Here is a 144,179-nt window from a genome sequence, read left to right as displayed (position 1 = left end):
AACACTTTAACTTATACTACTATTTAGGTGAAATATTATTCCAACATTCTGCTACACAGCATTCCCCTTTTTACGCATGGCCTATACAATATAAATTTTGAAAAGGACTGAATAAAGTTAATACTGCAGGGTAAAAAGCACCATCTCATTATAATCAAAGCTCACACGAGAATCAATACACTCTGAAGCACTAACAAACTCTTCTCAAGCCCTTGCAAAATTTTAAAATCTTATATGGCTCAATCAGAACGGACCAAACGATTTAGACTATAAAATTCTGCACTTGAATCACCCCAATAATGAGACATATATGAGCATCTCAAAGTAAGAAATGAATTGGGATAACTTTACTTTCATATGGGCGACACCATAGCATGAATTAAAGTATGAAAGAGGAACAATCTGACTCCATAGAACGAACTAGAACATGAAGAAGGGGAGACATTCATAAATGCCTAGTAGCCTCCTGCTTATAAGTGTGGTGCGCTACACACCCATAAAAAAGACTCTACCCGACGTAATTTTGCAGACAACCTAGGACCATGAATTGTGCTTTAATGCCAAGTTTGTCATGACCCAAACTGAGGCCTAGCCGTGAAGGACATCCCAAATCATGAAGGCCCAAAACACCCTTCTCTATTTGGTAATCATTCACAACATTTATATAATAAAAGAAAATACAAAAATATAATCGAATACGGAAACATATTCATACTCTAAATTTAATTTAAGAATGAAGGATAAAACCCCATTATCAACAAAACAACATCTGAACCAGTTTGCAAAATCTCTACTATATCTGAAAATAACAACTTTTTGAAACAGAGATAAGGCCCCCAGTGGACCTAAACCATAATAAATAGCATAACATGAAAGACATAGGCCTTCTGGAATAAAGAAGGCTCACCAACTACATATACACTGCTGTCTGAAAATTGTATGGCCTAGCAGGACCTCAGAACTAAATTTTAGACTCTGGGGGAAGGGAGGGTCAATATAAATAGCAATCAAAAATAAAGCTTTTCATATAAATAAAATAGTTGAGAGATAATCACAAAACATCATATAGGATGTAAATTCCAAAACACATGGGCATTTTTTATAATCATAATACATTTTTGTCAATGCAACTTCTGATCTTTGTATTACTTCTGATTAAGGTGGCACTCCCCTACAAGTCTGATATTATATGGGCTATATGGAATCCTCCATTGACTCAGCGGGGAAGCCCCCAACCCAAGTGTGCCGTAAGAGTTGGAGTGTCTTAGTCTGATATGCCACAGGGCACTAGGTTAGTGTATAATAATATATCCATATTGGCAAATCACAGTTTTGGGCAATGAGTTGTTTGAACTAGTTCCTTCTTCGGGGAACCACCTAAGTTCTCTTTATGCCCAATTTAAGTCTTTTATGAAACATGCATCATTCTACTTTCAAAATCTAAAAATCTTATTTAAAACATGCATTCTATTCTGTTATGAATTAACATGACATTATCTTAGTTAATGTCGTCACACCAAGACTTGCAAGTCCTATTTCTTCGCCATAATGCATCATGCAAGATTCTTATATCAAAAACTCAATTCAGACCATCCAAAAATACAGATAATATAAGAGATTTCATGTTCTGAAAAATTAGTCAAAACTATGAAAAATTTCATAAACATATGGTGGTCATGTGCTTTTGAAAAAACCATGCATTCTTTCATTATACGCATATTTAACATTAATCAACATGTACAACCCTCTCTTTTGAAATCAAAATTATAACCCAAATATCACATTACTCAAGATATTTCATATCATGCTTTTCAAGATGCATTTAAAATAATTTATAGCATAACATAAGTAAAGGAAAATCATAACAAGAGAGGGATTTTTCACGAGTCATGGTCTCAATTAAATCATCAACCTTAAAAAACATGCTTACATATGTATATAATTTCAAATCAATTTGGGGGAAGGCCTAAAGGCCAAAAAAATATCATCAATACTTCTAAAACATGATTGTATTCATAAATCCGAAACCCCTTTCATCAAATCATGATTTCTATGCCCATGAGATTTTAGTAAAACCCCACATACCTTAAATTAATTAGTTTGAAGAGAAGAACTTGAATCATGATTCAATCCTTGGAAATCTGGAACTGAAGGCTTGATTTTCTTGAATTTCCTGTTCTTGGAGAAAACCCTAGTTTGATATTATTTAAGAGTGAAAAGAAAGTTTTTACTGTTGTAAAACTGATAGTGATTGATTAATAACACTTAAGGGGTGATTTAATTCATGTGAAAGGTTTTTGGGGTGAGGAAAAGACCAAAATAACCTTAAGGAACCCAAAAAATTGCATAATTGGATCAGTTGACCACCAGGGTTGACGAGCCATCACTCAAGTGATAAGTCGTCAACCAGGCCATCACTTTTGGGATGATTTTCACCATTCACTGCCTTACGCTGAAGACCAGGTCTGATGGGCTAGCACACAGCTAATAAGTCGCCAGCTTTGTCGTCACGTTTTGGCAAACAGGCACTTCAAAGTAAAATCTGCATAACTTTCAACTTCGATACCGGATTAAAGCAAAACTAGTTGTGTTGGAAAGAGAACTCAAAGAACTTTCATTTGATATATAGTAGGTGACACAGTTCATTATGTACAAAGAGTTATGGTCGATTTACTTTGTTCCAATTTTTTGACGCTCAGTAAAGCATGAATGCTAGGAAAGCATTCAACTAGTCCTTGAGTTAAGGGACCTCTATGATATCAATTAAGGCTCAAATAGGTTCCCACACTACATAATGGATTAACATGCCAAATTTGCATAGGATTTAAGTCTTTTGGATCATCTACGCATAGAAATAAAGGTTTTCATTCTAGCCCGAAATGTGGGATGTTACAAAAGAACACCAAGTAGTAAATCAAACCTTATATATCAGAAACTGTTTCTTTTATACAGCAGGGTTCATCTGTCTAATAAATTTAGGTGATACTTCCATATATTGGTGCAGAGATTCCTATTATATCATTCTGTTTGGAGCTTAAGGTTTTGTTGCTGATAAGGATATATTGGTTTAAATGTGCTCAGGTGATGGAGTTGTTATGTCCTATTGTACTGGGTACACAATTTGTATCATGTCAAAACAAGTTCAACATTAAATCAAGAACACTTATGACCAACACCTTCAACATAAGTTCAAATGAACTTTCAAAAAAGTATGTTATTTTATTTTAAACAAGAAAGATAAAGAAGAATAAGCCAAGTCCTCCAAATTCATAGAATGTCCTTAAAGAAATAATCCCCCTCAAGTGCCCGAGGTTGCAAAATTTTCCTCCTAAGATAAAACTGCTTCAAAATCAAAATGTAGTGGTACCTCAAACCTTCTTATTTTTTTGGAACTCATTTAACGGGAGGTGATCATAAAGAGTTTTTAGAAGTAGAAAAGTAATTATCAATGCTGATATTTTTCACACTAAACCTGTGGAAAAAATCAAGGTTTATATAGCGATGAAGTGCCTCTTCCAAAAGGAAGCAATGGTTCATCATAAAGGTGTATCAATTCGGAATAGTCATGTTTGTCCATTCCAAAAGATTCCTTTTCAGAACAGTCAAAACTATCTAAACAATCACCCCTTTTCCAAAATAGTGTGTCTTTTCCTCAAAGGGTTGTCCTTCCATTTTCATTCACAGCCATTAAACCCAACAATTCGCACATGAATGGGGAATAACTATTCTTTTTAAAAAATTATGGATATGTATGTGATCATCAAGCAAAGAATAATTGCATCTGGATAAGTGGGTTTCCCTTTGAACTTTCTATAGTGAATATGCATCGAACGATCTCAGTCAATCGTTAGATTTGATATCTTAGAACCGTCGAACTTTAATGTACACCTAGATAATACATGTCACACGACCAGCCTTTTACCATTTATAGTTCTCACAGGTTTTTTCATTTAAGCCAGGAACACATCCCAGTTTCATGAGATCTTGGAGAATAGTCTTTTACTAACATTCTTCTTGACGCAGCTTCCACTTAGCCCTCACATAGGTGATTTCCATTCAATCCTATAGATTAAACCATATGGTCAAATCAAGAAAATTTAGATAATCATTAAAAGACTTTACACTGTAAGTCTTATCCTTGAATACTAAATATTATCTATATCATGAAAATTGGTTAGGTATATTGACAATGTTGAACCTATCAGACAACTTTTTTTTATCTCTTTGAACCTAGCTCTTGCAATCTCTAGTTTGCTAGGTAGAGTACCGCCATGCTCAGTTTTCCTAAGCCGTAAACCCATTCCCTTTGATATTCTTTCAACTCCCACTCTAGATAGGCCTTTGAAAGTAGATCTGACACATTATCTTTTGATTTCATATAGTAAACATTGATAATTCCACTAGCGAGAAGTTCTCTAATGGTATTATGTCTTCGTCTTATGTGATGAGATTTATCACTGTTCATCATGCTCCCCGCCCTGCCTATTAACGCTTGACAATCACAATGTATACATACTAGTTCCGATGGTTTGAACTAATGAGGAATATCTTTTAAGAAATTCCAAAGCCATTTTGCTTTTTCATCAGCTTTATCTAATGAGAAAAATTCTTATTCCATTGTAGAGCGAGCAATACATGTCTATTTGGAAAATTTCCAAGAGAGTTCTCCAAAACCTATATTAAATATGTATCCACTCATGTATTTTACTTCATTCGATCCAATTTGCATTACTATATCGTTTAAGTACCGCTAGATACTGTAACACCCTAATTTTCTGAACTGGAATGCTACACGGTACTCATGAACATGAAGGACCACAAGATAACCCATGACTGACATCTGTACCTGTATACTACAAAATATATCATAAAATGAGGAAAGAAGAACATGAAAGGCCATAAGGTTTGAACTGAACAAACGTCTGATAACAAAATATTTGAAAAAAGGTATAACAATACCAAAATAAGTCATAAATATTAAAAATAATGAGATCTAAATATCTAATCTGACATCTAGTCTGAAAGCCTCTAACTAAATTGAATAAGAAGTTGAAGGAACATGTCTCCAACTAACTTCACCTAGCAACTGAATAGTAAATGTAGCAATAATTATATCGTCCTCGAATGAGAAAGACTCACTACAAACTCTGAACACTATAATGCTACTGCTGATCTGGAGATCGTGCCTCTGAAACTATGATGTAACATAAGAGAAAGCACAATAGCACAAATCCTTCAGCACGTCTGAATGTACTGAGTATACAAGTGATGTAGGCTAGATGCGAAGGGTTATATACATGAACAATGCTAACTAATATAAATGTGAGAATACATACATGCACACATTACTGTAACTAAACTCGTGGAGATATTGACTACTGAGTCTAAATATTGACAACATAAGTGTACTGATATTGAGATACTGAATAGATGAATGACTATTTCTAACAATTCAAATTATGAAGAATTGGTTAGGTTGACTGTGTCTGGCAGTCTTGAAGCTTAATATTGATATCATAAATTCTGATAATTGATATGACTGATACATGAGTTCAAAAAACTAATATAACTGATATAACTATGATGATTGGCCTAACTGATTTACCTGATACTGAGCGACTATATTTGACAGTCTATGTCTGATGGAACTATGTGAGTTCCATACTACTTGGAGTAACTAAATCTGAGATCAGTCCTATTTAGCGAGTGATCTTTAAATCTAATAATACTGATACTGATTATTCATGGTTGAGATCAATCATAGCTAATGGGTGATCTTGAAGTCTATTTACAATGATAAGCATTTACAGTATCTAACAGTACTAAATCTGTACTACTAAGCTGAGTAGACCGTATCTGAAAGTCCTAAATCTGTAACTGAAGCTATAGGATGTATTCATCTAATTGACATACCCCAAGCTAAGCTGACTGAGGTCCCATCTCTGCCCCAACTGGAAGGGTTTTGGTACCGCGCCACCAGTAAGGACATTTGCTGTAGAGTTAGTCCTAATCTAGTGGATGACTTCTGGTATTAGTCCTATATATATAAATGCATTAACGGGTGTCAGTCCTATCTAATGGGTGACATCTCGTACCAACTCTGGCAATGTAGTTCTGGAACTTAGGAATTGCTTCTAGGGATCTCAGTCTTATTTAGCAGGTGAGTCCCTATCCCTAGGCTCGCTCGGTGTTGAATCCTACTCCCATCTGAAAGACACTGAGCTGAATAACTAGGCTCAACTAAATAACTTAACTGAACTAATATTGATTAACTGAACTGAAAATAGTGGTCTTGTTTAGCGGAGCTAAAACTGATTTTACTGGATTCCAATGACGGACGAAATATAATGAGTTTTGAGGACTGATTAAGAGTATTGAAGTTACTGAGATTGACTTTAAATACTGTGGTTACAAATATTACTGTGTACGAGATCACAGAGATTACTGAACTACTGAGATTACTAAGGTTACTAGATTTTTTCTAAGTCATATGACTAACTGAATTCTATAGATCATGGATTGACTGAGCGTGTCATGATAGCATGACATGACTCTAGGAACACAGCTATATTTTTGGGTACGAATATCCCTAGGACTCAATGGAAGGAAACTGACACAACCTGACTGACTTGATCATAAGATTGGAGTCCACAATTCACATTATCATAAATAGAGGATATTATACATCATGTAGTTCTTCAACATATTAAGCATGGTAGGGAGTGCATAGCTATATTTCATGCGCATTTTGTATATCTCCATTATCATACATGCATCATACCACAACAATAGCAACACATAAAAAGCATGGAGTTCATATTAAAGTTAATAGATAACATGAACTTGTCATTTAGACATCATGGAACCATATAAACATGAATTTCTAGCATCCTAAGAATTTTATCGAACACCTTGCATGAAATCATTAAGGCATAGGTATGTTTTTTACCTTGTACCATTTTACACCATCTTAGGTTCAATGTTTTCAACTAACAAGCATATACATTCCATTAAAACACCGCTAGATATCATCTTGAAACTTAAACAACAATCATCAACATGTACATACTAATATCACCACAAAAAGTTTACAAAATAATATTTAAAACATGGTTCTTGAGCTCTATGAGCGGATTGGATCCATAGATGAACACTATGCATACCTTAGAAAGGAAACCTTGATGATTTGATGGAGAGTTCTTGGATGAGAAACTTCATTCTTGATTATCTTAGAAAAAGGCTTGAATCTTGCTTTTGAGAGATGAGTTTGATGGAAACCCTAATCTTGTGGTTGAGAGCGTATGAGAGGGTTTTTGAGATGCTTAACTGAAGAAAAATAGGAAAAATTATGCCTCTTTAGGGTTATAAGTCATGGGAAGTGGAGGGAAAAAACTAAAATTCCCTTATGAAATAAATTCCCAGATGCTGAAAATAATAGCTGACGACATTTGTGACAAGGCATCAAAAGTGTAGTAAGCCGTAAAAAATGTCGTCACACAAATGCTAGATTTAGCCTAAGGCTGATGACATTTGTGACATGGCTTCAAAAATATGGTAAGCCATCAAAAATATCGTCACACAGAAGCTGGATACTGCCTAAGGCTGACAACATTTGTGACATGGCATCAAAAATGTGGTAAGCTAACACGAATGTAGTCACTTAGGAGCTGGATTCTGCCTAAGGTTGACGACCTTCATGATAGGGCGTCACAAATGTGGTAAGCTACCATGAATGTCATCACACTGTTTCTAGCCTGACATGCTGGAGTGAAATAGGAATAACTTTTTCCTCTGATATTGGATTTAGGTGAAATTGGTATTATCAGAAATCTAATTCAATTATCTATCCATTGATAGGTCATGACCTCAAAAATTCCAAGTATAATGAGAGATATGATCATTTGAAGTTGACTATACCAGTATTCTTCTCAAGAATTCAATCGGTAAGGAATGTTTTGATTCGTGTGATAGTTGGAAGTTATTTGAAGCCTTAATATAAATCTAACCTAATCATAAAACTATAAAAAAAAACCATGATGCATTGGATTTTTTAGGGTATTACAATATCTCCCCCTTGGAAACATTCGTCCTTGAATCATTATTGCTTGAGAGGGGAGAAAAGATAAAATGACGTATATATAGCATCAATGAATGATCATGATTTCATGGCTGACATGACTAAAAACTGAGCATATCATACTGTACATTCATAGCTAATGCATGGGTAGCTGATTTACGAATGTAGGACTGAGTGTTCCTATAAACTGAGTTTCTCAAACTGAGAATGCATATCTGATGCTTAACTGATAAGTTGAATCCATTCATATCTGATGCATTATTATATGACTGACAGGATATGTGATTGCATGAATTAAAGTACTGATAAACTGACCACACATATCTAATGCGTGAATACATGGCTAAACTGACTCACGAACATGCGACTGAACATGCAATAATAAAGGCACTAAGATTGAACTGAAACATGAGAAAATGGTTGAGTCTGCTATGTGAGATATGGACTGAACCTCTGAATACTTGACTTACAGCTAAGTTCTAACTTGAGGGTCAACTTATGAGTACCCTCTATTCTAGACTAAATTAGTTATACAGGGAGAAACTAAAAGATCTAAGACATAAGAGAGTTAAGAGAAGGTGGGGTATCACCCTCTTGGGGTGCTATGTCCCTCTAAGAAGGTACTTGGTGATCCAAGGACATCTATGAAGTAGATTGTAGATAAAATTTGGGAGTCTGAAACTAATTCATGATGCATGACATGAACTGAGGATATATATGACATAGTCTTGATTTATCTGATTAGTGGAGGCGTAGCATGAGTCATGGAAACTAAGTATACTGGGGAGCATAATTCGTGTACATGAGTCATGAGATGTATGACTTGAGTCTGGAATTTCTGAGTTCATGGAACATGATTTGTAACACTAGTGATCTAGAATTGAACTCCCTATACTGGGAACTGAAAGTGCACAGGATTCTATGGAATGTGTATGAACAGAAGTTGTATTCATGGAATCAGAGACATGAAGCATACATATGCACTATGCTAACTAAAGTATGAAGCTTTACACTGAGATAAGGATGGATTGGGAATCGCCTTCCATAACTGCTTTTCTGAACATACCGGTACTACTACTAGAATCTGAGAGCCTGACTTGGTTACTTGATCTATTACCTCTCCCCTAGATTTAAGCCATCATCATACGTGAATGAACACTAAACTAATCTCAGAGCTGAACTGCAATCATCATCACATACTTACTAAACACATCATCTACCCCTGTTTCCCTCATATACTACTAGTATCACATTTTCACCTTCAAGCTTAATTTCGAGTCAATAAACTTAAATTTATAACTTATACTGTTCAAGCCTACTAATTCATTCTGGCACAACTATCCCTATGAATACATAGTCTATTCAACATGGATATCATTATCCCAACTCTACTACTGCTAAACTCCTGGGTTCATGCCTCTAACTCTAGTCTTATGCTATCATAGGATTTTGAGAAGTGATCTCCTAGAATATCTAAATCTGGGTTCGAGAACGAGTTCTCATGATCATGAATGAGATCCGTACAACTTTGGGACATAACTGAACTGATGGGATATTGTTGAGCATGAGGAAAATCCCATAGCTATCTGTAGAAAATATTTGAGAAAGCCCTATCTGTAGGACTTGATCTTCACTAATTATGTTACCTTGAAAGTAAGTTAAAGTTCACCTGAATAAAGCATGATGAGAATCTACATCAGTTTTCTTAGAGAACCTTTCTATAGCACGATCTGAGACATGAAAGAACGGAAACTGTTCCCAAAACATCTCATACCCGCCTTCACATAAGTATGGTGCACAACACACGTATGTTCAATACTCTGCTAGATGTGGCTTTTAAACTTCCTAGGACTCTATTGAACCTTAGGTTCTGATACCAAGTTTGTAACACCCTGATGATTTTTTGAACAAGAATGCTACACGGTGCTCATAAACCAGAAGGACCACAAGCTAACCCATGACTGATATATATGCCTGTATACTGCATAATATATCATCAAATACAGAAACATAAACATAAAACTCCATAAGGTTTGAACTGAACAAACGTCTGATAACAAAATATTTTAAAAAGGTATAACAATACAAAATAAGTCATAAATACTGAAAAATAATAACATCTAACTATCTAATCTGACATCTAGTATGAAAGCCTCTAACTGAACTGAATAAGGATTTGAAGGAACTTGTCTCTAACTAACTCCATCTAGGAACTGAATAGTAAATATAGAAATAATTATATCATCCTTGAATGAGAAAGACTCACTGCAAACTCTGAACACTGGAATGCTATTGTTAATCTGGAGCTCGTGCCTCATAACCTATGGTGTAACATAAAAGAAAGCACCATAGCGTAAACGCGTCAGTACAGCTGAATGTACTGATTATACAAGTGAGGTAGGCTAAATGCGAAGGGTTATATATATGAGCAATGCTGACTAATATAAACGTGAAAATACATACATGCATACATAACTGTAATTGAACTCGTAGAGATATTTACTACTGAGTATGAATACTGATAATATGTGTGTACTGATACTAAGATACTGAATAGATAAACGACTATTTCTAACAGTTCAAATTATGAAGAACTAGTTTGGTTGACTGTGTCTGATAGTCCTGAAGCTTAATACTGATATCATGAATTCTGATAACTGATATGACTGATACACGAGTTTAGAAAACTAATATAACCAATATAATTGTGATGATTGGCCTAACCGATGTAAATAATATTGAGTGACTGTATCTGACAGTCTAAGTCTGATGGAAATATTTGAGTGCCATTATACTTGGAGTAACTAAATTTCAGATCAGTCCTATCCAGCGAGGGATCTTTAAATCTAATGATTTTGATACTGATTAATCATAGTTGAGCTCAGTCCTAGCTAATGGGTGATCTTGATGTCTATTTACAATGATAAGCATTGACTGTATCTAACAGTACTGAATCTGTACTACAAAGCTGAGTTGACTGTATCTGCAATCCAGAATCTATAACTGAAATTATGGGATGTATTCATCTAACCGACATGCCCCAAGCTAAGCTGACTGGGGTCCAATCTCTACCCTGACTGGAATGATGTCAGTACCGCGCCACTAGTAAAGATATTTGTTGTGGAGTCAGTCCTAATCTAGCGGGTGACTCTTGGGATCTATCCTATATATATAAATGTGCTAACGGGTGACCCCTGAGTATGTCAGTCCTATCTAATAGGTGACATCTCCTAACTATGCTGGAAATGTAGTTCTGGAACTTAGGGATTGCTTCTAGGGATCTCCATCCTATTCTAGTGGGTGAGTTACCATCCCTAGGCTTGCTCGGTTCTGAATACTACTTACATCTGAAAGATATTGAACTGAATAACAGGGCTAGACTAAATAACTTAATTGTACCAATTTGCTGAACTAATACTGATTAACTAAACTGAAAATAGTTGTATTATTTAGTAGATCTAAAACTGAGTTTACTGAATTTCGATGACGGACAGAATATAATGAGTTTTGAGGACTGATTAAGAGTATTGAAGCTACTGAGATTGACTTTGAATATAGCTGTTACAGATATTACGGAGTACGAGATCACTGAGATTACTGAACTACTGAGATTACTGAGGTTACTAGATATTTCCTGAGACATATGGCTGATTGAATTCTATAGATCATGGCTTAACTGAGAGTGTCATGATCGCATGAGATGGATCTAGGCACACAGCTATATTTTTGGGTATGAATACCCCAGGACTCAATGGAAGAAAAATGACACAACCTGACTGACTTGATCATAAGATTGGAGTCCACAATTCACATTATCATAAATAGAGGATATTATACATCATGTAGTTCCTCAACATATTAAGCCTAGTAGGGAGTGCATAGCTATATTTCATGTGCATATTATATATCTCCATTATCATACATGCTTCATATCATAACAATAGCAACACATGCAAGGCATCGAATTCATATTAAAGTATATAGCTAACATCGACTTGTCCTTTAGACATCATGGAACCATAAAAACATGAATTTCTATCATCCTAAGCATTTTATCGAACACCTTGCATGAAATCATTAAGGCATAGGTGGTTTCATAACTTGTACCATTTTACACCATCTAAGGTTCATAGTTTTCAACTAACAAACATGCATATTCCATGAAAACATCGCTAGATATCATCTTGAAACTTAAAAAACAATCTTCAACATGTACATACTCATATCACCATTAAAAGTTTACAAAATAATATTTAAAACATGGTTATCGAGCTCTATGAACGGATTGGATCCATACATGAACACTAAGCATACCTTAGAAAGGAAACCTTGATGATTTGCTGGAGAGTTCTTGGATTGGGAAACTTAATTCTTGATTATCTTGGAAAAAAGCTTGAATCTTTCTTTTGAGAGATGAGTTTGATGGAAACCCTAATCTTGTGGTTGAGTGTGTAAGAGAGGGTTTTTGAGATTCTTAACTGAAGAAAAATGGGAAAAATTATGCCTATTTAGGGTTATAATTCATGGGAAGTGAAGGGAAAAGATGAAAATGCCCTTATGAAATAAACTCCCAGTTGCTGAAATAATAGCTGATGACATTTGTCACAAGGCGTCAAAATTATGGTAAGCCGTCAAAAATGTCGTCACACAGAAGATGGATTCTGCCTAAGGATAACAACATTTGTGACATGGCATCAAAAATTTGGTAAGCCATCAAAAATGTCGTCACAGAGAAGTTGGATATTGCCTAAGGCTGACGACATTTGTGACATAGCATCAAAAATGTGGTACGCCATAAAAAATGTCATCACATAGAAGCTGGACACTGCCTAAGGCTGACAACATTTGTGACATGGTGTCAAAAATATGGTAAGATACCATGAATTTCATCACTTAGGATCTATATTCTGCCTAAGGCTGACGACCTTCGTGATAGGGCATCACAAATGTGGTAAGCTACCACGAATGTGGTAACACTTTTTCCAGCCTGACTTACTGGAGTAAAATAGGAATAACTATTTGCTCCGATATTGGATTTAGACAAAATTTGTATCATTGGAAAGATAATTGAATTATCTATCTTTTTATAGGTGATGAGATCGAAAATTCCAAGTATAAAAGGATATATGCTTGTTTGAAGTTAACTATACCAATATCCTTCTCAAGAACTCAATAGGTAAGGAATGTTTTGATTCGTCTGATAGCTGAGAGTTATTTGAAGCCATAATATACATCTAAAATACTCATAAAACTATGAAAGAACCATGATGTGCTATTCATGATATTGGTACATGGCTCTAATATTGGTTAGGATTTTTCGGGGTATTACATATATTTACTAAAATGCCAAGCATAGTCTTGAGTGTATTGAAGATACCCCAAAACTCTTTTCATTACCATCCAACAAGTTTAATTGGGATTACTCGAGTACCGAATCAACTTACTAATAGCACATGCTATGTCTGGCCGTGTACAATTCATGATATACATTAAACATCCCAACACTCTTCTGTATTTCAATTGTGAGTCTCTTTCACCTAATCTCTTTTAAAGTGCAATGATCACGTCCAATGGAGTCTTGGTAATACAAAATTCAAAATACTTGAAATTTTCAAGTACCTTTTTGATGTAATAAGATTGTGACAATGCCACCCATTGTGGATTTCTACGGATTCTTATTCCTAAGTCACATTTGAAATACTATGGTCTTTCATATCAAACTTTCTCTCAAGCATTCATTTTGTAGCATTTATGTCAGAAATGTCTCTACTGATGATTAACATATCATCCATATATAAACAAACAATCACCTTGTGATTTGGAGTGTCTTTAATGTATACAAATTCATTTATCTTGAACCCGTTTTCCCACGTAGTTTGGTCAAACTTTATATGCCATTGTTTAGGTAGTTATTTTAGTCCATTAAGTGACTTAACCAGTTTGCACACCTTCTTTTCTTTACCAGGAACCACAAAATCCTTGGGTTGTTCAATGTAAATTTCTTCCTCCTATTCTTTATTTAGGAACATTGTTTTTACATCCATTTGATGGATTTCAAGACCATCTACCGCTGCTAAGGTAATTAACATCTGAATTGATTTTATCCTTGTTATTAGTGTGTATGTATCAAAGTAATCAGGGCCATCTTTCTGTTTGAAGGCTTTTACTACAAGTCTTGTTTTGTATTTGTCAATAATACCATCTACTTTCATTTTGCTTTTGAAGATCCATTTAGAACCTAAAGGTTTGTTTCCTAGAGGAATAACCACAAAATCCCACATATGGTTGCTTAAGATCTAATCAACTCGCTATTGAATGTTTCTTTCCAAAAAGATGAGTCTGGCAACGATATCTCTTCTTTAAATGTTTGAGGCTCATTTTCTAAGAGAAATGTTACAAGATTTGATCCAAATGATGTTGGAATTCTTTGATGTGTACTATGTTTAGGATTCTCATCATTATATACATCCTTACTTGGTTCATCTAGAGATCATTTAGTCCCCCCACTAGACTGTTCATGTCTAATTTTATACAGATAAATGTGGTCAAAGAATTTAATATTTTCTTATTAAATGATCGTATTTTCATTGATATCTGAATGTTTGGTTTTATGCACCAAAAACCAATATGCTTTACTACTTTTAGCATATTCTATGAACACGTAGTCCACCATCTTAGGTCCCATGTTTACCCTTTTAGGCATAGGAACTTGGACTTTTTATAGACAACCACACACTTTAAAATATTTCAAGTTGGGTTTCATTCCTTTCCTTTTTCATATGGAATTGATAGGGTCTTACTGTGGGGCACTCTATTATGTATTTGATTAGCTGTAAGCAAAGCTTCCCCCCACAAATTTTGTGGTAAACCTGAACTTATTAATAAGGCCTTCATTATTTCTTTTAAGGTTCAATTTTTCCTTTCCACAATTCCATTAGATTGAGGTGAATATGAGGCCGTAGGTTGATGGACAACTTCATTCTCTACATATATTTTCGTAAAGGAATATTCATATTCTCCAACCCTATAGCTTATTATTGGTTTAATCTTTTTGTATAACTGATTTTTAACTTTTGTTTTATATTTCTTAAACGTATCTATTGCTTCATCCTTACTGTTTAGCAAATAGACATAATAGTACCTAGTGCAATCATCAATAAAAGTTAAACAATACTTTTTTCCACCACGACATGGTGTTGACTTCATATCAAAAATGACAGTATAGATTAAGTCTAAGGGATTCAAATTCATTTTAACAAAATTATACAGATACTTAGCATACTTTGAGTTCACACACGTTTGACATTTTGATTTATTACACTCAAAGTTTGGCAAAACTTCTAAATTAATTAGCTTTTGCAAAGTTTTTTAATTGACATATCTAAATCGTTCTTGACACAAATTATTAGACTTAAGCAAGTAAGAAGAAGTAGAACTTTTATTGATTTCAACATTCATTACATTCATCTTAAATAGTACCTCAGTGAGGTAGCCTTTTCCTATGTACACTTCTCTTTTACTAAGTAAAATTTTTCTAAAAATAAATACACATTTGTATCCGTTTTTAACAAGAATTGATACACAAATCAAATTCTTGCTTAAATCTGATTCATAAGGGACACTGTTAAGAATCAACACATTGTCTGATATCATTTTAAGGCAGTCTTTTTTGGTTCCTTCAACTTTTGCTATTTTGGAGTTTGACATGTAAATATTCTCTTCGCCTTGATCCAAAGAGAATGCAACAAAAAACTCTTTATTTTCATAAATGTGGCAGGTGGCACTAGAATCCATCTACCATTTCAAAAGAATGACAGATAGATGATCTATTTTGTTTTTGGATTCAACCATATTTGCTTGATCCTTATTTTTTTCTTTCTTTGGGGCACGACAATTTGTAGACTTGTGGTAAATCTTTTCACAATTAAAGTATTTTCTTTTTAATTTCTTCTAGGCTGATTGCATTATCGTCCAGCTTTCTTCTGCTTCTTTGAGTTATTGGGTCATCTTCAACAATGTTAGCTCTATTCAATGTAGAATTTCCTTTAGACCTCCTCTCTGGGGCTTTATTGTCTTCACCAATGTACAACCTCACAATGACGTCTTTGACTTTCATACATCCTGCAAGGAGATCGTGGATGATGACTTACAAGTCCTGTACTTGAGAATTGACAATCTTGTTGTCGATCATTTTGTACACTAGAAATCGTGCAACATATAACTTCTTGGTTCCCTCATCTTCAGTCTTGTATTTATTTTCTAGCGCATTATACAATTCTTTAGATGTCTTCATTATGCTATAGACATTGTACAAGTCATCTTGGAGGCTGCTTAGGATGTAATTCTTACATAAGAAATCAGATTGTTTCTACACCTCTATTACACCAAATTGCTCCTGGTCTGAAGTTCCTTCTAGCACTTCTAGAGCAGCTTCTTAAATAAACCTTTGAAGACATAAAGTTGTTAAATAGAAGAACATATTTTGTTGCCACCTCATGAAATCAACTTCAGAAAAATTTCTGGGCTTTTCTGCTAGTGCCATAGTGGGTGGCGCATTTGTGCGACTGGTTGTGGAAATATTAATTGCTTCCACAATTTTTCATACCATCAACATGACCTTTTGTAGTAATTTTTCTGTCAACAAAATATACCTAACGTTAGTGTAAAATTATACTTATTACAATATTGTAGCAACTTATAAATACTACTTGTTTCTAGTTTAACGATGAAGTTTTTATGTCTTCCAATCATTAACCGAATGACCTTTAATTTATGATTGAGATTTTATTTCTTCAAATCACTTGTTAAGTTCAAACGGAGTAGAAATCTTAAAGCTTTGATCTTCAGAAACCAAAGAATACATATTTTGAAAAAAAAAATTTAGTGAAAAGAAAATTTCACCAAACAAGCAAAAAACATTTTTTTTTCAAATTCTTTCCCTAAGATAGTTATTTTTGGTACACAATTTGTATTATGTCAAAACAACTTCAAGAATAAATCAAGAACACTAATGAAATTTTCCAACAGCTTCAGTACAAGTTCAATATGAACTATCAAAGAAGTGTGTTATTTTATTTTAAAGAAAAAGGATGAAGAAGAATAAGCCAAGTCCTCTGAATTCATGGAGCGTCCATAAGGAAATAATTCCCCTCAAGTACCCGAGGTTGCGGAATTTTTCTCCCAGGATAAAATAGTTTCACAATCAGAATGACGGTACCTCAAACCTTCTGATTTTCTTCAAACTCACTCAATGGGGGATGATCACAAAGAGTTTTTAGAATTAGAAAAGTGATTTTCAATGCAGAAATGTTTTCATAATAAACCTGTGGAAAAAATGCAGGTTTATATAGCGTTGTAGTGCCTATTTGGAAAGGAGGCAATGCTTCATCGGAAAGGTGTATCAATTTTGAATAGTCATGCCTGTCCATTCCTACACAACGTGTCTTTTCTGAATAGTCACAACTAACCAAACAGTCACCCCTTTTTCAAAATAGTGTGTCTTTTCGTCGAAGGATTGTGTCCCTCCAGTTTCCATTCACTCCAATTGAACCCAACATGTCCATCATTAGAAGAAACTTTGTTATAGAAAAACAGCAGGTACTTCTATTGGTGCTTGTGGTTCTTCTAATTGACATGTCCAAGGTCTTTCTTTTTCGTGATGATGTTTCTAAAATAGAAATATTATTTGATGACGAGCAATCTTGATTCTGCCTATTGTTCTAAGTTAATTTCTTCTTTGACGTCATTACTTAATTGTATGATTTTGTTTATATTGCTTATGATTACATTGGAAAGAGAGGGCTACATTGGTCTTACAAGGGAAAGGAGGAGAAAGTGTGTGTACTGAATTTTCCTAATGTCTATTCTTGTGATTTTTTTGAAGCATGTGATCAAATTCTTCAATCAATATTTTGCAATTATGCCAAATATATTCTTTAGAAAGCAATGATTCCTCGTGTTGGGATTGGACTGTATTGTGAAAGAAAGAAAACTTAATATTTTGGGTAGGGCGTCCTTTTTCTGTATAACCATATTTTTAAAGAAATGAGGCATTAGTTATTTCTCCTTTTATTGTAGTTAGTAGTGGACGTGCTTCTGTTATGTGCCCTTGGGAGGAGGGATGAAGATGATAGGGATCATCTATATCTATATCTATATATTATTAATAAGAGACGATATAGACTCCTTAAAAATCCAAGTGGCATCCTATAAATTAGCCATTTGGCATATTAGGTCAAATATTTAGTTAGGTTAATTATTAATTATTACTGAAAAAATTAAAAGTTAATTGGAAATTTTAATGCTGAAAAAATTAAAAAAAAGTGAAAATATAACTTCAGAAGTTACCAACTACAAAAAGATCAGCGGATACATCTTATGTCTTTGTTCGGGTTATCTTTCTGAGCATTCTCCCTCTTCATCAAAGCTTCTTTTATCTTCAAATATCTGTCTTTTTCCTTTTTTTTTTTTTATAATAAATTTCATTGTTATTTAGAAGATGGTGCTACGACAAAGCCTTAAATAGCATCAACTGTTGTATTTGTGTACACAAAATATGAATTTCGGTACAACAACTTCAACACATGTTCAAGTATAAAACAGGAACACTTATGAAATTATGCAACACCTTCAACACAAGATCAAAAATTACCTTTCAAAGAAGTGTGTTTTTTATGAAAATTAGATGAAATAGAAAAATGTCAAGTCCTCCGAATTCATGGGGTGTCCTTAAGGAAATAATTCCCCTCAAGTACCCGAGGTTGCAGAATTTTTCTCCTAGGATAAAATGGCCTAACCATCCAACTGTAGTGGTACCAAAAACGATTGTATTCACTTCAAAATCACTCAATGATTAGAAAATGACAAAGAGTATTTTGAAGACAAGAAGTATTTGGAAAATCAGAAATTTTTTGTGTCTAAACCTATGGAAAAATACAGGTTTATATAGACATTAGGTGCCCATTCCGATAATATAGATCTCATTGATCGATCATTTGACTAATCCAAATCTGTAGCCGAACCAAGCTGAGCCGAGCGAGAGATCGACGACGGCGCGAGGTACCTTGTGGTTCTTGCCTCACTTATTATGCGGGGTAAGTGTTTCTTAATATAAACACTTAAAATTTCATTCTCCCACAAATGTGGGAGAATTAGTAAGCTTTTCACTTTTTAGTACACTTTTCATTTTTGAGTGTTTTCTCAATTTATTCCCTCTACTTGGTTCCCTCCATTTTCTATTCACACTTTAATCTTTAACCCAACAATCCCCTACTAGAATGGGGAATGGCTACTTTTTTGGAAATATTTATACACAAGTATGTGATCATCAAGTAAAAAATGATTGCATCTGGATAAGTGGGTTTCCCTTTGAACTATCCGTTGTGAACATGCACCGGATGCACTCGGTCAATCGGTAGATTCGACATCTTTGAGTCGTCGAGCTTTAATAGACAACTAGAAAAGACATGTCACACAACTAGGCATTTACCATTTATGGTTCTCATAGTTTTGTTCGTTTAAGCCATGAACACGTCTCGGTCTCGGACAGCTTAAAGAATAGGCCTTTACTAATATTCTCCTTGAAGGGGATTCCACTTTGTCCTCACATAGGTGATTTCTAAACGTTCAATCCTATAGATTAAACTATTTGATCAAATCTGCCAAATTTACATAATAATTAAATACTTCACACCATACGTCTTATCCTTGTTTACTAAGCATTATCTATATCATGAGAATGGGTTGGGTATATTGACAATGTTGAACTTGTCAATAACTTTCTTTGTTCTTCTTGAACCTAGCTATTGGAATCTCCAGTCTACTAGGTAGAATTACCGCCATGCTAGCTTGTCCTAGTCCGTAAACCCATTTCCTTGGATGTCTTCTCAACTCCCTCTCAAGACAGGCCTTTTGTAAGTAGATCCAATACATTATTCTTTGACTTTACATAGTCAACAGTGATAATTCCACCAGAGAAAAGTTCTCTAATGGTATTATTGTAACACCCTGTATCGTCCATTCATTAGCTCGTGGTAATATGCTCTTAGAGTTAAAGATTTTTTTTAGTGTCTGAGAGACTTAGTCTCATTTCTTTTTGACTTCAAAAATGAGTAAATTTTAAACCATGTATATAATTTTCCTAATTTCAATTTTTTATCACATGGGAAATTTAATAAGTTTTTCGGTCTCAAATCCGATACACGGACAAGAAATTATGGCTAATTTAAGTCCTAGTCGTAAAACACTGTCATTTTAGTGCTTGGCGCATCGCGGAGGGGGTCAATTAAATAATTGTCGAATTTCAGTAGCCTAGCATAATTTTTGCGCATCGCACTGAAGTTCCAGGTCCCAACCAGTGGGACAACGCGATGGCTTCGTATTGCGATGACCATAATAAACTCATTCATCAATTTCTAGTGAGCCACTGTTAATGTGGCACGACACAGTGCCACATAAAATCATGCTCCCTATTATATTTTTTCTAGTTACATTAAGGGTTAAAAAGGGGATATTTTAGGTAATTTCCCTACCAGCAATCCATCTACAAACATACAATCAATGGCATAACAAAGCACTTTTTGCCCAAATCATCTTTCTCTACAAAGCAAAAAACCCTATGCATCCCAAAACATTTTCTAAGAATCTCAAGAATCCACTGTAACTTTCACAAATTGAGTTGAGATTCTAGGTTTTTAAGTCAAAGGCTTCAAGAACCCTCATCCAAAAGTACGAGAAAGAGTCTCAATCTATCTTATTAATCAAAGTTCATAATTCGAGGTATGTGGGGTATATCCTAAAACTACATGGACTTGTTGAAACCACTTAATTATGATTTAAAGATCATCAAACATGAATTTGTTAAAGGGGTTTTGAAATCCATGATTTTATTGAGCTTTATGCATGTTTAATGATGGTGTTGTTTTGTCCTTTAGGACTTATCCCCTTAAATTGATTTACACATATATATATGAAACTTGAAATTGAAGATTTGTTTGAGAGCACAAATAATGAAAATCTCTCTCTTGTGATAACCTTATATTTATGATCTTAAGGTGATTAATTGAAATGCATGATTTATAGACTGAAAATAGTTACTCAAATACCCTAGTATTTTGAACATGATTTAGAGATTTAAGAGATGGAGTTTATTGATCTAAATATATTATCTTTACAGAGAAAGATTTTCATGAGATTAAGAGTTTTGTCATGGCCACCTTGAATCATTGAAAGTTTGACAAATATAGTTGCAAACATGTGTTTACATGAGTTTTATAGAAAGAGTTCTTTGAAATGATTTATTGATATGGTGGTCCTGAATTTATCTTTAGGAAACAGAGATTGTAATATGCTAATAATGGCTCAGAGATGTGACTTGCAAGTCAATGGTATGATGATACCATAAATATGTATGCCATCACAGAGTATATTTTCAGAATATGTCTTCAGAGAATGCATGTTTTAAAGGATTAAAAATGGACTAAAGAGTTTACGTGGTTACCCCAAGAAAACTTGAGTTCAAGTAACTCTTAGCCAAAAACCATGATTTTCCAATCCGGGTATATTAAATTACGCTGGCGAAGGTCGTGTTGCGTAGCAAAGTCAGAGACTCTGACCCTTGTGGAATACTTGGGTTGGGTGCTTGGCTGCTGAGTTAATGGCGCATTCCATATAGCCTATGGAATTTAAGAGTTGTAGTGTATACCACCTAGCGCAGAACTAAAACATAGAGTGGCACAGAGTTCAGATGATTTTACATAGTCTTTTAGAAATGCCCATGAGATTTCTTACTATATGACATGTTTATGAAATGTGTAAATTCCTCTCATAGTTGTTGAATATAAATTATTATTTTGGATTTTCTCTACGTACTAATACAATTGTATTGACCCTCTACCTTCTAGGTTCAGAGGCTCAGTCTAGGGGCCAGCTAATCAGTAGAGTATTCAGGGAAAAGCGATTTGTGTAGTGGTAAGTCTTCTTTGTTCTAGAAGGCCTGTTATTCCATATTATGTTATTCTTTTTTTTGTCTACTGGGGGCCTTGTCCCCTTTTTTCAGATAATTATCTTTACATCATGTAGTAGAGATTTTTCAGACTATTCCAGAAGTTGTTTAGTTGATTTTGGATTTCATTCCGTATGGTTAAACTGAATCCAGAGTATGACCATATTTTCCTATTAGGTTATAATTCTGTATTTTCTTTTATTATATGAATATTGTGCATAATTACTAGATCTGATAGAGTAGGATTTCCGGGCCTTCATGGTTTGGGATGTCTGTCACGGTTAGGCCTTAGTTCAGGTCGTGACAAACTTGGTATCAAAGCAAAATTCACGGTCCCAGGGTGTCTGCGAAATTGTGTCGGTTAGAATCTTATTTTTGGGTGTGTAGTGCGCCATACTTAAAAGAATTAAGCTACTATAAGTTTAGGAATGTTTCTCTTCTTTGTGGTTTAGTTCGTGCTTCAGAGCTTGAATTGTCCCCTAATCAATGGTCTATTGTGTTTTAGAAAAATAATCATGCCTCCCCATCATAATATCAATCAAAATGCACAGACAGAAGAGGTTCGTCACACTCATGGGATGTGGACCCATAATAGAGCTCGTACTCCAGTGATTGATGATACTATAGGTGTCCCACTTATTCAGACAAGCGTACCTAGGGCACCTAGAGCTCCCCAAATGGGGACTAATCATACTCAGCCTCGCAAGAGAGAGATATCTAATACAGAATTTAGGCAGTTTGCTTACATCCTTGCACAGCTGGTAGACACACAGAATCAACTGTTCCTAGATATTGGCTCTGCATCTATTACGTTTGAGGCTACAAGAGTGGGCTAGATTATGAGAATGAACCCGCCCAAGTTTGTTCGACCAAGGTAGAAGAGGATCCATAGGAGTTCGTGGATGAAATAAAGAAGATCTTTAAGGTGATGCATGTAGATAAGGTAGACGGGGTTAAGTTATCAGCTTACCATCTTAATGATGTATCAAACCAACGGTATAATGAGTGGGAAGATTTAAAGGGTGAGAGTATTGAGCCCACAGTTTGGGATAATTTTATAGAAGCCTTCCTTGATAAGTTCTTTCTTCTCGAGCTGAGGGAGGCTAAAGTAGAAGAGTTTATGAATCTAAAGCACGGAAAGGTGAGTGTCTAGGAGTACACTTTGAGGTTAAATCAACTATCCCGTTATGCTCCAGAGATGACTAGTAATATGAGAACCCAAATAGGGAAATTTGCATCCGGCCTTTTTAATGACTTAGTGCATGAATGTTAGGGAGCAATGTTGAACCGGGACATGGATTTTGACAGAATATCAGTCCAGATACAATAAATTGAGGAAAAGAAAAAGAAAATCACTGAATCTAGAGAGAAGGACAGGAGGGCAGAGAGAGCCAAGATAACAGACCAGAGCTAAAGTCAGTAGCAGAGTGGGAATTGGGGTAACAAATGGTAGAAAAAGAAGTTTTAGGGTAGTTCACAGTCTGCAGCCAGTGCTCCAATGTCCAGACACCCAGATGGAAAGTGCCCCCTGGATTTTCAGTCTAGGCAAGGGCCGAGAATGCATTAGTCGTAGTCACAAGGAAGTGTAGCTCAGACCTCACGGACATACCCACACTGTGAGAGATATGGGAGGAATCATCCAAGGAGATGTCAGTTTGGCACTATGATATGTTATTTGTGTGGCCAACGAGGTCATATCCAAAGAGACTGTTCGGTAGCAAAGTTTAATATTGGTGGTGCCAAGTCACAGGATAATTTTTCTACACCATCGTTACTTATGAACGGTGCATCTTCAGTAGCCGAAAGCGGACGCAATTGGTTGTATGCCTTGACCAATCGCCAGGAGGTAGAGGCCTTACTAAATGTAATTACTGGTAATTTGCAAATATTTTCTCATGATGTATATATGTCACTTGATCTCGAGTCTGCCCTATCTTACGTGACACCTTATGTGGCTGTTAGTATTGTGTTCGAGCCTGATTTAATTGCCGAATCTTTTTCTATTTCTACTCCGATTGGAAATTCTATTGTGGCTAGGAGGGTGTATAGACATTTTGTGGTGACTTTTTATTAGTGTGATACCATAGTAGACCACGTAGACTTAGACATAGTTAATTTAGATGTTATCCTAGGGATGGACTGAATCTATTCTTGTTATGCCATGTTAGATTGTAGAACCCAAAAGATTACTTTTTTCTTCCTGAATGAACCAGTAATTGAAAGGGAGGGACATTCCTTAGCACCTAGATGGCACCTTATATCTTACCTCAGAGCCCGTAAACTCATTTCTAAGGGTTGCTTGTATCATCTTATTCAGGTTAAAGATTCGAATCCTGAAAGCCTTTCTCTTCAGTCTATCCCTATGGTGAATGAGTTCCCAAAAATTTTTCCTGATGATCTCCCAGTCATACAAGCTAATAGGGAGATAGATTTGGTATTGATTTGTTCCCTGATACACGTCCCATCTCTATTCATCTATAAAGAATGGCTATTGCAGAACAGAAAGAGTTGAAAGAATAGCTAGTAGATCTTTTAGACAAAGGTTTTATCCATCCTAGTGTTTCTCCCTTGGGTGCACCTGTAATATTCATGCAAAAGAAAGATGGTTCCCTTCATATGTGTATAGATTATCACCAGTTGAATAAGGTCATTATTAAAAATAAATATCCTCTTCCTAGAATTGATGATCTTTTTGACCAGCTTTAAGGTGTTTGATGTTTTTCAAAGATAGACCTTTGTTCTGGATACCATCAGTTGAAATTTAGAGAGTCAGAAATTCCCAGAATAACTTTCCAAACCAAATATGGTCTGAATCCTTAGTTATGTCATTCGTGTTGAATAACGCCCCTGCAGACTTCATGGATCTTATGAACAGGGTGTTCCGTCAGTTTCTAGATTTGTCTGTCATAGTTTTTATTGATGATATCTTGATTTATTATAAGAGTGAGGAGGATCATGCCAATCACCTCCGAATCATCTGTCAGACTCTCAAAGATCATAGATTGTATTCAAAGTTTTCCAAGTGTGAATTTTGGCTTAATGATATTAATTTCTTGAGGCATATTGTGTCTATTGACGGGATTATGGTTGATCCCCAAAAGGCTAAGGCAGTGAGAAAATAGCCCAGACCCACGACTCCAACCAATATTCAGAGCTTGTTGGGTTTGGTGGGGTATTATAGAAGGTTCATAGAGAGTTTCTCATCCATAGCTGGACCACTCACTAAGTTGATGCAGAAAAAAATGAAGTTTGTATTGTCTGACTTTGTGCAAATAGTTTTACGAAATTGAAAGACAAGTGGACCACTGCACCTTTTCTGATTCTTCCAAAAGGTACAGAGGGTTTTGTTATGTATTTTGATGCATCCCCAGTGGGAATTGGGTGCGCACTTATGCTTCGAAGTATTGGAGATCTTATTAGAAGGGTTTAGGTACCCAAGTGAACCTGAGTACTGCTTTCCACCCTCAGATGAATGGGTAAGCTAAACATACTATTCATACCCTTGAAAATATGTTGAGAGCTTGTGTGATTGACTTCAAAGGTAGTTGGGTATTTCACTTACCATTGATAGAGTTTGCTTATAGTAATAACTACTATGCCAGTATTATGATGGCTCTGTTTGAAGCTTGGCATGGGAAAAGATGCATATCACCGATAAGGTGGTATGAAGTGGATGAGACTCAGTTGTTTAGGCCTGATCTGGTTGATCAGGCAATAGAGGACATGAAAATTATTAGAGAACGACTTAAATCTTCCCAGAGTAGACAAAAATCCTATGCCGATTTTCGGAGAAGGGAGCTAGAATTTGAAGTTTGTGATTAGGTATTTCTCAAAGTCTTACCTATGAAGGGATTTATGCGGTTCGGTAAGAAAGGTAAGTTGAGTCCTCCCTATATAGGGGCATACAAGATTTAAGAAGGATAGGTGGGGTTGCGTATGAGTTAGAGTTGCCTACAAGTTTGGGTTCTGTTTATCTGGTATTTCACATATCCATGTTGAATAAATGTATTGGAGACCGTTCATTAGTGTTTCCTGTAGAGGGGTTCAAAATGGATTGTGGAAAATTCAAAAAGTTTAGGAAGCAACTTGGGAATCAGAAGATGGCATGAGAGATAGATATCCAGACTTATTTGATCTGGTGAATAACGAAATAGAAGGTACAATCCTTGTCTTATTCTTTCATGGCCTTAGTATGTTTGAAATCTTGCTTGTTTATGTTCTGCGTCATCATTCAGGGCTGAATGATCCCACGGGAGAGGGGGGGATAATGTGACACCCCGCATCATTCATTCCTTAGCTCGTGGTAATAGTCTCGTAGAGTTAAAGATTTTTTCTAATGTCAGAGAGACTTAGTCTCATTTTATTTTACTTCCAAAGTGAGTAAAGTTTAAACCATGTATATAATATTCCTAATTTCAACTTTTCATCACATGAGAAATTTGATAAGCTTTCCACCAATTTAAGATTCGCCCAAATCTGATAACCGGGAAAACAAATTATGGCTAATTTAAGTCCTAGTGGAAAACACCATCATTTTAGTGTTTTGCGTGTTGCAGAGGGGGTCTATTTAATAATTGACAAATTCCAGTAGCCTAGTACTATTTTGGCACATCGCACTGAGCATCCAGGTCCCAACCAGTGGGATAACACGATGGCTCCACGTCGCGGTGACCTTAAGAATTTCATTTGTCACTTTTCAGTGAGCCACTGCCATTGTGGCGCATTGTGGTGGCCCATAAAATTGGGCTCCCAATTATATTTTTTCCAGTTATATTAAGGGTTAAAAGGGGGTATTTTTGGAATATACCCTACCCCTAATCCATCCATAACCATACAATCAATGGCATAGCAAAGCACTTTATGCCCAAATGTTCTTTCTCAACAAAGCAAAAAACCCTAAGCATCCCAAAACCTTTTCCAAGAATCTCAAGAATCCACTATAACTTTCACAAATGGAGTTGAGATTCGAGATTCCCAAGTCAAAGGTTTCAAGAACCCTTATCCTAAAGTACAATAAAGAGTCTCAATCAAGCGTATTCATCAAAAATCAAGCTTATTCATCAAAAATCATAATTCGAGGTATGTGGGGTTTATCCTAAAAATACATGGGCTTCATGAAACCACTCAATTATGATGAAAAGATCATCAAGCATGAATTTGTTAAAGGGGTTTTGAAATCCATGATTTTATTGTGCTTTATGCATGCTTAATGATAGTGTTGTTTTGTCCTTTAGGCCTTATGAAATTAAATTGATTTACACATATAAGTATATGTATGAAACTTGAAATTAAAGATTTGTTTGAGAGCACAAATAATGAAAATCCCCTCGTGTGATAACATTATATTTATGATCTTATGGTGATTGATTGAAATTCATGATTTATGGATTGAAAATAGTTTACTCAAATACCCTAGCATTTTGAGCATGATTTAGAGATTTAAGAGAGGGAGTTTCTTGATCTAAATATATTATCTTTACAGAGAAAGATTTGCATGAGATTAAGAGTTTTTTCATAGCAACCTTGCATCATTGAAAGTTTGACAAAGATAGTTGCAAACATGTGTTTACATGAGTTTTATAGAAAGAGTTCTTTAAAATGATTTATTGATATGGTGGTCCTGAATTTATCTGTAGGAATATGCTAATAATGGCTCAGAGATATGACTTGCAAGTCAATGGCATGACGATACCATAAGTATGTATCCCATAAGAAAGTATATTTTCAGAATATGTCTTCAGAGAATGCATGTTTTACAGGATAAAAAATAGGATTAAAGAGGGTTAGGTGGTTACCCGAAGAAGGCTTGAGTTCAAGTAACTCTTAGCCTAAAACTATGATTTGATGATTTGGGCATATCATTTTACGCTGATGACGGTCGTGTGGAGTAGCAAGTTAGAGACTCCAACCCTTGTGTTATACTTCAGTTGGGGGCTTGGCCGTCGAGTTAATGGCAAATTCCATATAGCCCATGGAATTTCAGAGTTGTAAAATATACCACCTAGCGCAGAAGTAAAACAAAGAGTGTCACAGAGTTCAGATGATTTACAGAGTCTTTGAGAAATGCCCATGAGATTTCTTACTACATGATATGTTTATGAAATTTTTTAAATTGCTCTCATATATGTTGAATATAAATTATTATTTTGGATTTGCTCTGCATAACAGTATAATTATATTAACCCCCTACCTCCCAGGTTCGGGGGCTCAGTCTAGTGGTCCAACTATTCAGTAGAGTATCTAGGGAGAAGTGATTCGTGCAGTGGTGATCCTTCTTTGTCCCAGAAGGGCTATTATTTTAGATTATGTAACTCCTTTGTTTTGGTCTACTGGGGGCCTTGCCCCAGTTTTTAGACAAATATCTTTAGATCATGTAGTAGAGATTTCACAGACTGTTCTAGAAGTTGTTTAGTTGATTTAGGATTTCATACCGTATGGTTAATCTGAATCCAGAGTATGACCATGTTTTTGTATTAGATTATAATTCTGCATTTTTTTTATTATATAAATATTGTGTATGATTACCAGATCAGATAGAGTAGGACATCTAGGCTTTTTATGGTTTGGGATGTCCATCACGGCCAGGCCCTAGTTTAGATCGTGACAATTATGTCTCCATCTTATATGATGAGATTTACTATTGTACATCATGCTCCCTATGCTACCTATTGCTTCTTGACTATCACATTGTATACACACAGGTTTCAATGGTTTGAGCTTAACCTTCATTCTTTTAAAGTGCAAAGCTCGCGTCTAATAGAGTCTTGGTAATACCAATTCCAAATAAATGAATTTATCAATCACCTTTTTGATGTAATGAGACTGCGAAAATGTCAAACCTTGTGGAGTTCTATGGATTCTTATTCCTAAGATCACATCCTCAACTCCAAGGTCTTTCATATCAAACTTGCTATCGTGCATTTGTTTTGTAGTGTTTATGTCAAAAATGTCTCTACTGATGATTAACATATCATCCATATACAGACAAATAATGACTTGGTGATTTGGGATGTCTTTAATGTAAACACATTTATCATATTCATTTATCTTGAATCCGTTTGCTAAAATGGTTTGGTCAAACTTTACATGCCACTGTTTAGGTGCTTGTTTTAGTCCATAGAGCTACCTAACAAGTTTACACACCTGATTTTCTTTTCCTGGAATCACAAAACCTTCAGTTGTTCCAAATAGATTCCTTCATCCTATTCTCCATTTAGGAATGTTGTTTTTACATTCATTTGATAGATTTCAAGACCATATACTACCACCAAGGCAATTAACATTCGAATTGACGTTATCCTTGTTACTGGCAAGTAACTATAAAAGTAATCAAGGTATTTTTTTGTTTGAAGGCTTTTATTACAAGTCATGCCTTATATCTGCCAATAGTACCATCCGCTTTAATTTTTCTTTCGAAGATTATTTTTGAACCTAAAGGATTATTTCCTGGAGGAAGATCAACCAACCCCCATGTATGGTTGCTTAAGATTGAATCAATATCACTATTGACTTACTCTTTCCAAAAGGATGAGTCATACGATGAGATCATTTTTTTTAAATGTATGAGGCTCATTTTTAAGAGAAATATTACAAAATATGATCCAAATGAAGTTGTCATTCCTTGACGTGTATTACATCATGGATTCTCATCATTATGCCATTTCGAGGTCTTTTATATGCCCCCATTAAACTGTTCATGTGTAATTTTATATGGACAAATTTGTTCAAAGAATTTAGCATGATCTGATTCAATTATCACATTTTCATTGATATCCAGATGTTCAGATTTATGAACCAAAAATTGACATGCTTTACTACTTTTAGAACATCTTATGAACACGCAGTCAACTGCATTAGGTACTATCTTTACCTTTTTAGGCATAGGAACTTGGACCATCGCTAGACACCCCCACACTTTAAAATATTTTAAGTTAGGTTTCCTTCCTTTCAATTTTTCATATGAAATTGATTGTGTCTTACTATGGGGCATTCTATTGAGTATTCAATTAGCTGTAACGATATCTTTTCCCCCAAAATATTAGGGTAAACCTAAACATATAAGTAAGACATTCATCATTTTCTTCAAGATTCAATTTTTTCTTTCCACAATTCCATTAGATTGAGGTGAATACGGGGCTGTAATTTAATGAAAAATTCTATTTTCTACACATATTTCTGCAAAGAGAGATTCATATTCTCTGCCTCTATCACTTCTTATAGTTTTGATCTTTTCTCTAATTAATTTTCAACATCTGTTTTGTATTGCCTAAATGCATCTATTGCTTCATCCTGACTGTTTAGCAAATTGACATAACAATATCTAGTGCAATCCTCAATAAAAGTTATAAGATACTTTTTTCCACCACAAGATGGTGTTGTCTTCATATAACAAATGTCAGTGTGTATTAATTCTAAGGGATTGGAATTCTTTTCAACGGACGTATACAAATGCTTAGAATACTTTGATTTCGCACATTTTTAACATTTTCATTTATTGCACTCAAAGTTTGGCAAAACTTCTAAGTTAATTAGTTTTCACAATATTTTATAATTGACATTTCCTAATCCCTCTTGTCACAAATCATTAGACTCAAGAAAGTAAGAAGAAACTAAACTCTTATTGATTTCAGCATTCATTACATTCATTTTGAATAGGCCCTCAGTGAGGTAGCCTTTTTCTACGTACACTTCTTCTTTACTAAGTAAAATTTTTATGGAAATAAATACACATCTGAATTTGTTTTTTTAAGAAGGGATAGAAAAATCATGTTCTTCCATAACTCTGATATATATAGGACATTGTTCAAAGTCAACACATTGCATGATGTCATTTTCAGGCAGACTTTTCTTATTCGTTTAACTTTCGCAGTTGTGGAGTTGGCCATATCTATCTTCTCTTCGCCTTGAGCTAGAGCAAAAGTAGCAAATAACTCTTTTTTTGCACAAATATGTAGAGTGGTACCTGAATCTATCCACCATTCTTGAGGATTTCCCACCAAGTTGCATTCATCATGGCACATAATTTGTCCGTTTCTTTCTTAGATTCAATCATATTTTCTTGGTACTTCTTTTTGCCTTTCTTTGGAGCATGAAAATCTGTTGTCTTGTGGACAATCATGCCACAGTTAACGTATTTTCTCTTAAATTTCTTCTTAGGTTGATTACTTTCCTATCTAGCTTTCTTCCGCTTTTTGGAGTTTTTGTGATCGTCTTCTACAATATTTTCTCCACTTATGCAGAATTTCCTTTCGACCTTCTTTCCGCAGCTTTGTTTTCTTCTATAATACGCAGTCTCTCTTGGAGAACTTCAACTGCCATCTTCTTTCGTTCATGTTTCAAGTAATTCTTGAAATCTTTCGACATAGGTGGTACCTTCTCAACTATTGCTGCGACTTGAAATGCCTCATTCACAACAAAACCTACAATTAAGTTCATGTTAATATTAAGAATTTTTTAATATGTTCAACTATAGTATTCATCAAAATCATACCTTCTGCGAGGAAATCGTGGATGATAACTTATAGTTCCTGGGCTTGAGATACAACAGTCTTGTTGTCAATCATTATAAACTTAAGGAATCTTGCAACTAAGAACTTCTTGGTTCCATCATCCTTAGTCTTGTATTTTCTTTCTAGGACACCCCACAACTATTTTGTCATCCTTATTCCACAAAACATGTTGTATAGTTCATCTTGGAGTTTATTTCGAATATAATTCCTGCTTAGGAAATAAGAGTGTTTCCACTCCTCCATAACAATGAATTTCTCCTAGTTCAAAGTTCATTCGAGTACCTCTGACCTTCTTTAGTTGTAAATCGCTGAAGACACAAAGTTGTAAGGTAGAAGAACATCTTCTATTCCCATCTTTTGAAATCAACACTCGTGAATTTTTTTGAATTCTCCATTGGTGCCATTGGCAGCAGATCAATCATACGACTCGTTGTGGCAACATTAGTTGCTTCCATAATCGTTGCAGTATCATGCATATGACTATCCGTAGTCATTTTCCTATCACCAAAAGACAGTGAATTTTAGTATATGAAAATACTACTTATAAGTGGTAGTAACTTTAAACACCCCTTGTTTCTAGTTTAACACTAAAGTTTTTCTGACTTTCAATCATCAACTGAGTGATCTTTCACTTGTGATGAAGATTTTATTTCTTCAAACCATTATTTATAATTTTAGTGATCTATAAAAAGTATAATATTTAAATCTATTATATATACATAAAATATAATTTTACTGATGTATAAAAAGTATAATTTTCCCGAAAAGGGTGTTCGGTGAAGTACCATTACAAAGGCTGGCTCCAACCTTGGATCAGTGTACCATGATATAGTAATTGTCTAATCTCAGTTTACTTACATTTTCCTTTGGAATTTTATATTATCACAAACGGTTCTTTTTCCTTATTATACATTACCAGAATGTTTTGAATCTAATTATTTTGACTCCACAATGAAATGATAGGTGTATATGGAGCAGTAGTTCAAGCTGTAGTTTTAAAAATATAGCAACGAGTATAGCATATATTTATTGGTTGGCTTATTACCTATGAATTATTCTTTTTTATAAATTTTACACTTACCTGAGGTTATTCACTACCTTAAAGTGGATAGAGATAAATATTTAGTTTACTGATTCGAGTACATCTATTTATTTATTTTATTAATTTTTCATTCAAATTGATGTTTGTTTTGCAAATGGAGGATACCTTTTACGCTAATGAAAATATCTACTTTAATTGACTTTGATAAATATTGGTAAGTATTTTGTGCTCTTATGTATTTCGTGATCTTATTTTGTTCAATACTACAGTTGAAATTTGGAGGTTTGTTATTCAGTTTTTTTGAGAGGTTTCTGTTTTATTTTTTAAAAGTTGCATTCCAAAATAATAATTTAAGTTATTCTGTAGTCTCGATTGTTGTATTAGTTGTGGTATGATGTGTGCCCACAAAGAGTTATTTATCACATTCACACTAATCACCAATACAGAGAGGTAGTTCACTACTTCCTCTATCCCGATAACTATCTAACTTTTGTAAAAGATGATAATAAAATGCTTGAGCTACCTGAAGAACCAAGTAATTTTTTATAACTTAGCAAGCTATAGCTGTTAGCCAGTAACATTCATGTATACCTCAGAATTACTGACGCTGCTTGACTTTTCACTGATAAAAACTTGAACAAATATTATTTGCAATATCCTGGCCATGATTCAGAGCTTTCTATTGAAATATTATGTTGTTGATGGAGGATACCCTATAACTGAAAAGTCAAGAATATATCAGTTCCTTGAAAGTGTAGATGGTTTTCCTAAGGTACCTACATCAATAGGAAAATATACATAGTACTTGAAGAAAAATATGGTCAAACCAAAATTAGACTCTTCATCACAGCTTCACCCTAATGGAGATGTTGTCTCCCAGACAAGATCTATTAACAAGTAAGAGAAAAAATATCTTTTGGGAGAGGTGAAAAAGAGCACTAATGGTGACAACTGATAGTGCAACTTCAAGTGATACGAAAATTGGACCGAATGATTGTCGCATAGAGTTGTTCACTAACACGTCTTTAGCTGTTGCTCAATCATCGATCATTAATTGTAACACTATATTGGACAAAGTTGCACCTGGCGCCAAAGGTACTTTTATTTAACTAAATTAGTTTTCTCAAATATGGCCAGAAAGGACACTATATTTATTGGACATGTTTGTCATACTATACTAATTATACGATGAGGAAAAGTAAGCTAGGACAGAAAAAACTGAAGGCCATATTTGTCATTGTGGTCTCTAGTGATAATTGAGTTGTGCTAAATAAAAAGAAAGACAAGATTATGAACTTAAATCATTATATATATGTTATATCTGTAGGTTGCTTCAAGTTGCTACTCCCATAAAATGGTACTTCTTGGCTTATCAAAACTTAGAGAATTAACGGAAATTGACCTTAATTCATTTCTAGATTGTAGTAAAAAACTAAAATAAATTAAGAAACTATTCTTGATAGAGATCTCTAACTAAAGTTGACTGCCAGCACTCTTATTCTACCATTACTTTCATCTTCAAGTATCTCCGGCTTAGCATATTCCCATGAACAACACAATCCCTTTGCCATGGAGCTTAGAACCATAATGTGATGAACAATTACACTCAAAATTAGAATCTCTTTTATGTTATACAAATTAGATTTGATTGTATGGTTTGTTTTTCTTATTGTTTCTGCTTACATCTTGCCACATAAGTTGACAAAACAACCGAATTCTGAAAAATTATTTTGCTAGAGAAGGAAAAGCATTAAAAATTGAAAAGGTTAGAAGAAAAAGATAAAATTTTCAGAGTTGAAATTTTTATCAGGAGATGTATATGAAAAATTAGAAAATATAAATATAAACAGGATATTTTACCAAATTAAAGACCTTTATGGCTAAATGCACTCTCTTTTGTTAAATTATTAAATGGAGAGTCTCTTTATAGTTTGAGGAATTTATATTGTTATAGCAAGGTGGTATGTTGTACTCCCAAAGAGTTAACTTTGATAATTGAGGTAATGGAGAGCAAATCAACTTGCTATAAATTTGCTCTGAATTTAGTCTATGAAATATTATACTTTGTTGATTTATATATTAGTTTGTGTTATTGTATTGACCATGAGATTCCACCTATATTTAATAAATACTGACTTAGTCAAATAAATAAGTGACCTATTTCTTTAGCCTGTTAACAAAGTTACTATGGAATATTAAGAAAAAAATGTGGTACATGATAGGTCTGTTAAGAATGTTTTATTAAATTGTACATTGATTACTAGAAGCATGTTCACTGTTAAAATAAGAGACAATATTTGGGAATTTTCTTCTCGTATATTCTTTGTAAATCACATTTATTTATACAAGTTAATGAAATGAACTGTCCATTCTAAGCTAAACAAGATCGTTTTATTCTAAGCTAACCAAGTGTATTCTATTGTAAGATAATGATGAAATAACCTTCTATTGTTGGCCATGTTCTTTTTTATAAAACCGAATTGTTGACCAATGTTGGAACTGATTGAACTATATTGATTGCTAACATCCCCCCTAAAGTAGAAGGGGAAAGAAATAACACCCAACTTGCACAAATTTTGATGGTGGGGAGGACCAGGGATTTTGGAAATATATCAGCGAGTTTGTCCTTAGATGGAACAAAAGAAAGAGATATTAAGCCTGAGTGATATTGTTGGCGAATGAAATGGAAGTCAAACTCGATGTTCTTTATTCACTCATAAAAAATTAGATTTCGAGCTATATGGAGGGCTACTTGACTGTTGGAGTGAACAAGAATAGGAATAGGGGGAGGAATGGATAGATCAGTAAGCAATCTTATCATCCAAGTCAATTTCACGACTAAGATCCTCATTGACCGATATTCCATTTTTGTGGATGAAGGTGAATAAAAAGATTATTTTTTTGATTTCTAGGAGACTAGTGAACCTCCCAAGCTTATAAAAAATCAAATAACAAGCCTTTGTGTAGTAAGACAAGAGGCCCAGTCAATGAGGGTGAAATAGAAAGAAAGATACCCTGATTCGGATATGCTCTTAGGTAACTTAAGACCCGTAATACTTCTTTTAAATGTTCAACGCTAGGATTTTGCATAAATTGACTAAGAGTCAATACAAAAAAACACAGATCCAGTCTAGTGTGAGTTAAATAATTAAGTTTACCAATGAGATGCCTGTAAAGTGTAGGGTCTGACATGTGATTTTCTAAATATGCAGCGAACTTGACTGAAGGATCTAACGGAGAAGAAGCTGGAGGAAGATGTGAAACATCAACTTCATTGATTAAATGAAAGGTATATTACCGTTGACTCATTATGATGCCCTCTTCTTTATGTAGAATTTCCATTCCCAAAAAATAATGCAGCGAGATAAGATCCTCAATTTTAAATGTAGTATGAAGAAACTCCTTAAGGTTATGTATCTCTTCTGCAGCATCCCCTGTAATCTAAATATCATCGACATAGACATCTAAGATAGAGAAAAACCCTCCTGATTATTTAAAAAATAAGGAATAATCATTGAGGGAGGCTGTATAACCTTTAAAGTTTAGGGCTCCGGTAAGCCTGGCATACCATTTCCTTGAGGCTTGCTTTATGACATAGAGTGATTTTTTAAGATGACAAACCATATTAGGTTGACGGGGTTCCATTCCTGTAGGGAATTTCATATAGACATCTTCTTGAAAAGTTCCTTGCAAGAAAGCATTAGTCACATTAAATTGTGAGATTTCCCATTTCTTTTTTGCTGTAATTGTCAGTAAACATCAGACGGTGGTCATTTTGACTACTAAGAAAAAAGTCTCGTTACAATCAATCACCTCTTGCTGAATGTCAACTCTGATCACTAACCGAGACTCTAGCCTTTCAAGAGATCCATTAGTATGTTGTTTAACTTTATAGACCCTCTTACAAGGCAATGAATTTCTACCTTGTGGAAAATGCACAACCTCCCAAGTCTGCACCCAATCTGGATATGTACATGCTTGAGAGTAACTGTTGGGTTGAATGATGGGGGGAGTGGAGTGTAAAATAACTTGGTTGGTCAAAAAAAGAGTAGAAATAAATAAACATATCGGTGTGCTAGTAGTAGCAAAATAAGATTAAGTCATACCACTAAGATAAATTGTATTGCAGATATAGTCTTTGAGATGTGAAGGTAGCTAACCAATGTTTCTCCTTTGGTACCTTCTAGGAGGACGTAGGGGTTGTGAAACATCTTGTTATTAAGAAATAAATGGTGTGACGATTGGACCAGAAGAGTTAGAATGATCAAGAGATGATTTAAACAGGTTAGAAACTAGTAAGGTGAATCTGGTTCAGTAGGGTTAAAAGGAATGACAGATCATGATGTGAACAATGTTCTTCTTCTATATGGATTGGAACAGTAGGAGTAGGAATATGTGAATCTTTAGAAGCAAAAGGAAACACATGTTCTATGAAATGAATATCTCTTGACACAAAGAGTTTATTAGAAGAAAGATCAAGAAGTTTGTACGCCTTTTGATCACTTAGGTATCCTAAGAAGACACACCTAGTGGATCTAGGAACAAATTTACTCCTTGTATGAGATAAAGTATCATTAAAACATAGGCAACCAAAACTTCTTAATAAGGGATAAGAAGGTTTTCTGCCAAATAGAATTTCATAACATGTTTTACCTTTAAGAACTCTTGAAGGTAGGCTATTGATTAGAACTATGGAAGTGAGTATACACTCACCCCAATAGATTATATGAACCTTAGATTGAAAAATCAAAGCCCTAGCATTTTTAAGCAAGTATCTGTGCTTCCTCTTAGCTTTCTGATTTTGTTGTGGGGTAGCAACACAAGATGTCTGATGTATGATACCTTGAGATGTTCAAAATTTTGATGCTTCTGTACTCCTACCTAACTTTATTGAATTATCAAATTTGATAATCTTGACCTTTATGTAAAACTATCTTTCAGCCATTTTCAAGAAACATTGAATAATAGAAAATGCATTACTTTTAGTTGCTATGAAGTATGTGTAAGTCCCTCTACTGTAGTCATCTACTATAGTAAAAATATACCTACAAATATTATGAGTAGGTGACTTGTAGGGACCCCAAGTATCTACATCAACCAGATAAAAAATGGATTGAGAAGTAACTTGATTAATAGGAAAAGGTAATCTAGCTTGCCTAGATAAAGGACAGATTTTACAATGACAATAATAATTAGAGGGAATTGTAAGGAAATGGACATTTTTCATTGATAAATAAGGTAATGTAATAACCCAAAAGTTTTCTTAGTCGTAAGAACACTTTAAAGCACGCTAAGAGAAGCTTCACAAGTAGAAAACTTGACTAAGGGTTGGATGTTTTTTTCATTTCATAAGCTTTGATCTTTGAAGATTTATTTCATGACCTTCTGACCTCTGTTTTTAATTTTTTAAGTTGATTCATGATGTGGCAAGTCAATAGTACATATCGGGTGAGTTTCAGAATTTTTTGGATAGTGTAAGGGCATGTTTGGTTGCCCAAAACTATAGCTCGGGGCGAATAGCCAAAACTATAGCTCGGGGCGAATAGCCCACACCGTACTGGCTATTCCCCCGGGATAGGGAGGGCGCTGCCCAGGATAATCCCCCGGGCTAGGCAGGGCGCCGCACTGGGTACTCCCCTAGCCCAAAAATTTTAGTATTCCACCTCTGTGCTTTCAAGGGAAAAACGGTCGATTTCCTACCCTTATATAAACCAATAAAAATGAGATTCAGTCTTATTACACCGAAAACATAGTGTTTTATCACAATTTCTCTCAAGAACAAGTTAGGGTTTTCATTTGAAGATCCAAATTCAAGAAAATTCCTCCATCAATCTTCGTAAAATAATGAACTAAGGTATGCTAGGTGTTGATTATTGGGTCCCTTACACCTAACAAGTTCAATAATCCTTTTCTCAATTTAAATATTATATATATATGAGTTTTTCAAGATTCATGTCTTGAAATTGAATTTCTTATTGTTATTGAGTTTTAATTCATGTTGTGATTACAAAGTCCCAAGCTTTGATCTTAGTATGTGATATTTATGTGATAATAATGATAAAACCCCTTCAAGTTGCATGCTAATTTATGTATCCATCATAATTAGGTATAGAATTTGTTGTATAACAAAAGCATGCTCCCAATATGTTTGATAAAATGCTTATGTGAAGAAAATAGAGTCATTATAGCATGTTAGTATGAAATCCCTAATTATGTATAAGTTAATGCATGCCTGGTGTTTGTTGACAGGACTTAGTGAATGAATTATGCTATGTTTCTTGTATACTTATTCATGTGTAGTCCTTATTGGATTAATTATGAGATATTTGTGTGCATTCCTATGCATGTTCAAGTTTATGATTTTTCAGTGCTTGAAGAGATGCCTTATTAATTGTGTGGTGAATGATAGACTATTATATGCTATTCAAGAATTGTTATGTCTTATTATTTATATGCTATTGAGTCCTGGGGGTACTCGTACCCAACAATTTAGCTCTGTCCCTAGAGCCAAGTTAGTTTTCAAGATAATCTCAGTCATGTCATAATTAGTAGGACTCAGTCAGTTACATAACTTAGAAGACTTAGTAATCTCAATGTCAATCTATTCCTGTTTAGTATGTGGTTTAGACCTCAAAAGCATTCATGTATTCGGTTTAGAATTTAGTAGTATTCAGATGATAGAATTCAGTAGTATTCCATCAGTTAACGAAACTCAGTAACCTCAGTCTAGTTCTGTTAACTAGTACAATTAATAACAGTTCAGTCTAAGAATCAGTTCGGTGTTTTTTATTTGGGAGTAGGATTCAGCATCGAGCAAGCCTTGGGATGGGGTCTCTCCCACAAGATAGGATTGATATCCCTAGGAGAAATCCCTAAGTTCTAGAACTATGTAGCCAGCCTAGCTATGACATGTCACCCGTTAGATAGGACTGACATACTCAGGGATCAGCCGTTAGTGCAGGACTGATAATAGGAGTCACCCGCTAAATTAGGGCTAACTCCATAGCAGTTGTATTTACCCATGGCACGGTACTTACACTATTCCAGCTGGAGTTATAGGTTGGACCACACTAGTTCAGATTTGAGATATGTAGATTGGATAACTACTTCCCATAGTCTCAGGTTTAGATTTAGCCTAAGTGATAGAACTCTATTAAGTTATACAAATTATGGACTATCAGATACATTCACTCAACATAGTAAGGAACATAGATAGTTTCCGTTGAACTCAGAGATCACCCGCTAGATAGGACTGATCTCATATATAGTCAATCAATGTCATAAAAATCAGATATCAATATCAACAGACTTAGTTATTCAGTATCCCAGTGTTAGTAAAATCAGATGTCAATGAATCAGTATTCAGAATTCAGTATCAGTAAATTCAGATAACAGTCATCAGTAAACCCAGTTATTAGTAATCCATTCGTTTGAACTTAGTATTAAGAGTTACTACAATTTTAGCTATAGTTTATGCATCCATACATGTCTTTATCATTTAGTATACTCATGTTATTCAGTCAACTTTAGTCATGCATATGAGCCCTTGATTTTAGCCTTTCCTCATCTAGCATACCAGTAAATTCTCATGTACTAACACATACTTTTCTATTCTGCTATGGTATTTTATACCATATGTTCGAAAACACAAACTCCCGAGTATCTTTAGCAGTTCAGGTTCAGTCAGTAGCAGTAGACTTAGCAGTTTGTCCTCATCATCCGATGATATTCTCTTATTTTAGTATTACATTAGATTAAGTATTTCAGTAGACGGAGTTAGTTGGGGGATTGTCCCATCAACTTTATATTTCAGACAGTTGAGAAGCTTTTCACACTAGATGCTTAGACATTTGTGTTAGTAATCAGTTTTTAGTTGTATTTTTGATGTTTAACTTTATGGCATGTTTTCCATATTTTTATCGTATAATATGCAGTGCTCAGTTACAGATACCATAAAAGGGTTAGCTTATGGTCCTTCGGGATCATAAGCACCATGGAGCATTCAGGGTACCAGACTCCGGGTGTTACAAACTTGGTATCAGAGCCTAAGGTTCAATAGTATCCTATGAAGTTTGAAAGTTGTTATTGAATAGTTTCCCTTCTTTCAGTATTCATGTTGTGCGAGTGATCATGAGCTCTAATTAAAATCTCAGTCTAATCCATTTCTTTATTTCAATGACAGAATATGCCTCCTCGTAGAGCTAATGCCCAAAGAAATGAAAACCAGCCACCTCATCCCGTAAATCCTCTGAATAAGAATGTGTCACATGAAAAGTTTCATAAAGCTTTCAAGGTGCTAGCTCAAGTTTTCACAACTAATGTTCAGGGTAAACATTAGGCTGCAACCCAACCTCAGTAAGATGGGAATTCAGCTGCAACCAACATAAAAAATTTTATGAGAATGAACCCACCAGAAATCTTTGGGTCAATAACAGGTGAGGACCCATTGTTTTATCTTGAGGTAGTGAATAAAAACACACAAATTATGCACGTGTCTGAAGAGAAGAGTATAGAATTGGCATCCTATAGGTTGAATGATATTGCTCATGATTGGGTAGTGATGTGGAAGAAGAGTAGAGGGGAGGATGCAGCTCCCATGGCTTGGCAGATATTTCAGGATATATTCTTAAATAAGCTTTTCCCACTTGAGATGAGGGAAGCTAAGGTATAAGAATTTATGAATATAAGTCAAGGCTCCATGATAGTGAAGGAGTATTGCCTTAAGTTCAACTAGTTGTCTAAGTATGTCCCTGAGCAAATGGATGACCCTAGATCTAGCATGAGTAAGTTTCTGACCAATGTGTCTTGGTTAGTGGTTAAAGAGTGTAGGACTTCTATGCTAAATAGAGATATGGATCTTTCTAGGTTGATGATGCACACTTAGCATATTGAGGCAAAGAAAGCTAAGGAAAGAGAAAATGTAAGGCCCCGCAAAATTTTCTCATAGTTTGAGCCTTAAAGCGTGTTCAATAAAGTGTTAATCCGGCCTTAAAAGGTTGAGAAGTGTCTTCCCAAGTGAGAAGTATTTTAAACCATGTAGAATTTCCCTAATATCGTCTATTTTCATGTAGAGCATTGAATAATTTTTTTGTCGATACCGAATTCTCCAAAATCCGACACTCGGGCAAAGAGTTAGAGTTATTTTAGTGAGATAGTGTGTCACCTGGAACTTTAGCGCATCGCAGAGCCATCCAAAATGGCATTCATCAAAATCCAGTGAGCCTCCATGACTACGGTGTGCCATGCTAAGGATTAAATTCAGAATTTTTAATTTCTAGTGCACCAATGCGATTCTACTACGTCGCGGTGCCTATTCAGTTCGCATCAAAGGTGGCAATGCTATTTCCACTGCGTCGCGCCATTAAATAGTATCTAGATTGTTCAATTACCAGTGAGCTGGTGTGATTATGGCGCATCGTGCCAGCATGTAAAATTGGGATTTTTCAGTTTAACTCCAAGGATGAAAAGTGTCATTTTCCAACCCCTATATATATTCCTTAACACGGTATTTGGACTCATTTCACCCAAAGTATCGTTGTTTTCTCTCAAATTTATTCAAGAACAAGAGCTAGGGTTTCTACAAATTCAAAATCCTCCCTTCTTCTTCAAGAGAAATCAAGAAATCAAAAATCTCTCCATGGGCTTTCAAGAAAGAGTTTCTCTAAGGTATGAGGATGTTGATTCTTGGGTCCCTTTCATCCAAGAAGCTCAAGAACCCTTTTCTAAATTACAAAGCTTCTTATGTTTACGAGTTTTCATGATTCATGTGACTTAAAAGTGATGTTCATGCTATGATTGACTTGTGATTCATGTTTTTTTACAAGGTTTTAGATCTTTGACCCTACTAAGTGATATTCATGTGATGTTCATGATAAACACTTTTCAAGTTGCTTGTTAAGTGATGTGTTCATGTCAATTAGGTGTAGAAATTTTTAAATAAGCAAAGCATGCTCCCCATATGTTTGATAACATGCTTATATGAATGAATTAGAGCTATTATAACATGTTGACTAGAAATCCCCAATTTTGTGTAAGCCCATGCATGCCAAGTGTTTGTTGAAAAGCCTTAGTGAATGAATTGTGGCATGATAGTATGAAATTCCCCATTATGTGCTCTTTGATACATGCTAAGACTTTAATACATGCTAAGTGTTTAAGGAATGAATTGTAACATGATATCATGAAGCTCCCCAATGTGTTCTTCGGTACATGCCAAGACTTAAATATATGCGAAGTGCTTGATACAAGTCCTTGTTGAATATAGTATGATCCAATAGCATGTCTTCCTATACTATCACATGTTTATGATTCCTAAATACTTGAAGAGATGATTTAGTGATTGTGATGGTGAATGATTGTCCATGGTCTTGATTATTCAAGAATGGTTATGTTTTACTTTTATGTTATCTAGTCCTAGGGTATTTATACAAGACAATTTAGATGTTTTCTAGAGCTCGTGTCTATTTTCAGGATAATTCCAGTCAAGCCACGATTCTCAAAACTCAGTGAGTTATAGAACTTTGTATTCTTAGATAGATACAGAACTAAATAAATCTCAGTAATCTCTGTAATCGTTGTAATGTCAGTATTGCTAGTAATCTAGCCTCCGTTTTTTACCCAACTCAGATCTAGTAGTATTCAAGTGTTCAGTTCTGACCTCTGTAGTAATCGAGTACTCTATTCAAAGCTTAATGTCACTCAGTTAGAAAATGAGATTCAGTAGTATTCCATCAGATACGGACCTAAGTGAATTTAGCTTAACTCAATCATATCTTTCAAGAAATATGATTAGTATCAAATTCAGCTTAGTTTGTGTTCAATTAAGAATTAGTTCAGAGTTTTTCAGTTGGGAATAGGACCTAGCACCGAGCGAGGGCAGAGATGGAGGCTCGCCATCAAAGAGGAAGAGTCATTAGCAGTAATCCCTGGACTCCAGAATTGCATTTCCAACAATGGATGTAGGAGTCACCTATAAGGAAAGACTGGTCACCCATCAAATAGGCTTGACTATTATATTTCCAAAGTCTTGACTCCATGCGAAGGTCACCCATCACATAGACTTGAAAAGAGAGGTCTTTACCCGTGGCACGGTATTGACACCCTTCCAGCTGATGTTACTGGTTTGACCCCACTAGTTGAGATTCGGGATATGTCTATTAAGTGACTACTTTCCACAGTTGCATTTTTAGTATCAATCATTAGAAATCAGGATTGTTAGATAAAGTCATCTATCTTAGTGAGGATCTTAGATAGTTCCATTGATTCATGGACCACCCGCCAGATAGGCTTGGTACCATATAAAGTTATTCTATATCAGATCTAGAGATCACCGGTCAGATAAGCTTGATCTCAGTCTTAGATTCAGTTGAGTATTCTCGATATCAGATCTATAGATCAACTGTCAGATAGGCTAGATCTCAGTCTCATATTCAGTTGAGTAATCTCATTATCATATTCTAAGATTACTCATTGGATAGGCTTTATCTCAGTCTCATATTCAGTTGAGTAATCTCATTATCAGATCCCGAGATCACCTATCAGATAGGCTTGATACCAGTATCATATTTAGTTAAGTAATCTTATTATCAGATCATGAGATCACCCATCAGATAGGCTTCATCTCAGTCTTATATTCAGTTGATTAATCTCATTATCAGATCTGGAGATCACCCATCAGATAGGGTTGATCTTAATCGTAGATTCAGTTGAGTATTCTTGTTGTCAGATTCGAACATAATCTTTTTTTTAATCATTGATAGTAGATTCTGGAATCATAAGTTAGAGAGGTTTGATCTCCGATACAGTCAGTCGAGAGTAGAAAGCTCAGAATTTAGTCATTGATATGAGTAGATTTAGTTAATCAGTTTCAGTATCCTTCATTTTCGCGATAACTCACTATATAAAATTGATCTTACCTCAGTACTAACTTATCAGTATCAGATGATTCATTTGTTTAGTATCTTAGTATTAGTAATGAGTTCAGATGACAGTAATGCAGTATTCGAGTTTCAGTATTAAGAGTCGTGATGGTTGTAGTTATGGTTTATGCATTCATGCGTGTGTTCTCATTCAGTACTCTCATGATTATTCAGTTAAGTAATTGTTCTTGCATTTAGCCTTACCTCATCTTCATACTCAGTACATTCCCATACTGACATATTTGCACTATGGTATTTTATTTGACACCATAGGTTCCAGAGTACCTTTAGCAGCTCAGTCCTAGTCAGCAGTAGTAGACATAGTAGTGAGTCCTCTTCAATCGAGGATGATCCTTATTTTTATTTTTATCATATCAAAGTTGGTTTAATTTTAGTAGACGGAGTTAGTTGGGGACATGTCCCATCAACTCCACTATTTAGACAGTATAGAGGCTTTTCAGACAGATGTATCAATATTCAGTTTTCAATTTTGAGTATTTTTAGAAGTTTTGAACCTTATGGCCAGTTTCTGCATGTATTATCTATATTATGCAGTGTTCAAGTACAGATATTAGTAGATGGTTTTCTTGTGGTCCTTTAGCATCATGAGCATCGTGTGACATTTTAGTTCCATAAATATCAGGTCATTTCAGAGAAAGTGAGTGAGAAAACTAGAACAGGTAGTTTAGTTTTTCTCAGCCAGGGTCACAGGGTTGTAACCGTTCTCAACATAGTTAGAAGTTTTTAGTCCCTGCTCTATCCTTAGCTAGTTCACCAGTACCAAAGTTTAGGAATGGTTTTCAAGATGGGGCGCCAGGCTCCAACACCCAGGGTAGTGTGAGAAATGATCGTACCTATCCACTTTGTGAAGAATATGGTTAGAATCACCTAAGTTCTTGTAGAGCAGGCATGGAGGTATGTTTTGGTTGTGGTAAGACAAGCCACAGGTTGTGGGAGTATAGAACTATGGCTCAGATGGGTAAAGGTTTACATCAATAGGGTGCCACTTCCAATACCACCAGTGGTCAGCGCTAGAATATATTTTATGCACTACAGACTCATTATGATCAGGGAAATTTCCCTAACATAAATTTGGGTACGTTATAAGCCCTTCATATTCATTATATGCATTGCTAGAGTCCTTACTCTCATTTAAGCTTAAGTTTTCAGCATGAGATAGTTAGTAAAGCTATAAAAGCAGTTTAGCAGTCAGACAGTCAAATTCGTATGGTTTGTTTTCTATCTTTCTATCTAGTCATACTATCAGAAATCTCAAGAATCTGACTATTCCAAGATAGAAAGTCCCTATAGTTACAAGTTTATTTCAATTCATGAATCATGCATTAGTTTTAGACACCCGAGGTTAAGTTATGATCCAGTCCATAGATGCCTTTTGCATCGCCTTAATTTTTCCAGTATCTCAGTTAAGTAAGAATTCTTAGAGGGACATAGTGTCCCAAAGGGGATATACCCTATACTTCCCCGATGCTTTCCTATCTTTGAACCCATTCAGTTTCATGTTCATATGTTCCTTACAAAGTTAGTATCAGTTATAATTGCATTTTTCAATCATGCTTTCATGAGAATCAACTCAGTCATGTATTCCATACATCAGATATGCATACTCAGTATAAGAATTTCATCTAATTGTCATGCATCAAGTATTCATGTCCAGTATGAAATTTTAGTACATAAGTAGTTCCAGTTATGCAGTCATGTTTCAGATGTTCACGTCCCCCAAGTAAGTTCAGTCTATTAGTAATCTCAACTTAGTCAGTCTCATTCATGGACGAATATTCCCAAGGGGAGGTATTGTAATCCTTACAAATCTTCTTAGTTGTTAGAGCTCTTTAAAGCATGCTAAGAGAAACTTCACACTTAGAAAATTTAACGAAGTGTGATGATTTTATTTTTTTTCATTTCATAAGCCTTCTAACATTGATGATTTACTTTGTAATTTCCCGACCTCCTTTTACCTCTTTTTAAGTTGATTCACGATGGGGCAAGTCAATAGTACATCTCAGGTGAGTTTTGGAATTTTTTGGATAGTTAAGGGCATGTTTGGTTGCCCAAAACAGTAGCTCAGGGCGATTAGCCCGCGCTGCCTTAGGTAGTCCCCTGTGATAGGCAGGGCACTACCAGGATAATCCCCTAAGCTATGCAGGGCACTGCCCTACGTACTCTCCTGGCCCAAAAATTTCAGCATTCCACCTCCGTGCTTTCAAGGGAAATACGGTCAATTTTGTACCCCATATAAACCCATAAACACGAGATTCAGCCTTATTACACCCAAAACATAGTGGTTTATCACAATTTCTCTCAATAACAAGTTAGGGTTTTCAATTAAGGATACAAATTCAAGAAAATTACTCCATCAATCTTCAGAAAATCAAGAACTAAGGCATGTTAGGTGTTGATTCTTGGGTACCTTCAACCCAATAATTTCAATAATCCTTTTCTAAATTCAAAGATTATACATATTTGAGTTTTTCATGATTTATGTGAATAGAAATTAAAGTTCTTGTTGTTGTTGAGTTTTAATTCATGTTGTGAGTACAAAGTCCCAAGCTTTAATCCTAGTATGTGATATTTATGTGATACTCATGATAAAACCCCTTCAAGTTGCATGTTGATTTGTGTATCGATGATAATTAGGAGTAGAATTTGTTGTATAACCAAAATCATGCTCCCTATATGTTTGATAAAATGCTTATGTGAAGAAAATAGTCATTATAGCATGTTAGTATGAAATCCCCAATTATGTATAGGTTAATGCATGCCTAGTGTTTGTTGAAAGTACTTAGTGAATGAATTATGCTATGTTGCATGTATTCCTATTCATGTGCATTCCTTGTTGGATGAATTATGAGATATTAATGTGCATTCCTATTCATGTGTATGTTTATAATTTTCAAGTGCTTGGAGAGATGCCTTATTGATTGTATGGTGAATGATAGACTATTGTATGCTATTCAAGAATTGTCATGTCTTATTATTTACATGCTATCGAGTCTCAAGGGTACTTGTACCCGACAATTTAGTTGTGTGCCTAGAGCCGAGTCAGTTTTCAACAAAATTCCAGTCGTGCCATGATCAGTTGTAATGCCCCGAATCTTGTACCCGAAATGCTACATGGTGCTCATGACCCCGAAGGACTACAAGCTAACCCATGACTGATATTTGTACCTATATACTGCATAATATACTAAATAATACGGAAATATGAACTGAAAGGCCATAAGTTTCACATAACTAAAGTAAAACATAACATCTAAACGGGGTATGAAATACCCAAAACAACTGAAATAACTGTCTGAACATAATAGTCTGGAAAGCCTCTAATAGACTGAACTGTGTGAGTAAGAAGTTGATGGGACATTTCCCCACCTAACTCCAAATAATAAACTAATTAATGAGATAATAGGGAAATCATCATGTCCTCGAAGGATGAGGACTCACTGCTAAGTCTGACTACCGATATCTAGAATCTACAGATGCTCTGGAGGTCGTGACTCTAAACCTATGGTATAAGACACCATAGCATAAATATGTCAATACTTTGAATGTTCTAGTATACATATGAGGTAGGCTAAATGCAAGGGGTTCATATGCATAAGCAATACTGGCTAACGAAATAATATGAATGTGAGAATACATGCATGCTTACATAGTATCTATATCTGAAATCGTGATAACATGATTATACTGATGACTAACATGACTAATGACTGAATTCTAATAACTGATAACATGAGTGACTATATCCTACAGTCCTAAATCTGATGGAACAAACTGAGTTTCGTACTGTATCAGAGTTGATTATGTATGATAATCCTAAATTATGAAGAACTATCTGAGTTCTTTTACTGAGACTGTGGGAGGTAGTCTTCTCACCGACATGCCCCAAATAATGCATTACAGTTGAATTAGGGTCCAATATATAACCTGATTGGAAGGGTGTCAATACTGTGCCACCGGTAAGGATGAGATGTGAGTGACCTTAATATAACAGGTAACTCTAGTGAGAATGGTGGGAACCCTCATATAGCAGGCTAAGCCACCTCATCTACACTCATATAGTAGGTTGTGATGTCTCAACCTATGCTGGCTAAATAGTTCTAGAATGCAAGGATTGTTTCTAAGAATCACACCCTCATATAACAGGTGAGTTCCCATCCTTGGGTTCGCTAGGTGCTATTTTCTACTCCCATCTGAATAGACACTGAGCATTATTTACTAAACTAAACATGGACTAAGTTGCGAATTGTTGTTGACAATGGAATACTACTAATATCTGACAACTAACTGAGTTCATGAGATCATGGATATTTCCTTAGTCATAACACTGTCTGAAGTCTAAGGATCACAGCTTGACTGAGAGTATCGTGAAAAATATGAGATGCCTCTAGGCACATAGCGAATGTTTTGGGTACAAGTACCCCCAGGACTCGGTAGAAGGGAACTGACGAAGCATGAATTTATCAAGTACAAGACCCACATTAACAATACATAATTTAATAAGTTGTGGATTTCACAAAGTACTGGGTTATCACACTATCTAACATGGACGAGAATGTTAATAATCATATCATAATCTCATATTCTAATATCATGGCCATTCCGAAAACATACACATTTTACAATGATAGCATGGAAAAAATTTAAACATAGGAGTATGACAAGCATGTCACATTTAGCTTATGTCTTGAGCTATAAAACATGATATCTACTTTTTCAAGCATTTTATCAACCACCTTACATGCACAACTTAGGGCATAAGTAAATTCATCAAATTACACATCATAAGCAACTAAATTAGTGGATTTTATTTTGCATGGTAACATAATATCATGATAAACACACCAAGATTCCAACTTTGAAATCAACCAACATCAATAACATGATTACAAATAACCCGCAACATAAATACCATGATATATAGATAAAACAAGGTTCTTGAGCTTCATAGAAGGAAGGAATCCATGAATGAACACAACTCATTTCTTAGTTTGTGATTTCTTGAAGATTGACAGTGAAACTTTCTTGAAATTAGATCTTCTATGAAAACCTTAGCTTGTTCTTGAGAGAAACTTGAAAGAAACTAGTATATTTTGGGTGAAAAGTATCCGAATCACGTGTTAAATGGCTTAAATAGGGGTGGAAAGTTGACCCTTTTAAACCTAGCTATGAAATTTAATTTCAGTAAAAATTTCCCAAATTGGACCCTTGGCGTGACGTGGCGCTATTGCGTCGTGTCATTGGATTTTGACAATTGGGAAATAGAGTGATGGTGCAACGCGAAGCCATCACATTAGCCCTTCTTTTATGACTGGAACCTTGGCACGGTGTGGAGGAAATTGCATTGAGACACTAGAAAATGACAATTGCCATTTTTGCTTGTGGCATTGTGCACCACTGACCAATATGGCACTGTTTTACGATGGGAACTTGAAATAGTCATAACTTTTTACCTGGTTATCGGATTTAGGAGAATTTTATATCGATGGAAAGCTTATTGAATTTTCTACATGTACAAAAGTGGATTCATCTTTCAAAGTAAGTTTCTAAAATTCTTGAGATGATTTTAAGCTAGGAAAAAATATTGGGTATTACAATATCTCCCCTTTGAGAACATTTGTCCTCGAATAAGACTGAGAGTGAGAGGAGAAGATAACCATCGTACATACTAAACACGAATAACTGGAACATGATCTCATTATTGGCATGACTGATAACTTAAAATATCATACTGAACATGCATATCTGATGCATGTGTAACTGATTCATAAATGCATGAAAGGGTGTTCTGAGAACATAAGTTTCTCCCAGTGAGAATACATGTATAATGCATAATTATATACCTGAAATGATACATTAATACATGACTAAATATGCAATGGTACTTGAAACAATGTATGTGATGAACACTAAATATGAAACTAAGTAAGCTTAAGAAGAACTATTACATTGAGCTTGATCTGAGTTGGCAAAGAAGAGGTAAGGATACTTGGTACGCTTATCTGGTTCTACTTCCCAAGTATCTCCCTCGACGGACTAATTTCACCAAAGACCTTTAACTACAGGGGCTTCCTTTTTCCTCAATCTACGAGTCTGATAGTCTAGGATTTCTACTGGAATCTTTTCAAAAGAAAGGTTCTTCTAAATATCGATACTCTGAATAGGGACTACAACTATTGGGTCAGCTATAGACTTCTTGAGCAAGGAGACATGGAAGACTAGATGAACTGAGGCTACATCTGAAGGCAATTTGAGCTCATAATCTACCTTGTCGAATCAACAGAGAATATTGAAGGGACCGACATATCGAGGACTGAGTGTCCCTTTCTTGTCGATCCACTTCACTCCCTTCATGGGAAAGATCTTTAGATAGAGTTAGTCACCAATATCGAACTCGAGATCTTTTCTACGAACACCTGCATAAGACTTTTTTAGGCTCTGAGCAGCCCAGAGTCTTTCTCTAATCACCTGGACTTTTTCTAAGGTATCCAATACTAAGTCAGGACCTATAACTGAGGCCTCATTAATTTTGAACCAATCAATTAGAGATCTATATCTTCTACCATAGAGAGCTTCAAATAGAGTCATATGAATACTGGAATGATAGCTGTTGTTGGATGCAAACTCAATCAAAGGCAAGTGGTCATCCCAAATACCCTTGAAATCAGTTGCATATTCCCTTAGCATATATTCTAGAGTCTGAATGGTCCTTTATGCTTGTCTATCTGTCTGAGGATGGAAGGATATATTGAGATGAACTTGGGTACCAAGACCCTTTTCCAAAAATAAGAGGTGTACTGGGTACCTCTGTCTGAGATAATAGGTAGAGAAACACCGTACAATCTGACCAACTCCCTGATGTAGAGTTTTGCATAATCCTCGGCTGAATAAGAGGTATGGACTTGAAGGAAATGGGCTAATTTGGTCATTCTGGATATTAAGACCCAGACTGAATTATGTTGATGACGAGTTCGAGGAAAACCCATCATGAAGTCCATGTTTACTTCTTCCCACTTTGAAGTAGGAATAATGTACTCCTACATAGGACCACTAGGCTTCTGATGCTCTATCTTAACCTGCTGATATGTAGAGCACTTATCCACATACTCTGTAACCTTTTTCTTCATCCTACTCCACCAATAGACTTCTCGTAAGTCATGGTACATCTTTGTGGCCCCTGGATAAATAGAGTAGCGCGCACCATGTACTTTTGCAAGAATTTGCTGCCTTAAGTCATCTACACCTAGAACACAGAGATAACCTAGACAATAAAAAATGCCATCTCCCCCTTGGGAGAAAACCTGTACTTTTTGATCCTGAACTGACTCTTTCAACTTTTAAAGGTTGGGCTCTCTATCTTGCTTTTCTTTCACCTCGAAAACTATAGATAATTCTGAACAACTCTAAACCCATATATCAACCTTATCTGTATCGACTAAACGAATGCCTAATCTATCAAGAAGATGTACTTCCTAAGCTAACTTCTTCTTATTGTCATCCACATAAGCAACACTAACCATAGACAGTCTGCTGAGAGCGTCGGCCACTACATTGGCCTTGCCCGAATGATAGAGGACACTCATGTCATAATATTTCAAGAGCTCGAACCTCCTTCTCTCACAAAGATTGAGATCTTTCTGAGAAAAGACACACTGAAGACTCTTATGATCTATGAAAACATCCACATGAACTCCGTAGAGATAATTCCTTTAATTCTTCAAGGCAAAGACTACGATGGCAAACACAAGATCATGAGTAGGCTAATTCTTCTCATGGGGTTTAAGTTGTTTGGAGGCGTAGGCTATCACCTTACAATGCTGCATAAGGACACAACCCTAACCTATTCTGGATGCATCACAATACACTAAAAACCCATCAGGACCATCTGGAAGAGCTAAAACTGGAGTTGAGGTGAGTCGAATCTTTTAAGTCCTGAAAACTCGTATCACAAGGATCTGACCACTGAAACTTGATTTTCTTCTGATTCAATTTGGACATAGGGGATGCAATAAAATAAAATCTATCAACAAAATATCTGTAATAGCTAGCCAAACCCAAGAAACTCCTAATATCTAATGAAGAGATAGGGCGAGGCCAGTTTCATACTGCTTTAGTCTTTTGCGGATCTACTCAAATTCCATCACCAGAATTGTAACGACCCGATTTGCTGAACCAAAATGCTACAGGGTGCTTATAAACCCGAAGAACAATAAGCTAACCCATGATTGATATTTGTACCTGTATACTTCATAAGTAATATGAAAACATACACTGAAAGGCCATAAGGTTTGATCATGAACATAACTGAATAACGTAAAATCTGTGTGGGGTAATGGAATACCCAAAATAAAACTGAAGTTTAAAACATGATAGTCTATATCTAGTCTACATCTAGTCTGAAAGCCTCTACTATCTGAAGAATCTGAATAAGGAGTTGATGGTACATGTACATAACTAACTCCAACTAATAAGATAAGAAATGAGATACAAAAAAATTTATTATGTCCTCGAAGGATGAGGACACTTCTAATCTAACTGCTGAATCATGAATCTACTGCTGATCTGGAACTCGTGTCTCTGAACCTATGGTGTAACATAAAAATAATGCACCATAGCTCAATTGCGTCAGTACAATAGAATGTACTGAGTATACTTGTGAGGTAGGCTATATGCAAGGGTTTTCATGCATGATCAATACTAACTAACTATCTAACATGAATGTAAGAATGTATACATAAATGTGTAACTGTAATTGATAACGTGATAACATAATACTGATACTGTGGTAGCATGACTACTGAGTCTAGATATAGATAACATAACATAACTGATAACATGAATGACTGTATCTGAATATAACTGATAACATGGGTAACTGTGTCTGACAGTCCTGAATCTGATAGAACTATTTGAGTTCCATATTATGTCTTAGTTGACTGTTTCTGACAGTCCTGAAATTTGAAAAACTATCTGAGTTTTATTACTAAGACTGATTGACTGTATCTGACAGTCCTGAATTTTTAACATGAAACTTTGGGAAGTAGTATCTAATTTACATGCCCCAAATATGCTATAATAGCTGAGCTGGGGTCCAATCTATGCCCTGATATGAAGGGTGTCAATATTACGCCACTGGTGCGGACAACATATGAGTAGCCATCATATAACAAGTAACTCTAGTGAGAATGGTGGGAAACCCTCACATAACAGGTTAAGTCACCTCATCTACCCTCATATAGCAAGCTATAATGTCTTAACCTATGCTGGCTATAAAGTTCTGGCACACAAGGATTGCTTCAAAGAATCACACCCTCGTATAATAGGTGAGTCCCCATCCTTGGATTCACTCAGTGCTAATTCCTACTCCCATCCAAATAGAAACTGGACATGATTTACTGAACTGAACTAAGCATGGACTTGGTTACTGAATTTCTGTGGCTGATAAAATACTACTGATATCTGACAACTGACTGAATCATGAGATCATGGAGATTTTTTTGGAGTCATAAAACTATATAAAGTCTAAGAGTTCATAGCTTGACTGAGAGTATCATGAAAGCATGACATGGATCAAGGTACATAGGTAATATTTCTAGTAGAAGTACCCCTAAGACTCAATGGAAGGAAAATGACATAACGTGATATTCTTGAGTACATGATAATCACCACAATACGTTTGTTGAAGCATTTTATAAAACGTCTTATAGGCATAATCTTGTACATTTATAGGGATTTTCGTGATATCATGCTAGTTAGGCAAATTTCCTTCATCTAGGCATTTTATCAAACATATAGTAGGCATAGTACATGTAGACATCATGGTATAGAAATTAAACATCATTATTTACTTCCAATTTCATCATACAAGGTTTTAGTCATGAGATTACGTAAATCTTTATCTATACCACTCATCCCACGTGAAATTTATCATCAAATCATAGAATAGAAATCAATTCCTCATTTATCAACATGAAAGAGAACATACAAAGCATGAACACATTAAGAAAATCCATAACTTGTTGTTGAAAAGGGATTCTTGGACTTCATGGACGAAAGGAGCCCATGAATGAACACTATGCATACCTTAATTCATGATTTTGGATGATTGATGGTGAAACCTTCTTTAAATTGGACCTTCTATGAAAACCCTAGCTAGAGTTCTTGAGAGTATTTGAGAAAAATATCAATATTTTAGATAAATAAGGGCTAAATCCCGTATTTGGAAGCTTATATAGGGCGGCAAAATTGACCCTTTTAACCCTGGACACGTAATTTAATTTTTAGTAAAATTTCTCGAATTCGGCCCTTTGCGTGATGTGGCGTAATTGTGCCGTGTCACTGGAAATTGACAATTAGGAAATTGCACAGTAGCACGACGTGGATATATGGCGTTGCCACCTTGTCTATGACCTGGAAGTTTGTCACAATATGCTAGTATCACATATTAAAACTGCAATTTGACAATTGGCATTTGAGCTATCTTTGCGACGCACTGAAGGCTCAGGTCAAACACTGTTTCACAAAAAGGACCTAACTCTTGGCCCTGGTATTGGATTTGGGTGAATTATATATCGATGGAAACCTTATTCAATTTCCCATATGATAGGAAGTAAAAATTATGGAAATACCATGTGTATAAGAATAAATTCTTATTTCAAAGAAAGTTCTGCCATCCTTGAGATGATTTTTGAGCTAAGAAAAAGAACAGGTATTACAATATCTCCTCCTTGAGAACATTCATCGTCGAATGAAACTGACTGATAGGGGAAATAATGAGCTGAACATAAATAACTAGAATATGATCTCATGATGGGCATTACTAATAAGCTGAACATAACATACTGAAGTGCATATCTGATACATGCGTAACTGATTTATAAATGCATAACTTAAAGTTCTGAAGAACTTAGTTTTCTCAGAATGAGAATGTATGTTTGATACATAACTATATAACTGATCAGATAGATGAATGCATGACTGAATATGCGGTGATACTTGATACTAAGATTATCATGGCATACTATGTTAGTGATGTACACTAATCATGAAACTAAGTAAGCTTAAGGAGAAATATTACCTTAAGCTTGAGCTGAGTTGGCGGGGAAGAGGTGAGGATAGTTGGTATGCATATTTATTTTGTTTCCTAAGTAGCTCCCTCGAGTACTGATTTTTCCAAACAAATTTAACCAGAGGGACTTTTTTGTTCCTAAATCTACGAGTTTGATAGTCTAAGATTTCAACTGAAATATCTTCATAAGAGAGGGTGTTCTAAACATCAATGCTTTGATTAGGGACTACGACTGATGCGTTACCTATACACTTCTTGAGAAAACAGACATGGAAGACTGGATGATCTGAGGCTAGAACTAAAGGCAATTCGAGCTCATAAGCTACCTTGCCGAATCGACAGAGAACCTTTAAGGGACCGACATATCGGGGACTGAGCTTACCCTTCTTGTTGAATCTCTTCTCACCCTTCATAGGAGAGATCTTGAGGTAGACATGATCACCAATCTCAAACTCAAGATCTTTTTTACGAACATCTGCATAAGACTTCTGTCGGGTCTTAATAGCCTTGAGTCTTTCTCTTATTAACTAAACATTCTCTAAGGCGTCAAATACCAAGTCAGGCCCTATGAATAAGGCCTCACTAACTTCAAACCAACCAATCAAAGATCTACATCTCCTACCATAAAGAGCTTCAAATAGAGCTATCTAAATACTGGAATAATAGCTGTTGTTATATGTAAACTCAATCAAAGGAAAGTTGTCATCCAAACATTCCTTAAAATCAATTGCACACACACTTAGCATATCTTTTAACATCTAAATGGTCCTTTCTACCTGACCATCTATCTGAGGCTAAATGATTGTACTAAGATAGATCTAAGTACCACGACTTCTTTTTGAATGCGTTCAAGAAATAAGAGGTTAATTGGGTACCTCTATCTGAGATAATAGACAATGGAACATTGTGCAATCTTACCAAATCCTTGAAGTAAAGTTTGGCATAATCCTCAGCTGAATAACAGGTATGATCCAGAAGGAAAAGAGCTAATTTGGTCATCCTATCTACAATGACCAAAACTGAATCATGTTGATGACGATTTCGAGGAAAACCCATTACGAAGTCCATGTTCACAACTTCCCCCTTCCAAGTAGGAATACTGAACACCTGCATAGGACCACTAGGCTTCTGATGATCTATCTGAACTTGCTGACATATAGAACACTTAGCCATAAACTCTGCAATATCTCTCTTTTTCCCACTTTACCAATAGATTTCCCAAAAATTGTGGTGCATCTTAGTGGCCTCTGGATAAATAGAATAACATACACCAAGCGCTTCTACAAGAATTCACTGCCTTATGTCATCTACACCTGGAACACAGAGATGACCCTGGCAATGAATGAAGCCATCTCTCCCTTTGGAGAAAACCTCTATTTTCTGATTTTGAATTGTCTCTTTTAGCTTGACAAGGCTAGGATCCTGATCTTGCTTTTATTTCACCTCGGAAACTAGAGATGATTCTGAACTACTCTGAACACATACACTGCCTACTGAAGAGTCGACTAAGAAAATGCCTAGTCTAGTAAGTTGGTGTACTTCTTGAGCTAACTTCTTCTTACTATCATCAACATGAGAAATACTACCCATGGACAGTATACTGAGAGCGTCGGCCACTATATTGGCCTTTCCTGGATGGTAAAGGACACTCATATCATAATTTTTCAAGAGCTCTAACTACCTTCTCTGATGAAGATTGAGATCTTTTGGAGAAAAGACATACTGAAGGCTCTTATGATCTGTGAAGACGTCCATATGAACTTCATAGAGATAATGCCTCCAAACATTTAAGGAAAATACTACCGCTGCTAACTCACGGTCATAAGTAGGATAATTCTTCTCGTGGGGTTTAAGCTGTCTGGAGGCGTAGGCTATGACCTTACTATACTGTATGAGGACACAACCTAAAGCCACTCTACATGCATCACAATATACTACAAAACCGTCTAAACTGCCTGGTAATGCTAGAACTGGAGCTGAGGTAAGTCGAGTCTTTAATTCATGAAAACTCTTCTCACATGGATCTGACCACTGAAACTTGACTTTATTCTTAGTCAATATAGACATAAGGGGATTCAATAGAATAAAATCTCTCTATAAACCATCTGTAATAACTCTCCAGACCCAAGAAACTCTTGATATCTGATGGAGAGATACAGTGAGGTCAGTTCCTTACCACTTCGATCTTTTTAGGATCTACTTAAATGCCATCACCGGAGACAATATACTAAGAAATTCTACAGATCTTAGCCAAAATTTGTACTTCCTAAATTTGGCGAATAATTGATGATTTCAGAGAGTCTAAAGTACTATTCTGAGATGGTTTGGATTATCGTGCTTATTGCAGGAATAGACCAGAATATCATCTATGATTACTATGATGAACTTGTCAAAGCAATACTTGAACAGACGTTCATCAAGTCCATGAAAGTGGCTAGGGCATTGGTAAGATCAAATGACATAACTAGAAATTCAAAGTGACCATACCGCGTATGAAAAACTATCTTTGTTATGTCACATTCTCTAACTCTGAGCTAATGATAGTCGGATCTGAGGTATATCTAGAGAATTAACTGGCACTCTGATGTTGGTCAAACAAATCATCAATTCTGGGAAGAGGATACTTGTTCTTGACTATGATTTTATTGAGATGATGATAATCTATATTTATTCTGAGTGAACCATCTTTCTTGTGCATGAATAAGAATGGTGCGCCCCACGGGGAAATGTTGGGTCTGATGAATCCCTTATCTAAGAGATCCTTCAACTGATCTTTCAGTTCTCTGAGTTCTCCTAATGCCATTCTATATGGAATAATAGAGATAGGCTGAGTGTCTAAACGAAGATCAATACCAAAGTCTATTTCCCTTTTGGGAGGAATTCCTGGAAGATCATTGGGAAAGACATCTGAATTTTCATTCACTACATGGACTAATTCTAGACTGGAAGCCTCAGAACTGAAATCTCTAACATTAACTAGATGATAAACACATCCCTTAGATATCATTTTCCTATACCAAAGGTAGGAAATAAGCTGATCTCTGAACTCTAAAGTACTACCTCTCTACTCAAGGATGGGTTCATTTAGGAACTAAAACTGAACTATTCTATTTTTGCAGTCGACTATGGTATAGTAGAAATAAAATAAATCCATGCTGATAATGACATCAAAATTAGTCATCTCTAATTTAACTAAGTTTGCTGAAATGACTTTATGAAATATCATAACCGGCCAGTTCCTGTATACCCGCCGGGCTATGATGGTTTTACCCACTAGGGTAGAGACTGAAAAGGGCTCTACTAGAATTTTGGGACTGATTCCAAAATCAACTACTATATAAGGAGTAAGGAAAGACAAGGAAGCTCGTGGAGAACTTTACTGATCATGTCAAGTTTGAAGAGCATAAAAGATCTGTAACGTACCAGTAAGTACATCAGGAGAACTTTACTCATTGTGTTGAGTCTGAAGAGCATAGAGAAGATTTGGGCATTGCCCAATAGTAGCACTGGAAGTAGCACATTAATGATTTGGGCTATTGGACTAAACTGAAGAGCGGTTCTATTGACCCTAAGGACATGGCTGCGGACAGTCTCTAACTCTATGGCTTGGATTGCCACAACCTGCTCTACACACATCCTTATGGTTCTTACCATAAGTCTAGCAAAGAGAATAGGTGTAGGCACTGCTAACATTGCCTTGGATATTAAAGCCTGACGGTCTATCTTTGTCACCTTCTCTAAACTTAGGAACTAGAGCACTAGCTGTAGAAGGGGCTGGAACTGTTGACTTAGGACAAAACTATGAACAGTTTCTTCGTTTTGATTTAGGTTGTGCAAAGTTAAAACTACCTATCTTCACTCTCTTATTTTGTTTCTCCCTCAACTTAATCTTCTGCTTCTCTATCTGTTGAGAATGGGTTAGAAGTCTAGCAAGGTCATGTCATTATTCAGCATGAAGGATCTTCACTCATTAACCACACTGTCTTTACTCCCTTGAAGCAAACTTTGTCATCTTAGATCTACTGTCTGCAACCACATGAGGGGCATACCTGGCTAATTAATTAAACTTAAAATAATACTCTTTCAATGTCATATTGCCCTTTTTGAGGTTAATGAACTCTAGTACCTTCGCTTCTCTAAGCTTTTGGGGAATGAATCTATCTAAGAAAGTAGTGAGAAGCTCTTCCCACTCTATAGAACCTGCGTCATCTAATCTTTCGGACTTCCACTGTTTGAACAAAGCATGAGCCACATCCTACAACTGGTATGTATCTAGCTCAGCACTTTTAACAGTAGTCACCCCCATGGCATCTGTCACTTTCTGAACTTGATCTAAGAATTCCTGAGGGTCCTCATCTACTTTAGACTCATGGAAGGATGGAGATTTATTTGGGTGAAGTCCAAATCCTTGCTGTGGCTGAGTTGTCCACTGGGTTGGCCAGAATGACAGTTGATAGCTCATTATGAGCAGCGACTGATTGGGCAAGAGTGGTAAATATAGTCCTGAACTCCGCATGAGAAACATGATTGCCCTAAGGTTGTTCAGGTTGAGGGTCTGACTGATTTATTCTCTTAGGAGGCATGTTCTGAAATAAAGAGAAAAAGAAGATTAGACTGAGAGACTGACTTGTGATTATGCTCACAGGCACGACATGAATACTAAAAGAAGGAAAACTATTCTTAAAATATCTCATATCCTCTTGCACATAAATATGGTATGCAACACACCTATGTACAAGACTCTACTAGATACGGCTTTCAGACTTCCTAGGACTGTATTGAACCTTAGGCTCTAAGACCAAGTTTATATGACCTGATTTGCTAAAATAGAATGCTACATGAGGCTCATGACCCCAAAGGACCATAAGCTAATCGATGATTGGTATTTGTACTTGTATACTGCATAAGATAACATAATAATGCGAAAACATGCACTGAAAGGCCATAAGGTTCGATCATGAACATAACTAAATAATGTAACTTCTGTGTATGGTAATAGAATACCCAAAACAAAACTGAAGTCTAAACCATGATAGTCTGTATCTAGTCTGAAAGCCTCTACTGTCTGAAGAATTTGAATAAGAAGTTGATGGAACATGTCCCCAACTAACTCCAACTAATAAGATAATCAATGAGATACAAAAAAAATCATTATGTCCTCAAAGAATGAGGACTCACTTCTACTCTGACTGCTGAATCTGGAATCTACTACTAATCTGAAACTCGTGTCTTTTAACCTATGGTGTAGTATAAAAAGAAAACACCATAATGCAAATACATCAATAAAATGAAATATACTGAGTATACATGTAAGGTAGCATATATGCAGGGGTTTGCATGCATGATCAATACTAACTGACTGTCTAACATGAACATGAGAATGCATATATAAATACGTATCTGTAATAGACAATATGATAATATGATACTGATACCGTGGTAGCATGACTACTGAGTCTAGATACTGAAAACATAACATAACTAATATCATAAATGACTGAATCGGAATATAATTGATAACATGGGTGACTGTGACTAATAGTGCTGAATCTAATGGAACTATCTAAGTTCCATAGTATGTCTGAGTTGACTGTGTCTGACAGCCTTAAAATCTGATGAGCTATCTGAATTCTATTACTGAGATTGATTGACTGTATCTGATAGTCCTAATTCTGTAACATGAAATTATGGGACGTAGTATCAAACTTACATGCCCCAAATATGCTATAATAGTGGAGTTGGGATCCAATCTATTCCCTGATATGAAGGGTGTCAAGACCGTACTACTGGTAAGAACAGCATGTGAGTAACCCTCATATAATAGGTAACTCTAGCAAGAACGGTGGGAATCCTCACATAACAAGTTAAGCAACCTCATCTACCCTTATATAGCAGGCTATGATATCTCAACTTATGCTGGCTACATAGTTCTGGAATGCAAGGATTGCTTCTAAGAATCACACCCTCGTATAATAGGTGAGTGCCCATCCTTGGGTTCACTCGGTGCTAATTCCTACTCCCATCTGAATGGACACTAAACATGATTTACTGAACTGAACTAATCATGGACTGAGTTACTGAATTTTTGTGGATGACAGAATACTACTGATATATGATAACTGACTGAATCATGAGATCATGGAGATTTTTCTGAAGTCATAAGACAATCTAAAGTCTAAGAGTTCATAGCTTGACTGAGAATATCGTGAAAGCATGACATGGATCTAGGCACATAGGTAATATTTCGAGTAAAAGTACCCCCAAGACTCAATGGAAGGAAACTGACATAACTTAATATTCTTGAGTACATGATAATCACCACAATACGTTTATTGAAGACTATCATCAAATGTCTTATAGGCATAAGCTTGTACATTTATCAGGATTTTCATGATATCATGGTAGTTAGGCAAATTTCCTTCATCTATGCATTTTATCAAACATATGGTAGGCATAGTACATGTAAACATCATGGTATAGCAATTAAACATCATGGTTCACTTCAAATTTCATCATAAAAGGTTTTAGTCATGAGATTTCATAAATCTTTATCTATACTAATCATCACACATGGAATTTATCATCAATTCCTCATTTATTAACATGAAAGAGAATATACAAAGCATGAACACATGAAGAAAATCAATAACTTGTAGTTTAAAAGGGATTCTTGTACATCGTGGATAAAAGGAGCCCATGAATGAACACTATGCATACCTTAGTTCATGAATTCATGAAGATTGATAGTGAAACCTTTTTGAAAATGGACCTTCTATGAAAACCATAGATTGGGTTCTTGAGAGTATTTGAGAAAAACATCAATATTTTTGATGAATAAGGAGTAAATCCCGTGTTTGGAATCTTATATAAGGGAAAAATTGACACTTTTAATCCTAGACACATAATTTAATTTTCATTAAAATTTTCCAAATAGGGCCCTTGGTGCGATGCAGCGTTATCGCACCGTCTCACGGGAAATTAACAATTGGGAAACTGCATAGTGGCGTTATGCGGAGCTATCGCATTGCCACCTTATCTACGACCTAAAATTTGTTGCGACATGCTATTATTGTGGAGCGATACTAGAATTTAACAATTGTCATTTAACCTATCTCTGCGATGCACTGAAGGCTCAGGTCAAACAGTATCTGACAAAAAGTACCTAACTCTTCGCTCGGGTGTCGGATTTGGGCGAATTATGTATCGATAGAAAGCTTACTCAATTTTCCATATGAAATTTATGGAAATACCACGTGTATAAGAATGAATTCTTATCTCAAAGAAATTTCTATCATCTTTGAGATGATTTTCTAGCTAAGATAATGCATAGGTATTATAGGAAACGATGTGACCAAGGAATACTATTGACCTTAGCCAAAACTCGCACTTACTGAATTTCACAAATAGCTGATGATCTCTGAGAATTTGAAGTACTATTCCAATATGGTCTGGATGATCGGGCTCACTGCGAGAATAGACCAGAATATCATCTATGAAGACTATGACAAACATGTCCAAGTACTGCTTGAACACATAGTTCATCAAGTCCATAAAAGCAGATGGAGCGTTGGTAAGACCAAATAACATTACTAGAAATTTTATGTGACCATACTGAGTTTGGAATGCTATTTTCAGAAAGTCACATTCACTAACTCTGAGATGATGATAGCCAGATCTGAGATCTATCTTAGAGAAATAACTGGCACCCTGAAGATGGTCAAACAATTCATCGATTCTAGGAAGAGGATTCTTGTTCTTGATTATGACCTAATTGAGTTGACGGTATTCTATACACATTATGAGAGAATTGTCTTTCTTGCGCATGAATAATAATGGAGCACCCCATAGGGAAATGGTTCGTCTAATAAATCCCTTATCTAAGAGATCCTTCAACTATTCTTTCAGTTCTTTGAATTTTGCTGGTGCCACTTTGTATAGAGAAATAAAGATAGGCTGAGTATCTGGAATAAGATCAATACTAAAGTCTATTTCTCTTTCAAGAGTAATTCTTGGAAGGTCTTCAGGAAAGACATTTGAATATTCATTCACGACTGTGACTAATTCAAGACTTAGAGTTTCATAACTAGTGTCCATAACTCAAACAAGTTGATAGACACATCCTTTAGATATCATTTTTTGAGCCCGAAGGTAGGAAACAAGATGACCTCTTAAAACGAATATACTACCCTTCCACTCTAGGATGGGTTTATTCAGAAACTAAAACTGGACTATTCTATTTCTACAGTCGATAGTGGTATAGCTGGAATGAAGCTAATCCATGCCGATAATGACATCATAATCAGTCATCTCTAATTCGACTAAGATTGCTGAGGTAACTTTCTGAGATATCGTAATCAGGAAGCTCCTGTATACTCGTTGAGCTATGATAGTTTTACTCACTAGGGTAAAGACTGAAAAGGGCTCTACTAGAATTTCAGGACTGACTCTGAAATCAACAACTATATAAAGAGTGACAAAAGACAAAGAATCTCCTGGATCTAGCCAAGCGTAAAAATACATATGAATGATCTGTAACATATTAGTAACTATATTAGGAGAATTTTCTTGATCTTATCGTGACTAAAGAGCATAAAGATGATTTGAGCATTGCCTACAAGTAGCACTAAGATGGCACCCTACTGATTTGGGCGATTGGACTGAGCTGAGGAGCGATTCTATTGACCTTGAGGACCTGGTTGAGGATAGTCTCTGAATCTATGGCCTGGCTTACCACATTCGAAACAAATACCACTGCCAGCTCTACAAATACCCTGATGGTGCTAGCCACAAGTTTGGCAAAGGAGATAGGTAAGGGCACTGCTCACATTACCCTGGGACTTAGAGCCTGGCGCTCTATCTTTGTTACCTACTCTGAACTTAGGAACTAGAGCACTGGCTAAAGAAGGAGATAGAACTGATGCCATAAAATAAAACTGAGAACGGTTTCCTCCTTCTGATGTAGGCTGAGCAAAGTTGAAACTACCTATCTTTGCTCTCTTATACTGCTTCTCCCTTATCTTAATATTCTGATCCTCTATCTTCTGATCATAAGTCATGAGTCTAGCTAGAGTCATCTCACTATTCAGCATGGTAGATCTACACTCATTAACCACGCTATCATTCACCCCTGAAATGAACTTAATCATCTTTACCTTGCTATCTGCAACCACATGAGGGTCATATCTAGCTAATTGCTTAAACTTAAGAGAATACTCTTTTATTTTCATACTTCACTGCCTAAGGTTGATGAATTCTACCACCTTAGCTTCTCTAAGCTATAGGGGAAAAAATCTATGAAGGAACACTAAAGCAAACTCCTCCCACTCAACTGACCCTGGATCGTCTTCCCTCTCTAACTTCCACTTCTTGAACCAAGTATGAGCCATATCTTGTAATTGATATGCTGCTACCTCAGCACTCTTACTAGATATAACACCCATTATGTTTTTAACCTTTTGCATCTGGTCTAAGAATTCCTGAGGGTCTTCATCTTTATTAGACCCTAGAAAGGATGGAGGATTCATTGGAGTGATGTCCTGAATCCTGGATGTAGCTGAATTGGCCACTGGGTTGGCCGAAATGATAGGTGGTCCTTCATTTTGAGCAGCAATTAACTGAGCAAGAGTAGTGAACACGGCCATGAACTCCATATGAGAAATATGTTCATCCAAGAGATCTTCTTGTATAGGCTGGGTTCTTTTCTTGGGAAGCATGTTCTAAAATAAAGAGGAGAAATAGATTAGACTGAGAGATTAGATTTGAGATTATGCTCAATCGTACAACATGAATACTGAAAGAAAGGAAACTGTTCCTATAACATCTCATAGCCTTATGCACATAAATGTGGCGCGCAACAGTAAAGAGACATGGAAGACTGGATGGACTGAGGCTAGATCTGAAGGCAACTCAAGCTCACAAGCTACCTTGCCGAAGCGACAAAAAATTCTGAAGGGACCGATATACCGGGGACTGAGTTTCCCTTTCTTGCCGAACCTCTTCACTCTCTTCATGGGAGAGATCTTAAGATAGACATAGTCATTGACCTCGAACTTGAGAAACTTTCTACAAACATCTGCATAGGACTTCTGTCAGCTCTGAGCAGCCCAGAGTCTCTCCCTGATCAACTGAACTTTCTCTAAGGTGTCGAATAGTAAGTCAGGACCTATGACTGAGGCCTCACTAACTTCAAACCAACCAATTGGAGATCTACATCTCCTACCATAGAGAGCTTCGAATGGAGCCATCTGAATACTAGAATGATAGCTATTGTTGTATGCAAAATCAATCAAAGGCAAGTGGTCGTCCCAACTTCCCTTTAAGTCACATGCCCTTAGCATATCTTCAAGAGTCTGAATGGTCCTCTCTGCTTCACCATCTGCCTGAGGATGAAACGCTGTGCTAAGATGGACTTAGGTACCGAGACCCTTTTGGATTGCTTTCCAAAATTGAGAAGTGAATTGGGTACCTCTATCTGAGATGATGGATAGTGGAACACCATGTAATCTAACTAACTCCCTGATATAGAGTTTGGCATAATCCTCAGCGGAATAAGAAGTACGAACAGGAAGGAAATGAGCTGACTTGGTGATTCTATCTATAATGACCCAGACTGAATCATGCTAATGACAGTTCTAGGAAAACCCATCACGAAGTCCATGTTAACTTCTTCCCACTTCCAAGTAGGAATGGTGAACTCTGGCATGGAACCACTAGGTTTTTGATGCTCTATCTTAACATGCTGATATGTAGAGCACTTAGCCACAAACTCTGTAACATCTCTCTTCATCCCACTACACCAATAGATCTCCCGCATGTCGCGGTACATCTTAGTTGCCCCTGGATGAATAGAGTATCGAACACCATGCGCTTCTGCAAGTATTCGCTGCCATAATTCATCTACACCTGGAACACATAGATGACCCTGACAACGAAGAACACCATCTCCCCCTTAGGAGAAAACCTTGACTTTCTGATTCTGAACTAACTCTTTGAGCTTGACAAGGCTAGCATTCCTGTCTTGTTTATCTTTCACCTCGGAAACTAGAGATGACTCTAAACTACTATGAGAACATACACCACCCTCTAAAGAATTCACTAAGCAAACGCCTAGTCTGGCAAGCTAATGGATCTCCTGAGCCATTTTTTTCTTACTATCCTCAACATGAGAAATACTACCCATGGAGAGTCTACAGAGAGCATCAGCCACAATATTGGCCTTGCCCAGATGATATAGAACACTCATATCATAATCCTTTAAGAGGTCTAACCACCTTCTCTGGTGAAGATTGAGATATTTTTGGGAAAAGACATACTGGAGGCTTTTATAGTCTGTGAAAACATCTATATAAAATCCATAGAGATAAAGCCTCCATATCTTCAAGGCAAAAACTACTGCTGCTAACTCAAGATCATGAGTAGGATAATTCTTCTCATGTGGCTTTAACTGTCTGGAGGCGTAGGCTATGACCTTACCATGCTGCATGAGGACACAACCTAAATCCACTCTGGATGCATCACAATAGACTACAAAACCATCTAAACCATCTGAAATAGCTATAGCTAGAGCGGAGGTGAGTCGAGTCTTCAACTCTTGAAAGATCTTCTCGCATGAATCTAACCACTGAAACTTAATCTTCTTCTGAGTCAATTTGGACATGGGAGATACATTAGAAAAAAATCCCTCCACAAACCGTCTATAATAGCCAGCCAAACCCAAGAAACTCCTAATATCTGATGGAGATACGGGTCTGGGCCAGTTTCTTACTGGCTTGGTTTTCTAAGGATCTACTCTAATTCCATCACCGAAAACAATATGGCCAAGGAATGCTACAGATCTTAGCCAAAATTTGCACTTGCTGAACTTAGCAAATAACTGGTGATCCCTGAGAGTCTGAAGAACAATCCTGAGATGGTCTGCATGATCACGCTCTGTGTGAGAATATACCAGAATATCATCTATAAAGACTATGACAAATATGTCCAAGTATTGCTTGAACACATGGTTCATCAAATCCAATAAAGTTGTAGGGGCATTGGTATGACCAAATGATATGACTAAAAATTCAAAGTGACCATACCGAGTACGGAAAACTATCTTCAAAATGTCACATTCTCTAACTCTGAGCTAATGATAGCTTGATCTGAGGTCTATCTTGGAGAAGTAACTGACACCCTGAAGTTGGTCGAATAGATCATTTATCCTGGGAAGAGGATATCTGTTCTTGATCGTGACCTTGTTGAGTTTATGGTAATCAATACACATCCCGAGAGAACCATCTTTCTTACGCATGAATAATACTGGTGCACCCCATGGGGAAACACTGGGTCTGATGAATCCCTTATCTAAGAGATCCTTTAACTGATCTTTCAGTTCCTTGAGTTCTGTTGGTGCCATTCTGTATGGTGGAATAGAAATAGGTTGAGTATCCAGAAAAAGGTCTATGCCGAAATCTATTTCCCTTTCAAGAGAAATTCCTGGGATAACAGAAGCTGTTTCGAGGCTAGGATATTCAGAATTGGAATCTTTAACATGCACGAGATGATACACACATGATACACACACCCCTTAGAAATCATTTTTCTTGCCCGAAGGTAGGAAACAAGTTGACCCCTGAACACTAAAATGCTACCCTTCCACTCTAGGACGGGCTCATTTGGGAACTAAAACTAAACTATCCTATTTCTAAAGTTAACTGTGGCATAGAAGGAATGAAGCCAATCCATGCCGAGAATGACATCAAAATCAGTCATCTCTAACTCTACTAAATCTGCTGATGTGGATTTATGAGATATCATGACCGGGCAGTTCCTGTATACCCGTTGAGATATGATGGTTTTATCCACTGGGGTAGATACTGAGAAGGGCTCTACTAGGACTTCGGGATTGATTCCAAAATTGCCTGCTATTTATAGAGTAACAAAAGACAAAGATGCACCTGGGTCTAGCAAAGCATATACATGAACATGGAAAATTTGTAACATACCAGTAACGACATCAGGAGAATTTTCCTGATCCTGCTGAGACTAAAGAGCATAAAGTGTATTCAGGCGTTGCCCACTAGTAGCACTGGAAATGGCACCCTGCTGGTTTGGGTGAATAGACTGAGCTGTAGAATGATTTTGCTGACCCTAAAGACTTGACTGCAAACACTCCCTATTCTTATGGCCTGGCTTGCTACAAACAAAACAGACATCACTACCGGCTCTGCAAATGCCCTTGTGGTTCTTACCACAAGTCTGACAAAGGGGATTCGTTCGGGCACTGCTAACACTGCCCTGAGATTTAGAGCCTGATACTTTGTCTCTATTGCGGTCTCTGAAATTTGGCACTGGAGTGATGGCATAGGAAGGAGCTGGAACAGTTGACTTGGAGCAAAACTGTGAACGGTTTTCTCCATCTGACTTGGGGTGAGCAAAGTTGAAATTACCTGACGTTGCTCTCTTGTTCTGCCTCTCCCTAGTCTTAAACTTCTGCTCTTCTACTTGCTGGTCATGGTTCATGAGTCTGGCTAAGGTCATATCACCGATCAGCATCGTAGACCTACACTTATTTACTACGCTATCATTGACCCCTGACATGAACTTACTCATCTTAGCTCTATTGTCTGCAACCACATGAGGAGCATACCTGGATAGCTGAGAATACTCCGTAACCATCATATTCCTCTGCCTGAGGTTGATGGAATCAAGAACTTTGGCTTTCCTCAGCTCTTGGAGAAAAAATCTGTCTAAGAAGGCTGTGACAAATTCCTCCCACTCGATAAGGCTTGTATCATCTAACCTCTCAAACTTTCACTATTTGTACCAATCATGAGCAACATCCTATAATTGGTAGGCGGCTAACTCAGCACTCGCAATAAAAGTAACACCCATGATGTCAATGACCTTCTGGACTTGGTCAATGAACTCTTGAGGTCCTAATCAGACTTAGACCTATGGAAAGATAGAGGGCTCATCCGGGTGAAGCCCCGAACCCTAGCTGATTTGGGATTGGCCACTGGATTGGCCGGAATGACTGGTGGCCATTCATTCTGTGCAGCCATGGACTGAGCAAGTGTGGTAAATGTGGTTCTAAACTCCGCATGGGAAATATGTTCACGTAAAGGTTCTTCGGGCTGAGGAGCTGGCTAATTTCTTCTCTTTGGGGCCATGGTCAAGAATAATAGAAGAGTGGATTAGACTAAGAGTTTAATTTGTGATTATTCTCACTAGCATGACATGAATAATGCAGAAAAGGGACTGTTCCTAAAACATCTTATAGCCTCCCTCACATAAATATGGCGCGCAGTACACCCATGTACAATACTCTACTAGGTGCAGCTTTCAGACTTCCTAGGACTCTATTGAACCTTAGGCTCTGATACCAAGTTTGTAACACCCTGATTCGCTGAATTAGAATTCTACACGGTGCTCATGACCCCAAGGGACCACAAGATAACCCATGACTGATATCTATACCTGTATACTGCAAATCATGATATAATAATTCGGAATACATAGAACTGTAACGCCATAAGGTTCAACTGAATACTATCATGTGGGTGAAAATACCCAAAACAACTCAATCTTAATGTAAATTTGAACATAAATCTGAAAGCCTCTAAACTATCTGAACAAGGAGTTGAAGGAACATATCTCCAACTAACTCTGTAAAACTGAACAGAAGAAATAAATAAATAAATCAAATCATATTGTCCTCGAATCAATGAGGACTCACTGTATCTCTGTGACTGGAATGCTACCGCTACTGCTGGGCTGGAGCTCATGTCTCGGACCTTATGGTGTAACATGAAAAGAAAGCACCACAGCGCAAATATGTCAGTACAACTGGAGTACTGAGTATACGAGGAAGGTAGGCTGAACATAAAGGGTTTCATGCATGAACAACACTGACTGACTAATATAAATGTGGGAGTGCAAACACACATATATAGAAACTGGGACTATGAATACGTGATAGCATGACCTGTAAGCTAATACATGGTTTACTGATAACTGTCATGACTGATACTATAACACCCTGATTTGCTGAACTATTATACTACACGGTGCTCATGACCCCGAGGGACCACAAGTTAACACATGATTGATATCTGTACCTGTATACTACAAATCATGATATAATAATGCGGAATACATAGAACTCTAAGGCCATAAGGTTCAACTGAATACTATTATGTGGGTGAAAATACCCATAACAACTCAATCTTAAAGTAAATCAGAACATAAATCTGAAAGCCTCTAAACTAACTAAATAAGGAGTTGAAGGAACATGTCTCCAACTAACTCCATAAAACTGAACTGAAGAAACAAATAAATGTATCAAATAATATTGTCCTCGAATCATTGAGGACTCACTGTGTCTCCGTGAATGGAATTCTACCGCTACATCTGGGCTGGAGCTTGTGTCTTGGACCCTATAGTGTAACATAAAAACAAAGCACCATAGTGCAAATACGTCAGTACAACTGGAGTACTGAGTATACGAGGAAGGTAGGCTAAACATAAAGGGTTTCATGCATGAACAACACTGACTGACTAATATGAATATGGGAGTGCAAACATACATATATAGAAACTGGGACCGTGAATACATGATAGCATGACCTGTAAGCTAATGCATAGTTTATTCATAACTGTGATGACTGATACTAAAATTGATAACATGGACGACTGTATCTAACAGTCCTGTATATACTGAAATCAGAAGAACGCCCTGAGTTCTTTTACTGAGACTGATACTGAAACTGTGGGAAGTAGCATTTAACCTAAATGCCCCATGTATGCCGTTATGGCTAAGCTGGGGTCCAATCTCTACCCCGACTAGAGGGGTGTTAATACCATACCACGAGTAAGGACAGCCTGTGAGTGACACTTATCTGGCGGGTACTCAATAAGAGTAGTGGGAACCCTAAAATGATGGGTTAAATAACCCTATCAACCCTAATCTGATGAGTTAAGATGTCTTAACCAACGCTAGCTACGTAGTTCTAGAACACAAGGATGATCACTAAGAATCACACACTGAACTAGAGGGTGAGTTCCCATCCTTGGATTCACTCGGTGCTAACCTTTACTTCCATCTGGAGGGATTGGACATGAATAACTGACTGTGCATGACTTAATCTTATTGAATTTAGTTGACTGGTGGAATATAACTGATATCTAACAAATGACTAAGATCATGAGGTTTTCTTGAGTCACATGACTTACTTAAGTCTATGGAATCATAGCTTGAGTTCGGATATCGTGAAACATGAGATGGATCTAGGCACACAGCTATAGTTTCGGGTACAAGTACCCCTAGGACTCGATGAAAGGAAACTGACACACATGACTGACTTGATCATAAGACTAGAGTCCATAATTTGTAATATCATAAGTAGGGATCTCATACTAAGCATGGTTATCAACAATGTATTTCATGGAAAGGATTTCATATCACATGGAAGTACTTGAACAATCTTAATATCATGTTCATTGCATAATCATATTGGCAACACATAACAATAGCATGGAAGTTCATGTGGATTGCATGGTTATCATACATCTTGTTCATAAGTAGGATTTGCAAGAAAACATAGCATAATTTCATAAGAATAGTTCATGAGTATTTGAACAACATTTACAAGGCACATTATCATTATAAAAGTCATTGGAACGTAAGGGCATATCATGAATCATTCACTTAGTCATAATTTAGCTATATTGATTAATTTCTAGTTTCTTAGGCATTTTATCAAACACCTTACATGCACATCTTAAGCATAGGTGAAATCATCAAATTATACATAATGAACAACCAAATTTACATGTTTCCAACTCATATGATATCATGAATTCACAAAAACATACAAAGATTCCATCTTGGGAATCACCCAATATGAACAACATAATCATCAACACCCAACAATATAGAAATCATACTTTATAATGAAAAAAAGGGTTTTTGAGAGTTATGGATGAAAGGGATCTATTAATAAACTCACACATACCTTAGAAGGAAAGATTCTTGATGATTGACAGAGGAATTTCCTTCAAATCGGATCTTCAGGCTTAGTTAAGCAATCCTAGTTGTTTCTCTTTTTTAATGCTCTTGGATGATGATCTTTGAGATGAAAATAGGGTTGTAATATGTTTAGAAGCTATATATTTCGAAGGGTTAAGTTCAGGGACGTGTAAGGAGTGTTAAAAGACTTAATTACCCTTAAAATAACTCAAAACGGAGTGTTTTTGACACCTTGAATTGACTTAGGCGGCACCCAAGTGATTGCCTAAGCTAGGTTAGGCGGCGCCTAACCAATCACCTATGCTTGGGTTGGGCGGCGCCTAACCAATCGCCTATGCTTACTATCTCTCACGAAAATAGGCAGAACTTTTTGCTCGGGTATTTGATTAAGGAGAAATTGGCATCGTTGGAAAGCTAATTCGATTCTATATAATTTGATTGGTCTAAATAAGCGAAAATACCATATTAACATCAAGATATACCTATTCAAATATGACCCTTGCAAAATTGAACACTAAAACTTGATGGATTCAAAAACTCTTAGCTCGTATTACCTTAAGTGACTCATATGAACATGTTTAATACATCATAAGTTATCCTATCACTAGGATATTCATTGTAAATCATGTACTCAAGTATGAATCATAGGATAGGAGATGTCATACGTAGGAATACTTATTCACTTCCTAGCTTAGAAACATGCGAGGTATTACGATATCTCCCCCTTAGGAACATTCGTCCTCGAATGAGAATTTATTGAAAAGGGATACAAGACAATAGAACCTAAATTGAACATAAAGAACTGAAACTTGATCTCATGACTGACATTCAAAACTTACTGAACTTGTGCATATCTGGTGCACGGACAACTGACATGTGAATGCATGACTGTGTATGAAATGGTTAATAGGTACCAAGTTTATACTGGAAACATGAACATGAAACTGAATAAGATTAAGGAGAATTATTACCTTGAGATTGATCTGAATTGGTAGGGAAGAGGTGAGGATACTTGGTACGCGTATCTGCTTTTGCTTCCCAAGTAGCTCCCTCATGAGACTGATTTCGCCAAAGAACCTTGACCAGAGGGACTTCATTTTTCCTCAATCGACGAGTCTAATAATATATGATTTGGACTGGAATCTCTTCATAAGAGAGGCTGTTCTAAATGTCGATGCTATGAATAGGGACAAAAACTGCTGGGTCACCTACGCACTTATTTAGCAAAGAGACATGGAAGACTGGATGGACTGAGTCTAGATCTGAAGGCAACTCAAGCTCATAAGCTACCTTGCTGAAGCAAAAAAGAATTCTGAAGGGACCGACATATCGGGGACTGAGTTTCCCTTTCTTGGTGAACCTCTTCACTCCCTTCATGGGAGAGATCTTAAGATAGACATAGTCATTGACCTCGAACTCGAGATCCTTTCTACGAACATCTGTATAGGAATTCTGTCAGCTCTGAGCAGCCCAGAGTCTCTCTCTGATCAACTGAACTTTCTCTAAGGCATCGAATACTAAGTCAGGATCTATGATTGAGGCCTCACTATCTTTGAACCAACCAATCATAGATCTATATCTCCTACAATAGAGAGCTTTGAATGGAGCCATCTAAATACTAAAATGATAGCTATTGTTGTATGCAAACTCAATCAAAGGAAAGTGGTCTTCCCAACTTCCCTTGAAGTCAATTGCACACATCCTTAGCATATCTTTAAGAGTCTGAATGGTTCTCTCTACTTGACAATCTATTTGAGGATGAAACGCCGTGTTGAGATGGACTTGGGTACCAAGACCCTTTTGGAATGCGTTCCAAAAGTGAGAAGTGAATTGGGTACCTCTGTCTGAGATGATAGATAGTGGAACATCGTGTAATCTGAGTAACTTCCTGATATAGAGTTTGGCATAATCCTCAGCAGAATAAGAAGTACGAACAGGAAGGAAATAAGCGGACTTGTTTATTCTATCTATAATGACCCAGACTGAATCATGATGATGACGAGTTTTAGGCAAACCTATCACGAAGTCCATTTAACTTCTTCCCACTTCCAAGTAGGTATGGTGAACTCTTGCATGGAACCACTAGGTTTCTGATGCTCTATCTTAACCTGCTAACATATAGAGCACTTAGCCACAAACTCTGCAATATCTCTCTTTATCCCACTCCACCAATAGATCTCCCACATATCGCAGTATATCTTAGTGCCCCCTAGATGAATAGAGTATCGAACACCATGCACTTCTACAAGTATTGACTGCCACAATTCATCTACACCTGGAACACATAGACGACCCTGACAACGAAGAACACCATCTCCCCCTTGGGAGAAAACCTCGACTTTCTGATTCTGAACTAACTCTTTGAGTTTGACAAGGCTAGCATCCCTGTCTTGTTTATCTTTCACCTCGAAAACTAGAGATGAATCTAAACTACTATGAACACATACACCACCATCTAAAGAATCGACTAAGAAAACTCCTAGTCTGGCAAGCTAATGGATCTCCTGAGCCATCTTTTTCTTACTATCATCAATGTGAGAAATACTACCCATGGAGAGTCTACTGAGAGCGTCGCCACAATATTGGCCTTGGCCAGATGATAAAGAACACTCATGTCGTAATCCTTTAAGAGCTCTAACCACCTTCTCTGGCGAAGATTGAGATATTTCTGGGAAAAGACATACTGGAGGCTTTTATAGTCTGTGAAAACATCTACATGAACTCCATAGAGATAAAGCCTCCATATCTTCAAGGCAAAAACTATTGCTGCTAACTCAAGATCATGAGTAGGATAATTATTCTCATGTTGCTTTAACTGTCTGGAGGCGTAGGCTATGACCTTACCATACTGCATGAGGACACAACCTAAATCCACTCTGGATGCATCACAATAGACTACAAAACCATCTGAACCATCTGGAATAGCCATAGCTAGAGCGGAGGTGAGTCGAGTCTTCAACTCTTGAAAGATCTTCTCGCATGAATCTGACCACTGAAACTTAATCTTCTTCTGAGTCAATCTAGACATGGGAGATGTAATAGAAGAAAATCCCTTGACAAACCATCTGTAATAGCCAGCCAAACCCAAGAAACTCCTAATATCTAATGGAGATAAGGGTCTGAACCAGTTTCTTACTACCTAGGTTTTCTGAGGATCTACTCTAATTCCATCACTGGAAATAATATGGCCAAGGAATGCTACAGATCTTAGCCAAAATTTGCACTTGCTGAACTTAGCAAATAACTGGTGATCCCTGAGAGTCTGAAGAACAATCCTGAGATGGTCTGCATGATCACGCTCTGTGTGAGAATATACAAGAATAGTCTGGCAAGGTGATGGATCTTCTGAGACATCTTTTTCTTACTATCCTCAATGTTAGAAATACTACCCATAGAGAATTGACTGAGAGCGCCGGCCACAATATTAGCCTTGCCCGGATGATAATGATAAAGAACACTCGAGTCATAATCCTTCAAGAGCTCTAACCACCTTCTCAGGTAAAGATTGAGATCTTTCTGGGAAAAGACATACTGGAGGATTTTATCGTCTGTAAAGACATCTACATGAATCCATAGAGATAATGCCTCTAAATCTTCAAGACAAAAACTACTGCTGCTAACTCAAGATCATGAGTAGGATAATTCTTCTCATGTGGATTTAACTGTCTGGAGGCGTAGGCTATGAACTTACCATACTGTATGAGGACACAACCTAAACCCACTCTGTATGCATCACAATAGACTACAAAACCATCTAAACCATTTGGAATAGCTAGAACTGCAGCGGAGGTGAGTCGAGTCTTCAACTCTTGAAAGCTCTTCTTGCATGAATCTAACCACTGAAACTTAATCTTCTTCTGAGTCAATCTAGACATGGTATATGAAATAAAAGAAAATCCCTTGACAAATCGTCTGTAATAGCCAAAAAAACCCAAGAAACTCCTAATATCTGATGGAGATACGGGTCTAGGCCAGTTTTTTACTGCCTCGGTTTTTTGAGGATCTACTCTAATGCCATCACTAGAAATAATATGGCCAAGTAATTCTACTGATATTATCCAAAATTTGCACTTACTGAACTTAGCGAATAATTGGTGATCCCTGAGAGTCTGAAGAACAATCCTAAGATGGTTTGCATGATCACGCTCTGTGCGAGAATAGACCAGAATATCATCTATGAAGACTATGACAAACATGTCCAGGTACTTCTTAAACATACGGTTTATCAAATCCATAAAAGCTGTAGGGGCATTGGTAAGACCAAATGACATGACTAAAAATTCGAAGTGACCATACTGAGTATCAAAAGCTGTCTTTAGAATGTCACATTCTCTAACTCTGAGCTGATGATAGCCTGATCTGAGGTCTATCTTGGAGAAGTAACTGGCACCCTTAAGTTGGTCAAATAGATCATCAATCCTTGGAAGAGGATATCTGTTCTTAACCGTGAACTTGTTGAGTTGACGGTAATCAATACACACCCGAAGAGAACCGTCTTTCTTGCGCACGAATAACACTAGCGCACCCCATGGGGAAATACTGGGTATAATGAATCCCTTATTTAAGAGATCCTTCAATTGATCTTTCAGTTCCTTGAGTTCTGCTGGTGCCATTCTATACGGCAGAATAGAAATCGATTGAGTATCCGAAAGAAGGTCTATGCCAAAGTTTATTTCCCTTTTGGGAGGAATGCCTGGAAGATCTTTGGGAAAGACATCTACATATTCATTAACAACAGGGACTGTTTCGAGGCTGGGGAATTCAGAACTGGAATCTTTAACATGCACGAGATGATACAAACACCCCTTAGCAATCTTTTTCCTTGGCTGAAGGTAGGAAACCAGTTGACCCCTGAACGTTGAAATGCTACCCTTCCACTCTAGGACGGGCTCATTCAAGAACTGAAACTAAACTATCCTATTTCTGTAGTCGACTGTGACATAGCAACAATAAAGCCAATCCATGCCAAGAATGACATCAAAATCAGTCTTCTCTAACTCTATTAAATCTACTGACGTGGATTTCTTAGATTTCATAACCGAACAGTTCCTTTATACCCACCGGGCTATGATGGTTTTACCCACTAGGGTAGAGACTGAGAAGGGCTCTGCTAGGACTTTGGGACTGATTCCAAAATCGCCTGCTATGTATGGAGTAACAAAAGACAAAGATGCACCTGGGTCTATAAAACAATAAACATGATCATGCAAAATCTGTAACGTACCAGTAACGACACTAGGAGAATTTTCCTGATCCTGCCGTGATTGAAGAGCATAGAGTCTGTTTGGGCGTTGCCCATAGTAGCACTGAAAATGGCAACCTGCTAGTTTGGGTGACTGGACTGAGCTGTAGAATAATTTTGCTGACCCTGAAGACTTGACTGCAGACACTCTCTAATCCTGTGGCCTGGCTTGCCACAACTAAAACAGACATCACTATCGGCTCTACTAATGCCCTTCTGGTTCTTACCACAAGTCTTACAAAAGGGATTCATTTGGGGACTTCTAACACTGCCCTGAGATTTAGAGCCTGGTGCTTTGTTTCTATTTCCATCTCTGAACTTCGGCACTGGAGTGCTGGCAGAGAAAAGAGCTGGAACGACAGAATTAGAGCGAAACTGTGAACGGTTTGCTCCATCTGACTTGGGGTGAGCAAAGTTGAAATTACCTGACCTTGCTCTCTTGTTCTGCCTCTCCCTAGTCTTAAACTTTTACTCTTCTACTTGCTGGAAATGGGTCATGAGTCTAGCTAAGGTCATATCACCGATCAGCATCGCAGACCTATACTTATTTACCACGCTATCGTTGACCCCTGACACGAACTTGCTCATCTTAGCTCTATTGTCTGCTACCACATAAGGAGCATACCTAGATAGCTGAGTAAATCTGAGAGAATACTCCCTCATCATCATATTCCCCTGCCTGAGGTTGATGAACTCAAGAACTTTGGCTTCTCTCAGCTCTTGGAGAAAAAATCTGTCTAAGAAGGCTGTGACAAATTCCTCTCACTTGATAGGGCCTGTATCATCTAACCTCTCAGACTTTCACTATTTGTACCAATCATGAGCAACATCCTGTAACTGGTAGGCGGCTAACTCAGCACTCTCAATAAAAGTAACACCCATGATGTCAATGACCTTCTGGACAAGGTCAATGAACTCCTGAGGGTCCTCATCAGACTTAGACCCATGGAAAGATGAAGGGTTCATCCGAGTGAAGTCCCGAACCCTAGTTGCTTTGGGAGTGGCCACTTGATTGGCTGGAATGACTGGTGGCCATTCATTCTGTACATCCATGGACTGAGCAAGTGTGGTAAATGTGGCTCAAAAATCCACATGGGAAACATGTTTGCCCAAAGGATCTTCGGGCTGAGGAGCTGGCTGGTTTCTTCTCTTTGCAGCCATGGTATGGAATAAGAGAAGAATAGATTAGAATGAGAGTTTAACTTGTGATTATGCTCACTAGCATGACATGAATAATGAAGTAAGAGGACTGTTCCTAAACCATCTTATAGCCTCCAACACATAAATGTGGCATGCAACACACCCCAATTTCTTGAACCGGAATGCTACACGGTGCTCATGACCCCGAGGGACCACAAGCTTACCCATGACTGATATATGTACCTGTATACTGCAAATCATGATATATTATTACGGAATACATAGAACTGTAAGGCCATAAGGTTTAACTGAATGCAATCATGTTGGTGAAAATACCCAAAACAACTCAATCTGAGCATAAATCTAAACATAAATCTAAAAGCATCTAAACTATCTGAATAAGGAGTTAAAGGAACATGTCTCCAATTAACTCCGTAAAACTGAACTGAAGAAATAAATAAATATTTCAATTCATATTGTCCTCGAATCAATAAGGACTCACTGTGTCTCTGCGACTGGAATGCTACCGCTATTGCTGGGCTGGAGCCTATGGTGTAACATAAAAAGAAAGAACCATAGCACAAATGTGTCAGTACAACTGGAGTACTGAGTATACGAGGAAGGTAGGCTGAACATAAAGGGTTTCATACATGAACAACATTGACTGACTAATATGAACATGGGAGTGCAAACGCACATATATAGAAACTGGGATCGTGAATACGTGATAGCATGACCTGTAAGCTAATACATGGTTTACTGATAACTGTCATGACTGATACTGAAACTGATAACATGGATGACTGTATCTGACTGTCCTGTATATACTGAAATCTGAAGAATGCCCTGAGTTCTTTTACTGAGACTGATACTAAAACTGTGGGAAGTAGTGTTTAACTGACATGTCCCATGTATGCTGTTATGGCTAAGCTAGGGTCCAATCTCTGCCCCGACTGGAGGGGTGTCAATGCCGTGTCACGGGTAAGGACCGCCTGTGAGTGACCCTTATCTGGCGGGTACTCAATGAGAATGGTGCGAACCCTAAACTGATGGGTTAAGCCACCTCATCAACCCTAATCTGATGGGTTAAGATGTCTTAACCTACGCTGGCTATGTAGTTCTGGAACACAAGGATGACCACTAAGAATCACACCCTGAACTGGCGGGTGAGTTCCCATCCTTGGGTTCACTCGGTGCTAACCTCTACTCCCATCTGGAGGGACTGGACATGAATAACTGACTGTGCATGACTTAATCTTACTTAATTCTGTTGACTAGAGGAATGTTACTGATATCTGACAACTGACTAAGATCATGAGGTTTTCTTGAGTCACATGACTAACTGAAGTCTATAGAATCATAGCTTAAGTTCTCATATCATGAAACATGACATGGATCTAGGCACACAGCTATAGTTTTTGGGTACAAGTACCCCCAGGACTCGATGGAAGGAAACTGACACACATAATTGACTTGATCATAAGAGTACAGTCCATAATTTATAATATCATAAGTAGGGATCTCATACTAAGCATGTTTATCAACAATGTATTGCATGGAAAGGATTTTATATCACATGGAAGTACTTGCACAATCTTAATATCATGTTCATTGCATAATCATATTGGCAACACATACCAATAGCATGGAAGTTCATGTGGATTGCATGGTTATCATACATCTTGTTCATAAGTAGGATTTGCAAATAAACATAGCATAATCTCATAAGTATAGTTCATGAGTATTCCAAAAACATTTACAAGGCACATTAAAAACATAGAAGTCATTGGAACGTAAGGGCATATCATGAATCCTTCACTTAGTCATAATTTAGCTATATTGCATGAATTCTATCTTCTTAGGCATTATATCAAACACCTTACGTACACATCTTAAGCATAGGTGAAATCATCAATACATACATCATGAACAACCCAATTTACATGATTCCAACTCATATGATATCATGAAATTCAAAACAAACATATAAAGATTCCATCTTGGGAATCACCCAATATCAACAACATGATCATCAACACCCAACAATATAAAAATCATACTTTATAATGAAAATGAGGATTTTTGAAATTTATGAATGAAAGGGATTCATAAATCAACTCACGCATACCTTAGAAAGAATATTCTTGATGATTGACGGAGGAATTTACTTGAAATTGGATCTTCAAGCTTAGTTACGCAACCCTAGTAGTTTTTCTCTTTTAGTACTCTTGGATGATGATCTTTGAGATGAAAATAGGGTTGTAATATGTTTAGAATCTATATATTTCATAGGGTTAAGTTTAGGGACGTGTAAGGAGTGTTGAAAGACTTAATTACCCTTAAAATAACTCAAAACGGTGTGTGTTTGACACCTGGAATTGACTTAGGCGACGCCCAAGTGATTGCCTAAGCTAGTTTAACCGGCGCCTAACCAATCGCCTATGCTTGGGTTGGGCGGCACCTAACCAATCGATTATGCTTACGGTCTCTCACGAAAATGGGCATAAATTTTCGCTCGGGTATTCGATTAATGCTAAATTGGTATCTTTGAAAGATAATTCGATTCTCTACAATTTGTTGGGTCTAAATCAGCGAAAATACCACATTAAAATTGAGTTATACTCATTCAAATATGACCCTTGCAAAATCAAATCGTAAAACTTGATGGATTCAAAAACTCTTAGCTTGTATTACCTTAAGAAACTCATATGAACATGCTTAATGTATCATAAGCTATCCAATCACTAGGATATTCATTGTAAATCATGTACTCAAGTATGAATCATAGGATAGGAGATTTTATACATAGGAATACTTATTCACTTCGTAGCTTAGAGACATGCGGGGTATTATAGATACTGAAAATGATAACATGGACAACTGTATCTGACAGTCCTGTGTATAATGAAATCTAAAGAACGCTCTGAGTTCTTTTACTGAGACTGATACTGAAATTATGGGAAGTAGTGTTTAACCGACATGCCCCATGTATGCCGTTATGGCTAAGCTGGGGCCCAATCTCTGCCCCGACTGGAAGGGTGTCAATACCGTGCCACTGGTTAGGACAGCCTGTGACTAACCCTTATCTGGCGGGTACTCAATGAGAACAGTGGGAACCCTAAACTGATGGGTTAACCTACCTCATCAACCCTAATCTGATAGGTTAAGATGTCTCAACCTAATCTTGCTACGTTGTTCTGGAACACAAGGATGACTACTAAGAATCACACCCTGAACTGGCAGGTGAGTTCCCATCCTTGGGTTCACTCGGTGCTAACTTCTACTCCCATCTGTAGGGACTCGACATGAATAATTGACTGTGCATGAGTTAATCCTACTGAATTTCGTTGACTAGTGGAATGTTACTGATATCTGACAACAGACTAAGATCATGAGATTTTCCTAAGTCACATGACTGACTGAAGTCTATGGAATCATAGCTTGAGTTCACATATCGTGAAACATGACATGGATCTAGGCACCCAGCTATAGTTTTTGGGTACAAGTACCCCCAGGACTCAATGGAAGGAAACTGACACACATGACTGAATTGATCATAAGAGTAGAGTACACAATATATAATATCATAAGTAGGGATTTCATACTATACATGGTTATCAAAAATGTATTGGATGGAAAGGATTTCATATCACATGGAAGTACTTGCACAATTTTAATATCATGTTCACTACATAATCATATTAGCAACACATACCAATAGCATGGAAGTTCATGTGGATTGCATGGTTATCATACATCTTGTTCATAAGTAGGATTCGCAAGTAAACATAGCATAATCTCATAAGTATAGTTCATGAGTATTCCAAAAACATTTACAAGGCACATTAACAACATAGAAGTCATTGGAACGTAAGGGCATATCATGAATCCTTCACTTAGTCATAATTTAGCTATATTGCATGAATTCTATCTTCTTAGGCATTATATCAAACACCTTACGTGCACATCTTAAGCATAGGTGAAATCATCAATTCATACATCATGAACAACCCAATTTACATGATTCCAATTCATATGATATCATGAAATTCAAAACAAACATATAAAGATTCCATCTTGGGAATCACCCAATATCAACAACATGATCATCAACACCCAACAATATAAAAATCATACTTTATAATGAAAATGAGGATTTTTGAACTTTATGAATGAAAGGGATCCATAAATCAACTCACGCATACCTTAGAAAGAAGATTCTTGATGATTGACGGAGGAATTTCCTTGAAATCAGATCTTCAAGCTTAGTTACGCAACCCTAGTTATTTTTTCTCTTTTAGTTCTCTTGGATGATGATATGTGAGAGGAAAATAGGGTTGTAATATGTTTATAAGCTATATATTTCATAGGGTTAAGTTTAGGGACGTATAAGGAGTGTTAAATGACTTAATTACCCCTAAAATAACTCAAAACAGAGAGTTTTTGGCACCTGGAGTTGACTTAGCGGCGCCCAAGTGATTGCCTAAGCTAGGTTAGGTGGCGCCTAACCAATTGCCTATGCTTGGGTTGGGCGGCGCCTAACCAATCGCCTATGCTTGCTATCTCTCACGAAAATGGGCATAACTTTTTGCTCGGGTATTGGATTAAGGCAAAATTGGTATCGTTAGAAAGGTAATTATATTCTATAAAATTTGGTGGGTATAAATCAGCCAAAATACCATATTAACATAGAGTTATACACATTCAAAGATGACCCTTGCAAAATCAAACACTAAAACTTAATGGATTCAAAAACTCTTAGCTTCTATTACCTTAAGTGACTCATATAAACATGCTTAATGCATCATAAGCTATCATACCAATAGGATATTCATTGTAAGTCATGTAATCAAGTATGAATAACAGGATAGGGGATTTCATACGTAGAAATACTTATTCACTTCCTAGCTTAGAAACATGCGGGGTATTATACACCCTCATCTGACAGTGTTTATCCACCTCATCAACCCTTATCTTTCAGTGTTGATATCTCAATCTATGTTGGCTACATAGTTCTAGAATGCAAGGATTGATTCTAAGGATCACACCATCAACTGTCAGTGTGTGTCCTTATCCTTATGGTTACTCAGTGCTAAATCCTACTCTCATCTGAATAGACACTGAACATGATTAACTGAACTGGACTGGACTGAGTTCATTGAGTTTCATTGACTGATGGAATACTACTGAGTTTAATAAAGTACTGAGCTTTTTGAGATTACTGGGATTACTGAGTTTATTAAGTTTTTCTGAGTTACATGACTGACTGAATTCTACTAAACATGGCTTGACTGAGGATATTATGAAAACATGACACTATCTCTAGGCACACAGCTAAATTATCAGGTACAAGTAACCCCAGGACTCGATAGAAGGAAACTGACAAGGCATGATATTCTTGAATACACGACCAACATCAACAATCCATAATGCAATAAGTTGGGGATTTCATAAAGTGTATGGTTATCTAATCTTGTACATGGTAGGAATGCATATACTCAATGTCATAATTTAATACTCTAACATCATGAGCATTCAAACAAACATCTAAATTACACATCAATAGCATGGGAGTCATTTGAACATAAGGGTAAAACATGAATCCTTCACTTAAGTCACAATTCAGTCATATTACATAATTTCTAGTGTCTTAGACATTTTGTCAAACACTTAGGGTTCATGAATTAGAGCATGGAAGAATCATCAAATTAACATATCATAACCAACTAAAATTTATGGTTTTAAACTTACATGCTAACATATTTTCATAAAAAACACATAAAGATTCCAACTTGAAAATCATACAACAATAACAACCACATGAACATAATCAACACATAGCATGAATATCGTAATTCATAGTTTCAAACTTGATTCTTGGGCTTCATGGACGAAAGGAATCCATGAATGAACACTATGCACACCTAAGAAAGGAAACCTTGAAGGTTTTTGGAGTTCTTGGATGGATTTATTGAGATTGACCTTGATTTTCAAGGGCTAGGGTTTTGTTTTCTTTAGAGAGAATGTTCTTAATATTGGGAAAAAAGTGAATAATAAGTAGCTAAGGAAATTTTTAGGGCTTAAATTCCACATCTGGGTGGAATAAAGTCATGGAAAAAGATCCATTTAACCCTGGACACTTCTTTTAATTTTTATGAAAATTTTCTGATCTGGACCCCTGGTGTGATGCGGCGCTATTGCATCGTGACTCTAAAAAGTGATAACTGGAAAATTTCATGGTGGCGTGATGTGGTACAATCGAGTTTCCACCTTGGACGCGACTTGAAATCTCACCGCGACGTGGTGGTATCGCGTTGGAACACTGGAAAAGGACAATTATGAACTTGGCCTTTGGCGCGATGCGTCCCTATCATAGAGCAACACTGAAAATTGAAAATTTCCATTTAAGCTGGCTCCGTGCTGCACTGATGGATCATGTATCACACTTTCAAAAATAATATATACTTATTTTGTTAAGGGTAAGTCATCACGGGTATCATCATACCCTGACTTCCAAGTCAATATCATATCAAATTCCCAACCCATCTTATTCAAAATATGCACATGAACACCCTAGATTTATAACATCACAAGAGATTCATCACTTTTAAACTCAAGAAAAACTTGTGCAATTATCCTCTTTTTTGCAAGATTCAAAACATGTGGTGGTCATGTCAATTTATTCAATCACATGCAATTATTATTCTTAATGCAAGAGTGTAGTTGTGGAAAGAAAACTCCTTGTCATCATATTATAAAACATGTCAAACACCATGATGTTTAGAAAATTAATTTCAAATCTTAATTCATGCATACAAAACCACTCACAATGCAAAGATACACTTTGGTTAGCAACAAGAGGGGATTCATTGTTCATGCTCTCAATTAAACATTATATATACATAAGGGGTGAAAATTTGATTACCATGAAAAAGGGTTTGACACAATGCATATATTTTCATCAAAATGAATTATTAACAAGATTTTCAGAACAATATTCAAAAGCCATAATTTACAACATAGTTATAAATCCTTATACTTGAAAAAAAATGATAATATCCATGCTCGTGGAATTTAAGGATAGTACCACATACCCTATGTTATTTTATTTGAAGATTAGAACCCTAATCTTGACACTTTTCTTGAAAATATTGAACATGGAAGGATTATATTCTTGATTTATTATTCTTGGGGAAAAGATAGGGTTTTTGGTGAGTTGATGTTGAAGAAGATTTGCAAATATTGCCCTTTTAGTGATATAAATCATCCTTTGGATGTTTGGGGTTGATGGGAGAGAACCAAAGTGCCCCTTCACCCTTAAGAAGTTGAAAACATCATAAGAATGGGCCAGGTGGTTCTCCCTTAGTTTGGGGAAGTAGAGCCCGCGATGCCCACTCCAGTCCGGTGCTCTAAGCCCTGCGGCGTGGGCTTATTGCGCGCCCTCACTGCCTCTCACAAAAATGGCTATAACCTTTCACTTGGGAATCAAATTAAGGAAAAGTTGGTATCATTGAAAAGCTTACTCAGTTATATACAACTTGGTGGGTCATGTTCTGAAAAATTTCATGTATATCAAAAGTTATACACGTCCAAAATAGACCCTTGTAGAATCGAAAACCATACTTTGGACGAATCAAAGATTCTTAGCTCAACTTTGCTCTAGGTGGTTTCTACTAACATTTTTCACTCCGAAATAACTTCCCACATTAGTATAAATATCATGACACATGAATTAAAATATGAATCATGGGATTAGATTTTGCGCATGTAGGAATGTCAGTTCGATTTCTAGCTCAAAAATTTGAGGTTTTATAACTTTGATCTTGTATTTATTTTTATTGTTGTCATACTTATATCTTCAATTAATAAATTTTTTTTTATGATTGAAAAGATAAGAATGGATAAAATTTTGATGGATATCACGAATAGAGTTAACCAAAGATATAGAAATAGACTCGATAACTTTCTTAATTGGGTGTTTAATCAATTTGGGTGAGCACTATTATTAGATGTCCTTGTAAGGAGAGTAGGAATATCGTATTTAAGATGTGAACTGATGTAAGGCTACTCTTGTTGAATAAGGGCTTCATAGATTCCTATAGAGTGTGGGAGTATCATGCAGAAGTGTTCATTAGCAGTGAAAATTCTAATCCCGTCGATAGTGATGAAGTAGAAGATGATGATATTTAAGAGAATGATTTTATTGAAATGATTCATGATTCTTGTGGATATACAAATTTATAGGGTACTACTAATTCTCAAGAGGACAATGAAGAGACAAATGTGCATGCAACAAAGTTTTATAGATTATTAGAAGATGCTCAGATAGAACTTTATCCCGGTTGCACAAATGTCTAAAAATTGTCTTTTTTTGTTAAATTACTCAACTTGATGTGACTTAAATAATGGAGAAACAAATTGATGGATGAGTTGTTGTACTTTTTAAAAGTTGTTCTCCGTCAGGGGTCATTTGTACCCAAGTCTTTCTATGAAGCAAAAACATTTCTTTCCTATCTTGGCTTGGGGTACACCAAAAGTGATGCATGTAAGAATGATTGTATATTATATTGGCGTGATTATTTTTATGTCCATTCATGTCCAAAGTGTTGTGAGTCTAGATGGAAGTCAAAACAACATATAGGCAAGAAAGTGGCTCATAAAGTGTTGTGACATTTTTCAATAAAACCAAGGCTTCAAAGATTATACAGTGTAAAACAGATGGCAAAAAAGATGCGGTAGTACAAGGAGGAATATATTGATGATGGAATCATGCGACATCCATCTGAATCAATTGAATGAAATTTTTTTGATGAGCATAGTCCTACCTTTTCAGTTGATTTAAAAAATATTTGATTAGATTTAGCAAGTGACAAGTTTCAACCAAATGTGAATATGGGTTTCAATTATAGTATTTGGCCCATCGTGCTAGCTACATATAATTTACCACCATGGAATTGCATGAAAAGTCCATATTTCAAAATGACTCTTCTTATTCAGATCCCTAAGTATCTGGGCAATAATATTGATGTATACTTCCAACCAATGACTGAAGAGTTGAATGAATTATGAAATTGGTTGGAGACTTATGATGCAGACTCAAAATTTAATTTTCTTATGTGTGTTTCTCTCATATGGACGACTAATGACTTTCTTGCATATGGTAACTTTTCAGGATGGTCAACCAAATTCAAACTTGCATGCCCTTGTTGTCATAAAGATACACATTCAATTTCTTTACGTAATAAGATGTTTTATATAGTCCATCTTTGTTTTCTACCTATTAACCATCCATGGCCTAGAAATAGAGTTTAATTTGATGAAAAAGTGAAAATGGGGGCTGCACCTATTCCTACAACTTGTGTTGAAGAACTTGTACAAATATGACTTTTGGTAATGGCCAAAGAAGAAAGCATAGTAGTGTTTCTAATGATGCTTATAATTGGAAAAAGAAAACTTCCTTTTTTAAATTGCCTTACTGGGATGGTCTTGCCCTATAACATAACCTTGATCCACTGAACATAGAAAGAAATATGTTTGAAAGTGTTTTATCAACTATGATCAGTATGATTGGAAAGACAAAAGACACACTAAAAATTAGATATTATTGGGTGGACCTTGGAATTGGGAAAAGCTTGCATCCAATTAAGGATGAATATAATATTTTGTTACCGACGGCATGTTATGCTTTGTCCCATAAAGAAAAGTTAAAGTTATGCAATTTCTTAGCTAATTTGAAGGTTTCAGATGTCTTTTCATCAAATATTTTTAGGTGTATTAATGTGCATATGAAAAACATACATGGATTGAAGTGTCGTGATCATGATGTATTATTGCAAACGAAATGGGCTTGATTGGAGGAAATGGCTACATCATGATGAGTTCAATCAAGCATGAATTTATGTGCTTCAAAATTGTGAAGAGATTTCACAATACAGGTAGTGGTCTCTTTTTAATTCTAATATAATTAGACACTAATATAATCAGTTAATCTCAACTAACATAAACTTTAGGGAATATATGAGATTGATTGAAGTATAAAGTTCAATGCGAGCTCATAGGGTGCATAACTATGAATTTATTGATTGGTTTTCTACACTCTTAGGTGTTTAATTAAATGACATAATAAATATTAGCATATATTCAATGGTATTATGCTAGTCATAATAGTATTTCTTGTTTTTATAGATATTTGCACTATCTTCCAAAGGTCATGCAAATGATGAGCTCATAAGCTTAGCTATTGGTCTAGAACCATTGATACATCTATATTCACCATGAATGGTGAATGGATTAAGGTTTCAAACAAAAGAGCTTATGAGAAAAACACACAACAATGGAGTTCTTGTGAAAGAAGATGTTTCAGACCCTAATGAGTATTATGATGTATTAAAGGATATTTATGAGTTACGTTGTGAAAAAAATAGAAATGTTCATCTGTTCAAGTGTCATTGGTGCGATGTGGCTCACCTAGGAAGAGAATATAAGATTGACAAATATAGTTTTACAAGTGTGAATACTGGTTGTTTCTTGAATTCAAATGATCCATTTGTGTGGGCATCTCAGTCTGAACAAGTCTTCTATTTGAATGATATGGTCGATAAATATTGGCTTGTGGTTGTAAAGACTAATCCTCATTATCTTTTTAATGTTCCTAAAGTTGAAGAAGACATATTATTAAATGAAGAAGTTTATCAATAAGATGAAGTTGAAGATATTTTGTGTGCAAATAATTAAGATATTAAGGTTCCTTCAAAGGAAAGATGTTAAACTAGAAACTGTTTTACGAACCAATGATCAAGAAAAAGAGGAAGACGATTTCATTAATGACAATTATATATATGTATAGGATAATTAAGAAAGTGAAGAAGAATTTCTTGATGATAATGTAGAAGACAATGATATATTTGGCTGAAGATTGACAAGAAAAGATGGATGGAAATTTCTTTGTATTTTATACTTTTATTAGGCTACATCTTGTTTTGAGAAATTATTAGGTTAGTATCTTGTGTTTTTTGTTCTTAATAGACCGACATCTTTTATTTTATGTTCATACTATGCTACCTTGCATTTTGTGCTCTTATGATGGATGCTTTTACTTATAAATGAAATCAGAGTTTTAAGTAGAATTACTAAATGTAAAAAGTTCAAAAATTGTTTTATATTTTATAATTGTTTGATTTAAAATTTTATTTTATAAATTGATAATTTCCTCGAAAGTTGAAATATATTTTGTCATCTTTAATTTCTGGTTATGATACACTTCTCTTTTTTAGCCTAATATTGCATGAAATACGTGGAACTGGATGAGGCAAAAGTGGAAGAGGGGGTGTAGGACTTGAACGTAGCAGTTTTCCATAACGTGTAAGTTCTGACCCAATTTCTCAACCACAAATTCTACTAATAGGATTTATAGGGACTTCTTTAGAGACTGAACAGTCATCTAATCCAAGTGAAAGACCTCTACGAAAACAACAAATCTCAATTGGACCTGTCTAAAGAAAATCCAAAGAGATATAATCATCAAGAAATCTAGATTAAAGTGTACACCTTAGTTTAGAGGCTAAAATTGGTGATGGTTAGTTCACGACGCTTTCGAGTAGGAAATGTTTAGCTTACACTTTGCTGGTTCCTTCATCTCTATTTTAAGCTCCATATTTGATAGTAATGATCTTCTTCCAGTAACCTACCCTTTTGAATCTCTTTAGTTACATGATCTTGGTTACTAAATGCTTGGATTAAGAGAATAAGTTGCGAGTCTAATGTATCAACTACTATTTCTAGCCAACTTTCATGATAATTTTAAGACTACTATTATAAATAGAATATTAATCTTTCTATCTTGTTAATCTTACCATCAGTGGATCTTATCATAGTTGATTACTTTATTATCTAGTGTCATCAATCTAAGTTTACGTTATTTTATATAACAATATTTTTTTTATTGGTATTTATCTGTATCTATAAAATGAAAGACAGAGGGAAATACTTTTGGTGTTGTAGTTACTGAGTCAAGGGTTTTTAGAATTTTGATTCTTTGTATTTGATAGTAGTTGTAGTTTGTGGAAAAAGTTGGAATCATTTTGGTGTTGTTACTACATCAACGGGTGTATAGAAATTGGAATATTTGGTATTTGATAGTATTTGTAGTTTGTTGAAAAAGTTGGAGTCTTTTTGGTGTTGTAGTTAGTGCATCAAAGGGTTTATAGTAAGTTGGATTCGTGGTATGGATAGACGTTTATTTTCTGAAGTTTTAGTTTGTGCAAAAAGTTGAGGTCTTTTTTGGTGTTGTAGTTACGTACTGCATCAGGGGATTACGAAAAATTGAATTCTTGGTACTTGATACTTGATCATAGTTCTTTTTCGAATGTTGTGAATTATCTTAAATATTGATATTTCTTTTATAGACTTGTAGATTGTGCAAGAAGTTGTTTTTCTTTTTTTTTTTGAGTTATAGCTATTGTTTAAAGGTTTTATGAGTAGTTGACAGTTCTTCATGCAGATGAATTTGGCAGTGCAACTTTGGAATTCTATTAAGTTGTTGTTCTATAGAATAGGGTTGTTTTGCCTTTGGGGTTTCGTGATTATGGAAAAAAAATTGATTTTTGAACAAATAACAAGACTTTTCAGATGTTTTTGAAGATAATTATGCTTAAAGAAGAAATAAAGGTATCAATATTTGTGAGATGAATTCCATATCAGAAGTGGTCAAACTTTTGGGAACAAGCAGCAATGATCATTCTAGTGGCAAAAAATTGCACTCCCAAGGGATGAACCAACTTAGGCCTAGCTATTTTCTAAGTAATAGTATGAAGGGAATGAGTGAATGGCCAGTACTTCATAAGCCAAGAATCATAGTTCATTCATCCAAGATTACTGGCCCATTAAGATTCAACCCAAAATATGATAATCGTATGCCGAGGTATTGATGTTCTCGGCATGCGATGATCATAGTTTGGTCTGAATGTTGATGGGCCAATAATCTTGGATGGATGAACTATGATTTTGTGGTGAAACCATGAATGAGAGTGTGTGTGTATGTGTGTGTATATATATATATATACATATATATATACATACATATATATATATATATATACAATCAATAGCCTTTATGATCATCCTAATAGATTTTCTCTACTTTTTTGCATCTCAAATGAAGGTGAAATGTTGCTTATGGGTAATGAAAGGATTCTAATGTTTAATACTACTGACAAAATAGAAAATTAATATCTTGAATTTTGCATCAAAAATTGAGAGTGGCTATTAGGTTTGCCTCGTTTGGCCTGTCCTTTTTGGAGGTAGATGGGAGGCTTCAAAATTCCATTAGGGTAAGATTCTTAAGCCTTTTGACAAGTGGCATACTTAAATGAATTTTTTGAAAATTATTTATATAGTATTAGGAATAATTTCACGATTTTTTTTTGTATATTTGGTCGATAGTACTTGTATTTCTTATTGTTCTAATATACTAACAAATCTACTTTCTTTCGTATTTAATATTAAAAAAATGATAGAATCGGCAGCCTCTAACCCAATCAACCTCACAACTTTATCATCAACAATGTCATGACACAGTCCCATAGCATTTGAGCCTCCATCAACACATGCAACAAGCATATATGGTTTCCCACCTGATTTTTTCAATGCTTTTATTTAAGATTTGTGGATAAAATAGTAGTGGTGGGGACTTAACACTAAACGAAATAATAACAAGAACATACCCAGTATATTCTCATCAATTGGGTTTGGGTAGGTAAGTTTACGCGATCCATACCACTACCTCAGATGTGAGATAGAGAGGTTATTTCTGATAGACCCACACCTCAAGATATAATAGTCTAGAAAAGAAATAGTAACAGGACCAAAAAAAGGAATAACAAAACTGAAGAATAATATAAATAAGACTCACCAAGTTTATGCCAAATAATAACACACTCTGAAATAATACTAATACTATAGCTACAAGAATGGCTAACAAAATAAAGTTCACCTACTTACTAATAATGACACACCCTTCCTACTATCTTTTTACCCTTATTCACCTCTTCCACAACTTCATATCTAGAGTTACATCCTTGATAAGATGTACTTGATCTACGGAGAGGACTAAACCTTGAATCACATACAAAACTATAAAATAAGAGTGGAGGGGACTAATCCCTAAATCTCATGCTATTTGTAGTTTGTAATATTAGGAAAATACTGTTAACTTACATAGATTATTGGTAATAAAGTTACCCAAGGTAAATTCTTAATTAATATTGTGGTACTAAATATGAGTACCACGCTAGTAAATTTAGAAAAAAAAAAATTTATGAATCAAATTTTTGGTTATTAAAATTGTATGTTAGGATAAGAACACTCAAAAAATTCTACATCTGAAGAGTTGACTACTATAGATTTCAAAAATAATTATTGAGTTAGATGAAAGAGAATGAGATTATCTCAACGTGTTTTTTATTTCATGTAAACAACCCTAATGATACTCTACAATTAAAATTACAAAAACATTCAACCAATAGATCGGACCATCTTCTTCTCTCAGTCATTTAATCGGAAAATTATCAGAAATAATAATTTAAAAATAAAAACTTGATTAAAAAAATCAAAAATAAATTTTACCAATTTCCATAACAAACGTCAACTCAAATGTTGCCCCAACAGAGATTGTGCCTCCATTCTCAAAACCTGTGCAATAGTTATCAAAAATAAAAGATCTAACAAAAATCACAAGTGATTATAATAATTTTATCACTCTTTCTGTAATTAAATTAACTGGCAATAGTGGAAATTCTCTATTCTGTTATTCATTATAAAGAAGAAAGAGATCATCGTCAACATTATAAAAAAAACTGATATCTCAACTTTTTTTCTTGTCAAATGAAGGTCAAATCTTGTTTGTGGGTAATGAGAGAATTTCATAATGGTGAAATAGAAATTTTATACCTTGAATTTTGCATCAAAAATTGAGTGTGGCCACTAGGGTTGCCTCATTTTGTCTTGCTCCTTTTTATGGCTGCAAATGGGAGGCTTCAAGATTCTAGTAGGGTTTGGTTCTTAAACTTTTTGCCTAGTACATACTTAAATGAATTGTTTGAAAAATATTTATATAGTATTAGGGATAATCTTACAGGCTTTTTGGATTTTAGTTGATAGTCCTTGTATTTCTTATTGTTCTAAATACTGGAAATCTACTTTCTTTCGTATTTTATACAATACGAAAGATATTATATATATATATATATATATATATATATATATATATATATATTATAATTAGAAAGATATAATAATTTGGGTGTATTAAAATTATATTGTAATTAGATAGAGATAAATTTTCCCCTCATATATAAACTTTTATATTATTTTGTGTATGATCACTCGTTTAACTAGTTTAGGGCACGCGCTTTGCACGTGTTTTTATGTTGAGTAAATATTTTTTTATAAAATAACTTTTTATTGTCTCTTTAGCTATTTGCCCTATATGCCCTATATGTAGATTTTTCTCCAACTAATTAAAAAGCGTATATACGTTAGGGCAAGGATGAACTATGTATATAAAGTTGAACCCATGATAAGAATTGAACAAATTAGAAATTTTTTTAGGATATGCATTGATACCATAATATACCTGTTATGACGGAAAGAGGAAAATATTAAAACAAAGAAGGTAAAGAAGACCAAGTTTAATGTGAAAAATCCTTCAAGTCGAAGGTAATGATGAGTGGTGATTTTACCACTCATTCGCACTTAGTTTTAGTGCATATTACCTTGTATCAAATGAGTAAATGAGTTATAATTGTGATTTAATGCACTAATAATAAGAGTATTACAAATATTCTCCATTTGACAACACAACAAGAGCCAAACATGGAGGCGCAATAGATACATGTAATACCCCAAAAATCCAAACCAATGCTAGAGTAATGTTTCAAGCTCGCGCATAGTACATTATGATTCTTTGGTATCTTTATGAGATAGTTTTATGTCTATTAAGGTCCCAAATAACTCCCAGCTATTTGATGAATCAAAATATCTCATACCGATTGAGTTTTTGACAAAAATGTTGCTTTGGTAAACTTCAAACAATCATAACTTTTGCTCTACTCAGAATTTTCTAGCTCAAGACCCACCAAACTTTATGAAATTGAATAAGATTTCCAACGATACGAATTTCGTCCAAATCCAAAACTCGGGTTAGAAGTTATGACACCTTTAGTGCAAAACAGTATCCCAACGCGATAGGGCCGTGTCGCGGTGACTGCCAGACTCACATTTGTCATTTTTCAGTGTGCCATCATGATAAGCACCATGTCTCGTTGATGTGCTACTTCCCGTTCGTTATTTTCCATTGAACCGTCGCGATAGCGCCGCGTCGCGTCGAGAGCCAAATTCGCATTTAGTGGGGTACCGTGATTACGCTGTGTCTCGCAGAGTTTCCAGTCCGCATTTGTCCGCTTTCCAGTACCCCGACATGATTGTACCGAGTCGTACCGGGTGTCAAAATTGAGATTTCTAGTCAGTTTTGAGTTTTAAATTCTAAGGGAATTTAAGTTTTTTTTCCTTCGGCCCAGCCAGTCTAAACACTGAATTATGCCCTAGAATATACTAATTGCTCATTATTTCACAAATTACTCAAAATTAGAATAGCCCTTTTTCAAGAACAAAAACCCTAACCTCCACAATTCAAGAACAAATCTCAAGAACACTACCAAGGAACTTCAAGAATTCAAATACCCAGGTATGTTAGGTGTTCATCCTGGGTTTTCTTCCACCCTTGGAGTTCAAGAACCCCTTTGCAAGATTTAAATTATGATTTATATTCTTAAATCAAATTTTGTTCGTGCATGTGTTGATTTTATGGTTTTAGACCTAGAAGATTATGAATTTCTATTAAATAAACTAGTATGTGTGTTAATTTATGTACTCCTTATGTCATAACATATGAATTGTGAATTAAATGTTGTAATCATGATAATTCCATGTTATTTTCCACATGTTCAAGAACCATGCTCCCTAAGTATTTGACAAAATGCCTATGTAAATGATTTGTGCATGACGTCCTAACTATAATGCTCTAACTTGTGATATGGTTCCTTTAATTGTGCAATCGAGTCCTGGAGGTATTATATACCCAAAAGATAGCTTCTTACTTAGTTTTAAGTCGCACTAGAATAATCCCATTGTAACATTCGATAAGTTAACAGAATCAGCGTGAGTTCAGTCAAGCTTAGTACAGTCTAGTGATCAGTGTCACTTAAGTTGGGAGTAGTCTTCAGCACTGAGCGAACGCAGGGATGGGGCAATTCCTTCTAGTAAAGGGTTTGACCCTTAGTATCAATTCCTAAGTTACAAAACTACCTAGCCAGTGTAGGCTAATTCATCTTTCTACCAGACTAGGGTTGACGTAATCATATATTTATATATTTTATGGGTTTTCCTACCAGATTAGAGTTAACACAGAATTGTTAGTATCCCATGGAAAGGTGCTAACACCCTTCTAACTGGGGTTACAGGTTGGACCCCAAATCAGTCTATAATTCAGGTATGTTAGTTAGATGAACACTTCAAAAGTTACAGTTTCACTCTCAATAATAAAAAAAGAACTCAGTCACTTCTATAGGACCATGTCTTTAAGTTATCTATTATTCCACCATTAGAATTCAGTACTCAGTCTCAATATAAAGTTAAATACACGGTGTATACCTATATGCATAGTATTGCATGTTTAGTATGTTCAGTAGTTATAGTTTTGCATGTACTCATCCATTTACTTTATGATGCTCATTTAGTCAGTTGTCATCACATGCACATGAGCCCATACATGTTATCCTCACCTCATCTAGCATACCAGTACTGTAATAACCCATACTTTTCCTAGCTTAAATTCATTCCTAAAATATTAAGAAATACTTCCAAAATAAATAATATTTATGTTATATGTAATTTTCCATATTTAGATTTTCCGTTGTGTGAAAAATTAAATAAGTTTTCCATTGATACCAAATTCGCCCAAATTCGATACTCGGTTGAGGAGTTTGAGCATTTTTTAGTTGACAGTGTGCCACCTGGGCACTCAGTGCGTCGCGGAGGGGGATAAAATAATGATTTTCAAATTTTAGTGGCCCTCTGCCATAGCTCGCATCATAGAAAAGTCAAAATTTCCAATTATTCCATTCTAGTAGACCGATGTAATATTGGCGCATCACGAAGAGGGGCAATTTCCCCATTGTCGCTTTTCCGTAGCCCAACGCGATATTGGCGCATCGCACCAGTGGGCAAAATGGTATTTCAAAGGGGTACCATGATAGTGGCGTGTCACAGAGAATGTCCAGTTCCCACTCGTCCAATTAACAGTAAACCACCGCGATAGTGGCGCATCGCGGTGCCAACCAAATTGAAAAAATGATGCTCTTTTCCAGTTTCGTTTAGAAGTTTAAAACACAAAATTAATCATACTCAAAGCACTTTGTGCTCATTATTCATCTTTCTCATCAAATGCAAAACCCTAGAGCTCTAAAACCTCTTTTCCAAGAAATCAAAATCCTCCATTGATTGTCCAAGAAAGCTTAAGATTGAGGATCCCAAGGCAAGATAATCAAGAATCCATCTTCAAGAACTCAAATAGGAATCAATAATTCAAGTTTATCCATCTAATTATCTGTCAAGGTATGTGGGGTTTATGAACAAGGATCTTCTTACATTCTTGTGCCCAAAACCAAGCTTTTATTTAGAATTCATATGATTTTGAATGATTATACATGATATTTGCATTAGGGTTCATACCCATTATTGTTATTGGCAAGATTATGAATTTTTGAGAGAATTTGAAGATAAATAGCATGTCTATTTTCCTGTTTTCATGCTTATGGCAGTAGTTTCCAGATTTTGAATTTAATTATCATTGATTTCATTATTAAGCATGATTATTTTGATGTTTTGACATGAGTTTGAAGCATGGGTTACTAAGCCCGAAGTTTATATGTTGAAATTTTGAGAAAGATGATGCTTTAAGCATTTACTACAGATTACAGAAAGCAAAATAGCTTCATTTATAGATTGATTCAGATAAATCCATAACTAGTTTCATAATAAACCCTTATTCTAGTTTTAAAGTGGATTTACAACAAGATGAGCACAACAAGTTAAAGGAAGTAGTTTTTAGCACCAAGTTGGGTATGATTCTAAGGTCTCATACCCCAGAACTACGTGCCACTATAGAATTGAGATTTGAAAGCCCATAGTGGGCTGAGATAGTGATCATTTAGCGGAGGTTATACTCCCTGACAAGAGTATGACACCTCTCCCCAACGTGATATTTCTTCCTTAGGAGGATGAGACGTTGGACTCCATGTAGCTCACATGGTTTATCTTGGTTAGAAGAAACTCTCTTATAGAAATTTTTTTTAAAGAGAACCTCCCTACTAGTAAAAAGTAAATATATAGTTTTGAGTATTTCCCTACTAGTAAGAAAAGCTTTTAGAAATCCATGGGTAAAATCTCACAATGTTGTTCAGATTATGCTTTACAGAAAGATAAGAGTTACGGATTTCAGCTTTCAGATTTTAGACTTAGAAGTGAGTCCTTTCTACACTTAAATAGCATGATTTAAAGACAGAGTACTTGTGCTAGTACAACTTTAAGAACTAAATGTTATGACTCACTAAATTTATAAAGTAAAATTAATTTTTCATGATTTCAATATTTCAGATATTCCAACTTATGTGAGTCATTTTCATCTAGCATGCATTGTTTTATAAATCATGATGATGAAATGATATTTTACTTATGCATTTCACCCTCATATACTCAGTAAATCCTCAAAGTACTGATCAACATATGTGTCTATATGCTATATTGTCTCATAATGTAGGTTAAGGTGCTTAGTATCAGTAGCGCTAATAGTCCGAGCATCTCTATCTACATCCGACAGTTGGTGAGTCCTTATAGTTCATGAACTTATTACTCAGATTTTGCAGTTTCTCAATTTAAGAGATTTTAGCATTTCTTTCAGACAGTTCGAGTTAGCTGGGGGTTTATCTCAGTGACTCTTTAGTATTAGTAGTAGAGGCTTGTCGGACTACTAGTTTACAGTCAGATTATTCAGTATTGATGTGTCAAACATTATATTCAGACTATTCTTGGTTATTTAAGACAGTTTCCGCATTCAGTATCACTTTCATGTCTATATTCCCTTGATTATGTGATTTATATCTAGTAGAAGGTAGACAGGGTTAGCTTAAGTCTACTCGTAGTCTTGAGCACTATGTGACATCTCAGGATCAGATTTTAGGGTGTTACAAGTACATTCCACGTATTAACACATACTCTCTCTTTGAGATATGATGTGTCATATCATATGTTTGAATGCCCGAGTTCCTGACCGTACTTACCTAGATCAGTCTATCAGTCGTAGCTTAAGTAGTAAGTCCTCATACATCGTGGACACAATATTTATTTAGTCATTATATTATTTTAGTATTAAGTTATTTCAGACAACAGTTGTGAGTTAGTGGCCTATGCCATAAACTCTTTTGTTTAAGCTATTTAGAGGCTTTTCAGACATTATAAGTTATTAGTTATTCTACAGTTGTATTCAGCACTATAAACCTTATGACATTATTAGTTTTTACTTCTGCATATGTTTCATGAATATTATTTAGTGTTCGTAGAAGGTACCAGTCATGGGTTAGCTTGTTGTCCTTCGGTGTTGTAAGCACTGTGTGATGCCTAGGGAGTAGTCTTAGGGTGTTACAAACTTGGTATCAGATCCTAAGGTTCTAACGTGTCACGACCCGAGCAGAGAACCTGGCCACGATGGGCATCCCAAAGCATGAAGGCCCGAGCTCCATTTACTCTCTAGAAATCATGCACATATTCATACACTATAAAGAATAATGCGGAAATAATATCAATACAGAATCATGGTCATTATTATAATTAAAATGAATAATCTGAAGTTAAATCCATAAACCTCTAATACTATCTAACATCTGCCTGCGAAATCTCTAATACATCAAAACCAACATCTTATCTAGAACTCGGACAAGGCCTCAAGTTAGACAATAATCACAAAATGAGATAACAAAGTGTAAATACTAGGCCTTACAAAATAAAGAAGGCTCACTAACTTCAACTTCCGATACACACAAGTCTACTGCTGAATGAAACCCCGGGACTGTGCCTCAGATTCTGAAATAGAGGGGTCAATGCATATTACTGGTATGTGAAAAAAATAAAAAAAATAGCATGTTTAATGTACAATATAAATGAGAGCATTTAGTAAAACATTACATATAAGATAAGTAAATAAATGGGCATAATTTAAAATTTTCAAAGGCTTTTTTGCAAACATGACTCGGCACTTTGTTACTCTTCTGAGCTAACCGGTCTATCCTACAAATCTGTACATTCATAGGCTATATAGAATCCTCCCTTGACTCGGTGGCCAAGCCTCCAATCAAAGTATATTGCAAGGATTGGAGTTCTTAATAGTTTGGTACACCCCCTTACAAGAATACCGTGGCATCACCATTACATGACGTCTATATTATTCCCTTTTTAGGATAATACCCGTATCGGCAACTATGGTTTTCAGCGATGATCTGTTGCACTCAAAAACCTTCTTCAGGTAACCGACTAGATCTCTTAAGCCCACTTTTTAGTTATTCAAAAAAACATGATTCATACTTTCAAATCACTTAACATTTAATCTATAAAGGGCCTATCATCATCAGGTATCGTCATACCCTAACTTGCAAGTCATTCATATCATATCAACTTCATAGCCCACCTTATTCAAAATAGGCAATCCTTCACTTAAATTCAATGAGTAAACTTATGTCAAGAAGAATCCCTCTCATTATGTCATAAACCATGTCAATTACTACAACAATAAGAAATTTACTTTTAAAACACTAGTTCATGCATTTGAAATAATCCACAACACAATTAGATCATAATGTCATACCAAGAGAGGGAAGTTGTTGTTCATGCTCTCAATAAAATCTTTCAATATACATTTGACAATACATGTACTCATAGTCGTAATTCAATTCTACTTAAAAAAGTTTAAAATCAATGTATACTTTTGTCAAAATGAAACCATGATGCATATTATTCAAGCAACATCAAGAACCCCTTTAGATTTAAATTTACTAAAAATGTTAAAACTTATGCCCATGAGGCTTAAGGATAGTCCCACATACCTTAAGTTATTTAGTTCGAAGAATGGAACTCTAGTCTTGACTATTTTCTTGGGATCTTAGACATAAAGATTGATTCCTTGCTTTTCTTGTTATAAGAGAAAACCCTAGTTTGATCTTATTTTGATTATGAAGAGGGAATTTTGATTTTGTATAACTGATAAGGATTGATTAATAATGTTTTAGAGAGTGATTAAATCCAGCGGGGAGGTTTTCTGAAGAGGAAAAGTACCAAAACACACCTTTGAAATCATCCTGCCTTCGGAACTTCGAATTTTGCCTGACCGTTTGGTTGACGGACTGTCAAGGGGGTGAAGGACTGTCACCTTAAACCTTCGAGTCATGTACAGTGACTGAACTCACTAGTTTTGGGGGGACGGAAGGCTTGACGGTCCGTCGGGTCGACCGTTGCACCCTCGGCAGATTGACACCTCTCTGTAAAACGGGCATAACCTTTTACCCAGATACCGGATTAAGGTAAAACCAGAGGCATTGGAAAATGGACTCAAAGATCTTTCATTTGATATATAAGAGGCCCCCTAATTAGTTATATACAAAAATTTATGGTCGATGGATGTTTACTAAAGTTTAGACGCTCACTAAAACTCAATCGATAGGAAATCTTTCAACTCGTCTTTGAGTTATGAGACCCTTATGATATCAATTCATGCTAAATTAGACTCCCCTAATACATAATTGATTACGACACTACATTTTCCTAGTATTTATTGGATTTTTGAACTATTACGCGTAGGAATGATGGTTTACATTCTAGCCTGAAATGTGGGTTGTTACGTTATCCCTCCCTTGGGATCATTCATCCCCGAATGATGACTCGGGACATAGCAAGCACAATTTCAAGAACTAAATGGAAGAAATATAGTAGTATAGGATTCGTATTTTCTAAATCATCATCCATGGCTTTGAAAAGAGTTGGGTACCTCTCATGCATATCATCTTCTGACTCCCAAGTAGCTTCCTCGGCTTTTTGATTCTTGCACATTACCTTAACCAAAGCTATTTCTTTGCTCCTCAACTTCCAAACTTGGAAATCCAAAATGGCAATGGGTTCTTCTTCATACGACTAGGAGTCTTTCACTTTGACCTCTTCTACAGGAAATACTAGGGAATGATCTCCAAGGCACTTCTTCAACATGGACATATGGAATACTGGATGAATAGAAGCCAGGCTTGCGGGAAAATCTAACTCATAGGCAACCCCACTGATCCTCTTCACAATCAAATACGGTCCTATATAATAAGGACTAAGCTTGCTTTTTCTTTCGAAATGTATGACTCCCTTCATAGGGGAGAATTTGAGAAACACCCTATCATTAACCTCAAATTCCAACTCCCTTCTCCTAACATAGGCATAGCATTTCTGATGACTCAGAGATGTCTTAAGTCATTCTCTAATGATCTTGACTTTTTCTATCTCCTAATGAACAAGGTCAGGCCCAAACAACCGGGTTTCACCCACTTCATCCTACCCAATTGGCGATCGACATCTCCTCCCATATAGTGCTTAAAAAGGAGCCATCTGAATACTGGCATGGTAGCTGTAGTTGTACGAAAACTCTATCAATGGAAAATAATCTACGCAACTACCTTTGAAGTCAATTACACAGGCCCTTAACATATCCTCAAGGGTCTGAATGGTGCATTCAGCTTGCCCATCAGTCTGAGGGTGGAAAGCAGTACTTAGATCTATGGCAATGGTTTATGCGATGGTTGTGTCAACCGTTTCCATAGACCCACCTATGCCAATGGTTTTGTACACCTTCTGTTGGGACGGATCCATTTAGCTATAGCAATTGTTGATAACCGTTGCATTAGACCCTATTGCAATGACTTATAACATTGCAATAACCCTATTGAAACAATTTTACTATTCTATTGCACCAGTTGCAGAAATCTATTGCAACTCCTATTTGTATTTTGCAACGATTTTCATGTTCTATTTCAAATTTTTGGAGTCCTTTTGCAATGACGTTTTTAATCTGTTGCAACGTTTTTTTGCTAGCAATTGCAACGATTTTATTTAGCCATTGCAATGATGTTTTCACCTATTATTTCAACTTTTTCAAATATCCATTAATGGTTTAGATGAAATAGTCAACACTGTTGTAATTTAGTATTTACCTATACATAATAAATTATAATATACAATTATACATATATACACACATTACAAAATAATATCTTTCATTTATATAAGGTCAATGTCTTCATCACTTGATCTTTCTTCATGGTCTCCTTCATTTTGGACATCTATAAAAAGAGAATAAATAATCTCAATTAGCCAAGGAACACTCAATTAATGTAGATCGTAAATAAGTAAAAGATATCTTCAAGAAAATCACGAATTGATTGTCAGAATCACATACCAATTTGTTCCCTACTCTATTTTCCATTCACACGTTACTTAGAACCCAACAAACTCCGAAAGATTATAATTTTGAAAGTATAAAAAAAATGTAAAATTGAGCAATTAATTGCCCTCTAGCAGTCGAGAAGAAGCAGAAGTACAATTTATCTTATTCTCAAGGAACTCAACCATAACAGCATACCAAGTTTATAGCTATCAATAATTCTCTTCTCTTCACTATCAATAATTCACTATCAATTAACCACAATATCCCATTCCAAAAATAGTAACAAGCATCTTTTTCACAAACAGCAAATGAATACCAAGACATTGAAATATTTGGTGAATGCAAAATACAGGCTAAGTATTCAAGATTCACAGATAGGAGAACAAGAACATAAACCATTGTGTTGGAACTATACTGACAACCTTCAGAGAACACAGAAGCCAAGAGAGAAATACAAGAAATCTAGCCGACATACAGAAATCACCACCAAGAGGAACTAGATTAGACCAAGTTATCAAATTGCCATCTAATGTTCAGGGATAACAGAAGATGCACAAAGTGAAGGAGAAAGAGGGAAATCAGATTATTCACTGAAAGAATGAGTTTGTGGAAGATTCATTATCGTGATACAACTCCTCCCCCATATTACTGACCTGAATTGTTTGTCTTTGATGCTTAGAGATGTTGATCCTCACGGTAGATTTTTTAAACTTCGGATTACTGCTTTTCACAATATCATAATCAAGGTGTTCCTATAAAAGAAGCATACAGTGGGTTCCAATATCACTATAAACTGTAAACAGAACGTGAAATCAATCTTAGGTACGAACTACATGTGAGAGGGAAAATCCTTTACACAAGAACTTTATGAAAATCTTACACTATGCTTATGTTTATATGGATATTTCAGAAGGGGAAGCATTTTCTCATGTAAAAGGAAATGGCTGACTTAAAGAGAAATAATAACATTCCGGGAAATGATAGATTTCATAGAGATTATGCCAATCGACCATGCCCAAATGGATATTCTGCATCTTACCTTGTACAAAAGCATAGTGAAACCTTTGCAGACAAAGTCCAACAGAGTTTTAAGATTTTTAGGACTAGGCACTGTTATATAAAATTTGGAATACCTGTAATAGCAAACTATAGAGGTTAGTAAAGCACAATGTAAGATCACAAACGAACCCAATGGTGCAGCCTATTGGTAAATGAAATGGGTAGAGAATACCGGTGGGAGGTAGAAGGTATATGGCTGCATTTAGTAAAGGTGCGCGCAAGCTTGTCCGGACACCACCTTTGTCAAAAAAAAAAAAAAATGAATATTGGAACCAAAAATAGATTTACCCTGCAGCAACAGTCCCCACAATTGCCAACCCAAGAGCAGTTGACTCCCCCCTGCCACGACCAGAAAGCAGCGCAACAGTGCTCCTGAGTGTCTTATCCAGGATAGCATCAAGAAATGTGACCATTGCTTTTTCCTATTTAATATTTGTTGGATTAATGGCACCTTACAGTAACATGAAAAAAATTTAAATTGTGGAAGTCAGAATACTGCTAAATATGGTGAACTCGGTCTTATGAAGTTAAATATTGAATCCATCCTTTTAGCTAGTAAAATTAGGTCTCAAAAATTTATGAAGCACTTAGAAAAGACTTCAGATTTATTTTATGAAAGCATGAAAGAACAAGAACTCGCCTTTATAAAATGGAAATGCTAGAACTTAGACAATAACTGATGCAATGAGTACTTAACATACTAATAAAATTCCTAACATCAGCAGCAAGTCTAACATCATTAGCAAGTCCTATTCTTTTACTTAGTAAGTGAATGGTTTGGTTCAAAGTATATGAAAAAATGTGAATGAAAAATGAAGGCCATTTTATCCTGGGAGGAAGATTTCAAAACCTCGGGTACAGTGAGGGGAATTAATCCTTAAGGACACTCCATGAATTTCGAGGACTTAGTCTTAAATTCTGTTTCATCTCTTTTTTGAATCTTAATACACTTCTTAGATAGATTATTCGTAATCTAGTGTTGAAGGTGTTACAGAACTTCATAAATGTTCTTGTCTTGGACTTGAACTAGTGTTAAAGTTTATGTTTCTTATTTATAGATTCTTGTACCTGAATACATATAAGATAACAATCTTAAGGAATAACCTTGCAGAATCTGTATTGCTTGTTTTTGGAGATTAAAGCTTTAAGATTTCTACTCCGTTTGAACTTAACTAGTGATTCAAAGACATAAAATCTTCATCACAAGTTAAAGATCACTCAGTTGATGATTGGAAGTCATAAAAACTTCATCGTTAACTAGAAACAAGAAGAAGAGTTTAAAGGTTATTAACTTTATAAGTAGTATTCTGAAAATACTAAATTTTATTGTCTTGTGGTGACAGAAAAAATGACTAACGAAAGTCAAATGCAAGATGCAGCTACAACAGTAGGGGAAACTAGTATTGCCTTAACAAGTCGAGCAAATGCTCCGCAACCAATGGCACCTGCATAAAAGCCTAGGAAATTTGTGGGCATTGACCTTAAGCGATGGCAGCAAAAAATATTCTTTTACCTCACCACTCTATGCCTTCAAAGGTTCACTACTGAGGATGCTCCTGAGGTTCCCTCGGGCACCTCGGACAAAGAGCATTTCATAATTGTAGAAACTTGGAAACACTCGGACTTCATTTGCAGGAATTATATATTGAGTGGTCTCCAAGACGACCTCTACAATGTTTACGGTGGAACCAAGACATCAAAGGAATTGTGGGGGGCACTAGAACGAAAATACAAGACAGAAGATGCGGGAATTAAGAAATTCTTTGTTGTAAGGTTCTTGGACTTTAAAATAATAGATAACAAATCGGTTGTCTCTCAAGTGCAGGAATTGCAAGTAATCATTCATTATCTCCTAGCAGAAGGTATATCTTTGAAAAATACCTTAGTTGAACAAATTGAAAATGTTTTTAGTACTCACATAAACTATTTTGTAGGTTTGATTATGAATGAAGTATTTCAAGTAGCAGTGATCATTGAGAAGCTACCACCTATGTGGAAAGACTTCAAAAACTACTTGAAGCAAAAATGCAAGGAGATGACTGTCGAAGATCTTATTGTCGACTATGTATTGAAGGGGATAATTAGGCTGCCGAGAGAAGGTCAAAAGGGAATTCTACAATTAATGGAGCACATATTGTAGAAGATGACCAAAACAATTAGAAGAAAAGGACGAAAGCTGAACAAGGAAGCCATCAACCCAAGAAGAAATTAAAGGGAAAGTGCTTCAACTGTGGCAAGACTGTCCATAAGTCCACGGATTGTCGTTCCCCTAAGAAGGAAAAGTACCAAGCAAATATGATTGATTCCAATAAAGAATGTGATGATCTGTGTGCTATTTTTTTCGAATGCAACTTAGTGGGGAATCCTAGCGAGTGGTGGATAGATTCTAGTGTCACCCGCCATGTTTGTTCCAACAAAGAGTTGTTTTCGTCATTCGTTCCGGCTCAAGTGGAAGAAATACTCTACATCGCTAACTCCGCTACGGCTAAGGTAGAAGGAATAGGAAAAATAGGCTTGAAAATGACTTTAGGAAAGGTCTTGACACTTAATAATGTCTTGTATGTTCCAAAATTACGTAGGAACTTGATTTTTGTTTCACTTCTAGACAAGAACGGATTCAAATATGTAACGCTTCTGGAAAAAATTATAATTAGCAAAGGAGAAGTGTATGTAGGAAAAGGTTATCTCAACGAGGGCCTTTATAAAATGAATGTAATAAATATTGAAATAAATAAAAGTTCAAATTCTTCTTACATGCTTGAGTCTTATATTTTATGGCATGAACATTTAGGCCATGTTAATTACAAAATATTACGAAAATTGATTAACTTAGAAGTTTTGCCAAATTTTGAGTGCAATAAATCAAAGTGTCAAACTTGTGTGGTATCAAATTATGCAAAGTACCCTTATATGTCCATTGAAAGGAATTCCAATGCTTTAGACTTAGTACACACTGACATTCGTGATATGAAGTCAGCACTATCACATGGTGGGAAAAAGTATTTCATAACTATTATTGACGATTGCACTAGATATTATTATGTCTACTTGATAAATAGTAAGGATGAAGCATTATATGCATTTAGGGAATACAAAATTGAAGTAGAAAACCAGTTAGAAAAAAAGATAAAAATGATAAGAAGTGATAGGGGTGGAGAATATGAATCTCCCTTCGCTGAAATATGTGTAGAGAATGGAATTTTTCAATCAAACTACGGCCCCATATTCAGAAAGGAAAAAACAAACTTCGAAAGAAATTATGAATGTCTTGCTTATAAGTTCCAGTTTACCGCAAAACTTGTGGGAGGAGGCTATCCTTACAACCAATCGTATACTCAATAGAGTTCCCCATAGTAAGAGACAATTAATTTCTTATGAAAAATGGAAAGAAAGGAAACCTAACTTGAAATATTTCAAAGTGTGGGGGTGTCTAGCCAAGGTCCAAGTTTCTATGCCTAAGAGGGTTAAGATAGGACCTATGACTGTAGATTGCGTGTTCATAGGATATGCTAAAAGCAGTAAAGCATGTTGGTTTTTGGTTCATAAATCTGAACATCGGATATAAATGAAAATACGGTAATTGAATCAGATAATGTTGAATTCTTTGAAAACATTTACCCGTATAAAACTAGACATGAATAGTCTAGTGGAGGGTCTCAACAACCTCGAGATAAATCAAGTGAGAATGTACATAATGAAAAGAATCCATGATGTAGTACACATCAAAGAACTTCTACTACATTTGGATTAGATTTTGAAATATTTCTCTTAGAAACTGAGCCTCGAACATTTAAAGAAGCGATATCGTCATCAGACTCATCCTTTTGGAAAGAGGTAGTCAATAGTGAGATTGATTTAATCTTAAGCAACCATACATGGAAATTGGTCGATCTTCCTCCAGTAAATAAACCTTTAGGTTCTAAATGGATCTTCAAAAGGAAAATGAAAGCGGATGGTACTATTAACAAATACAAGGCAAGACTTGTAGTAAAAGGCTTCAAGAAAAAAGAAGGCCTTGATTACTTTGATACATACTCGTCAGTAACAAGGATAACATCGATTCAAATGTTAATTGCCTTAACGGCAGTATATGGTCTTGAAATCCATCAAATGGATGTGAAAACCCCATTCCTAAATAGAGAATCGGAGGAAGAAATTTACATGGAACAACCTGAGGATTTTGTGGTTCCAGGAAATGAGAATAAGGTGTGTAAACTTATTAAGTTGTTGTATGGACTAAAACAAGCACCTAAATAATGGCATGCGATGTTTGACCAAACTATGTTGGTAAACGGGTTCAAGATAAATGAATGTGATAAATTTGTTTACATTAAAGACACTCCGAGTCATCAAATCATTTTTTGTTTATATGTGGATGAAATGTTTATCATCAGTAGAGATATTTCAGACATAAATGCAATGAAACGAATGCTTGAAAGCAAGTTTGATACGAAAGACCTTGGAGTTACGGATATGATCTTAGGTATAAGAATCCATAGAACTTTACAAGGGTTGGCATTGTCACAGTCTCATTATATCGAAAAAGTACTTGACAAATTTAAGTATATAGAATTCGGTATTGCCAAGACTCCTTTGGATGTGAGCTTTACACTTCAAAAGAATGAAGGTGAAAGTGACTCACTATTAGAGTACACAAGAGTATTGGGATGTTTAATGTATATAATGAACTGTACATGACCAGATATAGCATGCACTATTGGTAAATTGAGTTGGTACATAAGTAATTCAAATAAAACTCATTAGATAGCAATGAAAAGAGTTTTGGGGTATCTTAAATACATTTAAGACTATTCCTTGCATTATGATAAATATCCTGCGGTACTTGAAAGATATAGTGATGCAAATTGGATCACCGGATCGAATGAAGTAAATTCCACAAGTGGATATGTATTTACTATCAGTGGAGGTGCAGTCTCTTGGAAATCATCCAAACAAACTTGTATTACTTGCTCTACAATGGAATCTGAATTTATCGCATTGGATAAAGACAGTGAAAAAGTAGAATGGCTTTGGGATTTCTTGGAAGATATTTCTTATTGGCCCAAAACAGTGGCACCAGTAAGTATACATTGTGATAGCTAAGCAGCAATAAGTAGGGTAGGGAGCATGATGTACAATGGTAAATCTTGTCACATACAACGGAGACATAATACCATTAAGGAACTTGTCTCTAGTGGAATTATCACTATTGACTATGTAAAGTCAAAGGATAATATGTTGGATCCACTTATAAAAGGCCTATCAAGAGAAGAAGTGGAAAGAACATCCAAGGGAATGGGATTAAGGCGTAGGATAAGTCAGCATAGCGGTAACTCTACCTAGCAGACTGGAGATCCCAAGAGCTAGGTTCAAGGATATCAAAAAAAGTTGTGTCTAATAGGTTCAACATTGTCAATTACCTAACCCATTCTCATGATGTAGACAATGTTCAGTAAACAAGGATAAGACTTAAGGTGAAAAGTCATTTAATGATTATCTAAATTTGGCAGATTTGACTAATACGCCTAAATTACACCTCTCTTACGAGAGAGTAAGCAGTCGCTGTTAAATATAGAACCCAACTAGGTTGGGTGTTTAATCCCACAGGGAATACTGTGTTACTAAGTATTGTAGTTGTTACAGGACTGTTGGGTAGAGGATCCTGAATTGGGGGTTTTAGTTTAAAGTTGAATAATAGTTACAATATAACAATGAAGCAATATGTTTATTAATATTTGATCATAGAGAATGACAAGTTATGGTTATGTCCACCTTGTAGCTTTTACTTCTCTATTAACTATGAGTAATAAGGATTTATACATGCATGCACTTATAGAGAGATGTATTATAATTCTAAATCCAAGTGTTTCTCAACCATCAAGGATTTATTCACCTTAGTTCTCTCGAATCCAAAGTGTACAACTAATCATACGAACTCTCCAAATATTTAATCCTGCTAAGGCATTAACGTGTAAAATAGAGGTTGGAAACCCTATTTTCTTGTCACTACTCTCTTTTCCAAATAGTAACTTTTCTATCGAACAAGTTAATTGCTATAATGGCACATTCCCTATATTGCAACCACAAGAATTCAATCATAACGAAGAGAGCAATGATATAAGTGAATCAACACATCATAAATTCAAAATACCCAGAGCAATAGAGAGTATACTACAAGGTTTCCATAACCCTAACAAATAAACTTAGCTACTCATGAATAAAATGAAAATCACAATAAAAATATTCATCATACCAAAACTTTGAACGATCTTGGTGGAGAAGATGAATAGCGAAAATAAGAGAGAAAAACATTTCTCTCTCTTTCTCCTCAAGCTAAGCCGCTTTCTCTTGTTTTCAAAATAATATCGAATAATGAATAATCCCTAAACATTCAGCCATAAGGCTTTTAATAACATCCTTCTCTAATAAATTGCTACTGCATCCTTATCTATGTAAAAATATTAAGTTTTCCCGGGAAAAAGTTCCCATATATCACATTCAATCCAAAAGCTGCTTTCCTTTTATGTGAAGTTTTCTTTGCTATCTACAGGTCCCCAAAGTGTCGTAATCTTCCTCATTAGTACCTGAAAAGCATGCTAATCACATAGGTCATCTCACTTAACTAAAAATAGACAAAGTGCAAGAATTATGTATTTTATCCGCAAAACTTAGCTAAAACATGGGTAAGTTATGGTGCTTAGACATATAAATATGCCCAACATCACCACCTCACACTTAAAGCTGTGTTCGTCCTCAAACAACATATCTATTTATTCATACTACACAAGCGTTAGCACCCACAATGGAAGACAAGATGCTCAAATAGGCTCACACACAATTATGAACAAGAAGTAGCTTCAGGAATCAATCCTAGATACAACCTACCCTCAAGAATAGACTCATTAACTTGGCAATTTCATACATATCGTTCAAGAAAAAAAATCATATAAATTACCCAACCTTCATCAACCATGTGCCTTCATAACAAGAGAGTTACCCATAATCACTCACAATCATGCAATTTCTAACAAAATGGGTACAAGAATCAAGTTGTGCTCACTCTCACAAAGAATTCTCAAATTACAACTAATGACCATATGCTTTCCCTTAGTGTAATACTCCACTAATATCAGAATGCTAAGATTAAAATCAAATAGGTCTTTTACGGGTTGTAATGCCGGCTAAAAGATGGGTTGGAGCTATTTTGGCCAGAAATAGTGACTATCTTCCCTAAGCGCTTCAATACACTACATTATGCAATTAAGATTAATCTCAAACAACCAATTTCCACTTCTTCTATCTTCACAGATTTGATTTTCACCTCAACTCGTTAAGCTTGATTAATAACACTATGGCGGGAGTATGCAACCCTTTCAAATATTTTTTTTGCACCCTTTTCACGTTACGCACCCCTATAATAACCACCCTTAACTTAAGAAATTTGCCTTAGTTGAGGTGCACAATGTCCAAGAAGGACCAGGGCCAAAACAGGTTCATTGTAACATGTCCGGGATAAAATTTTGAACTTTTTTCAACAATTTTAGCTACTCCCAACCACATCAATTGCTCACGCCAATAACTAGACTTTCGGGCATCAATTTCACCTTTTTTCTCTTATTCTCAAACTCCTAACTCACATTGATTTTACATTAAAGCATTTAGGAACTTTTTGGATCAAATAACGGTCTATTAAAGAATAGATTAGGCTACATATGAGGCTAACAAAAGAAAAAGCTAAAGGCTCGACGGGGCTATCTAAGATAATGTACAAAGGTAGGTCAAAAGAAGGTATGAACAATGGCTATCAAAGAAATGCCTAAATCATCTCCTAAACTTGCAATGTTTATTTCTCTTTGCATCCACACCAGGAATGTTCTAGCATCAGTTGCAATAAGGAATATACAACAGTCTTACACACTCATGGCACATGGTCAACTAAATTAGGAGCATTATAGATTCTCGACCAAACAATTACATGAATTCAATTAAAACCAACAATCACAACAAGAATCACAACTAGAGCCTAGGTGTTTCAAACATAATGATCCATCATATACTTAGGTTATAATGTCATATGATCCACAAGAGCAGTTACATATAATTAAAAGACTACTTTTCTCTTAAGACTGTCGTCATCTATCCATCATCTAGAAAAATACCTAATTATGACTAAATAACTAACAAAATGAACAAAATAACTAATCCTATCCCGAAGTATACTAAGGAGAAGGTCCTATTTTCTTACGAAACAAGTAGCAAAGTAACCATCCACCCCACACTTAAGCTCAGCACTGTCCCCAGTGTAAATTACAAGATAAAGAACCTGGATAGTAGTACTTCTCATCTATATTAGGAGTCATGCCACCTGCGTGGAGATCATCATTGCAGCAAATAGCAAAGTTATTTGGTACTATTTTTCTTACAAAACAAGTAGCAAAGTAACCAGCCAGTGGGCATAGGCAATAACATAGGCGGCGCCTAAGCTATAGCCTATGTTGACATAGGCGACGCCTAACCTATCGCCTAAGTGAGGCATGAGCATAGGCAATTGAAAGTCACAAAATAAAGTCGCACCGCGAAATTTTTTGGGTCGAATTAACATAATTCGATGTGTGACTCTAATGCGAATCATACTTAAGCCTTAGACATTTGACCAATCCAACTTACCTGTAATATTCCCATCACTCCTAAACTTACCACCATTGACATGGCTCACTTCCAAATCAAAATTGGTACTAATCTCCTCCTTAGTACTTCATGCACCTACAAGTAATCAAAAACAACAAAAATGATTAGAAAGATGGGTTGCCTCCCACCAAGCGCCGTAGTTTCGGTCGTGGCTCGACTCTTCTTTTTGCATTTTAGTTTAACATGATAAAGTGAAAATAAAATCATAGGTTGCCTCCCATGTAGCGCCTAATTTAACGTTGCGGTATGACTCGATTATCTTGACTACTCAGACTTCATCAAGATACATCGATGATACCATTTGTACCTCATTTGTTGGATCAAGAAAATGCTTTATTCTTAGTCCAACCACTTTGAAGTCACTCACATCCTTGCTTGCAAGTTCAACCAAACCAGCTATGGTCTCCACAAAAGACATATCCATAACTGGTACATCTCGCTTATCTTACTAGAATATATCAAAAATCGAGAAGATACTCATCTCCTTTTGTTATTTCCTAGACCGACATACTTCAAAGCTAACTTCTTTCTCATTGATCCTAAATTTCAGCTCATTCATCTCCATGTCAACTAACACCCTTCCAGTTGCTAAGAATGGCCTACCCAAAATTATGGGTACTTCAAAATCTACTTCACAATCAAGAATTATAAAATCGACCGAAAATATAAAATCAACAACTTTTACAAGTACATCATGTAGAATCCCAATCGGCCTTTTTACTGATCTATCCTCCATTAGAAGCCGTATATTAGTGGGCGTAGGATCTCCCAGACTCAATTTCTTGAAAACCTTCAATGGCATAAGATTGATACTTGCCCCAAGATAACAAAGGGCCTTTTCAAACTTTAGCAATCCAATCATACATGGAACAGTATATTCTCTCAGATCAGATTTCTTATGGATAATAGATCTTGTAGGAACAGCACTACAATGATGAAGATTTTCTATCGTTTTATAGCTCACAGTCCTTTTCTTTGTCAACAGGTCTTTCATAAACTTAGCATATCCAGGAATCTGTTCCAGTGCTTCAACTAAGGGCACATTCATTGTCAACTGCTTCAACATAGCCATGAATTTGCTAAACTTACCATTATTTTCTTTCTTCTTTAATCATTATAGAAATGGAGGTGGCGCCCTTGGAATTTTAGTTGGAGTAACTTTTACCTTCTTTATTATGCCTTGCTCCACATCACTAACATGCTTCATCTTAGTTGGTTGTTCAACTTCTGCACTCTTCTTTTTCAAACCTCTCAACTCCACAGGCACCACTAGAGATTTATCAACCATCTCCCAATCCATTTCAACCTCATTAGTATAAGAGAAAGCTCCCAAACCTAGACTAGATAACATCTTACCGCTCCTAGTGGTAATGGCCATACACGATCCATCAGTCCTCGAATTCTAAATTGTATCACTTGGTAGAGTTCCATTCTTTCTTTGGTTGAATGTTGTAGATAATTGGATCATCTGCTGCTCTAATTGTTTAATAGAAACTGAGTGCGAATTTACAAGTTCACTTATGGAAGATAGTCACTCTTTATTATATTCACCCTAGAATTTGCCGCCTCAACTCTCTTTAATACTTTCTCTATCATGTCCTCCATAAACATTTTGCCTGAACTAGTTGTAGCATTATCACAGCTTCTAGGAGGTACATACAGTCCACTCCTTTCACTTTTATTCTTCCAATCTCCTTGATGGTTCCAGCCTTGGTTTCCTTGGCCACCACCTCAGAAACCCATCGGATTGTTTAAGTAATTAGCTTCTTCCTCAGGATCAGAGTCAGCCCTTCCATATGATGCTATATCTTTAACCTTCTCTATCTTTCTTGATAATAAATACTTAGTGAGAAGGTCCATTTGTGTTTTTATGTGAGCTATATCCTGGTCAAGCTCTTCTTCTCTTCGCCTCTGTTCTGCAGTTATGCCAATAGATACAGTAGAGCTTGCTACCTCAGAATCCCTGGTATGCCAAGATCTACTTTGCTTTGTCATACGATCTAACATGTTAGATGTCTCAAGAAAAGTAAGGTCTATGAATGACCTACCCGCAACATTATCTACCACTGGCTTAGTCATCAAATTCAAAGCCCTATATAATATCTCCATCAAGTGGACATTGGTTATCTGATGATTTGGGCACCACATTAGCTTCTTATTGAACCTCTCCCAAGTCTCATGGAGAGCTTTAGTTGGAAGCTGTCTGAAATTGCTTATCTCATCTCTCAATTATACTCTCTGGGACAGCGGAAAGAATTTTTCTAGGAAAACGTCTTTCAGTTGCCTCCAATTGGTAATAAAGTCAGGAGTTAGCCCATTTAAACATAGAGTTGCCTCTTTAGATAGAGACAATGGAAATAAACGCAGTTGGATCACATTCTGTCCAACCCCTGGATTTTCAAACGATTTGTATATTGAGATAAAATTAATCAGATGCATATTCGTATCATCGCCTACAAGTCCACCAAATAACCCTTTGAGTTACAGTAGCTGGATCATAGTGCTAGTAATATTGAACTTGGATCCAGGTGCCAAGGGCGGAGGAATAATAGCCCCTGTGGCACCAGCCCCATCCAAGTCATCATCATTAACCTTAAAAGCAACTTACACAGCTCGGTGTTTGGGTCTCATCCTAGCTTGACGATCTCTGTTGACATTCTTGTTCAAGGGTGCAACCACATCATCTGCACGCCTTGAATTTAATAACTTATCATCACCCAGGTCCTCATCATCAATATTTGGTACCCGACCTGGGTTATCAGAATTCTGTTGATTTACTTGCTCAGCTGCCAATGCAGCTAATCTAGCCTGCTCCTGTTGAGCAGCTATTCTTTCAAGGTCTCGTTGAGCATCCATTCTGCCAATGAGATGTGGCTCAGGATTTATAGGCAATAATAGGTGGCCCGATCTCCGCATATTTGGCGTGCAATACACTCAACCTGATCAAAACAAAAACAACAGACAAAAAGTAAAATTTTGGAAATCTTTGACCAAAAGGTCGACTAACAAACACAACTTAGTTGACAATCGTATTCTCCGACAACGGTGCAAAAATTTGATACACCCAAATTACACCTCTCTTACGAGAGAGTAAGCGGTCGCTGTCAAATATAGAACCCAACCATGTTGGGTGTCGAATCCTAAAGGGAATACTATGTTACTAAGTATTGCAGTTGTTACTGGACTGTTGGTCAGAGGTTCCTGAATGGGGGTTTTGGTTTAAATTTAAAATGATAGTTACAATATAACAATGAAGCAATATGTGTATTAATATTTGATCATAGAGAATGACAAGTTAGGGTTATGTCCACCTTGTAGCTTTTACTTCTCTATTAACTATGAGTAATAAGGATTTATACATACATGAACTTATAGAGAGATGTATTCTAATTCTAAATCCAAGTGTTTCTCAACCATCAAGGATTTATTCACCTTAGTTCTCTCGAATTCAAAGTGTACAACCAATCATACGAACTCTCGAAGTAGTTAATCCTGCTAAGGCATTAACGTATAAAATAGAGGTTGGAAACCCTATTTTCTTGTCACTAATCTATTTTCCAAATAGTAAATTTTCTATCAAACAAGTTATTGCTATAATGGCACATTCCCTATGTTTGCAACCACAAGAATTCAATCATAACGAAGAGACTAATAATATAAGTGAATTAACACATCATAAATTCAAAAAACCCATAGCAATAGAGAGTATACTACAAGATTTCCATAACCCTGACAAATAAACTTAGCCACTCATGAATAAAATGGAAATCACAATAGAAATATTCATCATACCAAAACTTAGAAAGATCTTGGTGGAGAAGATGAATAGGGAAAATAAGAGAGTAAAACATTTCTCTCTTTCTCCTCAAGCTAAGCCGCTTTCTCTTGTTTTCAAAATAATACCAAATAATGAATAATCCCTAAAAATTCAGCCATAAGGCTTTTAATAACATCCTTCTCTAATAAATTGCTACTGCATCCTTAACTATTTAAAAATATTGAGTTTGCCCGGGAAAAAGTTCCCATATATCACATTCAGTCCAAAAGCTACTTTCCTTTTATGTGAAGTTTCCTTTGCTATCCACAGGTCTCCAAAGTGTTGTAATCTTCCTCATTAGTACCTGAAAAGCATTCTAATCACATAGGTCAACTCACTTAACTAAAAATAGACAAAGTGCAAGAATTATGTATTTTATCCTCAAAACTTAGCTAACACATGGGTTAGTTATGGTGCTTAGACATATAATACTCCCAACATCATTGACCAAATAATTTAATCCATAGTATTGAACATTTAGAAATCACCTATGTGAGGGTAAAGTGGAAACTGCTTCAAGGAGAATGTTAGCAAAGGCCTATTCTCTAAGATCTCATGAAACTGGGACGTGTTCATGGTTGAAAAGAACAAAACCATGAGAATCATAAATGGTAAAAGGATTATTTTCTGACATGTGTTGTCTAGGTGTACACTAGAGCTCGATGGTTCAAAGATATCAAATCTACTGGTTGACCGAGTGCATCCGATACATGTTCACTACGGAAAGTTCAAAGGGAAACCCACTTATCCAAATGCAATCAGTCTTTGCTTGATGATCACATACTTGTCCGTTAAAAGTTTTAAGAAAAATAGCCATTTCCCATTCATGTGGGGGATTGTTGGGTTCAAAGAATATGAAAAAATATGAATGAAAAATGAAGGCCATTTTATCCTAGGAGGAAGATTCCAAAACCTCGAGTACAATGAGGGGAATTATTCCTTAAGGACACTCTGTGAATTTGAAAGACTTGGTCTTAAATTGTGTTTCATCTCTTTTCTAAATCTTAACACACTTCTTAGATAGATTATTCATAATCTAGTGTTGAAGGCGTTACAAAACTTCATAAGTGTTCTTGTATTAGACTTGAACTAGTGTTGAAGTTTGTGTTTCTTATTTACAGATTCTTGTACCCAAATACATATAAGATAACATGAATCTCTGCTCATTTAACACAAGTACATGAAGCTTTGTTCTATTGATCACAAGTACATGAAGCCTAGTTCTATTTATGAGTGGTTGGTCCAACCGAACTGTATGATTCTACAGCAATACGATTGCAAAATTCGATGATTGGCTTCTTTATCTATATTCATTATCAACACTTTGGACGTAGAAATCTATTTTTAGGATTTCATAACAATTAAGAAAAAAGTAACATTAAAACTTTTATGTGCTAACAACTCTCATAATTTTGACTTATGGACATTAATTTTCCATCAAAAAGCAGGAAAAGAATTATTAAAACAAAGGGGAAAAAAGATGATAAAAGCACCAATAATGATTGAAATTTAAATCAACAAGCTCTATGTTTAGGAAAAGTTTTTATGTGTGATTGTACTTACTACAACACCCTCTTATGCTTTCTATTTTTGAAAAAAAAAACTTTACTCAAAGGGCAGCCTAGTGCATTAAATATTCCTCTATGCACAGGGGGGAATTCTTTCACTAGGTATGTTGTTGTTATTAAGTCATTTATCTCCGGTTAATCCTATGTTCTACACAATAACTCAGTTAAAAATATCTACCTTGCATGCAAGTGACTCTTTATCTTGGGATCAGTTTCACAAAGTCTAGTAAAAGGCTACGAATGACATATTCGGAGAACAATTAAGAATAAAATGACAATTCTCACAGTTCAGGCAAAGTAAGTAACCTGATCTAAAATATAACATTCACGAATAAGAGGAACGACAAGAAAGTCTTCAATCAATTGTTCTTTTAAATTCCTTAATTCCCTTTCTATTTCTGAAAGTCCCTCAGAATCCTTTATCAAAGAAAATCAATGAAAGAATCTAAATAGTCAAAGCAAACCCAAGAAAACAGAAGTGTGAGGTCTAAGAAGTCATACCTGTTCTTTTCTCTTTATGTAATATACTATATATTGGAAATTGATACATTAGAAAGAATCAGGGTGTACATGGTGAGTGGATGTAGCAAAAGGAGTGGTCCTTCCTCTCTCAGAAGGTGGACAAAAGCTTGCTATACATGCTTCCAGTGTAGCAAAGCAGCAGGCATTATTTTCCTTTGGTGCATTTTCTCCTAAACTCTAAATTTTTTCAACATTTAAGATCTATATTCCACTGTTACTAATATGTCCAAACTGAATGGTCTATAAAATGGCAAAATTGATATTGACGGACATTTAATAACGAAATTGCAAGTTTCCTAACTATAGGAAGATATTAGGCATATGGTGTTAGGACATAGTCTTATCTCGCATTTGTTATACAGGTTTCTATCACCTATCCAATAAAAGAAGGAAGTCTAATTTCCACACTTCATCCTCACTAAGTGGTCTATGATACATCGAACATTAACAAACAAACAAAAAACAAAACATTAACAAACAACTATTTTGGAAACAACGGAATAATACTAAGCATTTATATAAGTAAATACTAAGCATTTATACTGTGCATGTCAAAATTTAAATCCATTTGTAGGGGGGTGCGCGGATTTGTAGGTATAATAGATTTTGTACATATTTGTAGGGAATCTATTTTTATTTAGTGCGTGGATGTTATCTTTTAATAATTTACTTTTTTCGTAAGATATATTCATTAATTATTTTATCCTGTAGTAATTACAGAGTTACAAATTCTTGTATAATAATTTATCCTATCTGTGCTATAATATATATCTAATTCTAGATTTTCAATGTTATTTATTATTTTGTGTTGTTCTTCTCGTAGTGAGTTTTTTAAATTATATAAACTATCACATGTACTTTTATCTAAATTTTCTAAGGTTTTTTCTATCCATATTAATTTTTCTTTTAGGTCTTTCATTATTTGTCTAATTCGGTTTCTATAATTAATTTCATTATTTAGATTTTCTTGATTTTCTCTAGTTTGTCTAATATATTCTAACATTTTTTAATCTGAATAATATCCTTCTGGGTAAATTTCTTCGTATAACTGTTCTAAGTAATTTATAGTTTCAGTTTCGTAATCTATTACTTTTTCTAATATTATTTTCTTAATATCTATAATTTCTATGTTTTTAAGTATATACAATATTAAAACTTTAAGATAATCTAAATGATCTATTTTTTTTTTAAATTGTTTTGTAGCTGTTTGTTTTAGTCTTAGTAGTTTTTGCATATTTTTATTAAGAAATTTTATATCTTTGTTTTCCATGTGTTTATTTTTATTTTTTCTAGTAACTGCAAAAGTTTTTTTTTTTTTTATCTCTTTTTTTTTTTTTATGTAACTTATCACCTTAAGTATTTATAAGAGTAGTTAGGTATTTGTGGTATATAGCTTATTCTAGACATATAATTTTTACCAAAAGCTTTTTCTAATATTATTTTTCTTATATCTGCTACTTTTATATTTCTAAGTGCATACAAAATAAGTATCTTGAATTTATCTACCATCACATCAGATATATTATCATTCATTTTTCATAAATTTGCTTTTTTCAAAATATTCCCTTCAATCACGTACACAACAAAATATGGTCATATTGGCTTACTATATACTAGATTATTCTTAAATAATATGTTCTTCCGTCACTATTAACATGGTAATCTGGATACTTTTTCCCTTAAACAGCGCCTCTACTCTGGTTACTCCCCGCCACGGCTTCTTGCCTCAATGGTTTCACCTTTAGGATGGCATAGTCCTTAGGGATATTTCTCCGTTTCCTCTTTGTTAATAAACTTCTTAACATATTATTCTTCGAATAATTCTACTATAAAGTAACTAATATGAATTTATTTTATCATATCATGATTGTTGGGAATTATGAAATTAGCTATTCATAATTATAAATAGATATACCTGTTCCGGTAGCTTTGATGTTTCTGAGTTTTGTTGTTCCATAGCTTTTTCCATTGGAGTATATTTATCTAATTAACTGAGTAATTTTTGTGGAATGGAGAGAGAAAGGTTTGCTTCAAAAGAAGGCTTGCCTTTCGCAATACCCTCGACCTTTGTATTTATAGAATGAATTTACATGTCTGCTGTTGCTAAAAAGTAATGAAAATTAAAACAGTGGGGCCTATCCCCATCTAACTTCTCCTAAAATTCTAAGTTACATAAAGTTTCTTACAATTCCTAAAACTTAAGAAAAAAAATAGTCAACAATAGTGGCTTACATATATATTTCTTCTACGTAAAAGTCTAACAAATTAGTTAATGTACAGTATCTTGTCTCCGTTGATTTTGTCGTATCTGCTCCATTATTGCTCCGTATCTGCTCTATTATTGCCCTGTATCTGCTCCATTATTGCTCTTTATCTTTATCCTTCCAGCTGGCATTTTATCTTCTTTATTCTAGATGTACCTCTGGAATAATATTATCTTCTCCATTGCACCTCGAACATTGGTGGTCTGGATATTTATGTCCAATTATCTTACAGTATCTCGTTAGTAGTCCGTCTGAAATAAATCCCTTTTTTATTGCTCGTGCGGTAGATTGTTTTTCTGGGTTGAGTAGTGTCAATATCCACTGTCTTACATCTTCCATATCTGCTTGTCTTAGTTCTTTCGAATTTGAATATATCATTTGGTGGTCTCTTGAATAGTAGCTCCATATTGGATTTCCGTTAGCGTAGTTATTTGCTAGTTCTTGTATGATCGTAGCTAGTCCAATAAGTCTTTTATTTGCGTAAAAATCTGGTATCTCTATTCTAGGTATCTCCGGTTGTCGCGATATATCTTCCGGTATAATCATGTCTCTTGTCAGTCCTATCTTTACAACTTGTATTACTGGTTTTATCTCATCATATAATATCTCTGCTGGTGCAGTATAACATTTTATATAAAATAAAGTTCCTTTTGTTATTCTTTTATAGGTAGTAAATATCTTGTATAATTCCTCCATAGGTGTTAACTCTTCTCCGTCTTGGGTGTATATGGTATTTAGTAGTCCATAGTCAAAACAAGTTTTAACTAGGCTTGGGTTAGTTTTAGGTAGTGCTATCAGTTTGTTGTATCCTTGTAATTTTTGGGTTATATAATTGGTATTTGGTTCTTTGATATCTGTAGCTCTGGGGTTATGGTTTAGAAAGGTTTGGACTCTGTATATATTTTCTATGTATTTTTGGGCTGTGTAGTTGTATATTTTCTTGTCTTGGTTTAGGCTGTCTCGGTATGTATTAACTTGTGGGGGTATGAATAAATGGTCTTTTTGTGTTTTAGGGGTAAATGGTTTTTCGAATATTTTATTCATATTTGCATTTTGGTATCTTGGTCTATTAACTCCTTTGCTTGTACCTGCAGAAGTAGATTGATAAATGTTATGGGTTTTATGGAGTGTCCCAACGTCTCCTTCTAGCTCTGGATTTTTAATGTCTTCCGATCGACATAGCTCTGCACACTGCTGAGTTAGCTGATTTGTAGCTATAGACTTCAGTTTACCTTCATTAGTCTTTAGCTTTTCTATCTCATTACCCATACTGTCCACTTTCATTGAAAGCGTAGTTAGGGTGTTAAGTATTTTTTCTAGAGTATCTTCCTCTACTATTTCAGTCTGTGTAGCTTTGTCTTGATACGTAATCTGCAATAACATTTTTGTTAGTACTGATCACTTCAATTGTAAATGTGAAATTTAATATATTTAAAACTAGTCTTCGAATCTCTTTCGTTGTAACTGAATTTTGTATTTTCTTTGTTAGCCACCAACGTACCTGTGTATTATCTGTTCGTACAATAAATTTGTTATATACAATATATGGCTCAAATGATAATAAACACTTATATAATGAACATAACTCTTTTCTATTTATTTCCCATTTTATTTCTGTTTCGTTGAACGTACCTGAGTAATATCTACAATGATGTTCTATTTTTTCTGCTTCATATCGATATTTAAGTACTCCTCCGTAGCTATATTCACTTGCATCTGCTTCTACTATATATATAAATTTTCTATTTTCGTCTGGAAATTGTAATTTAGGTAATTCTCTACAAAGTAATTTTATTTTTTGAACTTGTTTTTTATCTTTTTCATCATAATTATATTCTATATCCTTTTTTAATTTTTTCTGCAGTGGTTTTAAGGTTTCTGCTAATTTTGGAATATATTCTCTTACTTGGTTTACTAATCCTAAAAATGATTGTAATTTCTTTTTTGTATCTAATTCTTCTTTCGAATTTATTATTTTTTGTACTATATGTTGTTGCATTTTTACTCCACTTTTATCTATTTGTATTCCTAAGAATTCTATCTGGTTTTTCATAATTTCAGCTTTCTTTTTGCTTAGACTTATTCCTGATTTTTCTATTATATCTGTGAACTGTTCTAATAATTTTAAATGTTCTTCTTTAGTTTTTGTATATAATAATATATCATCTGTGTGCATTTTAAATTCTTTTAAATCATCAAAATTATATGTTAATGGTTTTTGTGTTATTATGCTATTCTTATCTATTAATTCAATTTTTATAGTAGTTTTGTGTTTTTCCCATCCTTTTAATGGATCTTCACTATATAATTGTTCTAATTTTTTCTGGATTATTTCTATTTTATTAATTGAAAATATAGTTATTTCTGTTTTATTTATCGAAAATACTACTAGTTCTACAGTATCTTCAGTATTGTTTATATTTTCTAACTTTTGTGTAATTTTTTCACTTCCTTTTATCCAATCAGTTTTCTTTCTTATTTTATTATTAACTCTTTTTGCTCTTACTTTTTGTTTGCATGGTGTTGTAAACCACCAGTCTGTTTTAGTTATTATATGTGGGTATAATTTATCTAAAAATGGCATTCCTAAAAGTATATCTTTTGATGTTAATTCATAGTTATAAATTTCTTCTATTGTTAATATCTTATCCCATACTTGTATTTTTACATTCCTAGCTTTATAAGTAATTAAGCTTCCTTCATTATTAAATCCTTTGACTATTATTGGTGTTTTTAGTTTATCCCATTTGCTTTCTGGTAAGCAATTATATCTACATAAATTAGCTTCTGCTCCTGTATCTATCATAGGCGTATAATATCTACTGTAATATCCTTCTACTACTATCTTCATTAATACATGTATCTTCATTTCATGTTAAGGCTCTTTTTAAGAATAACTTTTCTTGGTTATATGTTAAGGTTAATTGTGTATGTTCTATATTATATGGTTTTACTTGTTCCAACCATTTTATTCCTAATATTATATCTGCTTTTTGCATTTCTTCCTTTACTTCGAATTCTATTTTTATTTTTCTAACTCCTAATATTATTTCTTTTTCTGCTAGATTTTTATTATTTATTAAACTTCTTGGTAAATCTGGGCATATATTATTATCGGTTTTTATTTCTTCATTTTTTACTAGATATCTTGCTATATAATTTTCTTCTTGTCCTGTATTCAAAAGTATTAGATATTCTTTTTCATTTATTTTTCCTGTTATGTAATATTGGTTTAAATTACTTATTGAGTTTGTTTCATAACTTGTTCTTTTTGATGAGCTTGATGACTCTGGCTTTTCATTAGCTATTCTTTTCGTTGTACTTATTCTATCATTTACTATTTCTAAATTTTCTTCTGTATCTATGTCTCTATAGGTATAATCATTATAATCTATTGTTTTTACTATTTGTTCAAATGGGCTTTCTATTTGTATTTTGTTAATCTTATTTTTTCCTGTTATTTTATGTTTTGTTGTTAATACATATAGGTTTTTACATCTTGCTGTAAATATTTTACTTCCTGGGGTTAACTCTATTCCTGATATTTTCCAATATAATACTAATGATTTATCTATATTCCTATCTGTTACTGCTACTGAATAATTCGCACTTATTATAAATTTAAATTTTTGGTATATTAGATTACCTTTTACGGCAGTTATTATGCTTTTTTCTATAGGTTTTATAATTCTATCGTCTGCTAAATATAATTCTATTGGTGTATCTATTCCTTCTCTAAAACATGCTTTTATTAATATCTCTGTACCTCCAAGGTGTACATATTTTATTGGATCTCCTTTACTTTTTATATCATTTATTTCTTTATTAATTATTCTTTTTGTTACTAGTGGTATACTAGCTTTTCCTTTTGCATATCTGCAGTCTATTACATGTTCTTTTTGGCATACTACGTAATATTCATCTTTTTTCCTAGTAAAAATATTTTTTATTGTTGGTATTTTAAATATTTTGTCTACACTTAAATCTAATTCTTTTCCTTTTATTTCATCAAATATATTACTGTCAAATATTATTTTTTGTTCCGTTCCTTCATCATTTAAATATTCTTCTTTTGTTATTATTTTTATATCTTCTTCAGTCATTTAATTCATCTATTTCGCTATCTGTTTCATTATCTGTTTCGTTTTCTGTTTCATTTTCTGAAATTTCATATATACTATCTTCACTTTCTAATTCATAATCTATATAATCTATCTGCATGTATTCGGTATTTTCTATTTTTATTTCTGATATTTGTTTATTTTTTGGATTTTTAGGTAATTTACAATCTCTAGCTAAATGTCCTAACTTTCCACAATTATAACAAGTACATTCTTTTATAGATTTCTTTTTTCTATATGGTCTTTTATGTTTATAATTTTTTACATAGTATCTTTTTCTTGGTTTTTTATATTTATATTTTGATTTTTTATATTTCTTATATTTCTTATGTCTTTTTCTTTTCTTATAATATCTTTCTTCGCATCCAAATTGGGGTGCTATTTTATTTTTGCAACAAGCTAAATTTCTTATTAATGTTTTTTCCATTTTTAATTCTTCTCTATATTTTTCACATAAGTTTCTATACCATTGTTGTAAATATTTTATTCTTGCTCCTAACGTATCTACTATTTTTGCTTCTTCCCAACTTTTTATTATTTTCGAACTAAATGGTTCGGGTAATTTATTAAAATATAATTTTCTTATTTCTTTACTTTCTTCTATACTATATGCTCCTTTGTAATAATATTCTTTAAATGCGCAAGTATATTCATCTATATAACACATATTACATATTGCTAATTTTAACATTAAATTCCTATTTGTATCTTTTTCTTCATTTTGTTCTTCTTCGATTGTTGTCGTACTACCAAATTCATCTTTTATAGCTGTTTCATATTTTTTTAATAGTTCTATAGGTGTTAGTTTAGTTGTCGTCGATGATGTTCCTTCTATAGGTTTACTAGTTCTTAATACTTTTTTGCTATTTTCGGTTAGATTTGCAAACCATAGTTTTACTGATCCTATTAATGTTTTTTCTATATATTCCGGTGCATCTATTATATTTATATTATTATCTAATAATTGTTTTGTCATATTTCCTGTCCATAATTGTATTGTTTTTTCTGTATCTATTACACAGTCTAGATCTAAAAAGTTATAATTTTTATTTATTATTTGTTTTGGTATCCATTTATCATATTCATTATATTTTTTAAACTTATTCTTATAATATATAGGTTTCCTTATTTCTGTTGTTTTAGGTATTATATTTTCATTTTCTTTTGTATCAAGAGTATTTATTTCTGTTTGGGTATTTTCTAAGTTTTCCTCATTAATATTTTGTTCTTCATTGATTTCTAAATTTTTTGTATTTGTTAATATTTCTGTGTATGTTTCGCTATCTTCGGACTCATAATTATCTGTTTCTTCGACATCTATATTATTTATTTCTAACTCTTCATTTTTTATTTCTAATTTTTCCTTAAATTGATTTATCTCATTTAGTAATTTTTGTTCTCTATCTTTTTCTTCTTTTTCTTTCTGTCTTTGTTCATACAGTTCTTTTAACATTTGTAATTCTTTTTCTAGTTCAGCAATTCTACTATTTTTGGTTTCTTCTATTTTTCGTATTTCTTCCGTAGTTTGTTGTTTTATTTTTTCTATTTCTTTTTTCCTATCTATCTCTTCATTTTCTTTTTCTATTCTTACCATTGCTGTTAATTTATCTTCTAATTTTAATTCTTCTTTTTCTAACATTAGATATAAATGTTCACCTATTTTCTTATATCTTCGTCCTAGATTAGAAAATACTATTTTTATTTTTGATCCTTCGTAATTTTCATATATTTTTTCATCTATTATAAATTCTTCTTTATTCATTTTATTGTGAATAGTTCATGTTGATATATATATTCTAAGCTATCTATTTGTGATTCTAATTTTGATATTTCATCTTTTTGTGTATTTATTGAATTTTTACTAACTCCGGCAAATATATTATAATTTAGTCTTTCTATTCTTATTTTTAATTCTTTACGTTTTTCAGAGATAATTTGTTTTAATTCTTTATATTGTTGTATTTTATTCATTTTAAATTATATTTATAATATCTTGGTGGATATCTAAATCTAATTTTATTATAATTAGGCGGTATATATTTCATTCTTCTAGATTTTAAATGTGTTATTAATTTTGATTCAATACTAGATATTAATGTAATTAAATAGGCTAGTTTTTGTGGATTTTCTTTTGTTTTATTTAGACTTATATATTCTGAATAATTACTAATTAATGATTTTTTAATTTTTCTAAAAGCTTCTCTATTTTTAAATGGTCTTCGCATAATTAATTTAATATTTTCGTAGGTAATTTTTTAACTTTAAATCTAATTCTAATTCTATAACTAATTCTAATTCTAATATACACATCTCTTCCGTACTTTTTAAATTGCTGGGCTCTGATACCATTTGTAGGGGGGTGCGCGGATTTGTAGGTATAATAGATTCCCTACATAAATTAGGTCAAAATCATCTATTAGAAAAATAAACTACCATTAAAATCACCAAATTAACAGAAAGCCCCAAATTAGATCGGAAATGGAAGTGGTGGTTACAGTACTGGTGCATGGTCAATTTGAGCTACTGGTGCGTACATAAATGGAGATACTTACATAAATAGAGAAATCATTGGCTTAAGGTATATCCAATTCTTATATAAATGGAGAAATGGTGCTCAATTTTACTCGCACCAATGCTTTTTGCTGTAGAGAGAAGGGTACAATAATGTGAAGTTTAGAAATGATTTTCGCTTTTTTCACTTGTGGACATAAATGTATATAAGATAAAATTGATGCAATATTTCTTTTTCCAAAATGAAGGGTTACCATAGCTAACTATATGGCAATGATTTTCCCAACCGTTCCTATAGGGTAGTCTAATATAACGTTTATATGAAAAATGCAATTGTTATACCACCAAATAGGTCTATTAGAGCATCAATAGGCCCTCTATCATAATGCCTGGGTAACTGCTGCAAAGAAATTCATTACGATAGCGGTATTTTCTAGTAGTGACCCTCAGAAAGATGGTCAGGCAGACAGGACCATTCAAACTTTCGAATATTTGTTGAAAGCTTGTGTAGTTGACTTTAAGGGTAGTTGGGATGACCACTTGCTTTTGATTGAGTTCGCGTATAATAACAACTATCATTCCAGTATTCAGATGGCTCCGTTTGAGGCTCTATATTGGAGGAGATGTAGATCTCTGATTGGTTGGTTTAAAATAGGTGAGGCTGCAGTAGAAGGGCTTGAACTAGTGTTTGATGCGTTATATAATGTTCAGTTGATCAGGGAGAGGCTCAAGGTAGCCTAGAGCCGACAGAAATCATATGCATATGTGAGAAGGAAAGACCTTGAATTTGATGTTGGTGATTTTTTGTATTTGAAGATCTCTCCCATGAAGGGAGAGAAGAGGTTTGGTAAGAAGGGGAAGCTTAGTCCCTGATATGTTGTTCCTTATAGGATTTTGAGCCGTTTCTGAAAGGTGGCTTATGAGCTTGAGTTTCTTGCAGACTTAGCCTCAGTGCACCCATTATTCCATATTTCCTTGTTGAGGAAGTGTATTGGCGACCCAGCTGTAGTTGTTCCCTTAGAAAGATTAGATATTCAAAACAGTCTTTCCTATGAGGAAATTCCAATCAAAATTCTTGATCTTCAAGTTCGTCAATAAGGAACAAAAAACCTCCCTTGGTCAAAGTTCTTTGGCAAAATTAGTCCATTGAGAGAGATACTTTGGAAGCAGAAGCAGATATGCGGACCAAGTATCCTCACCTTTTCTCCGCAAACTCAGACTTAGCTTAAGGTCAAAATCTTCTTAGAATTAATCTTTTTCCTATTCAATTTCAGCTGCATATCATTCTCATGTAAGTCATGCATTCATGAAACCAGTTCAATTATGTGTCATGTTCAGATTCAATCATGTAATCACATATATTAAGTATGTAATCTTAGTCCCTCAGTGCTTCCAACTAGTCTCATTTGAGGATGAATGTTCCTAAAGGGGAGATATTGTAATACCTCAAAAATCAAAACCAACGCTAGAGTCATGTTTCAAGATCACGCGTAGTACATTATGATTCTTTGGTAGCTTTATGAGTTAGTTTGATGCCTATTAAGGTCCCAAATAACTCCTAGCTATTTAATGAATCAAAATATCCCATACCGATTGTATTTTTGACAAGAATGTTGCTTTAGTCAAATTAAAACAAGCATAACTTTTGCTCTACTCAGAATTTTCCAGCTCAAGACCCACCAAACTATAGGAAATTTAACAAGCTTTCCAACAATACTTATTTCACCCAAATCTGATACTCGGGATGAGAAGTTATGGCCCTTTTAGTGCATAATAGTAGCCAAACACAGTAGGGCCGCATCGCGGTGATGGAAATATTCACGTTTGTCATTTTCCAGTGTGCCATTTCGATAAGCTCCACATCGCTCTAGTGTGCTATTTCATATTCGTCCTTTTCCAGTCGACCATCGCGATAGCGTTGCATTGTATCGAGTGCCAAATTCGCTTTTAGTGGGGTACCGCGATTGTGCTGCATAGCGCTAAGTTTCCAGTTTGCAGTTGTTAGCTTTCCAGTTGCCCAATGCGATTGTACCGCATCGCGCCAAGTGTCAAAATTAGGATTTCCTGTCAGTTTTGAGTTTTTAATTCCAAGGGCATTTAAGTTCTTTTCCTTCACCCTAGTTAGTCTAAATACGAAATTAAGCAATAAAATAACACTAATTGTTTATTATTTCACAATTGACTCAAAATTATAATATCTCTCTTTCAAGAACAAAAACCCTAGCCTCCATAATTCAAAAACAAATCTCAAGAACACTACCAAGAAACTTCAAGAATTCAATTACCCAAGTATGTTAGGTGTTCATCCTTGGGTTTCCTTCCACCCTTGGAGTTCAAGAACCCCTTTACAAGATTTAAATTATGATTTATATTCTTAAATCGAATTGTATTCATGCATGTGTTCATTTTATGGGTTTTATACCAAAAAGATTATGAATTTCTAGTAAATAAACTAGTATGTGCATTAATTTATGTACTAATCATGTCATAACCCATGAATTGTTAATTGAATGTTGTAATCATGATATTTCCATGTTATTTTCCTCATGTTCAAAAACTATGCGCCCTAAGTGTTTGGAAAATGCCTATGTGAATGATTTGTGCATGACGTCCTAATTGTAATGCTCTAAACGTGTGACATGGTTCCTTTAATTATGCTATCAAGTATTGGAGTATTGTATACCCAAAATTTGGCATCTTACTTAGTTTTAAGTAGTATTAGAATGATCCTATAGTATTCTAAATTCTCACATTTGATCAGTTACCAGAATCAACATGAGTTCAGTCAAGCTTAGTACAGTCGAGTGATCAGTGTCAGCTCAGTTGAGAGTAGGATTCAGCACTGAGCGAACCCAAGGATAGGTGCAGTCCTGCCAGTAAAGGGTTTGAACCTTAGTATCAATCCCTGAGTTACAAAACTATGTAGCCCTCATAGGGTAGGTCGTCCTCCTGCCAGACTAGAGTTGACGCAATCATATATATATTTCGTGAGTCCTTCTACCAAATTAGAGTTGACACAGTATTGTTAGTATCCCGTGGCAAGGTGCCAACACATATCAGCTAGAGTCACAGGTTGGACCCCTAATCAGTCTATAATCGGGGTATGTCGGCTAGATGAACACTCCTATAGTTACAGTTTTAGTCTCAGTAATCAGTAAGGAACTCAATCAGTTCTACAAACTATGGCTATTAGATATCAGTTACTCAGCCATCAGAATTCAATACTCAGTCTTAGTATAATCTTAGATAAACGATGTATACTTATATGCATAGTATTGCATGTTTAGTATGTTCAGTAGTTACAGTTTGGCATGTAGTCTCATCCAGTTACTTTATGATGCTCATTTAGTCAGTTACCATCTCATGCACATGAACCCATGCATATTTTCCTCACCTTATGAAGCATACCAGTACATTCAATGTATTGACGCATACTCTCTTTGCGTTATGATGTCTCATATTATATGTTCGAATGATTGAGTTCCTGACCGTACTTAGACAGATCAGTCTATCAGTCGCAGCTACAATAGTGATTCCTCATCCATCGAGGATGTGATATTTATTTATTAATTATAATATTTCAATATTTTAGTTATTTCAGATAGCATTTGTCAGTTAGTTGGGGCCTATCCCATCAACTCTTTTATTTCAGATGTTTAGAGGCTTTGAAGACATTATTAGTTAGTAGTTATTCTATAGTTATATTCAGTATTATGAACCTGATGGCATTATCAATCTTTACTTCTGTATATGTTTCATGAATATTATTAAGTGCTCACAGCGGGTACTAGTCATGGGTTAGATTGTGGTCCTTTGTGGTCGTAAGCACCGTGTGATGCCCAGGGTGTAGTCTTGGGGCGTTACACTACACCAACAAAATAAAATTAAATGAAATCACCCAAAATATAGCTACTTTTTGGGAATAAAAATAGATGCCATAAACTTCCAAATCCAATGTTCACCATTCAATTCAAAAACCAAGATATTTTGAACACTCGGTCAAAATTTCAGCTCGATCCAATAGTGAATACGTCAAAAAATGCGATTTCACGTTGGTTGGTCAGAGAGGAAAACCACAGAGCAATACTATCTTTCTCTCTTCTCTCTCTCGTGAAAGCTCTCTCAAAAACCTCTCTTATGTGCTAATGTCTCTGAAAGACAAATACCAATGAACATGAGTAATTCTCTCTCAAATAGTCTTATTTATAGATAATGGGTGGTGATTTTCCTAAAGCCAAACCATCTCAAAATAGGAATTAAAACTCAAATTCTTTTCTGAATAGGATTGGAAACCAACAGAGAATAGGATTAAGCCATGGGCCTTTGGCTGGAACATGAACCGCGACCCCACAATGTCCTCCTCCATCCAAGGGGCCAAATAGCTTTTCAAGCAAAAATCATTTATCTTCCACAACCATTCCAATCCAATGATACTTTCTACTAATATGCTTGGACTTTGAATGAAAAATGGAGTGCTTGGTTTGAATAGCACTCTGATTATCACAAAATGAGATGAACCTTGATTCTTCATAGTCAAGATCTTTCATAATTTTCTTCACCAAAATCATTTATTTAAAATCTTTAGTGATAGCAATATATTTGGCTTCTATGGTGGCTAGAGCTATACATTTCTACAGTATTGATTGCCATGAAATAGCACCCCCTACAAAAGTGTTAAAATAATTGAAAGTAGATCTTGAGTTGTCAAGATTACCTCCTAAATTAGAGTCTCTGGATCAAACAAGTTTAGGCGTGTCACTACCAAAGTACAACTTTATACCCGCAGTATCCTTCAAATACCTTAGTATCCATTTTACAACATCCCAATGATCCTTTTCAAGATTAGAAAGAAATCTACTAATAGTACCAACATCATGTGCAATATCTGGTTTAGTGCCACCCTGTAAGACCCCACAAAATCAGAGTCATTTCCATTATACATAGCATGCCAAACGATATCCCAGACTTAGAAAATTTCAGCTAAGTGTCAAGACTTAGAATAATTTTTAACCTTCAAACTTGGAGGATCTTATTTTCGATCTTTCTGACCTTAGTATTTTGATTTTCAAGTTGATTCATGATCAAGGTCACTTGTAGGTCATATCAGGAGAGTTTTGGATTCTTTAGACTAGCGTAAGGGTGAGTTTCGATGTCCAAAATAGCAAGGGGTCGCGATAGGGCAGGGCGGCGAGGGCTAGTTGATTGAGGCTCAAGGTAGCTCTATGAGGGATGCTTAACCCGAGCAAAGGTAGCAACAATGGGACCCCGTCCGACATTATTTTATCCGGGTTTGTGGGGGCAAATAGGTTTTTTTACCCTTTTATTATTCAGCCTTAACATGAAATTTGATATCCTTTAGGGTAATTCATTCTTTATTCACAAAATGCTCTCAATAAAGAAACCCTAGTTTGTCAAGCTGAAGATAAAGTTCCAAGAAATCCCTAATAATCTTCACAAATTCCACCACTCAGGTATGTTAGGTGTTCATCCTTGGATTTTCTTCCACCCTTAGAGTTCAAGAACACTTTTTAAAAACTTCAATTATGATTCTCGTGTTATGAATTGAATTATGTTCATGATTGTGTACTTGTATGAATTTCAAATTAATATGTTTTATTAGTTCCATGCAATTATGTTAGCATTTGTGTTGAATTATGGATCTCCTATGTTAAAACCCTTTAAATTGCAAGTTCACGTTGTATTCATGATGCTTATGTGTTTTTCATTACCATGTACATTAATGATGCTCCCCAAGTGTTTGATAGAATGTCCATTTTAATTTAATAGTGTATTCAAGACATATTATCATGTGTTCTCATTCATGTGAAAGTTCATGACCTCCAAGTGTTTGACTAAATGACTTAATGAATGAATTGTGAACAAATGCCTATTGCTATGATTTCAAGATTTTCTATGTTATATCCATGATGTTATCAAGTCTTGGGGGTATTTATTACCCAAAATCTTGTTGTTTACTTAGTTACGGTAGTTATAAAATCACTCTAGTAAAGGTCAAGAATAGTAATACTCAGTCTGTTAGCAGAACACAGTGAAATTAGTCAAGTTCAGTCAGCCAACACGATCAGTGTTAGTTCAGTCAAGCCTTGTACAGTCTAGTAATCAGTTCAGTGTCGATTCAGTTGTGAGTAGGATTTAGCATCGAATAAACCAAGGGATGAGGGCATTCCTTCCAGCAGAGGGTGACCCTTAGTAGTAGTCCCTACATTACAAAACTACTTAGCTAGCATAGGGTAAGTCGTCCTCCTACCATACTAGGGTCGACGTAATCATATATATATTTCAAGACTCTTTCTGCCAGATTAGGGTTGACCCAACATTGAAATCTTCCTGCTAGATTAGGGTTGACCCAACATTGTTAGTATCCCATGGAAAAGTGCTAACACGCTTCCAACAGGGTTCACAGGTTGGACCCAAACTCATTTTATAAATTAGGGTATGTCCGTTAGATGATAACTCCTACAGTTACAGTTTTAGTCACAGAATTCAGTAAAGAACTCAGATAGTTCTACAAAACCATGACTATCAATTATCAGTTATAGGCTTATCAAAAACTAGTACCTCAATATCAGTATAAACTTAGTTATCGGTATTTAGTTATCAGAACTCAGTACTTCAGTTTTAGTCTAATTCAGATAGACGTTATATGTGCAGTATTGCATCTTCAGCGTGTTCCATAGTTACAGTTTTGCACATACTCTCATTCAATTACTTCATGATGTTTATTCATTCAGTTATCATATCATGCATATGATCCCATGTATATCGGCCTACCTTACTTATCATACCATTATATTACATATACTGATGAATATTCTATTTTTCTGTTATGATGTCTGATATGATAGGTTCAGATACTTAGGGTCCTTACCATACTTAGTAGCTTAGGCCATCAGCAACAGATTTAGTGGTGAGTCCTTATATTTCAAGTACAGAGTTTATCTATATCAGTATTTTAGTTAGCTCAATAGTTATTTCAGTCGGAGTTAGGTGGGGGTTTGTCCCATCAACTCTATGTTCAGAAAGTTAGAGGCTTCCGGACAGCACAACCAGATATGTAGTTTTTCAGATGTTATTATCAGTACACTCTATATTTATTTTAGTATTTTTGAGAACCTTAAGTCATTTTCAATTATACTTTCGTATATATTTTTTGTATTATTATTAGTGCTCACAGCAGGCACCAGTCATAGGTTAGCTTGTGATCCTCCAGGGTTGTAAGCACCGTGTGATATTCTGGGTGTAGACTCGGTGTGTTAAAAATATGGTATTAGAGACTATGGTTCTAAAGAGTCTTAGAAAGCCTAAAATCTGCATCAAGTAGAGTCTTGTGCATGGGGGTGTAGCACACCACACTTACGGACAAGAGGCTATGAGACACTTTAGGAGAAGTTTCCCTTCTTTCAGTATTTATGTCGTGCGAGTGAGAATGATCTGATGTTAAACTCACTGTCTAATCCATTTTTCCCTTCCACTTACAGAACATACCTCCCAAAAAGATTAATGGAAGAAGAACTGGAAACTATCCAGCACCTCCACATATTCAGGAAGACCCCATTAATGAGCATGTTTCTCACGCAGAATTTGGAGCAGGTTTCACCACTCTAGCTCATTCTGTAGTAGCCCAGAGTTAATGCCCAACTACTGTACAGGCCAAATGCAGTGGCCAATACTACTGCATCTAGAATTTGGGACTTTACCCGAATGAATCCTCCTTCATTTCCAGGGTCTAAGTCTTCAAAGGACACACAGAAATTCCTTGACATGGTGCAAAAGGTAACATATATTATGGGGGTAACTTCTAATGAGAGTGCTGAGTTATCTGCCTGCCAGTTGCAGGATATGGTTCATGCATGGTTTAAGTAATGGAAGGCACATAGGGCCGCATATTCCGGGCCCATACAATGGGAAGAGTTTTCTATTGCAATTCTAGATAGGTTTTTCTTCTTGGAATTGAGAGAGGCTAATGTGTTAAGAGTTTATTAACCAAAAGCAGGGCATCATGACAGTGAAGGAGTATTCCCTCAAGTTTACTTAGTTATCCAAGTATGCTCCTTATGTGGTAGCTGATAATAGATCTAAGATGAGTAAGTTTGTGTCTGGTGTGTCTGACAGTATGGTCAAGGAGTGTAGGACCACAATTCTAACTAAGAAGATGGACTTGGCTAGATTGATGGTCCATGTTCAACAGATAGAGGAGCAGAAAACTAACGAGAAAGAGAGGGAGAGCAAGAAGGCTAGAATAGTGTAATACCCCACAAAATCATGTGTCAAATTCATCTCATAAAGCTTCATGAAAGATCCCAAGACTTATAAAATATTGCTAAGTGTTCAAGATTCAAAACTTATTCTTATTTTAGACCTCCAAACTTTGGGAGATTTATTTGGAAACTTTCTCGACGTCTGTTTTGCAATTTTCAAGTTGAGTTACGATTGGGAAAGCTCTTAGTATATCCCAGGTGAGTTTTGAAATTTTTGGAGTAGTGTAAAGAAATGTTTGGGTGCCAAAATAGAAGCCCCGTGCGATTATACCGCGCAGCCTGCTAACTCCAGTGCTTGCCTAGTTTTTTCAACATTTCAGGGTCAACTTCAAACGATAATAATTCCCAATATATAATGAACTGTGAGAGCTTCTATATATCAATGGAAAGATCTTTGAGTCTTATTTCCAATGAAATTAGTTTTATCCCATTTGAACAAATAAATGAAAAATTATGATCAATTTACTTCAGCCTATCAGACAGTCAATTAGGGACAGATTTGACCTTAATTGTTCCATAGGGGTATTTTAGTCATCTTCTACCCCTATATATATACCCTAAACATGGGATTAAGGCTTATTTGCAGCAAAATATACTCCTCTTCATAAAATCCTCTGAAGAACTCAAACTAGGGTTTCAATTTGATGACCCAAATCCAATCAATTGAAGAACATAACTCCTCATTTATCTTCAACATTAAAAGAAGGGTTTCTCTCAAGATCAGAACCTATAACAAGAATCAAATCCTTCTTCAAGAATATATGATATTCAAGTTTTTCAAACTCAAGAGTCAATTTATTTTCTCTCAAAGGAACAAGAGCCCTAGTCAAGGAATCAAGAACATGTCTAAGAATTTCTTCAAGAATCTTCCACCTAAGGTATGCGTAGTGTTCATCCACAGATTCCTTTCATCCGTAGGAGTCTAAGAACCATGCTTTAAATACTATATTATGATTGTCTTGTTGAGATATGATCATGTACATGTTGACGGTTGTTGTTTATGCTTCAAGATGTTAATTTAGGATGATTCTCATGAAGTATGTGTGCCTGTAGTTAAAACCCATGAAATTGGGTGGTTTAAGATGATTAAATTATTAAGAACACCTATGCCATAATGTGTGCAGGAAATGTGTTCGACGAAATGACTAGGATAGGCATAATCATGTTTTCATGATTTAAGAGTGCTTAATTAACGAGTCCTTACTCCATGTTTTATGATTTCACGTGAATTCCATGTTGTGTGAATAATGTTTGAATCTTTACATGTTGTTCATGATAGCATGATATTTTATGGATTCGATTGGTGGAATTGAGTTGAATTATGGTGTTATGGTGTATAAAATTGATCATTAGGCCTATGCCCTAAATAGTGCATGCAAGGTGTTTGTTAAAATGCCTAAGTGAAGAAGAATTAAGCACTTTGACCTATTTGTGATCTAAATGATGATTCTATGCCATATCCATGTGCTTAAGTTGACTCCCATGCTAAAGCTATACTTACCATGTGTTTTATAATATGCCTCAACGAATAAATGATGATCACGTACCTAGTCTTCATACTCCAAGATTTTGCCATGTCTCTTAAGTTATGCCATGTCTACTTGATCACGAGGATATCTATGCTATTAATGCGTTATGAATATATTGTTGGCTTGTCATGATATTAGAATTGACCATGATAATAGCTATATGAAATGGTTATGAAAACCATATGATTTATGAATTCCCCGTAGATGATATATTATGGATTGTTAATGTTGGTCAAGTACTCTTGTATGTCAAGTCATGTCAGTTTCCGTCCATCGAGTTCTGGGGGTATTCGTACCCAAACTCGAATTTAGTAAGTTAATAGAATTTAGTAGTGTTCCTCTAGTCATCGAAACTCAATAAACTCAGTCCATGTTCAGTTTAGTTACACAAAACAATCAGTAACAGTTCAGTTAATTCTAGTATGAACTAGGAAATTATTTTAGTATAATCAGTTCAGTGTCATTCAGTTGGGAGTAGGATTCAGCACCGTGCAAACCCAAGGATGGTAACTCACCTGCCAGCAGAGGGCATGATTCTTAGAAGCAGTCCTCGCATTTCTGAACTATGTAGCCAGCATAGGTTGAGACATCAATATATGTCAGTTGAGGGTTAATCATGGTAGAGATTGGACCCCAGCTTAGCTATTATAGCATATTTAGGGCATGTCAGTTAGATAACTACTTCCCACAATTTCAGTATCAGTCTCAGTAAAAGAACTCTGATAGTTCTTCAGGATATCAAGACTGTAAGATACAGTCAACTCAGATACAGTACGAAACTCAGCTAGTTCTATTAGATTTAGGACTATCAGATATAGCCATTCATACTATCAGTTATCAGAACTCATGTTATAAGATATATCAGTTATCACATTAGTTATCATTCATGATATGTTATAAGTAAATATATGTCATCAGTATTCATACTCAGTAACTATGTTATCACGAGATCAGTTCCAGGACTGTTATATACGGTCAATCAAATAAGTTCTTCATAATTAGAACTTTCAGAAATAATTATTCCTTTATCAGTAATATAGTATCAGTCTCCTAGTATTCAGTAATACAGTATCAGTTCCTCACATATTAGTGAATTACATTTGAATATCAGTAAACTCAGTCATTCAGTATCTCAATATCAGTAAACTCAGTCATTCAGTATCTCAATAACAGTAAACTCATGTTTGTCAGTATTCAGACTCAGTAGTCACTATCACCACGAGTTTAGTTGCAATTACATATGTATGTATGTATTGTCACATTCATATCTGTCAGCATTGGTCATGCATATAAAACCCTTTGCATTTAGCCTATCTCACTCATATACTCAGTATATTCAGTTGTACTGACGCATTCGTGCTATGGTGTTTTATTTGATGCCATAGGTACTGAGGCATGAGTTTCAAAGCAGCAGTAGCATTGCAGATTTCAACTATCAGTGCTCTTCTTCATTCAAGGACAATATTATTATTACTTTATTACAGTATTTCAAATTAGTTTTTTCAGTTCATGGAGTTAGTTGGAGTCATGTTCCTTCATCTCCTTATTTAGTTTAGTTAGAGGCTTTCAGACTAGATGTCAGATTAGATGTTCAGACTTTAATATTTATGTTTCTTTTTGGTATTGTTATACCATGTTTTTCAAATATGTATCAGTATTTAACCTTATGGTCTTACAGTTTATGTTTCTACATATTTTATGAGATATTATGCAGTTTACAAGTACAGATATCAGTCATGGGTTAGCTTGTGGTCCATCGAGGTCATAAGCACCGTGTAGCATTTCGGTTCAGAAAATCGGGGCATTACAAACTTGGTATCAGCGCCAAGGTTCAACAGTGTGCTAAGAAGTTTGAAAGTTGCATCAAGTAGAGTCTTGTACATGGGCGTGTTGTGCACCAAACTTATGTGCAGGAGGCTATGAGATGTTTTAGGAATATTTTCCTTTCTTTCATGTCTCAAGATCGTTCTATAGCAAGTTTCTCTAAGGAACCCATGTAGATTCATATCATGCACCCCTCATGTTCATTTTACCTTACTTTCAAGGTAACAAAAATAGTGAAGTTCAAAGTCCTAAAGCTAGGGCTTTCTTTGACAGTCCCTACAGTCAGTTATAGGATTAGCCACAGACTCAAACAGTATCCCATCAGTTCATTATTGTTCCAAGGTCGTACAGATTTTATTCATGATTAAGAGAACTCATTCTTGAACCCAGAAGTTTAGCAGTAGTAGAGTTGGGATAGTATTATTTTATTTGTTCAGATTATGTATTTATGGGGATTAGATCAGTAGGCTTGAACAGTACAACCTAAAAACTTAAGTTTACTGACTCGAAATTGAGCATGAAGGTGTGAATGTGATATTAGCAATATATGAGGAAAGAAAATCAGATGATGTGTTTAGTAAGACAGGCAGGTGTTGAACAGAATGTATGTATGTGATGGTAGATCAAGTACCTACGCCAAGCCCTCAGGTTTTAGTAGTAGAGCTAGTATTTATAGAAAGCAGTAAGGAAAGACAATTCCAGACCCATTCTCATCTCAGTGCGGAGTTTTTCACTTCAGCTATCACAAAACCAACTCAGGCATTGCATACCAACTCTATGGTCACAAACCATGCTCATGTATCTCTTTTTCCATAATCATGTATGAATTCAAATTCTAGCATAAGGAGTCCCTTTTACTCCACAGTACAAATCATGTTCCATGAGCACAATCTACTTGCACGCACTTTCCATGGGATCATGTGCGCCTTCAATTCCCAGCATAAAGGGTTCAGTTCCAGCTTCCTTAGTGTTAAGAATCATGTCTCACAAATACAAAAATTTCAGACTCAGGTCATGCAGTTCATGACTCATGTACACAAATCATGCTTTACAGTATACTCAATTTTCATGACTCATGTTATGCCCCTACAGATCATATAAATTCATACCACATCATCTATATCCTCAGTTCAAACCTTTTTTGTAAATCTATGTTTAGTTACATTATGTTAGTAGTCATTCCCTTCTCATATACATAATACTCTATGGCCTCAGCCCAACTACTCAGACTAAGTACAGTTCAGTTTTACCGATCCAGTATTCAGCTCTAAGTTATTCAGTTAATTAGATAAGTCAATATGTCTATCTATTTATGCTCAGCACCTATATGAATCTTTTTACTAGTACCAATTTCTTTGCGTGACGCTTAGTTACTGCCACTTAGTTACATCTTTTTGTAAATCTATGTTTAGTTACATCTTGCCAAATCCTAATCTGGTCATGATTTTCCTACTCAGATGTCTTATACAGACCGCACCGAGATTTCCTTGCTATCTAGAGCCACTAGAACTCTATAAAAAGAGTGTTAAAGAAAGGTTTCAGTTGACCATAAGTTTTTAGCGGATGCAAGCTTAGTTCAGTTCATGTATCATGTTCTAGGCTTAGTTACGTCCTCACATTCCCGCTCATGCCTATTGAGTAATTAATCTCAGAGTCATTGTTGTTTCCAGTTCAACGTAACAGTCTTCCTTGAATTTACTCATTCTCATGTTAAGATTTCAGTACCAAACATGGTATTTAGTTCCATGCCCAGTTTTTAGTTCAAAACTTAGTATCTTTTACCATTGCATGTTCCCGAGCCTGTTCAGTCATGTATTCATGCATGAATTATGCGTGATCAGCTTATCCATACTTTTAGTCATGTATTCATGTATCAGCTCAGCCATATAACCATACATCAGATATGCATGGATTCATTTTATCAGTTATGCATCAGATATGCATTCCCATTTGAGAAACTCAGTTCATCAGAACACTCAGTCCTTCATTCATAAACCAGTTACCCATGCATCAGATATGAATGTTCAATATAATATTCTTAGTTTTCAGTCATGTCAGTCATGAACCCATGTATCAGTAGTGAATGTCTTGTACGTACTCCAGTTTATCATTTTTCCCCTCTCAGTCAGTCTCATTCAAGGACGAATGTTCCCAATGGGGAGATATTGTAATACCCCACAAAATCACGTGTCAAATTCAGATCGTAAAGCTCTATGAAAGATCCCAAGACTTAGAAAATTCTGCTAAGTGTTCAAGATTCAGCACTTAGTCTTATTTTAGACCTCCAAACTTTGGGGATTTATTTGGCGACCTTCCCGATGTTCATTTTTCCATTTTCAAGTAGAGTTACGATAGGGAAAGATCGTAGTATATCCCAGGTGGGTTTCAGAATTTTTGGAGTAGTGTAAAGGCATGTTTAGGTGCCCAAAATAGAAGCCCCGGGTGATTAGCCCGCGCAGCCTACTAACTCCAGTGCTTGCCCAATTTTTTCAGCATTTCAGAGTCAACTTCAAACGATGATAACTCCCAATATATAATGAACTGTGAGAGATTCTATATATCAATGGAAAGATCTTTGAGTCTCCTTTCCAATGAAATTAGTTTCATCCCATTTGTACATCTAAATAAAAGGTTATGATCAATTTACTTCAGCCTATCAAATAGTCAATTAGCGACAAATTTGAGCTTAATTGTTCCTTAGGGGTATTTTGGTCAACTTCCACCCCTATATATACCCCAAACGCGGGATTAAGGCTTATTTGCAGCAAAATATACTCCTCTTCCCAAAATCCTCTCAAGAACTCAAGCTAGGGTTTTAATTTGAAGACTCATATCCCATCAATTGAAGAACATAACTACTCATTTATCTTCAACATCAAAAGAAGGGTTTCTCTCAAGGTCATAACCTATAACAAGAATCAAATCTTTTTTCAAGAATATATGATATTCAAGTTTTTCAAACTCAAGAGCCAATTTATTTTCTCTCAAAGGAACAAGAACCCTAGTCAAGGAATCAAGAACATGTTGAAGAATTTCTTCAAGAATCTTCCACCAAAGGTATGCATAGTGTTCATCCACGGATTCCTTTCATCCGTAGGAGTCCAAGAACCATGTTTTAAATACTATATTATGATTGTCTTGTTGAGATATGATCATGTACATGTTGATGGTTGTTGGTTATTCTTCAAGATGTTAATTTAGGGTGATTCTCATGAAGTATGTGTGCTTGTAGTTAAAACCTATGAAATTGGGTGGTTTAAAATGACTAAATTATTAAGAACACATATGCCATAAAGTTTGCATGCAAGGTGTTCGACGAAATGCCTAGGATAGGCATAATTATGTTTTCATGATTTAAGAGTGCTCAATTAACAAGTCCTTACTCCATGTTTTATGATTTCACGTGAATTCCATGTTGTGTGAATAATGTTTGAATCTTTACATGTTGTTCATGATACCATGATATTTTATGGATTCAATTGGTGGAATTGAGTTAAATTATGGTGTTATGGTGTATAAAATTGATCATTAGGCCTATGCCCTAAATAGTGCATGCAAGGTGTTTGTTAAACTGCCTAAGTAATAAAGAATTGAGCAGTTTAACCTATATGTGATCTAAATGATGATTTCATGCCATATCCATGTGCTTAAGTTGACTCCCATGCTAAAGCTATGCCTACCATGTGTTTGATAATGCGCCTCAACGAATAAATAATGATCAAGTACCTAGTCTTCATGCTCCAAGATTTTGTCATGTCTCTTATGTTATGCCATGTCTACTTGATCAAGATGATTTCTATGCTATTAATGTGCTATGAATATATTGTTGGCTTGTCATGATATTAGAATTGACCATGATGTTAGCTATATGAAAAGGTTATGAAAACCACATGATTTATGAGTTCCCCATAGATGCTATATTATGGATTGTTAATGTTGGTCAAGTACTATTGTATGTCAAGTCATGTCAGTTTCCTTCCATCGAGACCTGGGGGTATTCATACTCGAAAATATAGCTGTAGGCCTAGAGCCATGTTATGTTTTCATAATACTCTTAGTCACTCCATGTTCAGTAGACTTTTGTCAGCTAACAGAACTCAGTAACATTTAGTCAGTTAATAGAATTCAGTAGTGCTCCGCTAGTCATCAAAACTCAATAAACTTAGTCCATGTTGAGTTCAGTTAAATAGAACAATCAGTAATAGTTCAGTTAATTCTAGTATGAACTAGGAAATCAGTTCAGTATAATTAGTTCAGTGTCATTCAATTGGGAGTAGGATTCAACACTAAGCAAACCCAAGGATGGGAACTCACCTACCAGTAGAGGGCGTGATTCTTAGAAGCAGTCCTTGCATTCCAGAACTATGTAGCCAGCATAGGTTGAGACATACAT

General features: G+C 35.3%; 1 long non-coding RNA gene across 1 annotated transcript; it reads right to left on the bottom strand.

Moving 5' to 3' along the window:
• Window positions 1-70,967: 70,967 nt before the first annotated feature.
• LOC107842177 lies at window positions 70,968-94,109 on the bottom strand. Its single transcript, XR_001665657.2, has 3 exons — window positions 93,971-94,109; window positions 93,647-93,712; window positions 70,968-71,050 (listed from the first exon to the last, which is right to left on the bottom strand). It is a non-coding gene; the product is annotated as an uncharacterized LOC107842177 (long non-coding RNA).
• Between the last annotated feature and the right edge of the window lie 50,070 nt (window positions 94,110-144,179).

The sequence above is a fragment of the Capsicum annuum genome, chromosome 9 (assembly GCF_002878395.1).
Source record: "Capsicum annuum cultivar UCD-10X-F1 chromosome 9, UCD10Xv1.1, whole genome shotgun sequence".
NCBI lineage: Eukaryota > Viridiplantae > Streptophyta > Magnoliopsida > Solanales > Solanaceae > Capsicum > Capsicum annuum.
The sequence above is the reverse complement of the archived record's forward strand: the minus strand, read 5'-3'. Positions and strand labels throughout refer to the sequence as shown.